Source organism: Syngnathus typhle, unplaced genomic scaffold, assembly GCF_033458585.1.
Source record: "Syngnathus typhle isolate RoL2023-S1 ecotype Sweden unplaced genomic scaffold, RoL_Styp_1.0 HiC_scaffold_28, whole genome shotgun sequence".
NCBI lineage: Eukaryota > Metazoa > Chordata > Actinopteri > Syngnathiformes > Syngnathidae > Syngnathus > Syngnathus typhle.
The window spans coordinates 327285-459113 of record NW_026871934.1 but is presented as its reverse complement, the minus strand read 5'-3'; the positions used below and the strand labels follow the sequence as shown (position 1 = coordinate 459113).

General features: G+C 44.1%; 1 protein-coding gene and 2 long non-coding RNA genes across 4 annotated transcripts; 1 reads left to right on the top strand and 2 right to left on the bottom strand.

The window, feature by feature from the left end:
- Positions 1 to 19408: 19408 nt before the first annotated feature.
- Positions 19409 to 34104, top strand: LOC133147088 (uncharacterized). The gene is made up of 7 exons (XM_061271188.1): positions 19409 to 19493; positions 19575 to 19719; positions 19819 to 19932; positions 30254 to 30398; positions 30470 to 30618; positions 30701 to 30840; positions 33705 to 34104. Exons 1-7 carry the CDS (start codon positions 19484 to 19486, stop codon positions 33854 to 33856), a joined length of 855 nt encoding a protein of 284 aa, XP_061127172.1. The 5' UTR covers positions 19409 to 19483; the 3' UTR covers positions 33857 to 34104.
- An 8803-nt stretch (positions 34105 to 42907) lies between these two features.
- On the bottom strand, positions 42908 to 46494 carry LOC133147094 (uncharacterized). Its single transcript, XR_009711508.1, has 2 exons — positions 45945 to 46494; positions 42908 to 45875 (listed from the first exon to the last, which is right to left on the bottom strand). It is a non-coding gene; the product is annotated as an uncharacterized LOC133147094 (long non-coding RNA).
- A 3981-nt stretch (positions 46495 to 50475) lies between these two features.
- Positions 50476 to 83842, bottom strand: LOC133147092 (uncharacterized). Of its 2 annotated transcripts, XR_009711506.1 has the most exons (4): positions 83374 to 83842; positions 65031 to 65160; positions 53300 to 53437; positions 50476 to 50751 (listed from the first exon to the last, which is right to left on the bottom strand). It is a non-coding gene; the product is annotated as an uncharacterized LOC133147092 (long non-coding RNA). The 2 variants fall into 2 exon arrangements; XR_009711505.1 differs by lacking the exon at positions 50476 to 50751 and having other exon boundaries at positions 52463 to 53437; positions 83374 to 83833.
- Between the last annotated feature and the right edge of the window lie 47987 nt (positions 83843 to 131829).

Sequence of the window (131829 nt, the reverse complement as noted above, 5' to 3'; positions counted from 1 at the left end):
CTGCTTGTTTTACATATTTCATTCTTCCAATACACCTGATTCAGATTATCAGGTTGATGGAAAATTCAAAGGGAGTGCGCCAATTGCACCCCGCGGCATATAACATATAACTTACTCAATGCATGTTCGTTTTTCTTCTGTTTAAGGAAGGTATTCACACTAACACAATATGTAAAGCCATACTCACACAAGCTGGGGTGAAGTTGATCCAAATTGTTGATTCTCTGAATTCAAGAAAAGGGTTAAAGCGCTAGACCACTTTCTTTCGCGTACGAGCTGAGTCAGAAAAGCCGGTGTCTAATTCCTGTGGTCCTCATGATTGCAGGGCTCGAAGCTTATTTTTTGCCCAAGTTGCCCTCGGGCAAGTTGGAGAAAATTTTACTTGCCCGAAACAAAATTTTACTTGCCCGAATTTTTTTGGAGTGGATTTTTACTTGCCCGACACATTTTTGCAATAAAAAAGACAACACTATAAGTTTTGCCTTCATATGCCTTCGTATCCGCCAACCGGAAACAAGCTCTGCTGGTGCGCAGGCGCAGAAGAGCCAGGGACGAGTGAGGGAGCATGCATTTAATTACGAAGCGCTTTGCCGTTTTCAATGTATTGCAGACTTACACGAGAAACTAACCGCTCCCTAGAAAACAAAATGTCGGACCAGAAGCGGCAGAAGTTGCGAGAAATTATGCACAAAATCGTGTTTTTACAGCTTGAAAACATGGTATTATGGCAGGGCAAGTTCGGGCAAGTGAGGAAAAATTTCTACTTGCCCCTCTGCCATCGCTACTTGCCCCGGGCAATCGGGCAATCGTTAGTTTCGAGCCCTGGATTGTATTTGCCTGTCAAGGTCACAACAATAAAAAACAGTGTTGTTTCTGTGGGGGGAGTAGCTGTCCGTCACGCACCTCTTGTTTCCTAGGCGACATGCACCTCTGCTCCAGATATCTTGGCTGGTCCCTGTAAACATACAGCTAAAACAGCACACGCCACATTTCTGAAATTTATTTGCCATAATTTTTAGCCTTCCAAAAGATCATGTTGTCCCCCCTTATCCAACCATTCCGAATGTTTACTGCTAATATCGTCTAAAGTTCAGTGTGTATGCACACGAAATATTAGTTTACGCTTATGAATGTCGGTTGCCTAGCAAGTTAAACAAGTAAAATATATGAATACACATGCAACACATGCGCTTTAATCCAATAGGTATACAGTAATCCCTCGTCTAAATAGCGGTTCATTTATCGTGTCTTCAGTACATCGCGGATTATTTTTCCAAAAACTAAAATCCCAAATAAAACTTCTAAATTGAGAAATCATGGCACAAAAGTTGCCCACACGCCAGCAGAAGGCAGAGAGTGCCCACACAATTGCAGTGCGTACACTTGTACCTTTTTATAAAAAAAAGTTGTTATAATAAAAAGAGTTCTAAAAACATATTTACATTATTGTTCCTTGTTATAAAAAATTGTTATAATAAGAGTTCTAAAAGCGTATTTACAGTATGTATACTTGTACCTTGTTCTAAAAAGTTGTTATAATGAAACCGTTCTAAAAACATACCGTTTTTTTCCGTGTATAGTGGGCAAAATTTAACTAATTTATTGTCCTAAAATCTGGGGTGCGCATTATACATGGGTACAAAAAAAAATATATATATTTTTTTTAAATTTTTTTTTTTTTTTTTTTTTTAAGTCCCAATGATCGTCACACACGCAGGGAGGCAATGGGTCCCATTTTTATAGTCTTTGGTATGGTCTTAACTAGGCTGGATGTAATTTTTTTTGTTGGCGTTGATTTCTCCGACTGCCCGTAAACGCACCACCGCGCTCCGTGCGCGCACGGGAAAGAGGCGGCTCTGTATGGGAAAGACGTTGAAGATGAATAAAAACACCCTTGGAAACCAAAACTTGCCCCTCGTCGTGACTCGGAGCCGCAACAAATGTTTCGGATTTGTGTAGGGTACATTGTGACAGACAGCAAACGAGCAGGTGATCGAGCAAGCCTTGTCTGATACGAGAGCATTGCGGACGCATGGAGCGTGTTTGAAGTGAACAGCAGAGAAGAAAGGAACAAGGCAAAGTGTTGTGAAATAAAATATTACCTGTAATACAGATTTAGGTAGAGAACTGAACTCTCGCTCTTTATATACGTAGCTGACGTGTCTTGCGCATCCGTTCTGCGCATCGGTAATGGCGGCCTCCGTATGATATCCGGTTTGTGTGTGTGCGCGTGTGCGTGTGTGCGCGTGTGTGCGAGAGAGAGAGAGTGCGAGAGAGAACGCTCAACCGTAGCGCGCCGCCGACCGCCCAACTGGTCGCATTATTGTGACAGAGCCGTCGCTGAAATTTAGAAGATATTTTTAAAGTCCTGATGTACTTTCTAAAATTTAAGTGGACCTCAGTGCGCACTGCGCAGGGAGCTTAATTTGGTGCGGTCGCGCAACCGCAGCGCGCCGGGCGCTCACTGTCGCATTGCTTAAAGAGCGCCTTTGTGTTTTAGGATGAACAGCAGAGACCAAAGGAACAAGGCAAAGTGTTGTGAAATAAAATATTACCTGTAATACGCATTTTGTTATTTGCTGATTGAAACTGCTAATTAAACTGTGAATTGAAACTAATAGGAAGAAAACAACTCTCGCTCTTTATATAGCTGACGTGTCTTGCGCATCTGTTCTGTGCATTTTATTTCACAACACTTTGCCTTGTTCCTTTCTTCTCTGCTGTTCACTTCAAACACGCTCCACGCGACCGCAATGCTCTCGTATTAGACGCTTGCTCGATCACCTGCTCGTTTGCTGTCTGTCACAATGTACCCTACACAAATCCGAAACATTTGTTGCGGCTCCGAGTCACGACGAGGGGCAAGTTTTGGTTTCCAAGGGTGTTTTTATTCCTCTTCAACGTCTCTCCCATACAGAGCCGCCTCTTTCCCGTGCGCGCACGGAGCGCGGTGGTGCGTTTACGGGCAGTCGGAGAAATCAACGCCAACAAAAAAAATTACATCCAGCCTAGTTAAGACCATACCAAAGACTATAAAAATGGGACCCATTGCCTCCCTGCGTGTGTGACGATCATTGGGACTTAAAAAAAAAAAAAAAAAATTTTTTTAAATTCATAAAAATTGGGTGCGTATTATACATGGGTACAGGCTTTTTTCCAGCATCAGCATGCCATTTTTAGGGTGCGTATTATACATGGGGGCGCACTATACACGGAAAAAAATGGTATTCACAGTATGTATACCGCAGGTGTCAAACTTAAGGCCCGGGGGCCAGTTATGGCCTGCCACATCTTTTTATATGGCTCGCAAAGACAAATTGAGTATGGACTACATGTGACAATACTTAAATTAGAAATTGTTCACTGAAAAAAATTTGAAATTGCTAGCAATTTGTATTACTATTCATCTTTTTAGTTATTTTTTTACTAGTTTTGACTAGTCTATGATTTCAAAACTTGTTATTCATCAGTTTGGTGTGTATAATGTAAGGTGTTGACAGTCGTAATGACCCTCCGAAGGAAACTATGACTATGATGCGGCCCGCGACACAAATGAGTTTGACACCCCTGTTGTTTACTTTAGCTAAATCTACATATGTTACACACACACGTACGCAGACACACACACACACAACATATTTATAGAGTTATTTACAAAGAAAGACAGTAAAAAGAAAGCCTTTTTAAAGTTTTAATCGCATTAACATTTCGTTGTAAACACGGAAGTAATAGCACTCGCTGGGCTAAAGTTTTAGCAGCATTAACATTTTGTTGTAAACACGGAAGTAACAGCACTAGCCCGGCTAAAGTATTTATAACATTAGCATTTTGTTGAAAACACGGAAGTAACAGCACTAATTAGGCGGGTAACCCTAACCCTAACGCTGCTCTAGAGTAGCTTATTCATTATTTAATTTGAACTATTATAATTGAAATCCAATATCATTAGTCTTCACACATAAAAACACTCAATAAAGCACATGGAATCAAAAACTTGTTTTCGATCGTGCGTACAACTCCGTTGGAAAAGACATGCTCCGTCCTGTTGTCCGAATCAAACCTTTTTACTCCAGAGTTGGTCTTCTTTTACCAACGACCTCCTGCTGCGACCGAAAATCCATAGTGGAAAATTGTTTGAGTTTGCATATGTTATCCTACATTGTAAAACGAAATGTAAAATGTAAAAACGAAAAAAAAAAAAAGTAAAACGAAATAAATGGATGACTGCTCCTTAGTTGTTCACAGTAAATTTGAACTGGAGATCACTTATTCTCCAGGTGGGCGCATGAAGCATCCCGGGATCACTCGCTGTCCCTTGCCATAAGGCTGGAGAACCTTTTTTTCATTGCCTCCGTAAGGTCTCTTTTCGAAGCCGTTTTGTTCATCTAAAGAAACACGATGTTACAGACAGATGACAAAAAACACGAGATACATCAGCTTAACTACGGAAATTAGTTAATATAGCCACAGTGTTTGAACACTTAAACAGCGACATACGTAGAGACAGACAGCAGTTCAGTCAAACTGCATAGCCTGTCAGCATGGACAGTCGTGTGATTACGCAATTCTCAGAGGAGGCAAGGCAGGAAGTTGGCTTCTCCGAATCGTCTTAGGTTTTAAAATAACTAAAAATTCAACGATTTTGGTTCAAAATGACACAAAACTACTGAAATGAAAAGGAAAATGACTTTATAATAAAAACAATTGAATTTGTTTTTTCCCCTTTTCATGATGGCAGGGGAGGGACGGCCTCCCTTGCCTCTGTGGTGAATGGTCTTTGTTGTTTCGCTGGTCTCAAAAAAAAAACCTCGGTGGACAATGGCTGTCCCGGCAAAGCACTCCAGTGACTCACGGCTGATTGGGAAAAGATTTTTATTCAACCGATGGCACAGATGTTCGCCCCAAAAAAGCCCTCCCGCTCCTTGCTCTTGCCCTCTCTCTATCTGTTCTCCCTCATCATTTGTACCTCGTAAGACAACAGCTGCGGTCCGAGTCTCACTCTACTGGTTACTTCCGATGCCCTTAAAAGGGCATGGACAAGGGTCTTCCTGATCACGGACGAATGGCCCTTCCATATTCTAAGTACCTAGTCAAGTCAAGTCAAGTCAGGTTTATTTGTATAGCCCTAAATCACAAGCAGTCTCAAAGGGCTTCACATAGACAGAAATTGACAATTATTCTCAAAGCATCCCCTGATCTTAAGCTCCCAAAAGGGCAAGGAAAAACTTAAAAACCCCTACCGGGGGAAAATGAGAAACCTTGAGAAGGGACCACAGATGGAAGGATCCCCCTTTCAGGATCACCAGGTTGAAATGGATGCAGAGAGGGCACAAATGATACAACATGAAAATCAATTAAATAAAAAGTGGATGTCCATGTCATAGCAGAGGGCTGCCGAAGGAGCCCTCAATTGTCCTGGCAGTGTCTTCGAGGAGGTTGAGCTGTAGTTCCCCCATCCTGAATTGGCCCACGAGAATCCAGATAGCCGCTGTCAGCATGGGTGCCACCTAACCACCTCCCCGGCCGGGGAGGGGGTGGAGAGGGAGAGAAAACAAACTCCAGCCGAATCGGCCACTACAGGTTAGTTAAAGGCCATGTCATAGAAATGTGTCTTTAAACGTGTCTTAAATGTTTCTACTGAGGTAGCAGTCCTAATATCCATTGGTAGGGCATTCTAAAGCTCTGGAGCCCGAATAGAAAATGCTCTAGAGCCTGCAGACATTTTCTTGGCCCTCGGTGTCGCTAAAAGGGTAGCGTTTTGCGAACGAAGGTTACGAGACGGAACATAAGGAACAACTAGGTCGACGAGATATGAAGGCGCTAAGCCATGCAGCGATTTATAGGTTAATAGAAGAACCTTGAAGTCACATCTTAAATGGATCAGCTCTCATTCCACACTAAACAAATTTAGTATGTGTAAGTGAGTAGGCAATCAGTGAATATTGAAGATGGTCCTTAACTAATTTTATCCTGATCAATCATTCTGATCGAACAGCTGGGTAAAGATACTCAGGCTCCCTCCGACAGTCTACTCCACGATGGTGTTTTCACTTTGCCTTGTCAATGCATTTGTTATTTGAGTCCTATCACATTTGCCATCTCGTTAACTGTCATTTTGTGTGACACTTATGCAGCATTATTCTTAACTGTCAAAAGTTTCCATGCCTGTTATTCCTTGAACTTATCAGACTTTCTGTCACCAGAATTCCCCGTGAGGTGTAATTAACTTCTAATTTTATTAATTAATAATAATCAGGTCCATTGAACAATCTAGACACCTCTTGACTGCATCCTATTGGGTCCTAATGTCCTATTTTCATCTCTATTTTGTCAATGACTATGTCTAATTGTTAAGCTGAATGGGCTAAATGTGATCCTCTTATTTCTCTTTTTTCGTACAATTTAGCCTGTTTTATCCAAATTTATCCTCTGATTATGATGCTTTTCCTTTTTCTGTAACACTACACCTTTTGTTCCTGATTTATTTATTTGTCTTTTATCAAGACTCCTCAGTTGTGTCAAGTTCAGTGCCCAAGCAAGCTTCCATTCACTTCGACCCAAGCTCCACCAAGTTTGATTACGCCTCAGCAAGGAGTCCAGTTTGCTTGTTGCACATTTCAGGTCTCATGGGTCTTTCGCCGCACCTCATTGTCAAGTTGTGTTCTTTAGTTGTAGCCTCAGAGCCAACTCATTCGTCACTCTCGGATGAGTCCATTTTCAACTGAGTCCATTCTCATCTTGTAAGTTTCTTCCACTCTTTGTACTCACCTCAGAGGATGTTGTTTTCCTCCGGAGCGTTGTGCTCCCCCCAAGCACAAATATAGTCCTTCTTTGCTCTTGCAAAAGTTCAAAGGTGCCTCAGAGCCATGTACCGTTTTCTTGTTGTTCTCAGCTGTCGGTGGAGTCTCGGCATCGAGTTTCAGGGTCATTGCTGGATACTGGAAAAGACAGACTGGGAAACCAAATTTAAATATCGTCTTCCAATTAGCCATTAATTACCTAGTACCTTTTGTTAATCAAACTTCAAATTCTCCTATTAACAACAATTCAATATATTTGAGAAAAACGTTGCCTTTCCTTCATGAGCTCTCGGCTGTATTGTGAACAATTTTAAGGTGGCACATTACCCCAAATTTAAAATTGCAAGTCTTAACTGTGATTTCTCTCAATTATACTGTGATTTCCAGAAGCTCATCCTAATTTCAGGCTACATTCTATTGTTTGTTTTCCTGCCTTTGATTTTATGCAATCCTCTCCATCATCTTTCCTGATTTAAGCCTTCAATTTGCGAGAGTTTCCCAATTTTGGGTACATAATGTACCTTATTCATAATTAAGTCATGTTCCAAACATAGCCTCATCTCTGGTTTGACCTCAGTATTATTGGTGTTATGCTCTCTTACCGATATTACTGGACTATCTTGAATTTTTAATTCTCCGCCACTACATCGAAGGCCAATTCTCAGGTGTTCACTTTTCCCATGCTCCAGTTAGGCTTCGTTATTCTAATCGAGAATGTGATTTTCATTTGAATTCCTTACTTTGGGACTTCTAAATTGCTCCTATCGCTAATTCATTTGTACCAAGCATACTTTTACAAGAGTTTTAAAAGTACCAACAGATTACTACCAAATCCAATATCTCCGCGTTGGGATCTCCTACTCTATTTTGGACTTACTGCTTTTGACCTGTGAGTCTTCTCACAGTTGGCGCTGATCACCCTTATTGGGCCAGTTTAATTTAGGAGCAGGCTCTCCGTGCATACAATTCAGTCCTATGTCTGAATCCAGAGAATTCCTTTAATTCCAGCTGCTGCTGTGGCCCTCACTTGATACCTCTCTTGCTCTCATAAATTAGTGTTGACCGGTCGAGTTTTCTTTAGACACTCAAATCACCTATATTTGTGTTGTAGTTGTTAGCCCTCGCATGCTCCTACTCCACCTGTTAGACAGCTGTTAAACATTAATTCTAAGGTCATGCTGTGTCTCTATGTCCTCCTGGAGACAACGGATGTATCCGCCGTCTCAGTTTTTTTATGTAACAGAAAATCAGAAGTATTGAGGAGAGCCCCAAAGAAATGAGTATCAATAATTTGTTTTCAATTTTGTCATCCTTTCAGCAATTTAAATGAATAAGTTGAGCTTTTCTTCACATCCAATTTCCTATTGCTCTCAGAATGCTAAAAGGAGTGTCAGCTGGCCTTAATAGGGTCCCCCATAATTTACGAGGGGGCCACACTCTTCTGCCACCGCTTGCTGTCGTCCCAGCATGTTTTTCTTTAGATACATCTATATTGGTGTCGTATTGGTTAACACACGCATGCTCCTATTTCTCCTGTTGGTCATGCATTCTTTTGCTCCTTCAGCATTCCGTCTTCCATCATTTTGTCATAGTTCCTTTCGCTGCTGGCCGCGCAGGCCCCCTAAATTGGGCATAAATCCGGCCCCGCGCACGTCACCTGAGCGGGAGGGTCCAGCCTTGAAACACAGTGGGCAGGTACAGGTTGGCCACCCTGCCGTGCCCACTGCGCCGGCCACCTTCCCGAACCCCGCAATTGGCCACACGCCCGAGAGGAGCCCAGTCTCACTTCCACATACGCACACACTCACGAGCACGCACACACACACACACACTTACATAGGGGGCCCCCCACACACTTTAAGCCAGTGCTTCTCAATTTTTTTTCTGTTACGCCCCCCCCTAGCAAGAAGAAAACTATTCGCGCCCCCCACTCCCCACCGTGACTATCCATCTCTGCATAACATTTTATCCTTATTTTTTATATATATATATATATATACTCACAGTGAAGCCAAGCGCTAAATACGCTTCGTTGTATTTCCTCGTCTTAGCTTTCGGCTGACTTTCTTTTGTTTCATTATCTTTGTTTCTCTCCGTTTTTCTTTTCATCCCTGTTAAAAACTTTTTCATCTTGGTGGTTGTTATGTTGAATAACGGAGGCTATAGACGGGACGCAGTCGGAGCTTTCTGTTGACTCAACACTGCTAACCAAGGCAAACCTGTTGTCTTGTAAGTCGTAAAATGTTGCACTGTCGCAAACGTGAAAGAAGTAACAATGAGAGCGCCACTGCCGCCTACTGTAGTAGATGCGCAATTACACTTTATTCTAGTACTGCCAAAAAAAGCCTGTTCCCCAGGGTCACACGCGCCCCCCCAGGTATAGCACCGCGCCCTCCACTATTTGAGAAGCACTGCTTTAAGCGTCCCTTCGCGCGCAAGCTCAAACAGACAAGATTAAGCTGACAGAGTTCACAAAGATTACACACGGACACAGAAGACATACAACGGGATTCGAATCCATTCCACATTTTGCTTCTTTCCAACTGCTGCTGAGCAGTTTGGTCGTTTTAACTGTCATCAGAGCAGATGCACTGACAAATACGCACGTCTTACTTAACTTTTGTTTTGTTTCGTTTCGTTCCTAATAGCGCTGTATATTTCCCCTTTATTCTTCAGAATTTAACTTAAGTGTGCACACAAATGACTTTTTTTCCCATGGTATACCAATATTAAACCCCCCAGAGGCCGCTTTTCCACGTTATCCATTTTCACACAGAAGCTGAACAAAACCTTCGTCCAATAGCAGTTTGTCGCAGGCTCAAATTTAATCGAACTTTGATAGCTGTGCATGCTATTACAGTGCGCCTCGACAGCCCGGAATCGAACCGCGTCTTGGAATCACACCGGCTTATCTGGATATTTGAGTCCGTCCGAGCTCAAAGGGACTGTTGCACCAGCGTTTAAATCCAGGAGTCTTGTAACCCACAAACACTTCTCATTCAATCAGTTTCCAAACGACGTGGCTTACGCGCGCTTTATTTTCCCCGGTACCCTTAAAAAATCTGACCGGGTCTGGTCGGACCACCTCGGCACCCTTAAAAAAGGGTCTGACCGGGTCACTTCCACATTCATGCTCACAGTTACGGATGCCAAGGCTGCGCACTTTTCCTATTTGCCAAACGCGGTCAGCGCAAGCCTCCCTTTTTCGTTCGACCTTGACGGAGACTAATCCGGCCACCGAACATCTCAACAAATGCGCACTTGGCCCGTACGGCCACTGGGTGCGACTGCAGTGTCTCGGCTTTTCCAGGAACTACATCTGGGGCGGGTTGTTTCCTGTCGCAACAGTGTTCAATCGTATCTGTGTTTTCGCCTCATTCACACAGCTAAAATTTCTATCCTCCATCGGATCTGTCGCCAAACTCAAGTCCACGTTTTATCGGACTTTCTGCTATTCTTTTATTGTGACGGCCAACAGCGATGTCATAAGACATCCTGTCCCGTCACGAGCCACATTCCTTCGGGCTTTTCTTTTTCATCATTTTCACCAGACATGTCACTCACTCCGCTGTGCACCTTCCCCATTAAGTTTTAAGTTAATGTTCACTTTTTATTTGTTATTTTTTATTTATTTTTCTATTTTCATTTTACTTTTTCTTTGCTGTTTCTATTTGGGGGCCACTCCCCCTTCAAAAGTCGAATTATGACGACTTTTGACTAGGAGAGACAACTTAATCTCGGAACGGCTCATGGCCACATCAGATTCGTTTGTAACTGCCCCCCTCAAGACCCCCCCCCCCCCTTTCCAAGAATCGAGCATATCGCGGCAACTGTGGGCGAAGCATCTCACCTTAATGACAGCCGCTGGCCGGCCGTTGGATTCTCACTCAGGAAGCGGGCGGGAATTCCCCGGGGGAACACGAATCCTGTTCGTGACGCCAAAAATGTGGTGTATGGTCTTTGTTGTTTTGCTGGTCTCCCAATAAAAACACTCGGTGGACAATGGCTGTCCCGGCAAAGCACTCCAGTGACTCACAGCTGATTGGGAAAAGACTTTTATTCAACCGATGTCAAAGTGATGTCTCTCCAAAAGTTTGAGTGGCCGCAAGAGCAAAGATGTTTCAGCTCTCGATGGCACAGATGTTCGCCCCAAAAAAGCCCTCCCGCTCCTTGCTCTTGCCCTCTCTCTATCTGTTCTCCCCCATCATTTGTACCTCGTAAGACAACAGCTGCGGTCTGAGTCTCACTCTACTGGTTACTTCCGATGCCCTTAAAAGGGCAAGGACAAGGGTCTTCCTGATCACGGACAAATGGCCGTTCCATATTCTAAGTACCTACACATTACTGAAACTAGAGCTAAGCAAAAATAGCTTAGGGTCTTCTCACTGCTGCAAGGTCGCCATTTAAGGTGACATACAGTGACGCATAGAATCCAAAATTTACCTCACCTCCTCTGACCGCACGTCACTGGTGTCAACATATAGCTCAAGCTCATCAGCAAGCTATGCGCTAACTTGCATAACCGGTAATTTGTGTGTGTGTGTGTGTATCAGTGACGTGTGGTGAGGTTCATGACTGGGGAGGCACTGACGTCCCAGTACCCCCCCCCCCCCCCGGTAAAATTTGTACGTCACCTAACTGTGTCACAAAATAAGGTTGGGGAATGCTGCTCTAGTGTGGCTTATTAATTAAAATATTCACACATAAAAACAGTCAATAAAGCACATGAAATCAAAAACTTGTTTTCGATCGTTTGCACCACTCCGTTCCGAAGTCCCGTTGTCCGAGTCAAACCTTGTAACTCCGGAGAAGGCTGGAGAACCTTTTTTTCGTTGCCACCGTAAGGTCTCTTTTCGAAGCCGTTTTGTTCATCTAAAGAAACACGACGTTACAGACAGATGACAAAAAACACAAGATATTATATACACCAGCTTAACTACGGAAATTAATTAATATAGCTACAGTGTTTGAACACTTAAACAGCGACATAAAAACAGAAAGCAGTTCAGTCTAACTGCATAGCCTGTCAACATAGGCAGCCGTGTGATAACGCAATCCTCAGAGGAGGCTAGACAGGACGTTGGATCCTCCGAGCGAATTGTCTTCGGTTTTAAAATAACTATAAAAATTCAGTAATGTATATATATCTATATACTATGTATATAGATATATAGATATAGAGTTATAGAGGCCAAGATCTACCACACCAGACAAGACCCAAGGTGTAGGCTGTGCAAAGAGGCCCCTGAGACAGTCCAGCACATAACAGCAGGGTGTAAGATGCTAGCAGGGAAAACATACATGGAACGTCATAACCAAGTGGCTGGCATAGTGTACAGGAACATCTGTGCAGAGTATGGACTGGAAGCCCCAAGTTCAAAGTGGGAAGCACCCCCTAAGGTGGCAGAGAACGGGCGAGCCAAGATCCTGTGGGACTTCCAGATCCAGACTGACAAGATGGTGATGGCGAACCAACCGGACATTGTGGTGGTGGACAAACAGCAGAAGAAGGCCGTTGTAGTGGATATAGTAATACCAAGCGATGGCAACATCAGGAAAAAAGAACTTGAGAAGCTAGAGAAATACCAGGGCCTCAAAGAAGAGCTTGAGAAGGCCTGGAAAGTGAAGGCCTCGGTGGTGCCCGTGGTCATTGGGGCACTTGGGGCAGTGACCCCCAAACTGGAGGAGTGGCTACAGCAGATTCCAGGAACAACATCAGACATCTCAGTCCAGAAGAGTGCAGTGCTAGGAACAGCCAAAATACTGCGCAGAACCCTCAAGCTCCCAGGCCTCTGGTAGAGGACCCGAGCTTGGAGTGGGAGACCACCCACGGAGGGTGAGAGGGGAATTTTTATTTTAAATGAATATATACAATAAACTGAATTAATAGAGTAGGCTAGGCTGGGGAATGTATTGCTGTATCTGTAGCAACTCGTACCCCAGCCTCGTTTACTGAAAAAAGTGCAGAATTATAGCTTGTGTGTTTTATTCTAATAGTAAAAGATATATTTTTAAATTGTGAGTGAAAAAAAGCACATCAACATATTTTTGGGTATTTTTACCAATGAAAGACAACATATCAAAGATCATGTGAAAGAAACAGCAAAAACATTTTCTTTATTTCACCAATTGTAAAAGAAAAGAAAAAAAAGTGCAGAAATTCTAATGAAAGATAACATACAGTATACTGTATCAAAGTTCGTGTGCAGCAAAAACAGCAAAAACATTTTCTTACGTACAGTATTTTCACCAATAAAAAAAAAAGTTGATTGATTGAAAGGTGAATCCCCTTCCATAAAAACATCGGGAAACTCGTCTGTAGGTGTTGACTCTCTCGCAAATCTCTTAGGTTGGGAAGACTCTCCCACTGGGTGTTCTTTCCTTTTTGCAAAGAACTTATCTAGAGTAACTTGTTTCTGCCTTTTTTTAAGAACTTTCCAGAAGTGGCTAATGACAATGTCATTATAAGCATACATAGCTCTGGTGGTTCCGGCTTTATCGTGATGTTAAAGCTCGACAAAGTTCTGCAGTTCATTCCCGCGCGGTCGGGTTTTCTCGGGTCCTCTCGGCTCATCTCGCGAGGTTCGACCTCTGAATTTTTGTTCGACATCGGAAGCAAAAAAATCTCGAATTTTTCGTTCGAACTCAAATTTGCTCGAGAACTGGGACGTTCTAAAACTGAGGTTCTGCATATATATATATTAGGGATGCACCGAAATAAAAATTCTTGGCCGAAACCGAAAACCAAAAATGAGGAAACCAAGGCCGAAAACCGAAAACCGAAACACCGAAAGAAATGTCAGTTATTAGAACCACAGCATTTATGGCTACATGTGTACTAACCTCACTAAAATCAAGGCATTGCAATAAACCAGTTACGAAAGTATGAAAATATTTATTTAGCACTGACAACAATGCACAATATAAATTAAAATTCAAAAATAAAATGTTTAACTTGACCCAACTCATGTGTACATTAAATAATAATTTACAGGCTTATAACTGACTGTAAAATTAAATATGTTCTCTTATAAAAACACAGAGAACTTTCTTGCCTTTTCAAAAACGTCCCCCACAGACGGAGTGGGCGTGCTCGGTGTCAGTTTCCTTTTCTGTGTCGCCTTCTTCTCATATTCAGAATGGCGATCGGGATGTTTGGATTTCAGGTGATGAATTAAACCCGACATGGAGAAACTTTTTGCAGATGCACCCCTTTCAGCATTGCATGTTTTGCAAATCGCTATCCGTGGGTCTTTCTCTGAGATAGTGAAATCAGTCCACACCGCAGACTTATCCCGTTTTCCCGCGTGCTGGCTGCGCTGTTTGCTCACGTCATCACAAGTTTCGGCCGTGTTGTTTCGGTGATTTAGGTCTTTCGGCCAAAAACCGAAAATGCACTTTTGGGTCATTTTCGGCCGAAAATTTTCGGTGGCCGAATTTTCGGTGCATCCCTAATATATATATATATATATATATATATATATATATATATATATATATATATATATATATATATATATATATTGTGAGTGATGTGAGTCATATATATATATATATATATATATATATATATATATATATATATATATATATATATATACACATACATACACTACCGTTCAAAAGTTTGGGGTCACAAAATTGTTTGGGTGACCCCAAACTTTTGAACGGTAGTGTAAATATTATTATAATAGAATATTATGAATTAAATATTATAAATTATATCTTATATTTGTATTTTTTTGTACCCATATATAATGCGCACCCCACATTTTAGGACAATAAATTAGTAAAATCTTGCGCATTATACATGGAAAAAAACGGTATATATAATCTATAAATATAAGTATAAGTAAATTCGACACGACTCTGGTGGGTCTCATCACCAAGGGAAACGAGACTCAATACAGGCTGGAGGTTGACCTTCTGACCACATGGTGCAGGGACAACAACCTCCTGATGAACGTCGACAAGACCAAGGAGATTGTTGTGGACTTCCGGAAGGGTCACACCCAACACCTGCCGCTGACCATCGACGGTGCTGTGGTGGAGAGCGTGAGCAGCGCCAAGTTCCTGGGGGTGCACATCAGTGAGGATCTCTCCTGGTCCCCCAACACCGCATCACTGGCGAAGAAAGCCCAGCGCCGCCTGTACTTCCTGCGGAAACTCAGGCGGGCGAGCGCTCCTCCGGCCGTCATGACTACATTTTACCGCGGCACCATTGAGAGCGTCCCCTCCAGCTGTATTGCTGTTTGGGGTGGGGGCTGCACTGACTACAACTTGAAGGCCCTGCAGCGCATAGTGAACACGGCTGGTAAGATTATTGGTGCTTCGCTCCCCTCCTTGAAGGACATTTACACCTCCCATCTCACCCGCAAGGCGACCACGATTGTGAGTGATGTGAGTCACCCCGCTCACTCTTAGTTTGAGCTTCTGCCCTCTGGGAAGAAGTACAGGAGCCTGCGCTCCCGCACCACCAGACTCTCCAACAGCTTCATACTCCAGGCTGTTAGGATCCTGAACTCGCCCCCCCTTTCTGCGTAGCGTCCTGTACTTTGCGCTATGCTTACTGTCTGCTGTACGCACACTCGCTCAGTTTTGCTCCTCTTATTTATTGGGTTATTTGTTTATTATTTATTCATTACTCATTTTATTTATTTCTTATTTATTATTTATTGTTTGTGCCTTCTTGTTTTTACTTTGTGTCGTCTACTTGTATGTTTATTGTGTACTGTGTCTCGTCACCGTGGGATGGAGGAAACGGAATTTCGGTTTCTTTGTGTGTCTTGACGTATGAAGGGATTGACAATAAAGCTGACTTTGACTTTTGACTTTGATTATATATTATATTTGTATAAGATTATATATAATCTATGAATATAAGTATACATATATATTATACGATTTTTTACACAGAAGATTATATATATAATGTATAAATAATTATCTAAATAAATATATACACTACCGTTCAAAAGTTTGGGGTCACCCAAACAATTTTGTGACCCCAAACTTTTGAACGGTAGTGTATATATATATATATATACTCTATTAATTCAGTTTATTGTATATATATATATATATATACACTACCGTTCAAAAGTTTGGTCACAAAATTGTTTGGGTGTAAATTGTTGGTAGTGTAAATATTATTATAATAAAATATTATGAATTAAATATTATAAATTATATCTTATATTTGTATAAAATAATATATAATCTATGAATATAAGTATCCGTATATATTATAAGATTTTTTACACAGAAGATTATATATATAACCTATAAATAATTATCTAAATAAATATATAATATGTAAATATTATTATAATAAAATATTATGAATTAAATATTATAAATTATATTTTATATTTGTATAAGATTATATATAATCTATGAATATAAGTATACATATATTATAAGATTTTTTACACAGAAGATTATATATATATAATCTATAAATAATTATCTAAATAAATATATACAGTACCGTTCAAAAGTTTGGGGTCACCCAAACAATTTTGTGACCCCAAACTTTTTCAACGGTAGTGTATATATATATATATATATATATATACCGTAATTTTCGGACTAAAAGTCGCTCCGGAGTACAAGTCGCGTCAGCCATAAAATGCCCACAAATGTGAAAAAAAACATATATAAGTCGCTCCGGAGTATAAATTGCATTTTGGGGGGCAATTTATTTGACAAAATCCAACACCAAGAACAGACATGAATGAGCAACAACAGGCTAAACCAGTGGTCCCCAATTACTTACTTGGTACCGGGCCGCCAAGCCGCACAGAAAAAAAAACCAATTATCGACGATCAATCAAGACACTCGTCCCGGTCACGTGACATGTTTCCCCAGTCGAGCCCGCAAAGCTAATACGTGGCGACAGGCTAACTAACCAGGCAATGAAGCATTCAAAACTGCTTCAACACATGGAGACCAAGCATCCTGCAATAAAAGACAAACCTTAATCACTTCGGGTGTCATTGTCTCCGATTACGTCTAGATGGGACCGGCTTGTTTCTGAGAAACAAACTCAGTGCTCCCACTAATTCAACATAATGGTGAGTTTTATTCAGTCGTCATTTACCCATGCCGGCCTCCGTATCATATCCGGATTAAAAAAAAAATAAAAAATTTTCTTTTGTACCCATGTATAATGCGCACCCCAGATTTTAGGACAATAAATTAGTTAAATTTTGCGCATTACACATGGAAAAAATCGGTCATTTGTACTTGTTTTTATGTCAGTCGTATCATTTTATTTCATTGTATTTATGTATTTATTATAAATGTATTATTTATTTATTTATATAAATGTATTATTTATTTATATGAATGCCGGTCCGCGAAAATATTTCTGACATGTAACCGGTCCGTGGGGCAAAACAGGTTGGGGACCACTGGGCTAAACAATATGGTATGCTAACGTGACAAACACAAACGAGGAGCTGAGAACGGGCCTGACGTAACATTCAGTTATTTCAAAAAAACTATTACATAAATAACACGTTTGTAAAACCATCTGTGTCACTCCAATTCATTAAATCCATTGATCGTCCTTTGTCAACAATGCCGTGTGCCGCGCCGCAGTTCAAATTATTCCACAGGCCCATACAACGATGTATATTTTAAATAACTATCAGATAAACAACAATATTATCAAACATTTGTGTCACTCCAAATCATTAAATCCATCGATCAAATTTCTCGTCCTTGATGTCATCCTGGTGACAGAGGACATGTCCAGAGGATATGGCGCTTTAAAGTGTTAATTACTTTATTTTTATTTTTCTCTCTATTTTTCATGTTTTGAATATGTTCAAGATAAAGATATCAAAGCATGTGAAGTGATCAACTATACTAAAAATAACGTGAAGTGGTCAACTATACTTGTAAGTAAAAATTTGTGAAAAAAAACATACGTATATAAGTCGCTCCTGAGTATAAATCGCCCCCCCCAAACTATGGAAAAAAAACGCGACTTATAGTCCGAAAATTACGGTAACTATTATATAAGCAATAATGTTATCAAACCATCTGTGTCACTCCAAATCATTAAATCCATCGATCGTTCTTTGTCAACAATGGGTGCGCGCAGCTGACGGCGCTTGCACTTCAAAATGTTCCACAGGCCCATGTAACGATATATAAATTAGATATCAAATAACTTTTATTATTGTTATTTATATTTATACAGCGTTATATAGGGCGGCTCGGTGGCGCACTGGGTAGCACGTCCGCCTCACAGTTAGGAGGGTGCGGGTTCGATTCCACCTCCGGCCCTCCCTGTGTGGAGTTTGCATGTTCTCCCCGCGCGTGGGTTTTCTCCGGTTTCCTCCCACATCCCAAAAACATGCTTGGTAGGCCGATTGAGCATTCCAAATTGTCCCTAGGTGTGAGTGCGAGTGCGTATGGTTGTTTGTCTCTGTGTGCCCTGCGATGGGCCGGCAACCAGTTCAGGGTGTCCCCTGCCTACTGCCCGATGACGGCTGGGATTGCTCTTATATAAGCCATCTGTGCACTCTAAATCATTAAATCCATTGATCAAATTCCTCGTCCTTCGTCCGTGCGCCCTGACGTGAGCCTCGTCGTTATTCCACAAATCTACTATATTGTAGTGTTAACAACGTTCAAGGAAAGACGTGGGTTTGGTAAACGGCTCTTTATTTAACAAAACAAACTTCCAGGCGTGTGGCGGCGTGGACTTCCAGCCACGGAAGTGGAAGAGAGCTCCACAGAATAGGACCAGGCGTACGTGAAAGCCATGACCGAGCCCCATCCACCGTCCCCGGACAGCCGCCCGGCCGAGCGCCGGCCCTCGACTTCCATCCACGGAGGTGAAAGAGACCTCGGTAGAGTAGGACCGGGCGTGCGTAGAAGCCATGTCCGAGCCCTATCCACCGTCCCTGGACAGCCACCCGGCCGAGCGCCGGCCCCTGACTTCAATCCACGGAGGTGAAAGAGAGCTCCGGAGAGTAGGACCGGGCGTGGATAAAGGCCATAATAGTTTTTCAAACCTTCTGTGTCACTCCAAATCCTTAAATCCTTCAAACTCTTCGTCCGCCGTGTCACTTAGAAACAAAGCCGCTAATGATGCCGGTAGTACGTAGGGGCCCTTCGTCATCTTCGTCGTCCCGTGATCAATCTTTGTCCATTATGTAAACAACCGCCGCGCCGCGTCGCGGTGCTGACGTCACTTGAAATTCAATTTACAGTAATCCCTTGCTACATCACGGTTCATTTATCGCAGTTTCACTTTTTTTTTTTTGGAATATTTTTGAAAGTCGCTAGTCGCTCCTTATTATAAGTCGCGCCCCCACCCAAACTATGAAAAAAAAAAGTGATATCTATATCTATATATATCTATATATATATATATATATATATATACCTATATATATACCTATATATCTATCTATTTAAATATGTACACACACACACGTCTACGTACAGTATATGAACTATGAACTGAACAAGTGCATTAAAAATTGTGACGTAAACTTTGAACTACTTTAAGGAGTAAATAAACTTTCCTAACACTGGTAATGTGTATTTTATTTCGAAGCAGTTGCCAACAATGGGGAAACACAATGCTGGACGCCTTGTTGCCATATTGTTGTCTATCGTGATCTATAGTGTCACTTTGGTGGTCAACGCTCTTTCTGTTATGGGAATAGGTAAGCAAAAGCAAACACGACGTGGGATAAAGCTCATGTGACCGTTGCATTTGATGAACACTGCACCTCTAATTTGTACAGGACCCTTCAGTACCACCACAGGCAACGTGTCTGATGTTTTTGTGACGGAGGTCACCCCGTCGGGATGGACCTTCAGTATATGGAGCGTTATCTACGTGTGGTTGACATTCGTGATTATCTACTTCCTGGCTAACCTTTGCAGAAAGTACAAACATTTCAATAAGTTATTTACCAAAAGGCCATCTTGTCTTCACTATATTAAACATTTGTTGTTGTTGTTCTTAATATTTTGTGTTTCTCACAGGAATGCTTACGGCTATGTTTACTGCAGTCCCCCAGTCTTTCCTTACGGATTCTTTATTTGCTGGTGTCTCAATCTGTGCTTCAATATCGCCTGGCTGCTTGTTTGGGACCGAGCGTATGCTTTTTAAAATGTGCAATTACATGAGCATGATTGACAAGATGTTGTTGATGACATTACATTTGCAAGTAAGAATGTGCTTTTTTCATGTTCATGTCACTCTGATTATAATTATATTTAATCAGACATCTAAAAGAATTCTAAAAAGGTTCACCAAGACAAATGTACAAAAGCCTAAAAACCACAGCTTACAAGAAAACATGCAAAGTTGTTTTTACATTGGGGTGGTTCTGTATAAACTTATTGACCAACCAACAAGATGGCGGCGCGTGCATACGCAGCGACCTCTCTCTGTCCCGCCCGAACGGTGTTTTGTTCGTCTAATGAGTGTTTGTCCGGCAGTTTTATGTGTTCGTCTCGTCGTACCGAGTCGTGCTACAGTTACGGCAGGCAGGTTCTGCTCGACATCGGCGAAAGCGAGTTTTGTCGAGTTCTGGACTTTGATGCGGGGACATTAAAGGAGCTCGGACTGCTACGTCCTGAAGCGTCGCCGGACTCGTCTGCTATTCCTCCCCCGGTTGGGAAGCGTCATAAGCGGTGTGCAAGGAGGCTGAAGAGGGGCAAGCGCGGAGGCGTCAGGGCCAGGCTGGCGGCCTACCCAGCTCACTCGGCCGTGCCTTCCATTCTTCTGGCGAATGTTCGATCGCTGGACAACAAAATGGATTACATTCGCTTGCTGCGATCTACAAACCGGACAGTGCGTGACTGCTGTGTGCTCGTGTTCACTGAGACTTGGTTGACCGTCAACATTCCGGACTCCGCTGTACATCTGGAGCGGCAAGCGTGCCATCGGGCGGACCGGGCCATTGTACAAGGGGGAAAATCTCGTGGCGGTGGAATATGCGTCTACATCCGTGACGAATGGTGCCGGGACTCTGTAGTGGTATGCAAGCACTGCTCGCCTCTGGCGGAGTTCGTGATCATTAAGTGTCGTCCTTTTTACCTGCCAAGGGAATTTACCGCGATTCTGCTAGTCGCGGTTTACATCCCGCCTTCCAACATCTAAGGCGACAGGATCGCGGCTCTTAGTGAACTGTACCAGGCTGTCAGTGAACATCAGACAGCGCACCCTAATGGTTTCACCATCTTCGCTGGGGATTTTAATCATGCTAACCTGAAGTCTGTTTTTCCGAGGCTTCACCAGCATGTTAATTTTCCTACGCGTGGCGACAGCTTTCTGGACCTGGTCTACTCTTTGCATAAAGGAGCTTTCAAAGCCGCCCCCTCCCCCATCTTGGACTTTCTGACCATATCACTGTTTTTGCCCGCATACAGACAAATGGTGAGAGCGCCCAGGCCAGTTCGCAAGCAGGTACGGGTGTGGCCTGAGGGTGCCTCTGATGCGCTTCGTGACTGCTTTGGCTCTACTGACTGGGACATGTTTAGGAGGGCTGCCACTTGCGACGATCGGACAGACATTGAGGAGTATACTGACTCTGTTTCCTCCTACATCAGGAAGTGCATTGATGATGTGACTCTCAAAATCCGTCGTCACTCGGGCTAACCGGAAGCCAAGGCTAACAGGTGCTGTCTTCAGGCTGCTGAGGGCCAGGGACAAAGCCTTTAGAGCGGGGGATGAAACTGACTTGAGGACTGCGAGGGCCAACCTGTCCCAGGGCATCAAAGAAGCAAAGAGGGCGTTCTCGTGCAAAATTACCGCCCACTTCGAGGACAGCAGGAACGCACGGAGCCTTTGGCAGGGCATTCAGACCATCACGGATTACAAGCCCGCGCCGCAGAGCTGTGAAGGCGACGTCCGTCTGCTCACTGACCTTAACCGCTTCTTTGCTCGCTTCGACGCTCAGAACGGCACTTGCCCGCTGAAGGCCACTCCCCCTTAACACGACCTGCCCCTGTGCCTCTCCGCCGACAGCGTGAGGAGGGCGCTTGCCGCCATCAACATCCGTAAGGCGGCGGGCCCTAACAACATCCCAGGTCGAGCGCTGAAGGACTGCGCTGGTGAGCTGATGGGTGTCTTCACGGACATCTTTAACACTTCCCTGCAGCAGGCCATCGTCCCTTCGTGTTTCAAAGCTGCCACCATCGTACCTGTGCCGAAGAAACCTGCTCCGTCCTGCTTCAATGACTACCGCCCCGTGGCACTTACGCCCATCATCATGAAGTGCTTTGAGCAACTTCTTTAAACTTACTATTGATTACATACTGTAATTCACAGGTGTCAAACTCAAGGCCCGGGGGAACGAAACGGCCCGCCACATGATTTTATGTGGCACGCGAAGACAAATTGTGCATCAAATTCGTGTGTCATTGCTAGAATTGCAAACTGTGTATATCTTTTTTTAAATATTTGACAAGTTTTTACTCGTCTGATTTGAAAAAGAGTTGTTTGTTTTGTAGCTTTTACTGTATATAATATGAGGTGCTCATACGTTTATTTGGGTTGACAGTCATAATGGCCCTCCGAAAGAAGCTAGGACTACAATGCGGCCCGCGAAAAAAAAAGAGTTTGACACCCCTGCTGTAATTGAACCTCTGTGTTATATAATATATATACTGACTACAATCTATTTATAGCAGGTGGTTTTCCAGAGCAAATAAAACAGCCAATATTCCCTCTTTGAATCAGGAAGCTTAAAAATCCAGTTTTGACAATTATAAAACAGTATAATTGCTGTCACTTTTCCTGAAGGAATAAATATTCAAAAATGTGCAAGTTTGATTGAAAGCAATTAATAAGTGAATGAGAGTTGGTTTGGTTATTGAACTAATAGAGGTACAATTTTAGCATTAATACAAATATCAAATCAGAACAGCAAATGACATGAATAAATAAAGTATATGTAGTGGAATCATTGATTTGAAAAAGGCATTTGACACGAAGATAAACCATTGAAATTTAAAACTCCAAGTTGAGTAGGCTGAAGTCACTGATGGTGTGCCTGACTTGTGATTGGGCAGCGTGAGATTGGTTCAGTGGCGGTATGTGGGTGTGATTAGTTGTTGCGGTGTATATGTGCCCCGCAACACCAGTTCGGGGCATTGTTTGCCTTTCGCCCAATGTCAGCTGGGATATACTCCAGCACCCCCTGTGACGCTAAACAGGATAAGCGGTTGAAATTGGATGGATGGATGGATGGATGGATGGATGGATGGATGAATGGATGGATGGACGGACGGACGTTGAGTAGGTTAGTTAGGGTGTGAAAGGAGCAGTATGAAGAATATGACCCTTTATGTTTATGCATGACTTAAATTTTAAAAACAAAACTGCAGTTATCTAGACAGACCGTTGAAAACATTTGTAATAACAAAACAAGCAAAACAACTAGAGCTAAAGTACAGATCAAATAATGTGTTTGTTACTTACTTACAAATTTAAATGACCACTAAAAAATTCCCAAATTTGGAATTTGGTCTGGTCTGTCATAAGCGAAACGTACAACCAGGGCTGCTTCATTAAAAATGTGTAGGGGGCACCACAGAGCCATTTGTTTTTTTTAAATAGTACCTTAAACTTATATTGATGAATTTTTTCAGCCCTGATGTGCATACAAAGTTTCACGAGTGTTCATGTATGTTTAGATCCAAAAACTTAACAATGGTTTTCTGGGCAAATCATTGCCAGGGCAAAACCTCAAAAGCTTAGTGTTTTAGCATCATGAAAAGCAAAACACTCTTCCTAGAAAACATTAAGTAGATCGCGCCAACCTGCATCGGCTCGGCACTGATTAGCACGGCCGCCTCACGGTTAGGAGGGTGCGGGTTCAATTCCACCACTGGTGAGTTTGCATGTTCTCCCCGTGCCCGCGTGGGTTTCCTCCCACATCCCAAAAACATGGTTGGTAGGCCGATTGACCACTCCAAATTGCCCGTGGGTGTGAGTGCGATGATTGTTCGTCTCTGTGTGATGGCAACCAGTTCAGGGTGACCCCCGCCTACTGCCCGATGACTGCTGGGATAGGGTCCGGCACGCCCGCGACCCCCATGGGGACAAGCGGAATAGAAAATGGATGGATGGATGGATGGATGGATAGTTAACCTGCATAAATACATTAAAAGAACAAAATACTTATTTCCTGTAGCCAGCAGGGGGTGCAATCACTATAATGAAAAATAAGTGCATGGATGTCTTCAAGCCTGTACTGTTATCAAATGTGCGAAACTTTGACAGGATGAGATCATGTTACCTCAGCTTTTAAAATCAAAGCTATGTTAAATTTCAAAGTAAATTTAAAAAAACAGACTTTTTGTTGGATTATAGTTCCAAGAGTCTTTTTACAGGATTTTTTTGTTGGTGTTTTTTTAAATGAACTACATGAGAGTAAAAGATACTTTGAAAAAAAATGACCTCAATAAAAGGCCAAAAGTGAGACAAAATCGCATAGGAAACAGAAAATGGTCGACTTCTTGTTGAGTTTAGAGAAGAGCCCCAGAGACATTTTGTAGGTATGGGGCTGTATGTCTCCAATTTTTGGTGGACCTTGGTGAAATTTGTAGGAGCGCAACAAATCAATTTATTTTTTAAGGTGCAACAGACTCAGTGATATTTTTTAGTATGTGACCTCTATCAAAGGTCAATCAATTGTTGAATTATCCAAATTACTTTAGTCTGCATTTGAAACACAGCAAACGGGTTATATTGCTTATATACGGCAAGTGTTATCCAACACATCTTGTTGCAAACATTATGCGTTTCCAGCAAGTTGCACATATTTTTTTCCAGTTTAGTACAACTCCTCATAAGTGTTGAGTCAAAAGGTACAACGTATTTGTGTAACTTCACTTTGTAACCAGCTCAGTGGCCTAGTGGTTAGAGTGTCCGCCCTGAGACTGGAAGGTTGTGGGTTCAAACCGGCCGGGTCATACCAAAGACTGTAAAAATGGGACCCATTGCCTCCCTGCTTGGCACTCAGCATTAAGGGTTGGAATTGGGGGATTAGAAGGAGTGGAGCTCTTTACAAGCCCTAGGCTTCGTCTCCCTCCTTGCACAGTTATTGATATAATATGTGCTAAACAATAAACTAACATACATTTCCATTATTACCTAACCTTTGCTACATATGAATCGAAGTGACAACAATTCTTAATCTGTGGGGTTTACAGTGTTGGTCCATTTTTGCAGAAAAACAGCTACAGCCTTCGACAAAGTGGGTTTCCACAATATCTAAGTCATTTTAAGGGAATTTCTGACCATTTGTCTTTAAGTTTATTAGTGAGGTTACACTGATGTTGGACGAGGGGACCTGGGTCTCAATCTGTGCTATAATTAATCCCAGAAGTTTTCTTTCGGGTTGAGATCAAGAGTCTGTGGAGGTAAATCAAGTTCATTTATTCATCTATCCATCCATATCTTTATGGCTCTTGTATTGTGCATTGATGCACAGTCACATTGGAACAACAATCGTTCCCACAAAATTGAGAGCATTTAATTTTCCATAATATAGAGCGCATGGCATTTTCCAAAATTGTTAGTTCCTATTAGTTCCAATGAAAAGAACTTTGTCAGAAAGTTTTGGGATGCTCTGTTCATGTTCCAATCAGACTGTGCACAAAGTGGGGTACATATAGACGTGAATAAGAGTTTTGTGTGGCTGAATTTGACTATCCTACACTAAATCCTGACCTCAACCAAAAAGCACATATTTTGTCTGATTTGGATCAGACTTAGAGCTGGCCTTCTTGTCCAACATCAGTTCAATATCAGTGTGTGACCTCACAAACACCCTTCTGGAAGAATGTTAAAATAGTCATACATATTACCGTAATTTTCGGACTATAAGTCGTGTTTTTTTTCATAGTTTGGGTGGGGGGGGCGACTTATAATGAGGAGCGACTTATCTGTGAATTTTTCCAAATCAAAGTGCGACGTCAGCAGCGCAGCGCGGCGCGGCGTGGCACGGTGATTGTTTACAAAAAGGACAAAGATTGATCACAGGATGACGACAATGACGAAGGGCCCCACATACTACCAGCATGATTAGCGGCTTTGTTTTTAAGTGACACGAAGAGTTTGAAGGATTTAAGGATTTGGAGTCTGCGGAGCTCTCTTTCACCTCCGTGGATAGAAGTCGGGGGCCGGAGCTCGGCCGGGTGGCTGTCCGGTAGATGGGGCTCGGTCGTGGCTTTTACGCACACCTGGTCCTATTCTATAGATCTCTCTTCCACCTCCGTGGCTGGAAGTCCACGCCGCCACACGCCTGGAAGTTTGTTTTGTTAAATAAAGAGCCGTTTATCAAACGCACGTCTTTCCTTGCTTTGTTAACGCTACAATATACTTAGACTTAGATTTAGACAGACTTTATCGTCATTTTGTAAACACTCGGTGCACACAAAACGAAATTTCGTTGCTTACGGCTCTCAACAAAGGAATGACATTTCGGCTGGATAAAAAGTGACATTTCTATATAAATATGAAATAAGATAAGATAAATAAGATAAATATAAAGTGCAGTCATGAAGGAAACAAAAACAGTATTTACAAAGTGCGCAGAGGAACGCTAATTTGACTGTTCAACAGTCTGACAACAGTAGGGAAAAAACTATTGCAGAACCTGGCGGACCTGCAGCGGATGCTGCGAAACCTCTTCCCAGAGGGTAGCAGGGAGAACAGTCCATGGTGGGGGTGTTATGGGTCACTAATGATATTTCGGGCTCGGGAGACGCAGCGCTGGGATGACAAGTCCTGAATGGAGGGAAGAGGAGCCCCGATGATCCCCTCTGCTGTCCTTACCACTCTCCTTACGTTCTTACAATCGGAGGCGCTGCAACCCCCACACCACACCGAGAGACAGCTCGTCAGAATGCTCTCTATGGTGCTTCGGTAGAACATCCTCATTATGGGTGGGGGCAGGTGGGCTCTCCTCATCCTCCGCAGGAAGTACAAGCACTTCTGTGCCCTCTTGACCAGTGTCGTGGTGTTCCCAGTCCAAGTGAGGTCGTCTGTGATGTGGACCCCCAGGAATTTAGTGCTGCTGACCACCTCCACAGCTGAGCCGTTGATGATCAGTGGAGCGTGGTGAGGCTGGTTCTTCCTGAAGTCGACGATGATCTTTGTCTTCTCCACATTCAGGATCAGTCCATTGTCTCTGCACCAGCCCACCAACCGCTCCACCTCCTCTCTGTAGTCCAGGTCGTCATTATCGCTGATGAGGCCCACCACCGTTGTGTCGTCTGCAAACTTCACGATGTGATTGGTGGTGAACCTGGGGACGCAGTCGTGTGTCATCAGGGTGTACAGCAGGGGGCTCAGGACGCAGGCCTGAGGGGAGCCTGTGCTGAGGTGTTCTGTCCGACCCGGACTGACTGAGGTCTGTTGGTGAGGAAGTCTATCAGCCAGTTCCGAAGGGGGGTGCTGAAGCCCAGTCGTTCCAGTTTTCCCACCAGATGCTGTGGAATGATGGTGTTAAACGCTGAACTTAAGTCCAGGTACAGCAACCGCACGTGGGTGTTCCTCTGCTCCAGGTGAGCCAGGCTCAGGTGAAGGACGGAGGAGATGGCATCCTCAGTAGAGCGGTTCTTCCGGTAGGCAAACTGTAACGGGTCAAATGTCGGGGGGAGTCTGGAGACGATGTGATCTTTGACCAGCCTTTCGAAGCACTTCATCGTGATGGGAGTGAGTGCCACAGGTCTGTAGTCATTGAATGAGGTGATTTGAGGTTTCTTTGGCACCGGAATGATGGAGGCAGCCTTGAAGCATACAGGCACCGTGGCTTGGCCCAGCGAGACGTTAAAAATGTCTGTGATGACACCAGCCAGCTGACCTGCTCATTCCTTTAACACCCGCCCAGGTATGCTATCAGGGCCTGGGGCCTTACGTGGGTTGATTCTTCTCAGAGTCTTCAACACGTCGCCTGAGTCAAGGCAGAGTGCCTCCTCTTCCTGATGGGGAACAGATTTAACTGCCGGAGTGCCGTTCAGTGCCTCAAACCGCCCAAAGAAGTTGTTTAGACCATTCAGGAAGTCAGCATCAACCTCACCCACCGGGGGGGAGGGTAAGTTGTAGTCAGTAATCGCCCGTATGCCTTGCCACATGCTCCTGGTGTTATTGGCGTCGTGGAAAAAATCCTGAATTTATCGACTGTGGCTTCGCTTCGCTAACCTGATGGCACGGTTCAAGTTGGCTCTCGCTGTCCTCAGTGCCTCCTAGTCGCCAGACTGGAAGGCTGCGTTCCGTATTCGCAGCGTATGACGAACCTCCACAGTCATCCAGGGTTGTTGGTTGGCTCGGGTGATGATGTTCTTAGTGGTGCTGACGTCCTCGGTGCATTTGTTGATGTAGGCTGACACAGTCATGGCGTACTCATCAATGTCGATCTGATTGTCATATGTCGCTGCCGATCTGAACATGTCCCATTCAGAGCACCCAAAGCAGTCCTGAAGCGCCTCCATGGCCCCCTCAGACCACAACCTCACCTGCTTCACTGTAGGTTTTGCTCTGATCAGCAGGGGCCTGTAAGCAGGGATTAGCATTAGAGATAGGTGGTCTGAAGAGCCGAGGTGGGAGCGGGGGGCTGCTCTGAATGCATCTTTTATATTTGCGTAAACCAAGTCCAGAGTGTCTCTCCCCGAGGTGGAAAATCCACGTGTTGGTAAAAATGAGGGAGAACAGTCTTCATGTTAGCTTGGTTGAAGTCCCCAGCAATGATGAAAACACCCTCAGTGTGCGTGGATTGCAGCTCACCGATTGTTCGATAGAGAACGCTCATGGCCTCTTTAGTATTAGCGCTAGGAGGGACATACGGCTGTGATGCTAACAACAGTAAACTCCCTGGGCAGGTAGAAGGGTCTGCAGTTGACAGTCAAAAGCTCGATGTCCGAAGAGCAGAAGCTGGCGACAGATCTAGCATTTTTGCACCAGCTGTTGTTTATGTAGACACACAGCCCACCTCCTCGGGATCTACCGCTTTGTTCGCTGTTTCTGTCGGCGCGGAATGTAGCTAGCCCCTCCAGGTTAACAGCGGAGTCCGGTATTGATGAGTTCAGCCATGTCTCCGTCAGGATGAAAGCGCAGCAGTCTCTAACCTCCCTCTTTGAAGACAGTTCTAGTTGTAGATGGTCCATTTTATTATCCAGTGAGCGGACGTTGGAGAGGAAGATGGATGGAAGCGGCGGTTTGTAGGGGTTAGCCTTCAGCTTAGCCGTAAGCCCACCCCGACAGCCGCGCTTCCGCCGCCGGTCGCACCGCCTCCGCTTACTCCTTCTCCGGCGTGTGCTGCCCGGCGAGCCCACTGCATCGTGAGTTTCCGGGACTACGGCCCGAAGCACTCCGTGTTAGCATACACAAGGGTAGTTGTGTCTACGAGTCCATCTAAAACACTTGATGACCGTACCTCCAGCAGGCGCTGGCGATCATAAACTAACCTACTGGATGGATAACCTAAACTTTGTGTCGTAAGTAGTGCCCTAGGCGGCATATTATGTGAAATTTGCGAAATTGCGTCGAGAGCCGCAGCAGCCGCAGCCGACAAGGGCGCCGCCATCTTATATATGGTAGTTATATACTAGATCTGTGGAATAACGATGAGGCTGACGTCAGGGCACACGCGCGGCGTTGCTGACAAAGGACGAGGAATTTGATAGATGGATTTAATTATTTAGAGTGAACAGATGGTTTGATAATATTATTGCTTATATAATAGTTATTTGATATCTAATTTAAAAAATTAGATTAAACTTTTATATCTTTATGTTTGAAGCCTGAAATGTCGCGAAAGGTTGAAAGGTTCAAGGGGGCCGAATACTTTCGCAAGGTATATATCGTTATATGGGCCTTTGGAATATTTTGAAGTGCAAGCGGCGTCAGCGGCGCGCACCCATCGTTGACAAAGGACGATCGATGGATTTAATGAATTGGAGTGACACAGATGGTTTTATAAATGTGTTATTTATGTCATAGTTTTTTTTAATAACTCTGAATGTTACGTCAGGCCCGTTCTCAGCTTTTCGTTTGTGTTTATGTCACGTTAGCATACCTATCATTTAGCCTGTTGTTGCTCGTTCATGTCTGTTTTTGGTGTTGGATTTTGTCGAGTAAATTTCCCCCCAAAATGCGATTTATACTCCGGAGCGACTTGTATATGTTTTTTTTCACGTTATTGTGCATTTTATGGCTAATGCGACCTATATTCCGGAGCGACTTTTAGTCCGAAGATTACGGTACATACTCCTAAACTTTGTGGAAAGCCTTTCCAGAACAGTTGAAGCTTTTATAGCTGCAAAGAGTGGATCAACAACATGTTAAGGAGCAGAATGTAACTTACATTTATATGCGAGTCAAAGCATTTTAGTGAAGTATTGAATGTTTGACATTAGAATTGAACATTGGTTCTGATTACATGTTTTTGACACATTTCCAAAGGTGGATGATTGCCGCGCTTGTTTTCCTAATTCTGGTTGCTGGCACAAACTATGGCATGATCTCTTTTGCCTGTCATGGTCTTCACGTTTATGGAGCCTGGCTCAAGGAATACCACAAAGTGGACCTGTTGCTCATTCGCATACTGGTTCGTGGAACCTACATCGATCACATTCATTAAGGTAAATCACTAAATGTGACATTCTGATATGACTCCAGGTTCAAAATGGTGTGATGATCTACACAGCATGGACAACCATTGCCACGCTCATCAACTTGGCCATTGTGCTGACCTATACAGCAGATGTGTCTCCCACAAATGCTGCCACAGTGTGCTATTGTATTTTGACTTTCATGCTACTTGCTTGGTATGCATGATATACACAAACACACCACATACTATGTCTATTTGCTTTATGTTCTTCAAAAAGGATTTTAAAATTCTTTTAGGTTTTTCCTGCAGAATGTATTCCTTGACAAGCACATGCGCTACGTCCTCATTGACTACCCAGTTGTTATCTGGGCGCTGGCAGGAAATCTTGATAAAAACTACATTGCCGAATCCCCGAGCCGTAGTGGCATCTTCATTGGTAAGACAGTGTTTCACAATTACTCATCATTACATTTATTAAGCGTTACGTGCCCATCTGGGGGAAAAAATGCTGTAATATGTAAATTTCTGGAATGGTGGCGCACTGTGTCCACCTCACATTTCAGAGGTGCATGATGTGATTTAGGCTCCGGCTTTCCTATGTAGGGTCTGCATGTTATCTCCGTGCCTCCGTGGGTTTCCACTGGGTACTCCGGTTTAATCCCACATTGCAAAAATATGCATGGTGGCCCCGCTCTATCTGAGAGATCCCAAGGCGTTCCCAAGCCAGCAGAGAGACATAGTCTCTTCAGCATGTCCTGGGTTGTACCCAGGGCCTACCTCCCCGAACACCTCACAGGGAGAAGTCCAGGAAGCATCCTACCCAGATGTCCTCGTGGATGACTGAGCTTCTCAGTGAGAGCCTGGACCCTGCGGAGGAAATGCATTATGGCTGCTTGTATCTGGACATCTTGTTCTTCCGGTCATGACCCACAGCTCGTGACCATAGGTGAGGGTAAAAATGGAGACCAACTGGTAAATAGAGAGCTTTCCCTTTCAGCTCAGCTCCTTCACCACGATAGACACGACAGTGTCTCACGACAAAATTTCAACTAAGCAGCGCTAGTTGTACGTTTCACCTAGATCTACGAATATTTGGTGGCACTGTTTACCTAACAGCCCAAGCTCTTGGAGCCATTTACTGGATCTAAAAATGTCAGTCAGCCATTTTGAATATGCTTTAAAATTTGGCTGCATTTTTGGCCTCTATAGAGGTCACACATTAAATAACTCAGAGATTTTAAAATGTTCAAGACAAAGAAAAGCAAAACTTTTTATTTTGCATCAACTAGAGATGTTCAAGATACAAAATGCAAGCAAAGCTTTTCATTTTGGCCAACACTGTTGCTGTGGCAACACGGTGTTTGCAAAGAAAACTACATTGGTTTAACATTTGAGAAAACATACACAACTTACACATCACACTTAGGTAAATGATCATTATTTTATGAGTTTATTGTGTGAGGTGAAAAATTGCATTTTCGTGCCTTTTACACAGTTTGAAGAAAACACTCCCGGTTGACAGTTTCACCAAAATCTATCCAAATTTGGAGTATATGCAACAAACCGAACTATAAGATTTCTCTGGAACTCTACAAGAATTTGGCCATTTTTTGCCACAATTACATTTTGCCACGTTTTTGTCCTTTAATGAAGGTAATATTTTATCCAATATTTTTAATTTAATGTACTTTCTGATGTATTTTCACAAAATTCAAATTCAGATGAGCCAGCATCCCAATGTGCCAGTACCCCAACGTTGCCAGGAATGCGGGTGCCCTTTATAGCTCCTCGCAGCTTTATTATTATTACTATTATTATTATTATTATTACCGTTTTTTTCCGTGTATAGTGCACCCCCATGTATAGTACGCACCCCTAAAAATGGCATGCTGATGCTGGAAAAAAGCTTGTACCCATGTATAATACGCACCCAATTTTTATGAATTTAAAAAAAAAAAAAAAGTGATTCTTTTTTTTTTTTTTTTTTAAGTCCCAATGATCGTCACACACGCAGGGAGGCAATGGGTCCCATTTTTATAGTCTTTGGTATGGTCTTAACTAGGCTGGATGTAATTTTTTTTGTTGGCGTTGATTTCTCCGACTGCCCATAAACGCACCACCGCGCTCCGTGCGCGCACGGGACAGCAAACAAGCAGGTGATCGAGCAAGCGTCTGATACGAGAGCATTGCGGTCGCATGGAGCGTGTTTGAAGTGAACAGCAGAGAAGAAAGGAACAAGGCAAAGTGTTGTGAAATAAAATGTTACCTGTAATACGGATTTAGGTAGAGAACTGAACTCTCGCTCTTTATATAGCTGACGTGTCTTGCGCATCCGTTCTGCGCATCTGTAATGGCGGCCTCCGTATGATATCCGGTTTGCGTGTGTGCGAGAGCGAGAGAGAGCGAGAGCGTGCGAGAGAACGCTCAACCGTAGCGCGCCGCCGACCGCCCAACTGCACCGCGCTGGTCGATTATTGTGACAGAGCCGTCGCTGAAATTTAGAAGATATTTTTAAAGTCCTGATGTACTTTCTAAAATTTAAGTGGACCTCAGTGCGCACTGCGCAGGGAGATTAATTTGGTGCGGTCGCGCAACCGCAGCGCGCCGGGCGCTCACTGTCGCATTGCTTAAAGAGCGCCTTTGTGTTTTAGGATGAACAGCAGAGACCAAAGGAACAAGGCAAAGTGTTGTGAAATAAAATATTACCTGTAATACGCATTTTGTTATTTGCTGATTGAAACTGCGAATTAAACTGTGAATTGAAACTAATAGGAAGAAAACAACTCTCGCTCTTTATATAGCTGACGTGTCTTGCGCATCCGTTCTGTGCATTTTATTTCACAACACTTTACCTTGTTCCTTTCTTCTCTGCTGTTCACTTCAAACACGCTCCATGCGACCGCAATGCTTTCGTATCAGACGCTTGCTCGATCACCTGCTCGTTTGCTGTCCCGTGCGCGCACGGAGCGCGGTGGTGCGTTAACGGGCAGTCGGAGAAATCAACGCCAACAAAAAAAATTACATCCAGCCTAGTTAAGACCATACCAAAGACTATAAAAATGGGACCCATTGCCTCCCTACGTGTGTGACGATCATTGGGACTTAAAAAAAAAAAAAAAATTAAAAAAAAAAAATACATTTTTTTTGTACCCATGTATAATGCGCACCCCAGATTTTAGGACAATAAATTAGTTAAATTTTGCGCACTATACACGGAAAAAAACGGTATATGAGCATGTGCTAAAACATTTAAATTTATGATTCTGAGGTATGATGACCTGTAATTCCTCCTACTTGTAGTTGTGCTGCTAGTAGCAGCGGTGTTGCTATACATCATCCGCCTTGTCCTGGTGATTTGGCGCCACTGCAAGCAGCCACTGTATAATGGCATCAGCCTGGAATCCATGGACCCAATGGAGATTAACCAGCAGCAAAAAAGGGCATTGAGATGAATTCCTTCTCATGTTGTGTATTTCTTTTACGAAAATTTACCACTGCTATCTGTTGTTGTTTTTTTACACACAGTTGGCCTCATGTACAAATGATGTTATGATGTAAATGATGATACGGAGTTAAAAATTTACACAAAATGATGATTCCATTATCTGACAGTATGTGTTAATATCCCTGGTTGAGCTCTCATGGACTAACTTCTGAAGCTTTTACAGTTCCTGCCTGCTGATAACAATATCCACAGACAATAAAGGTGTTGATGCCATCATATTCCAACATTCCACATTTCTTGTGTGTGTATATTTATCAGGAAAAAAAAGAGTATGCATGCAACAAACTTTTTTAAGTGCATTTTTTAGTGAAACGTAAAGAAAGACAATACTACATAGAGGACATAATACAATATGGACATGGAGGAGTATACTGACTCTTTTTCCTCTTACATCGCGAAGTGCATTGATGATGTGACCCACTCGAAATCCATCGTCACTCGGGCTAACTGGAAGCCATGGCTGACAGGGGCTGTCCTTAGGCTGCTGAGGGCCAGGGACAAAGTCTTCAGAGCGGGGGATGAGGCTGGCTTGAGGACAGCGAGGGCCGACCTGTCTCGGGGCATCAAGGAGGCGAAAAGGGCGTTCTCTTGCAAGATTACCACCCACTTCAAGGACAGCAAGGACGCACGGAGCCTTTGGCAGGGCATTCAGACCATCACGGACTACAAGCGCGCGCTGCGAAGCTGTGAGGGCGACATCCGTCTGCTCAACGATGTCAACCGCTTCTTTGCTCGCTTCGACGCTCAGAACAGCACTTGCCCGCTGAAGACCGCTTCCCCTCCACACGAGCAGCCCCTGTGCCTCTCTGCCGACAGCGTGAAGAGGGCGCTCGCCGCTATCAACACCCGTAAGGCGGCGGGCCCTGACAACATCCCAGGTCTGGCGCTGAAAGACTGCGCTAGGGAGCTGACGGGTGTCTTCACGGACATCTTTAACATTTCCCTGCAGCAGGCCATCGGCGCTTCGTGTTTCAAGGCTGCCACCATTGTACCTGTGCCGAAGAAACCTGCTCCGTTCTGCTTCCATCATCATGAAGTGCTTTGAGCGGCTTGTCATGGAGGCCATCAGATCCATTCTCCCCCCACCAGAGACCCCTTCCAGTTTGCGTACCGAGGCAAACGGTCCTCTGAGGATGCCATCTGCTCTGCCCTCCACTCGGCCCTCACCCACCTGGAGAGAAGGGACTCGTACGTGAGATTTCTGTTTGTGGACTTCAGTTCTGCCTTCAACACCATTGTGCCGCAATGACTCATCTGCAAACTCGACAAGCTGGGCCTCAGTAGCTACCTCTGCAACTGGCTACTGGACTTCCTCTGTCAGAGGCCTCAGGTGGTACATGTTGCCGACAGAATCCCCGCCAGCATCACGCTGAGCACGGGGGCCCCCCAAGGCTGCGTGCTCAGTCCGCTGCTCTTCAACCTGCTGACGCATGACTGCACTGCAACCTAGAGCGACAACCGCATAGTGAAATTTGCTGACGACACGACTCTGGTGGGTCTCATCACCAAGGGCGACGAGACTCAGTACAGGTTGGAGGTTGATCTTCTGACCGCGTGGTACAGGGAAAACAACCTCCTGCTGAACGTCAACAAGACCAAGGAAATTGTTGTTGACTTCCGGAAGGGTCACACCCAACACCTGCCGCTGATCATCGACGGTGCTGTGGTGGAGAGAGTGAGCAGCACCAGATTCCTGGGGGTGCACATCAGTGAGGACTAGGGGTGCAACGATACATCGATACACATCGATTAATCGATATAATGCTCTGCGATTTATTGGCATCGATGCTAAAGGTAAACATCGATTTATATCGCCGTGTTTGACATCTGACATTAGACGCGACTTTATTTTGAAATCCAGTTCATTGTTGCTTGCTTCCTCTTTTCGGGAGCAGTGCGCCCGGCGTTGTTGTGTTGTGAGCAGATCACGCACGTGAAAGGGGAGGGGACAACTAGTACGCGGCTCCTGGGCTGCTGCTATGGCTAGTGTCCAAAAAGACGAGGAAATTTGCTCCCCTTTAGGCTTCAAGTCATTCGTTTGGAAGCACTTTGGATTCCAAAGAAAAGATGGCTCAACGGACAAGACACGTGCAGTTTGTAAATCCTGCCATGCGGTGATCAAATATTCAGGGAGCACAAATCTCGCCGCACATTTAAAGAAAAAACACGACATCAAAGTTCAGTGTTAAAGTAAGGAATTTGTATACTACAATACTCTTGTAATTTCCTAAATAAAGAGTTTGCAGTACCTTGTTGATTTTGCGTATGAATTGTTATAAATTAGGATATTGTTCTATATTTTTTATTAAAAAAAAAAAAAAATCGATCGTAGAGCACTATATCGCGATATATCGTGAATGAATCGCAGCAGGCTTTAAGATATCGACAAATATCGTATCATAGTTCTTTATATCGATATTATATCGTATCGTGACAAAACCCGCGATTTACACCCCTAGTGAGGACCTCTCCTGGTCCGCCAAACCCGCATCACTGGCAAAGAAAGCTCAGCGCCGGCTGTACTTCCTGCGGAAACTCAGGCGAGCAAGTGCTCCTTCGGCCGTCATGGCTACATTCTACCGTGGCACCATTGAGAGCGTCCTCTCCGGTTGTATCGCTGTGTGGGGTGGTAGCTGCACTGAATACAACATGAAGGCCCTGCAGCGCATAGTGAACACGGCTGGGAAGATTATTGGTGCTTCACTCCCCTCCCTGAAGGACATTTACACCTCCCATCGCACCCGCAAAGCGACCACGATTGTGAGTGATGTGAGTCACCCCGCTCACTCTTTGTTCAATCTTCTGCCCTCTGGGAAGAGGTACAGGAGCCTGCGCTCCCGCACCACCAGACTCACAAACAGCTTCATTCTCCAGGCTGTTAGGATCCTGAACTCTCTCCCCCCTTCTGCGTAGCGTCCTGTACTTTTGCGCTATATTCTGACTGTCTGCTGTATGCACACTTGCTCCATTTTTGCTCCTCTTATTTATTGTGTTATTTGTTTATTTATTATTTATTCATCGCTCTTATTTATTCATTGTTTCTGCCTTCTTGTTTTTATTTTTTTGTGTTGTTTACTTGTATGCATATTGTGTACTATGTCTTGTCACCGTGGGATAGTGGGAACGTTATTTCAATTTCTTTGTGTGTCTTGGCATGTGAAGAAATTGACAATAAAGCAGACTTTGACTTTGACTAATCCCTCATGGTCAACAATGCTGCATTAAGGTGAAAATATTGAATGCTACAGAAAAAAAACGCTAAAAAAAACAGTAGCTCTGGTGATTAAATGTGATGGCAAACATGATTGCCGCTATTGGTATGAACAGCAAGAAATAATGGTTTTAAAAGAAGCTTTATCGCCAAATTATTACGCGCAAATAAGCAATGTTTGATAACGACAAACTCATTTAGTGTTTTAATGTCTGTTCATTATCATTTTTTGTGAAAGCGCGGCCAGTTGAGTGGGAACTGACGTCAAAGAGGGGACGCGAAGATTGGAAAGGCTGGGCGTGCACAGTTAAATTAAAACCCATAGCATAGTACCGTTTTTTTCCGTGTATAATGCGCCCCCATGTATAATACGCACCCTAAAAATGGCATGTTGATGCTGGAAAAAAGCCTGTACCCATGTATAATACGCACCCAATTTTCTTTCTTTTTCTTTTTTTTTTTTTAAGTCCCAATGATCGTCACACACGCAGGGAGGCAATGGGTCCCATTTTTATAGTCTTTGGTATGGTCTTAACTAGGCTGGATGTATTTTTTTTTGTTGGCGTTGATTTCTCCGACTGCCCGTAAAGGTACCACCACGATCAGTGCGGACATGTGAAAAAGGCGTGCGGACATGTGAAAAAGGCGGCTCTGTATGGGAGAGACGTTGAAGAGGAATAAAAACACCCTTGGAAATCAAAACTTGCCCCTCGTCGTGACTCGGAGCCGCAACAAATGTTTAGGATTTGTGTAGGGTACATTGTGACAGCAAACAAGCAGGTGATCGAGCAAGCGTCTGATACGAGAGCATTGCGTTCGTATGGAGCATGTTTGAAGTGAACAGCAGAGACGAATGGAACAAGGCAAAGTGTTGTGAAATAAAATATTACCGGTAATACGCATTTTGTTATTTGCTGATTGAAACTGCTCATTAAACTGTGAAATGAAACTAACAGGAAGAAAACTGAACTCTCGCTCTTTATATAGCTGACGTGTCTTGCGCATCCGTTCTGCGCATCGGATCCATAGTGCGCATACGCAGTGATACTGCCTCCGTATGACGTCCGGTCCACGATGGAGATTAAAAACCAAACAATATTTGACAATAACAAACTATCAAGGATTGCACCATCGCATCAAACGATGTGTCGTCAATTATGAATTTTACTGACTAAGTGTGTTGGGCAGGATGGCTGAATGCGATGCGCGATTGACAACAAACAAGAAGAAAGGTGATTTCAAGTTTTATTTCGAGGGAGATTTGTCGTGTCTCGTTTTGCTATGTGTCTAGGTTGCCATAGTTTTTGTTCGCGTCGGCCCTCACTTCCTGTGTCACCTCAATCAATGTAACGTGTTTTGTATTTAAGTCCTGTCTGCCCCTCGCTCACCGTCGGATCATTGCATGTGTTACTGTCATGATGTCTGTTTGGTTTCTGTTCCTGTCTTTGGTAATGTCACCCTGTCTTTTTGTTTCACGTCTTTGTCGGTCAGTCCTGTTGTTGGTTTTGTTGTACCATGATTTTCTTAAAAAAAAATAAAAAAATAAAAAATTTTAAAAAATTGTACCCATGTATAATGCGCACCCCAGATTTTAGGACAATAAATTAGTTAAATTTTGCGCATTATACACGGAAAAAAACGGTAATGTGTTTTTAATCGTGTCTAATGCTTCTACTGAGGTAGCAGCTCTGATATCTATTGGTAGGGCATTCCATCGCTCTGGAGCCCAAATAGAAAATGCTCTTTTTGCCCTTGGGATCACTAAAAGACCAGCGTTTTGTGAACAAAGATTTGGGACGGAACGTAAGGCGTGCAAGTAGGGCGACGAGATACTAAAGTGCTAAGCCATGCAAAGTTTTATAGGTTAGTAAAATAACCTTAAAGTCACATCTTAAGTGGACCAGGAGCCAATGCAAGTTGGCTAGTATCTGGGTAATATGATCAAACTTTCTCATGAGCAGTCTAGCTGGAGCGTTTTGCACTAACTGTAAACTTTTAATACTCGACATAGGAAGACCAGAGAACAAAACATTACATTAACAAGGCATGATGTAACAAGCGCATGTATAAAAATGTATGCATCACGGTTGAAAGAATCAAATCAATCAGATGTTAGCAATATTGTGGAGGAGAAAAACACAGTTCTAGTTATGTTAATCGGTTTTTGAAATGAGAGAGTTTGATAATATATAACTGAGATTAATTACAGAATCACTTTAGGTAATAGTACATTTATCAAGATTTACTGTTCTGCCCTCAGAATTGTTTTCATGATGTAAGAAATGTTTTCTATGTAAAGAAGCATACACAATGGTTATTTGTCGTTCGGAAGCAAACCGGAAATGTATTTTGAAATGCAACGGAAGCTGCACATGTTTTTGTTGAAGCGACTTGACAACTGATGAGTTGAGACGTTAGCATTACTCGTGTCATCTAAACCAGTGGTCCCCAAACTTTTTTGCGCCACGGACCGGTTACATGTCAGAAACGGACCGGCATCTATATAAATAATACATTTATATAAATAAATAAATAAATAATACATTTATAATAAATATATAAATACGATGAAATAAAATGATATGACTGACATAAAAACAAGTACAAATGACAAAAATAAAACTCACCATTACCGTTTTTTTCCGTGTATAATGCGCCCCCATGTATAATACGCACCCTAAAAATGGCATGCTGATGCTGGAAAAAAGCCTGTACCCATGTATAATACGCACCCAATTTTTATGATTTCTTTTTATTATTATTATTATTTTTTTTAAGTCCCAATGATCGTCACACACGCAGGGAGACAATGGGTCCCATTTTTATAGTCTTTGGTATGGTCTTAACTAGGCTGGATGTAATTTTTTTTGTTGGCGTTGATTTCTCCGACTGCCCGTAAACGCACCACCGCGCTCCGTGCGCGCATGTGAAAAAGGCGTGCGGACGTGAAAAAGGCATGGGAGTATGAGTATGGGCTCTCTGTATGGGAGAGACGTTGAAGAAGAATAAAAACACCCTTGGAAACCAAAACTTGCCCCTCGTCGTGACTCGGAGCCGCAACAAATGTTTCGGATTTGTGTAGGGTACATTGTGACAGACAGCAAACGAGCAGGTGATCGAGCAAGCGTCTGATACGAGAGCATTGCGGTCGCATGGAGCGTGTTTGAAGTGAACAGCAGAGACGAAAGGAACAAGGCAAAGTGTTGTGAAATAAAATATGACCGACCTGTAATACGCATTTTGTTATTTGCTGATTGAAACTGCTAATTAAACTGTAAATTGAAACTAATAGGAAGAAAACAACTCTCGCTCTTTATATAGCTGACGTGTCTTGCGCATCCGTTCTGCGCATCTGTAATGGCGGCCTCCGTATGACGTCCGGTCCGCGATGGAGATTAAAAAACAAACAATATTTGACAATAACACACCATCAAGGATTGCACCATCGCATCAAACGATGTGTCGTCAATTATGAATTTTACTGACTAAGTGTGTTGGGCAGGATGGCTGAATGTGATGCGCGATTGACAACAAACAAGAAGAAAGGTGATTTCAAGTTTTATTTCGGGGGAGATTTGTCATGTCTCGTCCCCAGTTTTGCTATGTGTCTAGGTTGCCATAGTTTCTGTTCGCGTCGCCCCTCTCTTCCTGTGTCACCTCAATCGATGTAACGTGTTTTGTATTTAAGTCCTGTCTGCCCCTCGCTCACCGTCGGATCATTGCATGTGTTACTGTCATGATGTCTGTTTGGTTTCTGTTCCTGTCTTTGGTAATGTCACCCTGTCTTTTTGTTCCACGACTTTGTCGGTCAGTCCTGTTGTTGGTTTTGTTGTACCATGACTTTCTTAAAAAAAAAAAAAAAAAATTAAAAAAAAAAAAAGAAAAAAAGAAATTTTTTGTACCCATGTATAATGCGCACCCCAGATTTTAGGACAATAAATTAGTTAAATTTTGCGCACTATACACGGAAAAAAACGGTACGTTGAATTACTGGGAGCACTGAGTTTGTTTCTCCGAAACGAGCCGGTCCCATCTAGACGTAATCGGAGACAATGACACCCGAAGTGATTAAGGTTTGTCTTTTATTGCAGGATGCTTGGTCTCCATGTGTTGAAGCAGTTTTGAATGCTTCATTGCCTGGTTAGTTAGCCTGTCGCCACGTATTAGCTTTGCGGGCTCGACTGGGGAAACATGTCACGTGACCAGGACGAGTGTCTTGACCTGAATTAATTGATTGTCGATAATTTAGTTTTTTTTCTGTGCGGCTTGGCGGCCCGGTACCAAGTGACCCACGGACCGGTACCGGTCCGCGGCCCGGTGGTTGGGGACCACTGATCTAAACCAATCTTTTTCCTTATCCTCACGGAATCAACGGCTGTAAGTTATTATTGTTTATTGGATAACTTTATTATTGTTTATAAGATAAGAAGAATATTCATAGAAGAAACTGTTGTTTCACTTGCAGTTTCACTCGTTGTGTTTAACACTGAACAGAAATAAAGGGAACAAGACGCTCTGAATCCTGGCTCAAGTGTTCTATACATGAGTTTGGCTGGCTGATGAACTGTGACAACGTAGACGAAGTACATAACGCACATTTACAGTGTCCTTCAATAGGTGCTTTTTTTTTTTTTTTTTCTTTCGGTATGGCGCCGTAAGTGGCTGCCTCCCAGCAGTGTTCTCTCCTTTCCTCTTTATTTATTTCTTTTCTCCTTTTTCTTTCTGTCTTTTTGTCCATTCGGCGATGCTGGTGCCTTCTACCGCACCTCGGTATCTCTTGGGATCGGACATTTTGTATTATTTTTTTTTCTTCCTGGGACCGGGATCATCGGTCGAGACCGGCGTAACTCTACGGCGGCTTCCTGCTTATCCGGCCAGTGATGACCGGGTCCCTTGCCTTGGCCTTGCAACCGCAACCCCTGTAGGGACTCCGCTTCCTCGTGCTCGTCGGAACCAACGACTTTCGCCATGCTAGCCCCGTGGTGACCATCTGCACGTGCATCCGACTGGGTGCCCAGGACGCTGCTCACACGTTTTCCTGCTTTGTGATGTTTTTCACCGATTCACGACCACGGTCCATTGGGCGCCGTTGAACTGGACTGCCGTTACACCTGTCTATGGACCCCGTGGAGGCTATTTTGTGTGTTTTGGGGTGTTCTCTTGTATTGAGGGGTGCTGGTTGGCCACAGTTTTTTTTTTTCCTTTGTCTTTTAGCTTTGTTTTGCTTTGATGGCTTTTATCTTGAGCACTTTCTGGCTTTCTTTGTGGCGCCGTTGTGTGGCAGCCTGTGTCTTTTGTATACCCACTCTGTGGTATGAATACTGCTGGGGCCTGAATTTCCCCACCCCTGGGGATCAATAAATATTCAATCAATCAATCAATGACGAGTGAGGCTAATTATCAACATCTCATTTTTATCTGGGTGAAGAAGTAGGAAAATAGGAGACATCCATTGTTGAATCTCAGCGAGCCATGCCTCAAGACTACAACAATGCCACGGATTTGTAATTTCTAACGGCATACATATCGTCAGCATAACAATGACAACTAACTAATGTTATATTTACGTATGTCACCAAGCAGAATCATGTAAATACTTAACTACAGGTCCATGTACACCACATGTACCATAATATCAGAAGTCATGTTGAACTACCGTAATTTCTGGACTATAAGACTCACGAGGAAAAATTAGGGGATTTTTTTTTTTCTTCATAAATAAGCCACCCCGTACTAAAAGCTGTATGTGCATGTGAGTTATTTACAAAGACAGACAGTACACGAAAAGCATTTTTAAAGTTTTAATAACACCTTAACATTTCTTTCCAAACACTGCCTGTGACGCGGCAGTAATACCGCAGCAACACAGAAGTAACACAGCACTAATAAGGCTGGATAAAAAAACATACCGGTAAAAGTCACTGAGACCCGGTGGTAACAAAGCAGCAACACGGTAGGACAGCACTAACAGGGCTGGTTAAAAAAAAAAATATACCAGTAAAAGTCACTGAGAGCTGTCTTCATCTTCCTCCTGTGCACTGAAACCATCAAAGTCTTCCTCCTCAGTGTTGGATTGGAATAGCGTCAGATATACTTCGCCACAGTCTCTTTCTCGTTGTAGCTTTTATGCATTTCTTCTAGCATTTTACTTGATGAAGGTCTGTTCATGCTAATTTTATTCATGCACAAATCGATAAGTTACATAAACTAGCGAGCGACATGTATAGCTCCAGAGAAGATGTGACTGGGAAATAAAGAAAGAAAAGGGTGACGCAACAAGATGTCCTCAACAATAGCCCAGTCCCCCCCTAGTGACCGGAAGAAACATCTACAGTGCATGTTAAGAGCCAAATCGACTGGCTTTAACTTAAAAGCGGCATCATATTAATTTCTTTTGTCCCCCAAAACGAGGGTTTGTGTATAAAAGCGTCCTTTCTTCAGTAACGTCCGTCTTAATCTTGTTCTGTCTCTTCTTTGTGTCAATTATTCGGCATTATTTGCCTGCCGAATGGACATGCGATCAACACACTACTCTTCTCCCCAGTGACCGTGTCACATATCCCTCCGCCCAGCAAAGCGGTGCTGCACAACAGTGTTAAATACCATGCAAGTCATGCAACAAAACATACATTAGGGAAACAGGCAGGTCATTCAGCATAAGAAAAAGGGAACATCAAAAAGAATGCGAGAAGGAGACAGCAGGGAAATTTACACAGACACTAAAGACAAAGCAAAACAGGAAAATCTCAAATCAGCCATTACCGATCACTGCAGGAGAAATAATCACATCATGGACTGGGACATGGGGAAAATCGGAATCAAACAAACTAAAGCGTTGGATTAAAAAGGCCATAGATACCACTTGACTGAATTCAAGCGCAGGAGGTGGCAGCTGGCCACGCGTGAGGGAAGAAGCACCAACCAGAAGGAGTTAATATTGCGCATCTGTTCTTTTATTTACTGTAAAGTACATGCACAGAACAGTGTGGGAATGGTTATTAACGGAATGAGAAAGGTTTATGTCACGTTAAAGTATTTGGGAGGGTTTAAAAATCTTTAATATTGTGTACTGGACCACAATGCAACAGGAGATTCATGCTTAATCGTGGCACACTTTGGTTTCGCTGTGCATGATGTCCCCCGGGTTAGTATAGATTGGTAATTCTGAAGATGGACACATTGTATTGCTTGGCAAGGAAAAAAACACTCTTTTAATTGACTTGCAATACATCCATGTCATCTAGCGGCCAACAAGAAACATCACACCACGTTTTGGAAATTTCAATACAGTAGTGTTTAACTTTCTAAATAATACATGTTTGTACGTTGCGAACTTTTGTTTTTCATGTGTAGTTCTGGAAAGTATCTCCTGTGAAAAACGAGGGATCACTACATATTGATGTTAAAAGTAAACGTTTATTTTTGTTTTTGTACCATATTCCATTGTACACCCCTCCCTTGCCCAGGACTCGTCAGCGGCTGACAAACTTAGTGCCCCTCAACATAGACAAACAGGTGCGCATTCCGTTTCCTTGGGCATCCCGATTTGAGAACAAAGGTACATACATTTCTGCTCGGCCGCTAACTTTAGTTGGGAGGCGCAGAGGAGACATTTCTCCAAGAACGGCATTCCCTACAGGATCGTGTCGAAGGAGAAACCCTGCGGGCCAACAACACACCAAAAGGAGACAGTAGTCATGCACTGCAGTCCTCGTTTCAATTTGCGTTATCTTCTTTGCTTGTTACGCGACTTTCAAACACAGTGCAGACACGCCTCCTGGCCGCTCCCGACCTTCTTCCTCATTCTTTAAGCGACTTCTCACGCATGCGCACTTTGCATTCACTCTACAGCTGTCAGCCACACAAGCTGTCAGAATGACAGTATTTAAATAGAGAAGAAAAAACTCTTTTAAGACCAAATGTCCTATGAATGTTTACTAAGAATGATGAAACCACTGCACCCTTATCTTTTCTCTCAGTCGCTGTCGAAAAATGAAAGCCATTTGCCGCAGAGAGAACAGCTTTAACGCCCGTCGTACATTATTTTCTTTAACAGCACAATAACCGATTCGGATTGATTCTACTCTGGCCTACAATGCAAAGTCAGATCCTGGTAAATATTTTACCGTATTTTCCGGACTATAAGTCGCTCCGGAGTACAATTTGCACCAGCCATAGAATGCATAATGAAGAAGAAAAAGACATATATATAAGTCGCACCGGAGTATCATTTTATAAATTTTGGGGTAAATTTATTTGATAAAATCACCAAGAACAGACATATCATCTTGACAGGCAATCTGAAATAAGAATAGGCAACAACCGTCTGAACGGTGCGGTATACTAACGTTACATAAACAAGGAACTGAGAACGTGACTGATGTAACATATTAATTGTATTGATATGACTATAGCATAAATAACATGCTAACAAGTTTATCGAACCATCAGTGTCACTCCAAATCATTAAATCAAACAGAATCGTCATCCTCAGTGTCACTTATAAACATCGCCACTAACTTCGGAAGTAGCGTGGCTTACATCAATCGTTGTCATCGTTGTAACGACTGATTTGACCCACATGCAGAAAAAACAACTCAGATGTCGAGAATGAGTTAGGAGTGTTTATTGGAGGAGCTGCGGTGAGGTAGAGCGGGATGATCGGAGCCAGGAGCACGGAGCGGGGCAGCAGTGGCGGGGCGTGAGGAGTTCAGCCAGAACGGGGTGGATCTTGGTGGTGATCGATGGAAGTAATCTGCAAGCAGGATGCACAAGACCTGGTCAGAGGAATCAACGCGACTGTGGCGGAGATCTTACTGCAAACCAGAGGAATCTGAAGAGCGTGGCGTGGATGAGCAAGGCGAGAACTAGGAGCAAGATCAAGGAGCAAGATCAAGGAGCAAGATCGAGGAGCTAGAGGCACAACCAGGGAGATGATCACACTGGTAGGGACACTCAGGCGACGAGCAGTCGACAGCATGCTCCTTAAGAGCACTCCTTAACGAGCCTGATGAGTCACACCTGGGCCCTCTGCACTCTGCTCACAGTTGCTCCCTGTGGATTAAAGAAACATGCCACCCCGGCCGGGCCCTGAACCCCCCCCGACCACCACCACCACCCTCAACGGCTGCCCCCGGGCGGCCCAGAAGTAGGAATAAGGGAGTGACGACCAGTAGTCCGAGACGAGGGCAGGGTCGCAGCTGTAGGAACGGGGCACCCACGACCGGGCAGGAGGCGCGGGCACGACCGGGGGAAGATGCACCTTGGACTCGACTGGCTTTATCTGAGAGACGTGGAAGCTGGGATGGACTCGGAGGCTCGGATGAAGACGGAGACAGACTAATTACTGCCAGGATCTCATATGGCCCAATGAAGCGGGGGGGGGGGGGGGCTGGTCACAGATTTGAGGGGGAGGAAAGCCAGACCTTCTGACCTGGGGAATAAAGAGGGGCAGGCGTGCGTCGTCAGTCGGCATACTTGCGGTTCTGTTCGATCGACCGACAAAGGGCTTTGACGGCGTTTGACCAAATACTCTTGCAGCGTCGGATATGGTGGCGAACAGACGTGACCGCGATCTCCTTCTCGTCGGCCGGGAACAGCGGCGGTTGATAACCTAATGAAATCTCAAACGGGGAGAGTCCTGTGGCAAAGGAGACATGAGAGTTGTGGGCATACTCTTCCCAGGGGAGAAACTTGTTCCACTCGGACGGGGTATCGGAGCAGAGACATCGGAGCGCGGCCTCAAGCTCCTGGTTCAAGCGCTCAGTCTGCCCGTTCATCTGGGGATGGTAGCCCGATGTCAGGGAGACCTTCGCATCAAGGGCTGAATAGAACTGCTTCCACACCTGGGATATGAACTGGGGACCTAGATCAGACAGGATCTCCTGCGGGATACCGTGGAGACGGAATACGTGTTTGATGCGAAGCCGAGCTGTCTGGAACGCAGAGGGGAGTTTTCTGAGCGGTAGACATGACTTGGAGAAACGGTCGACGACGGTGGTCATTCCCTGTGAAATGGGCAGGCCAGTGACAAAAGACCAGGGGAGTTGGGTATGGCGAGAGGCTGTAGAAGACCAGCAGGGGGTCTATGGGAGGACTTGTTGCGAGCACAGATGGGACAGGCGAGAACGTATTCCCTGACGGATGGCCATCAGAAGCGTCTGGTGATCAACGCGATGGTGCGGCTGGTCCCAGGATGGGTTGAGAATTTGGTCGAATGAAACCAGTTAATTAGGCGAGGACGGACTGAGGAAGGAACATAGGTCTTTGCCCGTGGCCCTGTGCCTGGATCGGGTTCTTGTAGCTGAGCCTGATCAATGAGCCCCTCGATATCCCAGGAGAGGGAGCCTATGGTACAACTGGGGGGAAAGATGGCAGCTGGTTCCTCTACAGACTCGCCGGGAGCGAATTGGCGGGACAAGGCATCTGGCTTCGTGTTCTGGGAGCTTGGGCTTAGCGCATGGATGGACAGAGTAAAACGAGAGAAAAACAAGGACCAGTGAGAGTGGTGAGGATTCAGGCGTTTGGCGGACTGTAGATATGACAGGTTCTTGTGGTTGATCCAGACCAGCACCGGTTGCTCAGTGCCCTCCAGCCAGTGGGCACTGGCCATTCCTCAAGCGCCACTTTAATGGCCAAAAGTTCCCGGTCACCGACATCATAATTCCTCTCTGCGGGTGACAGACGTCGACAGAAAAAGGCACAGGGGCGCTCCGAGCGCTGTGTCAAGATAGCCCCTGCTCCACTGTCGGAAAAGTCAACCTCCAGGGTAAATTGTTTGCTGGGATCTGGATGAATCAGGATTGGTGCCTGTGAGAACTTCTCCTTTAAAGTGATGAACGTGGCGTTGGCTTCTTGATTTGTCTTGGTTGAGGTCAAGGCTGCTAGGGGAGTGGCTGTCTGACTGTAGTTGCGGATGAATTGACTTCGATGAATTGGTTCCGGTTCTCTGCAGTAGGCCGGTCCAGGACGGCCTTGATCTTGTCGGGGTCAGGCCGAACCTGACCTCCCTCGAGAATGAATCCTAAGAATGTGACGGAATGTTTGTGGAACTCGCACTTCTCAGCCTTGACAAATAAGCGATTTTCCAGGAGATGCTGCAGCACCAGGCGGACATGATGGCGATGTTCGGAGGGGTTCCGTGAATAGATGAGGATGTTATCAAGGTAGACAAAGGCGAATATGTTGAGGAAGTCCCGAAGGACATCGTTGACTAAGGCTTGGAAAACTGTGGGGGCATTGCAAAGTCCAAAAGGCATGACCAGGCACTCGAAGTGGCCTAGCGGGCTCTTGAAAGCGGTCTTTCACTCATCTCCCTGGCGGATCCTGACCAGATGATATGCATTACGCAGGTCGAGCTTGGTGAAGATGGGGGATTCCTGGACTGGTTCAAATGCTGATGAAAGGAGGGGAAGAGGATACCTGTTTTTGACGGTGATGAGGTTGAGGCCACGGTAGTCAATGCAAGGGCGGAGAGTCTTATCCTTCTTGCCCACAAAGAAGAAACCTGCCCCCAGGGGGACGGGCAAATGATGCCAGCGGCCAGTGATTCATTGATGTAAGTCTCCATAGCTTGTCTTTCGGTGCATGAGATATTGTAGAGTCTACTGGACGGTAGCGGAGCTCCGGACAGAAGCTCTATGGCGCAATCATAGGGGCGATGTGGTGGTAAAGATGAAGCCTTGCTCTTGTTAAAAACCTGTCTTAGGTCATGGTATTCTCTGGGCACCTGTGAAAGGTCAATCAGCCCAGGTTCCTCGGATGCTACTAGGGGCGGGCGAGATGACGCGGCAGACTGAAGACAAGAGGACAAGCACGTCGTGGACGAGGTTGTGTCTCTGGAGCCAGGGGAAACCAAGTACAAGAGCTGACTGTTTTACGGGGAAGACATAAAAGGAAATTACTTCACGATGGTTGCCAGAGATGACTAGCTCCACGGGTCTGGTGCATTTGGTTATGCAAGAGAACCCTCTCCCATCCAGGGCAGAGACAGCGAGAGGCGTAGGGAGGGGCTCCGTCTCGACTTTGGCTCGGGAGACAAAGTCCTGGTCGATCAAGTTTCTCTCGCACCCCGAGTCGACCAGCGCGGATAGCTCGTAGTGATGGTTGTGCACAGACATCATGGCGGGTAGGGAGAAGCGAGGAGACTTAACACTTGTCGGCTGGTCCGGCGGTCCTCCCCTCATGACCGTCGGACCCGCTCTTTTGGTCGAACTGGACAGTAGGCAATGAAATGATCCGGGGAGCCGCAGTACAGACACTGTCGAGACTCGCGGCGCCGCTACAGCTCCTCCGGGGAGAGTCGGGCCCGACAAATCTGCATGGCCTCGGGTTCTGGAGAGGACTGGCTAGGCGATCGCCTGGGCAGACTAGGCCTGGTTAAAAACTGTGATCTCTCCTCCGTCCGCTCCCATCGGGAGCTTCTCCGTCTCTCCCTAATTCAATTGTCCAACCTAATGGCCAGGGAAATCAGGTCATCCAAAGTCCCTGGTTCTTCCAGGACTGCCACTTCGTCATTTAAGGACTCATTTAAGGCTTGAAAAAAAAAACGTTTTCAAGGCTACAGAGCCCCACCCGGACGCAGCTGCTAACGTCTGAAACTCAATGGAGAAATCTGACACGGTGCTATTCCCTTGCCTAAGCCCCCACAACCGGCGAGACACACCGGTCTGATCGGTCTCGGTTGAAAAGGTCTGCTTAAATTCCTCCAAAAACTCCTCGTAAGAACAGCCAAAATGCCTGCAGTCAGCGAAACCGGGCTTCTGCCCATCGCAGCGCCTTGCCCGTGAGGAGTCCCAAAATAAACGAGATCTTAGCTCCGTTGTGGGAAAAAGACTGGGGAGACCGATTAAAATCTAACGAACACTGCAGGAGGAAACCTCCGCAATTACGACCTTCTCCTCAGAACTTCTCCGGATGAGGGGAACGAACCTCGCCAAAGTGCAGACTCGGCAGCGATGCGGAAGAGCTTGAGGCGCCAACTGGCGGTAAGGGGGTTTCTCTGACCTGGGTGTTTTGGAGCAATCTGGTCACTTGTTCCAGCTGATCATTGGTTCGCTGCTGCTGCTCCAGGAGGGCTTGGAGAGTGGACTCGTGGGATTGGAGTTGGTATTGTTGTTCCGCGAGGGCGCGTCTGATTGGCCTGAGTGTTCCGTCATCGTTGTAATGACTGATTTGACCCACATGCAGAAAAACCAACTCAGATGTCCAGAATGAGTTAGGAGTGTTTATTGGAGGAGCTGCGGTGAGGTAGAGCGGGATGATCAGAGTCAGGAGCGGGGCAGCAGTGGCGGGGCGTGAGGACTTCAGCCAGAACGCGGTGGATCTTGGTGGTGATCGGTGGAAGTAATCTGCAGGATGCACAAGACCTGGTCAGAGGAATCAACGTGACTGTGGCGGAGATCTTACTGCAAACCAGAGGAATCTGAATAGCGTGGCGTGGATGAGCAAGGCGAGAACTAGGAGCAAGATCAAGGAGCAAGATCGAGGAGCTAGAGGCACAACCGTGGAGATGATCACACTGGTAGGGACACTCAGGCGACGAGCAGTCGACAGCATGCTCCTTAAGAGCACTCCTTAACCAGCCTGATGAGTCACACCTGTGCCCTCTGCACTCTGCTCACAGTTGCTCCCTGTGGATAAAAGAAACATGCCACCCCGGGGCCCTGACAATCGTCAGTTGCAGTTCCAATTATTCCACAGGCCTGAAGAGCCCTCATGCGGTTTAATGTGAAAATAACGTGTGAAATGATATAATGTGTTAACATAAGTCACTCCTGAGTATAAGTCGCACCCCCAGCCAAACTATGAAAAAAAACTGTGACTTATCAACATTTGTTGCGGGTATTGTGACAGCTGTGACTGAGCGTGAAAAAGTTCTGGAAGAGGAATGCGGGAGTGAGAGTGACGGTATGATACAGGAGAGTTACTGGCAACTCCCTACCTTATTTTGCCATAAATTGTTTGACAGTGACAGCTGATACAGGAGAGTGACCGGTAACTCCCTACCTTGCGTTGCCTTGAATTGCTTGAGACACACAAGTACAAATTCTGCACAACTGAGTGTGCTGCCTCGTAGCGCAGAGTGGCAAGAGCGGTCGCAGCGAATGAAGTCCTTAACCCAGCGCGTCACAGGTTCAAGTCTTGCTCTCGTTTTGCCATCCTCATTATTACTAATGTTATTTTTACTACATTAAAATAATTTGCAACTGTTTCATCAGATATTGTGGCGCTTATCCAGTACCAATTGCACATATGCGACTGCATCGACTTCTGTATTTGCAAGGAAAGGGGGAAGTGACATATGCTGTAAAGCAGGGGTGGCCAGCCAGTCAGAGACTAAGCCAAATTTTTTTACTGTGTACCGCAAAGAGCCACATACCATCCCCCCCCTCGAAGCGAACACGCAGCGTTTGACGTCCCATTAACTCCCCCCCCCCCCGAAGCGAAGTGAACACGCAGCGTTTGACGTCCCATTTACACCTCCCCCCCCCGAAGCGAACACGCAGCGTTTGATGTCCCATTAACACCCCCCCCAAAGCGAAGTGAACATAAAAGAGCCGCGTGAAACCCGGCAAAGAGCCGCATGCGGCTCGCGAGCCGAACGTAAAGGAGCCGCATGAAACCCGGCAAAAAGTCGCATGCGGCTCGCGAGCCGCAGGTTGGCCACCCCTGATGTAAAGCATGTGAGCACATTTTTTTGTGTGGCAGGTCCACCTCAATTTTTATTTGTGCCAGTAAAAGTAATAAAGACACCGCCAGGCAATCACAATGGTACAATTCAACTACAGTAATCCCTCGCTACATCGCGATTCGATTATCGCGGCTTCAGTACGTCGCAGGTTTTTTCAAAAAAAAAAAAAAAGAAGAAATTCACAAATTCAAAATAAATTGAGGAATTATGGCACGAAAGTTGCCCACACGCCAACAGAAGGCAGGGAGTGTCCACAGAATTGCAGTACGACCACTTCTACCTTTAAATAAAAAAAGTTGTTATAATAAGAGTTCTAAAAACATTTCCAGTATTGTCCATTGTTATAAAAAAATAGTAATAATAAAAGAGTTCTAAAACCATATTTATAGTATGTACCTTGTTATAAAAAAGTTGTTATAATAATAAAAGTTCTAAAAACATATTTTGTTAAAAACAAACAAAACATGTTTTTACATATTTACAGCATGTATACTTTAGCTACATGTCTCACACACACACACGCACGCACACGCACACATACACGCACGTATAATGGTTATAATTTCAATATTTATACAAAAATGTTTATGTTATTTATATGTGAATAATATATATATATATATATATATAATATAAAATATGCACTTAAATGGTTTCATATACATTTATTGACACACAAAAAATGTACAGATGAGCGGGTGACCCTACTTCGCGGATTTCACTTATTGCGGGTGGTTTTTGGAACCAACAGCTTCATACTCCAGGCTGTTAGGATCCTGAACTCTCTCCATCCTCTCCCCCCTCCACCCTCGGCTACATGATGTCCTGACCTTTTAGGCCACGATGGCTGCCTTGCACTCCTCCACTTGCACTACTCCTCCTGTACTTTTATACTGACTGTCTGCTGTATGCCACCATTTCCACTAAGTTGCTCTTATTTATTCATTGCTCTTATTTATTCATTGTATGTGCCTTCTTATTTTTACTTTTTTTATTGTTTCCTTGAATGTGTAATATGTCTTGTCACCGTGGGATAGTAGGAAACGCAATTTCGATCTCTTTGTATGTCTTGACATGTGAAGAAATTGACAATAAAGCAGACTTTGACTTTGACAAACGCACACGCGCGCGCACACACACGTATCATATTTATATTTATATTATTTATCCATTGTTTCTGTATGTCATTTACACTACGTATTAATATACGTAGTATTTACTTGTTTGAAACTATTATTTAATGTTCTAATGATAACATATGCACTTATATGGTTTAATATACACTTATTGATACATAAACAATTTATGTATGTTAAAAAAAGGGTGACACTACTTCGCGGATTTTCACATATTGCGGGTGGTCTTGAAACCAATTATTCACGATAAACGTGGGATTACTGTAGTTCTAAATCGAGATTTCATCAAAACGGTTACAAATACATTTTAAGGAAGGTCCAAATTCTTGACAGTGCTGCTTTAAATAATACCTGGAATGGCAACTTTATTTGCCTCCATTGCTCACCACTTGGAGAGCAACTGGTGTAGCAGTCTTGTCACCACCACAACATTGAGGCTGTTTCCTAGAAGTTTGTAACACTGCCTGGTGGGGATTTGATCTGGAAAAGCTAAATAAAGACATTAAAAAGACAAGTATTATTTCAACATCTGGTACACAACTGTACATATACAGTACAACATACAAATGGTTTCGCATTGTTACGTACAATGAAGTAATGGAGTCAGGAATGTTGGGGATGTGTTTACTACAAGCTAAGTATGAGATTAAACAAGCAACTAAAGCTTTATGATACTGCACTGTCAAAGAGCTATTAACAGCTAAACAGCTTAAACCCACTTTTGTTCACAGTTTATTTTCTTGTTGTAAAATGACATTGCAGTGGTTCATCATTTCATTCTGTCCATCAGAGTATCGACGTGAAGTGGTGACAAAGGGCAGGTTGCTTTAGCTCAGCATTCACTGCAAACAAGACTGAACTTAGATGGGCGTAGGATTGTCATTAAACCCATTGAATATTGTGGTGATGTGACGGCAAGATACCTTGAATAAAATGTTGTTTTTGAGAACATAATTCTAAGGCCTTTTAGTGGAGTGTCCCTATGTAGGATGTTATATTGCGTGTTTACATAACACATGCATTCTGATCTGAAGAAAGGGTGTTTATCTTAGTTCTACTACTTGTATAAAAGTCAAATTGTACTTGATGGAAGTCTGACTAACAGCCTGATACTCTCTCCTGTCCAGTATTCAGAAACCCCCATGCAATTTGGTGTGCCCAAGAACATTGCAGGAAAGCAAGTACAGTGCTTTTAAAGAGCCTAAATCATTTGGATAATCGTATCGCCAAAGAATGGATGAATTCAACATCTAGCGTATGAAGTACTTTGACGAATACCGTAATTTTCTGACTATAAGTCGCATTTCTTTTCATAGTTTGGGGCGACTTATAATGAGGAGCGACTTATATGTGAATTTTTCCAAAGATTTAAAAAAAAAAAAGTGAAACCGCGATAAACAAACGGCGATGTAGCAAGGGATTACTATAATTTGAATTTCAAGTGACGTCAGCGGCACGGCGGTTGTTTACAAAAAAGACAACGATTGATCACGGGAGGACGGACATGACGAAGGGCCCCACGTACTACCGGCATGATTAGCGGCTTTGTTTCTAAGTGACACGGAGGACGAAGAGTTTGAAGGATTTAAGGATTTGGAGTGACACAGGAGGTTTGAAAAACTATTATGACTTTTACGCTTGCCCGCTCCTACTCTACGGAGCTCTCTTTCATCTCCGTGGATAGAAGTCGGGGGCCGGCGCTCGGCCGGATGGCTGTCCGGTGTCATGTAACATGGGGTGTGGGGGGAACAGATGGGGCAAAAAGTGAGTATAAATTGCTCCCAGGAATAAATTGGCAGGGCTGAAATTCCAATTTTTAGCAGCAGGTGGTGCAAAATTTGAATTGAGAATTATTGAATAAATTGGCAGGGCTGAAATTCCAAATTTTTCCAAGAGATGGTGCCAAAGATGGGCAAGACAAGCTGAACTAGCAAAAATAGAAATAAACAGAATAACACGGGGTCGGTTTTTGGGTCACGCACGGAAGCACAAATGAGTTTTTTAATTTTTGATCTTAATTTCTTTGCTTGGCTGAAATATATTCTGTAAAAGTTTATAGCAATATTATCACTCAATTAGACCAAGGTGCCCGCCACTATGAAAATGGCGGTGTGTTAAAAATTGTTTAAAATATTGACTCAAGTTTGGATTTTTGATTTTATGGTTGAAGTGTAACTTTGAAGTATTATTTTTACAAAAAGAGAAGTGAAGAAAAGAGGAAGTAGGGGTGTTGGCCGAACCTTTGGTGGGACAGATGAAGGGCGGAAACAGCTGTCAGAAAGCAGCAGATGTATAAGCGTGGGAAACTGGGCAGTATAGAGGCCAGCGAAAGGGGGGGGGGGCAGAGAAGTCTATAAAAAGACCGCTATAGGCAGCTACGGGGCTCTCTCTCCCAAAAAGCGTTCATACGTGAAGAAGCCCGTACGAGTTCCAAGACTTTTTCTAAGCCTCCGAGATCTTTGTGTGAGACGCAAGATCGCTTGCCTGGATTAAGTTGGGTTTACTCAAAATAATTGGACTGGACAACATTGCATGAGGAACTAGGTGAGGGGAACAACCTTTTCTGTATTTACGCGAGGGGGGGGGGGGGGGGTTAAGTCATCGAGGCCAACCGGGGTCCCAAATTGGAATTTTAGAAATAAGATCGAACTGATCACTTGACTTTATTTCCACCAAAAAATAATGCCCAATTGGTAGCTACCTTTTCCTTCTTTTCTGAACTATGTTTTACAATCAAAGTAGTCCGAGATTGAATGATTTTATTTGCACGTGTATCAGTGAGTGGGATTGTTCAGTATTTGGAGGAATTAAGATTGGTAATTCTATTTCATGCTTCTTCAATAAATGTGTTTTATATACTCATTTAATTCGTTGTGCGCGAATTTGTATGATATATGCAATTGTTTGTGGTTGGTTTGATTTTTATGGTATGCAATCATACCGTAAGAAATAAAAATAACAAAGGTGTTTAAACTAGATTAATTGGATTAGTGCAGAGTTAAAAGGAATTTAATTGTCCGTCGAGCGCGGGCCCGTTCTTATTTTTGTCGGGCCGCGTCAAAAGCTAAATCGGACAACTTTGGGAATTAAATTGCCTTCATAATTATTTGAGGGATGAGTGCATCTCGTTAAACATGTAATTCGTTCAAATATTGGCTTTACTTGAGTAAAATAACGAAGGTGTTTAAATTCGATTATTTGGATTAGTGGTAGAGTTATAATTAGTAAATGTACGTCGGGCCCCGTCAAAAGCTACATTGGACGATTTTGAGGGATTAATTTGCCTTCAAAATTAATTGCAGGATAATTATAATTTGTGTAAATCATTTGGATTTGTATTAAGAAAAATATTATTCTTTTTAAACAATCGAGTTCGTTAAAGCATTCCAAAGCTTAAGTGTTTATATATACACTACCGTTCAAAAGTTTGGGGTCACAAAATTGTTTGGGTGACCCCAAATTTTGAATGGTAGTGTATATATTTATTTAGATAATTATTTATAGATTATACATATAATCTGTGTAAAAAATCTTATTATATATATGTATATTTATATTCATAGATTATATATAATCTTATACAAATATAAAATATAATTTATAATATTTAATTCATAATATTTCATTATAATAATATTTACACTACCGTTCAAAAGTTTGGGGTCACCCAAACAATTTTGTGACCCCAAACTTTTGAACGGTAGTGTATATAATGTTAGAATTAACGATTTAATGCATTAAATTCCTTCTCAAATACTATTATCGTCATACTTCCACTAATTTGATTTTTCTTCGAATAAAGAGAAGTAGGCTCGCTACTTCCGCAACAAAGTAGAGCAGATCCGTATCAAAAGTTACTTCAGCAAAATTAGTGCAAGGGTGCGCTAGAACAACAAATTCTGAGGTCTTAACAAAGGCATCTAAAAATATCCGTAACATAACACAAGCCATCATTATGGCGCGGTCATTTCTACGACTCGCCTCGAATTGAGTTACTCGGCTCGCGCGTCGGATGACTTGAGAGGGATTGGCGTCATAAAGAAATTAGATTGATTCTGGTAGAATTTATTTAACTCGGGTGGTTAGATACGGACGAGTCTCTTCACCCCGGCTTATCGAACCTGTTACCGGTGAGCCGGTGGCACTTTGATAAAAAGTGCGCGTTTGACACCGGGGACGGTGGATGGGGCTCGGTCATGGCTTTTACGCACGCCCGGTCCTATTCTATGGATCTCTCTTCCACCTTTGTGACTGGAAGTCCACGTCGCCACACGCCTGGAAGTTTGTTTTGTTAAATAAAGAGCCGTTTACCAAACCCACGTCTTTCCTTGTACTTTGTTAACGCTACAATATAGTAATATACACTACCGTTCAAAAGTTTGGGGTCACAAAATTGTTTGGGTGACCCCAAACTTTTGAACGGTAGTGTATATATTTATTTAGATAATTATTTATAGATTATATATATAATCTTCTGTGTAAAAAATCGTATAATATATATGTATACTTATATTCATAGATTATATATAACCTTATACAGATATAAAATATAATTTATAATATTTAATTCATAATATTTTATTATAATAATATTTACACTACCGTTCAAAAGTTTGGGGTCACCCAAACAATTTTGTAACCCCAAACTTTTGAACGGTAGTGTACTAGATCTGTGGAATAACGACGAGGCTGACGTCAGGGCGCACGCGCGGCGTTGCTGACAAAGGACGAGGAATTTGATCGATGGATTTCATGATTTAGAGTACACAGATGGTTTGATAATATTATTGCTTCCATAATAGTTTTTTGATATCTAATTTATATATCATTATATAGGCCTGTGGAATATTTTTAAGTGCAAGTGCCGTCAGTGGCGTGCAACCATTGTTGACAAAGGACGATCGATGGATTTAATGAATTGGAGTGACAGATGGTTTTATAAACGTGTTATTTATGTAATAGTTTTTTTAATAACTCTGAATGTTACGTCAGGCCCGTTCTCAGCTCTTCGTTAGTGTTCATGTCACGTTAGCATACCTATCGTTTAGCCTGTTGTTGCTCGTTCATGTCTGTTCTTGGTGTTGGATTTTGTCAAATAAATTTCCCCCCCAAAATGCGACTTATACTCCGGAGCGACTTGTGGGTTTTTTCACGTTATTGTGCATTTTATGGCTAATGCGACCTATATTCCGTATTTTAGTCCGAAAATGACGGTATTTAAATTTCTCATTTATCACTTATACAGTTTACTTAGTGTAGTTGATAGAACTCGAGAGGGGCTGGACTCTCTTCCACTCTGGAGTTGCCCACGGCGAGAGGCGTGGAGCAGGTGTGGGTATACTTATTGCCCCCCGGCTGGGCGCCTGCACAATGGGGTTCACCCTGGTGAACGAGAGGGTAGCCTCCCTCCGCCTTCGGGTGGGGGGATGGGTCCTGACTGTTGTTTGTGTCTATGCACCAAACGGCAACTCAGAGTACCCACCCTTCTTGGAGTCCCTGGAGGAAGTGCTGGAGAGCGTTCCTTCTGGGGACTCCATCGTTTTACTGGGTGACTTCAATGTTCACGTGGGCAATGACAGTGAGACCTGGAAGGGCGTGATTGGGAGAACGGCCGCTCCGATCTGAACCCGAGCGGTGTTCTATTATTGGACTTCTGTCCTCGACACAGATTTTCTATAATGAAAACCATGTTCAAACATAAGGGTGTCCATGTGTGCACTTGGCACCAGGACACCCTAGGCCGCAGTTCGATGATCGACTTTGTAGTCGTGTCATCAGATTTGCGGCCGCATGTTTTGGACACTCGGGCGAAGAGAGGGGCGGAGCTGTCAACTGATCACCACCTGGTGGTGGGTTGGCTCCGATGGTGGCGGAAGATGCCGGTCCGACCTAGCAGACCCAAACGCTCTTAGGGGTGTAACGATTCATCGATACACATCGATTAATCGATATAATGCTCTACGATTTGTTGCCATCGATGCTAAACGTAAACATCGATCTAAATCGCCCGTTTTTGACCTTGGACATTAGACGCGACTTTATTTTGAAATCCAGTTCATTGTTGCTTGCTTCCTCTTTCCGGGAGCAGTCCGCGGCGTGTTGTGTTGTGAGCAGAGCAGGCAGGTGGAAGGGGAGCCGACAACTACGCGGCTCCTGGGCTGGTGCTATGGCTAGTGTCCAAGAAGACGAAGAAATTCGCTCCCCTTTGGGCTTCAAGTCATTCGTTTGGAAGCACTTTGTAATTTCCTAAATAAAGAGTTTGCAGTACCTTGTTGATTTTGCGTATGAATTGTTATAAATCAGGATATTGTTCTATATCGATTGTAGAGCACTATATCATGATGTATCGTGAATGAATCACAGCAGGCTTTAAGATATCGGCAAATATTGTATTGTGGTTCTTTGTATCGATAATCTTGAGGCATGCCTTGCGGAGATCAAGCAATGGATGTCTCTCAACTTCCTTCGTCTTAACCCAGATGAAACTGAGATGTTGATAATTGGTCCAACTCGTTATCAACACTTATTCAAGGAAACCGCTATAACTATAGATAACCGTACTATCACTCAGTGCGATACTGTAACTAATCTCGGGGTAATATTTGACCAAACTCTTTCCTTTCAAAAGTACATTAAGAATATAACCAGAATTGCGTTTTTTTCACCTTCGTAATATTGCAAAGATTCATCCGATCCTCTCGACCGGTGATGCGGAAACTATTATATATACATGCGTAAGTCACGTCGCGCCTGGACTACTGTAATGTACTATTCTCTGGTCTTCCTAAGTCCCGCATCAAAAGTCTACAAAATGCTGCTGCAAGGCTGCTCTCACGGACAAGAAAATTTGATCACATTACCCCAATATTAGCCAACTTACATTGGCTCCCGGTCCATTTAAGATGTGACTTCAAGGTTCTTCTATTAACCACTGCATGGCTTAGCGCCTTCATATCTCGTCGACCTAGTTGTTCCTTATGTTCCGTCTCGTAACCTTCGTTCGCAAAACGCTACCTTTTTAGCGACACCGAGGGCCAAGAAAATGTCTGCAGGCTCTAGAGCATTTTCTATTCGGGCTCCAGAGCTTTGGAATGCCCTACCAATGGATATTAGGACTGCTACCTCAGTAGAAACAGTCACGTTTAAAGTCACATTTCTATGACATGGGCTTTAACTAACCTGTAGTGGCCGATTCGGCTGGAGTTTGTTTTCTCTCCCTCTCCACCCCCTCCCGGGCTGGGGAGGTGGTTAGGTGGCACCCAAGCTGACAGCGGCTATCTGGATTCTCGTGGGCCAATTCAGGATGGGGGAACTGCAGCTCAACCTCCTCCAAGACACTGCCAGGACAATTGAGGGCTCCTTCGGCAGCCCTTCGCTCTGACATGGACATCCACTTTTTATTTCATTGATTTCCATATTGTATCATTTGTGCCCTCTCTGCATCCATTTCAACCTGGTGATCCTGAAAGGGGGATCCTTCCATCTGTGGTCCCTTCACAAGGTTTCTCATTTTCCCCTGGTAGGTTTTTTTTGAGTTTTTCGTTGCCCTTTTGGGAGCTTAAGATCAGGGGATGCTTTCAGAATAATTGTCAATTTTTGTCTAAGTGAAGGCCTTTGAGACTGCTTGTGATTTAGGGCTATACAAATAAACTTGACTTGACTTGATATGATATCGTATCGTGACAAAACCCGCGATTTACACCCCTAAACGCTCTGTGAGGGTCTGCTGGGAACGTCTGGCGGAATCCCCAGTCAGGAAGAGCTTCAACTCCCACCTCCGGCAGAGCTTTTCCCACGTCCCGTGGGAGCCGGGGGACACTGAGTCCGAGTGGACCTTGTTCCGCATCTCCATTGTTGAGGCGGCCGACCGGAGCTGTGGCCGTAAGGTCATTGGTGCCTGTCGTGGGGGCAATCCCCGAACCCGCTGGTGGATACCGGCGGTAAGGGATGCCGTCAAGCTGAAGAAGGAGTCCTATCGGGGCGTTTTTTCCTGCGGGACTCCGGAGGCAGCTGACAGGTACCGGGTGGCCAAGCGGAACGTGGCCTCTGCGGTTGCTGAGGCAAAAACCCGGGTGTGGGAGGAGTTTGGCGAGGCAATGGAGAATGACTACCGGACGGCTTCGAGGAAATTCTGGTCCACCATCCGGCGTCTCAGGAGGGGGAAGCAGTGCAATGTCTACACTGTTTACAGTGGGGATGGCGTGCTGCTGACCTCGACTTGGGACGTCGTGTGTCGGTGGGGAGAATACTTCGAAGACCTCCTCAATTCCACCTACACGCCTTCCATTGTGGAAGCAGGGCCTGGGGACTCTGAGGCGGACTTTCCAATCTCTGGGGTCGAAGTCACTGAGGTAGTTAAAAAACTCCTCGGTGGCAAGGCCCCGGGGGTGGATATGATCCGCCCGGAGTTCTTAAGGGCTCTGGATGTTGTGGGGCTGTCATGGCTGACATGCCTTTACAACATTGCGTGGACATCGGGGACAGTGCCTCTGGATTGGCAGACTGGAGTGGTGGTTCCCCTCTTTAAGAAGGGGGACAGGAGGGTGTGTTCCAATTACAGGGAAATTATACTCCTCAGCCTCCCTGGTAAGCTCTATTCAGGGGTGCTGGAGAGGAGAGTCCGTCGGGAGGTCGGATTCAAATGGAGCAATGTGGCTTTCGTCCTGGCCGTGGAACACTGGACCAGCTCTTCACCCTGGAACACTGGACCAGCTCTTCACCCTCAGCAGAATCCTCGAGGATGCATGGGTTCGCCCAACCAGTCCACATGTGTTTTGTGGACTTGGAGAAGGCGTTCGACCGTGTCCCTTGGGAGGTTCTGTGGGGGGTGCTTCGGGAGTACGGGGTACCGAGCCAACTGATAAGGGTGGTTCCCTATCACCGATGCCAGAGTTTGGTCCGCATTTCCGGCAGTAAGTCGGATTCGTTCCCAGTAATGGCTGGACTCCGCCAAGGCTGGCCTTTGTCACAGATTCTGTTCATAATTTTTATGGGCAGAATTTCTAGGCGCAGCCGAGGCGTTGAGGGGGTCCGGTTTGGGGACCTCAGCATCGCGTCTCTGCTTTTTGCAGACGACGTGGTGCTGTTGGCATCTTAAGGCCGTGATCTCCAGCTCTCACTGAAGCGGTTCGCAGCCGAGTGTGAAGCGCTCGGGATGAGGGTCAGCACCTCCAAATCCAAGTCCATGGTCCTCGATCAGAAAAGGGTGGAATGCCCTCTCCGGATCAGGGATGAGATCCTGCCCCAAGTGGAGGAGTTCAAGTATCTTGGGGTCTTGTTCATGAGTGAGGGGAAGATGGAGCGTGAGATCGACAGGCGGATCGGTGCAGCGCGGCAGTAATGCGGACTCTGTACCGGTCCGTCGAGGTAAAGATAGTTGAGCCAAAAGGCAAAGCTCTCAATTTACCGGTCGATTTACGCTCCTACCCTCACCTATGGTCACAAGCTATGGGTCATGACCGAAAGAAGGACATCCCGGATACAAGCGGCCGAAATGAGTTTTCTCCGCAGGATGTCCGGGCGCTCTCTTAGAGATAGGGTGAGAAGCTCGTCATCCAGGAGAGACTTGGAGTAGAGTCCACGTTGAGAGGAGCCAGATGAGGTGGCTCGGGGATCTCATCAGGATGCCTCCTGGACGCCTTCTTGGGGAGGTGTTCCGGGCATGTCCCACTGGTAGGAGACCCCGGGGACGACCCAGGACGCGCTGCAGAGACTATATCTCTCAGCTGGCCTGGGAACGCCTTGGGATGAGCTGGATGAAGTAGCTGGGGAGAGGGAAGTCTGGGAGTCCCTCCTGAAGCTGCTGCCCCCGCGACCCGACCCCGGATAAGCGGAAGAAGATGGATTGATGGATGGATAGTTGATAGAACTACACTACCGTTCAAAAGTTTGGGGTCACAAAATTGTTTGGGTGACCCCAAACTTTTGAACGGTAGAGTATATATTTATTTAGATAATTATTTATAGATTATATATATAATCTTCTGTGTAAAAAATCTTATAATATATATCAGGCATGTCAAACATACGGCCCGCGGGCCGGACCCGGCCCGTTGGATGATTTGATCCGGCCCGTCATAAATTTCTGAGTATGTCAAAAAAAGAAGCGAGTCACTAGCTCATTTCTATCAAAAGTTATGATTCTTTAAAATAAATACAACTCAAATGCTCCCTCCGGCCGCTAGAGGGCAGTAAATGTGTAAAAGAGCTCACGTCCACCATGCGGCACTGACACGAGTTAGTACCAGGAAATAAACATTCGCTGGTTAAGCAGAGGTGTAGTACTCAAGCGCTTCTTTGAGCTACGAGGCAAAATTGTGGGAGACGCAGCTATCCAGCGGTGGCACCACGCACTTCTCATGTCTCACAGCTGTGCGTCCGAAGGCACCGGATCGTCCCGATTTGGATAAATATAAAGACAACATAACAGATTTGCTGCGAGAGTTTGAGCGGAGGTTTCAGGTTTTCAGTGAACTTGAGAACAAGTTCGGCTTTTTTCGCTCGCCATTTACAGTGAAGCCTTCTGGTGTGCCAGCTGACATTCAGCTCGAGCTTATTGACTTGCAGTGCGATTCCGCTATGAAGGATACATTTGGGTCCGTGGGATTGGATACGTTTTATCAGTATCTTGTGCCAGGTTACCCCAAAATAACAGCCATGGCTGCAAAGGTTCTCTCCATGTTTGAGACTACTTATCTTTGTGAACAGGTGTTCTCCGTGATGAACAATAATAAAACAAAGCAGCGCTCAAAGTTAACAAATGAACACTTGAATGACATTGTTAAATGTGCTGCTACTCAGCATTTGACACCTGATATCGACGCACTTGTAAAAGCAAAAAATGCCAAGTTTCAGGAGCCAGCAGCAGCAAGTAGACTGCAGGAGTGCAGTGAGAGAGAAAAAAGTGTGATGACACGACATTTGTTTGCACGCATGAATAGAAATCATTAAAAATAAGATTAATCTGGTTTCATATTAAAGACAATTAATATTGTGCAGTATATTCTCAGCTTCAGTAGGCCCAGCCTAGTAGTTTGAGCTGATGTAGTCTAATCTTATTGCCCATGCACTGCTAAAACCTTTATTTTGTAATTTTATTTATTATTATTTCAAAGCAGTATGACAATTAAGGCAAAACATTTTTTTTCATAGCTCCCACTTGAGTTTGTTTAGTGTGGTGAGTTGGTTCAGGTGTAAAACTGCATTCACTCAACTGTTAAAATAAACCAGTTGTTAACACATTCAATGCCAAACATGAAAATCATTTTTTTTCTCCATTGTTTGTGAATAAATGTGTTATGCTTAGAAAAGATCCCTTGTCATCCGTGATTATAATATGTAGGGTAGGCTACAAATGTAGGCTGAATGATAAAGCATAGTACTGAAAAACAAAGCTAAATAGTTGGAGTTGACATTCTTTTACTGATCCGGCCCACCTGAGAAAAGAAACTCTGGATCCGGCCCCAGAGCCAAACTAAGTTTGACATGCCTGATATATATGTATACTTATATTCATAGATTATATATAATCTTATACAAATATACGATATAATTTATAATATTTAATTCATAATATTTTATTATAATAATATTTACACTACCGTTCAAAAGTTTGGAGTCACCCAAACAATTTTGTGACCCCAAACCTTTGAACGGTAGTGTATGTTAGACTTTTTTTTTTTAAACTATAAGTAGATGGATTGATGGATGGATAATTGATAGAACTACACTACCGTTCAAAAGTTTGGGGTCACAAAATTGTTTGGGTGACCCCAAACTTTTGAACGGTAGAGTATATATTTATTTAGATAATTATTTATAGATTATATATATAATCTTCTGTGTAAAAAATCTTATAATATATATGTATACTTATATTCATAGATTATATATAATCTTATACAAATATACGATATAATTTATAATATTTAATTCATAATATTTTATTATAATAATATTTACACTACCGTTCAAAAGTTTGGAGTCACCCAAACAATTTTGTGACCCCAAACCTTTGAACGGTAGTGTATGTTAGTCTTTTTTTTTTAAACTATACAACAGTGGTGATGGTTGTCATACTTACAAAAGCTTTTTGGGAAGCCCATTATGTTGGCGACTTCTCTTGGGGTAAAATAACGAAGCTTCAGTCCCTGCAGTTGTTGAAGTTTTTCTTCTTCCGAGAATTGGTCCAGATTTTTAAACACACACTCGATCTACAGAACAACAAAGTTGAGATTCTAAAGATTATATTATGAATTACTTCAATTAGAAATATAATAAAATAAAATAAAAATGGCCTCCATGTTTATTTCTACAAAATCCCAACTCAAAGGGCAGAACCTTTGAAATGTGCTACGTGTTGTTATGACTTGTGTTAAGGCCCTACTATCCTGAACCCAATTGAAATTTCCAATGACGTGTATGAGGGTGTTGGCATCATAGATGGCTATGGAATGCTGAAATTATAACATCATGATCACAGCATGCATGATGTCATGAGGGTGCTCACAAACCCACCTCTTTGGAATCAATTACTCGGGGACCAGAGACAAAAATCATTCTAACAAACCAAATAAATGGGTGGGTGTAGTCGCTGTAATGGCGGCAGTGTGGGCCTTGCGTTCAGCACATTTTCTCTGGGCCTTTGTGTTGCTGGGAAAAAATCTGCGATGTACTAAAGACGCAATAATCGAACCGCAATGTAGCGAGCTCCAGTCGTGAGCCTGCATCGCCAGTTTGCCCAAACTCCAGAGAATGCATCACTCAGCTGTTGGTGTCGATGCTGAGGTCTCTGAGGGAAGCTTTCAGGCTGTCTTTAAAGCGTTTCTTCTGTCCTCTCACGGTCTGTTTGCCCTGCACAACTCGCCATACAACAGCTGTTGCGGCAGTCGGCTGTCAGGCATCCTCACGACGTTTCCAGCCCATCTGACCTGTGCTTTCTGTAAGAGGGTGTAGACACTGGGCATGCCGGCTCGCTCATGAACCTTTGTGTCAGGGATTTAGTCCTGCCATCTGATGCGGAGGAGTCTGCAGCGGCAACTCGGGTGAAGATGGTTGAGCATTCGGGTGTGTCTGCTGGAGACCATCCAGGTCTCGCTTGCATGGAGAAGGGTGGTAAGAACCACTGTGCGGAATTAGATGAGACAGTGCATTTTAGCTGCAGAGAGGCTGCTCAGTTCTTGCTTTTAAATCAACCATGGTCCGGCTAATCTCTTTAATATGTTGAAGTAGTCATAGGTAGAGATGTCCATGTAAATTTCAGCAATTGATAGCTGTTTTTGGACAGTTTAAGCCAGGGATCGGGAACAGAGCCATATAATGCCCATTTAAAAAAAAAAAAAATCTCCCGTGAGAGCCATACGGTTTAAAAACACAACAACAAAAAAAAAAAAACGAGACCAAAAAGACCAACGATTTTTTGAGTGTACTAATATATTCTTTTTAATAACGTTTTTTATATTGAAACCTAGAAAAAAACTCACCACTAATGATACTTCTGGGGCTGCATTGTTCTGCTGATGGCTTTGTAGTCCAGTTGATATCCGGTGAGGTTGCGCTTCATGCAGGGGTTGAGGCGCTCATCAGTCATAATGGCCCGATCGTGAACGGTTCTTGCTGACAGAGGCATGTCTTTTATCCGTTTGAATAGCTTTTCTTTATCCGCGAAGTCGTCAAAAAGTTCATTAGCCACATCAAGCATAAATGTTGAAATATTCACCATCAGTAAATGGCTTTCCGTTGCTCACAATTGCTAATGTGCCAGCAAAACTAGCTGAATTAAAGTCACCTTGTCTAGTCCATACTGTTGTGGCTTTATGCTCTGATACACTGTTGTAGTGTTGTCACTAACCGTGGGTTGCTTACTGGTTGTTTCACCAATAATACACGGAGGCAAGGATGCAGTACAAGTCGATCTTTTACTGCCCGCTCAGTCAACATCTCCCCGACTCTCAATACAGACAGACCACACAGTCGAGCACCGAGTGCTCGATTCCAATCTACCACATCCCTCTTTTCCAACTGAGAAGTAGCTTATCTAGTATCGGTTACCTTAACTCTTTGGTATCAACATTGATCACAATTTCGACATGCATATATCAATTACAAACAAATCATGTTTCAACAACCCAAATGGCTTTCAACAATCTTTTTTTTTTTTTCCTTCCGAACCTATAACATTTTATAACACTTCACGATAAACACAAAACATCCACACTTTAATTTCTCCATCACTTTCTTTCTTAACATTGAGTAACAACATCACTTTGTCATTCAGTGTACCTGGCAGGGCGCCTAACTGCTCTGCCACTCCTGGTATAGCATGTGGGCATGCTGTCCACAGGCACAGGACAAGGGTTGCGTGGTACCGGTTCCAGTGGTGGTGAGTCCACTGTTGCAGTAGCCTGAGTATGTTGAAACTCAGAGTCCAAATGTTCATCAGGGTGAGAGTCTTTGAACAGGCTTGGGTGTATCTTTCTCAGATGTCGCCTGTTCCTCCTGCGTGTCCTCCCTGCCGGTGTCTGTACAGTGTAGGAGCGTGGTTCATCTCGCTGCCTGATGACAACCGCTGGCTCCCAGCCGCGTCGCGTCTGCATGTGCACCGTGTCTCCTGGGGTCAGCACTGGCAGTTGCTTTGCACGCTGGTCGTAGTGTTGCTTTTGCCGGGACTGCAAGTCCTGTATTCTTTCGAGAATATGCTGTGGGGATGACTGTTTCAGCACAGCACTGGAACATGGAAGTGTGCTGCGCAGGACTCTACCCATCAACATTTGTGCAGGTGTCAGGTTTAGTCCTGTCACCGGTGTGTTTCTCAGCGACAGCAACACTAGATGTGGGTCAGTGCCAGTCTGCACTGCTTTCTTCAGCGCGTGTTTTACCGTCTTTATGGCCCGCTCCGCCATTCCATTTGAAGAGGGAAAACCTGGGCTGGAGTGTGTGAGCTTGAACTCCCATGAAGCTGCAAATGACTGCATCTCATAGCTGGCGAATGGGACATGATCACTCACTACCTCCTTAGGTATCCCATGTCTGGCAAAGACAGACTTCATCTTCTGAATCACCGTGCGAGCTGTTTTATCAGTCAGGTTGAGCACTTCTGGATATTTTGTCAGGTAATCCACCAACAGCAGGTATGACTGACCATGCAGCTCGAAGATGTCAGCTCCAACTTTCATCCATGGCAGTTCAGGAACCTGGTGTGGAATGAGTGGCTCAGCCTGGTGTCTGGGCTGTAGCTGCTGGCACTGCACACATTTTTCCACCATTGTCTCTATGTCTCGTGTCATGCCAGGCCAGTAAAGGACTTTTCTCGCTTTAGCTTTAGTACGCTGCACGCCTTGGTGTGCAAGGTGCAGCTTCTCCAAAATCACTCTCTTGAAGCACTCGGGTATTATGATTTTGTCTCCGACCATCACAATGTCATTCACGATGCTGATATTGTCCCTCATTGGCCAGTAACTGTGTAGTTTACTGTCCAGACTTTTCTTTTTCATGGGCCAACCCTTCAAGTGTCTCTCACATACAGCTTGTAACACGCCATCTGCTGCCGTTGCTGATTTCAGCTGGCTAAGTGTTTCGTTACTCAACGCGTCTGTGGCTTCCAAGGCATACACAACTCTCTCATCACAAGGGTTCTCATTGAGATTGCCACTGTCATTGCACGCTGTGGCGCGTGAGAGCGTGTCCGCGATGTACATGTGTTTGCCTGGTGTATATGTCACATTCAAATCATACCTCTGTAGTTGTAGAAGCATCCCTTGCAGCCGTGCTGGCGCTTTGCTCAGTGGTTTGCGCACAATGACCTCCAAAGGTTTGTGATCAGACTGCACTGTTACTGTTCTTCCGTAAACATACTGGTGAAACCTTTTAGCAGCAAACACTATGGCAAGTAACTCTTTCTCGATTTGCGCATATCTTTTTTCAGTGTCCGTGAGCGCTCTTGATGCATAGCACACCGGGTGGCCATCCTGCAGCAGACAGGCTCCCAGCCCATCCTTTGAGGAATCTGCTTGCAGAGTCAGCGGCTGCTTGTGATCGTAGTACCTCAGAACAGGCGCCTGTGTGAGGGTAGACTTCAGCGTCTGTAGTGCTGCGCTGTGGTGTGGGCACCACTGCCATGCTACGTCCTTCTTTAGCAGCTGTCTGAGGGGTGCCGTGAGTGAGGCTACATTTGGTATGTACTGCGCCAGGAATTTTGTCATTCCCAGCAGGCGTTGGAGACTTTGTTTGTCGTCCGGGGTCGGCATGTCGACAATCGCTTTGATCTTGGCGTCATCAGCCCTCTGTCCTGCTGCCGTGATGATGTGTCCCATATATTTTACTGTGTTCACTTTGAACTGGATTTTGTCTTTGTTAAATTTCACATTGGCAGACTTTGCTCTCTCCATTACTTTCTGCAGGATTTCATCATGTTCTTGCTCTGACGATGCTGCTATAATCATGTCGTCTGCTATGACGTACACACCTGGAATGTCGCCGAAGGTCTCACAATTCTTTTGTTGAAAGACTTCACTGGCCGACCTAATCCCAAATGGTAGCCTGAGGAAGCGAAAGCGTCCCCACGGCGTGTTGAAGGTGCAGAGCTTAGATGATGGCTCATCTAGCTTGATCTGCCAGTACCCATCCTTCTCATCCAAGATGGAGAAGATGGATTTTCCAGCCAGTCTGCTGCGCACATCTTCAGGAGTAGGAATGGAGTAATGCTGGCGCTTGACTGCCTCATTCAGGTTGCAAGGATCCAAACACACCCTCAGCGACCCGTTCTTTTTCTTAGTGGCAACAAGACTGTTCACCCATTCTGTTGGTTCATTCACCGGTGTTATCACTTTTCTGTTTTGTAAGTCTTTGATTGTCACTTTCAGCGCATCCATGATGGAGAGGGGTACATTCCTGCATGCGTGAATCACAGGAGTGACGCTGGGGTCGACGTGTATGTGATGAACTCCAGGAAATTCCCCCAATCCTGTGAATACATCAGCATATCTTAGTAGTAGCTCCTCTTTGGTGGCTGGCGGTTGTTGTTGTTGTGGAGCTTTTGCCGCGAGCGACCCCATCCTCTTCACCAGTTGCAGCTCTTCACAAGCCTCCCCTCCTAGAATTGGCTTGTCTGCTTGGCTACTCACGTGGAAGTCCAGCACAGCCTTGCGTTTAGACGTTCTGCATTCTAAAGATGCAACACCATCTGCTGTCAGGCGTGCCCCTCCAAAAGCTATCAACATAGTCTTTGTTGGACGCAGCTGAACGGGACCTGGTAGCTGCTGGTATAGCTGCCTGGGCAGCACATTAGCGTCAGCACCAGTGTCCAGCTTGAAGTCAATTGCAACACCTCTGATCGTGGCTGTTTCGCGCCATACAGTGTCCTTTGTTTGGTGTGCTGTTTTCTTGGTTCCATTTCCAATCATGCCTATGTATAAACAGTCCATTTCTTTTTCTAAATTGTTTACAGTCTTTGTCTTACAATGGCTATTTTTCTCATAGCCACCCCTACACACCTTTGAAAAGTGGTTATTTTTTCCACATTTATGACACACAGCGCCGTAAGCTGGGCATTGACGAGGCTCGTGCTTGTTTCCGCATTTACGGCACACAGTCATTACCTGCTTCTTGTAGCTTGGTTTGTTCTTGTCCCAGCTGCGTGTTTGCACTCTTGCTCTATTTAACGCATCCACTGAGGCATCATGGACAACAGGTGACGCTTGCATCGCTTGTATTTGTGACTTGGCGAGTTCTGCTGATCTACATGTTTCCATTGCTCTGCGTAAAGTAAGTGCATTATCACGTAACAGTCTCTCTTTCAGATGGGTATCACTAATGCTGAACACCAATTTATCCCTTATCATGTCATCTTCATGTCTTCCAAACTCACAGTTCTTGCTCTTCTGACGTAGTTCTGTGATGAATCTGTCCACCGATATTCCTGATGACATTGTGTGTGACCAAAACTGATGGCGTTCAAAAACAACGTTCTTTTGTGGACTGCAGTAGCCTCTGAATGCTTCCAAAACTTCCTCCATCGTTGCTTCCTCCCCTTCTGGGGTAATGGCAAGTGTATTATACACTTCCAGCGCCTCTTCGCCGACAGTGTGGAGCAGGATGGCAATTTTAACCCCCTCATTTTTATCCACCGCGCCAGAAGCAACCATATAGAGCTGGAAACGCTGCTCCCACCTGCGCCAGTTTTCAGCGAGGTTCCCCGTGATTATCAGCGGAGACGGTGGCCTGAACTGCTCCATGTCGGCTGTGTTAGCTCCCGTTAGCTTGCCGCTTATCTTCGGTCAACACGTGTTGAATACTGTCCTTGACTTACTCCGTAACACCGTCTTCTGACACCATGTTGTGGCTTTATGCTCTGATACACTGTTGTAGTGTTGTCACTAACCGTGGGTTGCTTACTGGTTGTTTCACCAATAATACACGGAGGCAAGGATGCAGTACAAGTCGATCTTTTACTGCCCGCTCAGTCAACATCTCCCCGACTCTCAATACAGACAGACCACACAGTCGAGCACCGAGTGCTCGATTCCAATCTACCACACATACACTGAGTTGCTGTTGACTAGCTTGACTAGCTCGGTCCACTCACTATGAAATGTTCGGTAATTGTCATCTTTTTTTCTCTTCGCCATCTTTCTTGCTTGCCTGGCACACACCAGCTAGCTAGCTGAAATTTTAAATAAAGCGGATGGAATTTTACTTCTCATGACTCCGTAGGCACCGTGTTGTCCAATAAAAATCACGCTTTTATTTTGTCCGACTTCGCGTCACCCTTCTCTACACCGAAGGGCAGCTGGGATTGGCTGATATGACGCAACCGTGGATTTCAGCGGAAGAAAACAGATGGGATGGATTGCAAACGTGATCATATTTTATATTTTGAAAGCCAATTTAACATTTTGATTTCAGTCTATCTATTTTTCACTTTGATAATAACAAAATCATTTCTGACTTCGATTGTGTCAACAGATGTCAGATTTCTCCGCGAACCAGACACAGTCACCAAAAGAGCCATATATGGCTCGCCACCCATAGGTTCCCGACCCCTGGTTTAAGCGATAGTCTGTACAATGATTTCCAATTATCATATATGTGCCAATTTTTCTTTACTGTCCTATCACGTCTCGTCTCCGCTCCTGCTCGTTTTTTTGTGTGTCAGTGTTGTTATAATTTCCGTTCGCATCTCTGTCCCGCCTGTGTCCTCCTACCAGTAATCACTGTCATTGCCATTACCTGCCTCTCGTTACCAGTCTTGTATTTAAATCCTGTCTGCGCGTCACTCCCTTTCGGATCGTTCTGTTAAGCCTGTCTCTATTAGCCCGTCCTGTTTGCCAGTCCTGTCGTCCTCCCTGTTTGCTCCTGCCTTTTTCCCGGTTTGCCAGTTTGTTCCTGCCTGTTTGCCTCTCTGTTAATCCTGCTATGTCCTCCAGCCTCTTTGTTCCCCTCATCCTCTACTCCACCACCCTTTTCCCTTCAATAAACCGTGGTCCAAGCTCCATTTGGCCGCCCTGCTCCATTCCGCACGTGACACGTTCATTTAATGTATTTCTTCTTCTGCATTCTCTAAGAGCTCCTCCAAATTCTCACCATGGCACAAGTGGGTTGTGTCATCTGCAAATAGCATTGTTTTGAGGGTTTTTGATGTTTCACAAATGTTGTTTATTTATAGTATGAACAATAATGGTTCTCGTACTGATCCCTGAAGCTCCCCACATGTATTTTTCTGCAATTGCGATTTAAAGGTTTATGTTTGTACATATTGATATCTATTGTGTGGCTTGCCATGCCAGTGCTGTCCCTCTAATGGCATATATTTGCCGTTTCCTGAGTAATAGTCTGTGATCTACGGTATCACGTGCCTTTTTCAAATCTAGGAATACTTTTCATTTTCTATTGCAGTTGTGATTTCGTTGACAAATTTGATGAGCGAAAATGGTGTTCTTCCTCAATCTTCTCAGACCTCAAGTGCAACACGCTCAGGATCGCCTGCAGTTTGTATACCAGCCAGGTGTGGGAGTGGGGGATGCCACCCTCTACCAACTACGAGCCCACTCACACCTGGACTAGGGGAAAGCCACAGCAAGGACTCCTTTTACTTACCCTTGACGCTGAATAGACAAGTTGCAGGTCAACATTTTTAAATATCTAGGGGTCCTATCGGATAACCACCTATTTTTCTCCCAGCACACAGACACTGCGTACAAGAAGGCACAACAATGTCTGTTTATGCTTCGCAAACTAAGAATCTTTCAGGTTAATCAAGACATACCGTATTTTCCGCCCTATTAGGCGCACCGGGGTATAAGGCGCACCTTCAATGAACGGCCCATTTTAAAACTTTGTCCATATATAAGGCACACCGGCCTATAAGGCGCATAAAATAGAAGCTTTACTGCAACAAACTGAGGTTGACTAGGGTTGCGGTATGCACCCACTAGCCAATAACCAACGAGCCCTCTGTAAACAATCGCGTTTCTCAAACGATCTCCTATAAAATGATTGGAACTGACTAAAGTTCAATCTAACGCATTGGTACTACTTACCTATGTTTCCCTTCCATATTGATCCGTAGATTTACTCGAAACATGAACAGAGCAGCCTATTTTGGCATGAAATAGCCTCGCGCGTATAGCAGCTATCGTTATAGCATTAGCCATCCGCAAAAACCCATGACCCTCAGCTCGCAATCTCCCATGAGCCTCAGCAAAGTGTAAACAATCGCGTCTCTCAAACGAGCTCCTACAAAATGATCAGAACTGACTAAAGTTCGATCCAACGCATTGGTACTACTTACCTATGTTTCCCTTGCATTTCGATCCGTAGATTTACTCGAAACATTAACAGAGCAGCCTATTTTGACATGAAATAGCCTCGCGCGTATAGCAGCTATCGTTATAGCATTAGCCATCCGCAAAAACCCATGACCCGCAGCTCGCAATCTCCCATGAGCCTCAGCAAAGTGTAAACAATCGCGTCTCTCAAACGAGCTCCTATAAAATGATCAGAACTGACTAAAGTTCGATCTAACGCATTGGTACTACTTACCTATGTTTCACTTCCATATCGATCCGTAGATTTGCTCTAAACATTAACAGAGCAGCCTATTTTGACATGAAATAGCCTCGCGCGTATAGCAGCTATCGTTATAGCATTAGCCATCCGCAAAAAAACATGACCCTCAGCTCGCAATCTCCCATGAGCCTCAGCAAAGTGTAAACAATCGCGTCTCTCAAACGAGCTCCTATAAAATGATCAGAACTGACTAAAGTTCACTCTAACGCATTGGTACTACTTACCTATGTTTCCCTTCCATATCGATCCGTAGATTTACTCGAAACATTAACGGAGCAGCCTATTTTGAAATGAAATAGCCGCGCGGGTACAACAGCTATTCGGTGACGCCCCCTGACTACAGTTACCGTAATGCTGGGAAGCGATGCGACCTTGTAATTTACTAGTTGTACTAAAACGTACTAAAACATTTTGGCAGAGCACTGTGTACAACCAGTATGGATCAACAAATTCATCACTTGATCCATATATAAGGCGCACCGGGCTATAAGGCGCACTGTTGACTTTTGATAAAAATTTAGGTTTTTAGGTGCGCCTTTTAGGGCGGAAAATACGGTACTAACAGCTGCCTACAAATCTCTCATTGAACCCATAATCTCATATAACATCACATCTTGGTTTAATTTTGTCACTGTCAAAAATAAATCCAAATTAACATTCAAGCAAACAAGATAACGGGGCAACCTCAAGCCAGTCTCACTCAACTCCACAGCCAAGCAAAGGGCATCTCAACGGATTCCTCCGATCCTCTGAACAAGTCCTTCCAGCTCTTTCCATCATGATGTCGCTACAGGGTCCTTCATGCCAGGAAAAACTTCTACAATGTGATGTTGCGGATGTTTTAGCAATCTGTTGTGGCGAGCTCCATCTTCTTTGTGGTGGCATGGGGGGGGGGGGCAGCGTCAAGAAGAGGGGTGCCTCCTGCCTGGACAAACGTGGAGAAGGCGGGTTCTGTTGTGGGCACGAAGCTACTTGATCTGGCGTCTGTGGCAGAACAGAGGGTGTTGGCCAGGCTACTGTCCATTAAAGACAACCCTGAACATCCACTGTAAAGCACCATCACCGGCCAGACGAGCAGCTTCAGTGACAGGCTTTTGACACCGTCTTGCTCCATGGAAAGGCTTTATGGAGCATGCCCCCCAAAAATTATGTTTCTTTTAACAGACAATAAAGCTTTTGAGTTTGAATTCCTGGACTTCTCCAGTGCCTTCCATACCATCTCATTCATAACTGCACACTTTATTTATTGCTATGCACTTTATTACTTTCATCTTTGTTTTAACAATGCTCTCATTTGTACTACCGTTTTTTCCGTGTATAATGCGCCCCCATGTATAATACGCACCCTAAAAATGGCATGTTGATGCTGGAAAAAAGCCTGTACCCATGTATAATACGCACCCAATTCTTTTTTTTCTTTCTTTTTTTTTTTAAGTCCCAATGATCGTCACACACGCAGGGAGGCAATGGGTCCCATTTTTATAGTCTTTGGTATGGTCTTAACTAGGCTGGATGTATTTTTTTTTTGTTGGCGTTGATTTCTCCGACTGCTCGTAAAGGTACCACCGCGATCAGTGCGGACATGTGAAAAAGGCGTGCGGACATGTGAAAAAGGCGCCTCTGTATGGGAGAGACGTTGAAGAGGAATAAAAACACCCTTGGAAACCAAAACTTGCCCCTCGTCGTGACTCGGAGCCGCAACAAATGTTTCGGATTTGTGTAGGGTACATTGTGACAGCAAACGAGCAGGTGATCGAGCAAGCGTCTGATACGAGAGCATTGCGTTCGTATGGAGTGTGTTTGAAGTGAACAGCAGAGAAGAAAGGAACAAGGCAAAGTGTTGTGAAATAAAATATTACCTGTACTACGTACCGTTTTTTTCCGTGTATAGTGCGCAAAATTTAACTAATTTATTGTCCTAAAATCTGGGGTGCGCATTATACATGGGTACAAAAAAAATTTTAATATTTTTTTTTCCAATTTTTTTTTTTTTTTTTTTTTTTTTTAAGTCCCAATGATTGTCACACACGTAGGGAGGCAATGGGTCCCATTTTTATAATCTTTGGTATGGTCTTAACTAGGCTGGATGTAATTTTTTTTGTTGGCGTTGATTTCTCCGACTGCCCGTAAATGCACCACCGCGCTCCGTGCGCGCACGGGACAGAAAACGAGCAGGTCATCGAGCAAGCGTCTGATACGAGAGCATTGCGGTCGCATGGAGCGTGTTTGAAGTGAACAGCAGAGAAGAAAGGAACAAGGCAAAGTGTTGTGAAATAAAATGCACAGAACGGATGCGCAAGACACGTCAGCTATATAAAGAGCGAGAGTTGTTTTCTTCCTATTAGTTTCAATTCACAGTTTAATTCGCAGTTTCAAGCAGCAAATAACAAAATGCGTATTACAGGTAATATTTTATTTCACAACACTTTGCCTTGTTCCTTTGGTCTCTGCTGTTCATCCTAAAACACAAAGGCGCTCTTTAAGCAATGCGACAGTGAGCGCCCGGCGCGCTGCGGTTGCGCGACCGCACCAAATTAAGCTCCCTGCGCAGTGCGCACTGAGGTCCACTTAAATTTTAGAAAGTACATCAGGACTTTAAAAATATCTTCTAAATTTCAGCGACGGCTCTGTCACAATAATCGACCAGCGCGGTGCAGTTGGGCGGTCGGCGGCGCGCTACGGTTGAGCGTTCTCTCGCGCGCTCTCTCTCTCGCTCTCTCTCGCTCTCGCACACACGCAAACCGGATATCATACGGAGGCCGCCATTACAGATGTGCAGAACGGATGCGCAAGACACGTCAGCTATATTAAGAGCGAGAGTTCAGTTCTCTACCTAAATCCGTATTACAGGTAATATTTTATTTCACAACACTTTGCCTTGTTCCTTTCTTCTCTGCTGTTCACTTCAAACACGCTCCATGCGACCGCAATGCTCTCGTATCAGACGCTTGCTCGATCACCTGCTTGTTTGCTGTCCAGTGCGCGCACGGAGCGCGGTGGTGCGTTTACGGGCAGTCGGAGAAATCAACGCCAACAAAAAAAATTACATCCAGCCTAGTTAAGACCATACCAAAGACTATAAAAATGGGACCCATTGCCTCCCTGCGTGTGTGACGATCATTGGGACTTAAAAAAAAAAATAATTGAAAAAAAATTCATAAAAATTGGGTGCGTATTATACATGGGTACAAGCTTTTTTCCAGCATCAGCATGCCATTTTTAGGGGTGCGTACTATACATGGGGGCGCACTATACACGGAAAAAAACGGTATTTTGTTATTTGCCGATTGAAACTGCTAATTATATAGCTGACGTGTCTTGCGCATCCATTCTGGCGGCCTCGGTATGATATGCGGTTTGCGATGGAGATTAAAAACCAAACAATATTTGACAATAACACACCATCAAGGATTACACCATCGCATCACACAATGTGTCGTCAATTATGAATTTTACTGACTAAGTGTGTTGGGCAGGATGGCTGAATGCGATGCGCGATTGACAACAAACAAGAAGAAAGGTGATTTCAAGTTTTATTTCGAGGGAGATTTGTCATGTCTCGTTTTGCTATGTGTCTAGGTTGCCATAGTTTCTGTTCGCGTCGCCCCTCCCTTCCTGTGTCACCTCAATCAATTTAACGTGTTTTGTATTTAAGTCCTGTCTGCCCCTCGCTCACCGTCGGATCATTGCATGTGTTACTGTCATGATGTCTGTTTGGTTTCTGTTCCTGTCTTTGGTAATGTCACCCTGTCTTTTTGTTCCACGTCTTTGTCGGTCAGTCCTGTTGTTGGTTTTGTTGTACCACGATTTTCTTAAAAAAAACCAAAAAACAAACAAAAAAAAACTTTTTTTTTTAAAAATTAAAAAGAAATTGTACCCATGTATAATGCGCACCCCAGATTTTAGGACAATAAATTAGCAACCGCAGCGCACCGGGCGCTCACTGTCGCATTGCTTAAAGAGCGCCTTTGTGTTTTAGGATGAACAGCAGAGACCAAAGGAACAAGGCAAAGTGTTGTGAAATAAAATATTACCTGTAATACGCATTTTGTTATTTGCTGATTGAAACTGCGAATTAAACTGTGAATTGAAACTAATAGGAAGAAAACAACTCTCGCTCTTTATATAGCTGACGTGTCTTGCGCATCCGTTCTGTGCATTTTATTTCACAACACTTTGCCTTGTTCCTTTCTTCTCTGCTGTTCACTTCGAACACGCTCCATGCGACCGCAATGCTCTCGTATCAGACGCTTGCTCGATCACCTGCTCGTTTGCTGTCCCGTGCGCGCACGGAGCGCGGTGGTGCGTTTACGGGTAGTCGGAGAAATCAACGCCAACAAAAAAAATTACATCCAGCCTAGTTAAGACCATACCGAAGACTATAAAAATGGGACCCATTGCCTCCCTACGTGTGTGACGATCATTGGGACTTAAAAAAAAAAAAAAAAAAAGTTAAAAAAAAAAATTACATTTTTTTTGTACCCATGTATAATGCGCACCCCAGATTTTAGGACAATAAATTAGTTAAATTTTGCGCACTATACACGGAAAAAAACGGTATATGAGCATGTGCTAAAACATTTAAATTTATGATTCTGAGGTATGATGACCTGTAATTCCTCCTACTTGTAGTTGTGCTGCTAGTAGCAGCGGTGTTGCTATACACCATCCGCCTTGTCCTGGTGATTTGGCGCCACTGCAAGCAGCCACTGTATAATGGCATCAGCCTGGAATCCATGGACCCAATGGAGATTAACCAGCAGCAAAAAAGGGCATTGAGATGAATTCCTTCTCATGTTGTGTATTTTTTTCACGAAAATTTACCACTGCTATCTGTTGTTGTTTTTTTACACACAGTTGGCCTCATGTACAAATGATGTTATGATGTAAATGATGATACGGAGTTAAAAATTTACACAAAATGATGATTCCATTATCTGACAGTATGTGTTAATATCCCTGGTTGAGCTCTCATGGACTAACTTCTGAAGCTTTTACAGTTCCTGCCTGCTGATAACAATATCCACAGACAATAAAGGTGTTGATGCCATCATATTCCAACATTCCACATTTCTTGTGTGTGTATATTTATCAGGAAAAAAAAGAGTATGCATGCAACAAATTTTTTTAAGTGCATTTTTTGGTGAAACGTAAAGAAAGACAATACTACATAGAGGACATAATACAATATGGACATGGAGGAGTATACTGACTCTTTTTCCTCTTACATCGCGAAGTGCATTGATGATGTGACCCACTCGAAATCCATCGTCACTCGGGCTAACTGGAAGCCATGGCTGACAGGGGCTGTCCTTAGGCTGCTGAGGGCCAGGGACAAAGTCTTCAGAGCGGGGGATGAGGCTGGCTTGAGGACAGCGAGGGCCGACCTGTCTCGGGGCATCAAGGAGGCGAAAAGGGCGTTCTCTTGCAAGATTACCACCCACTTCAAGGACAGCAAGGACGCACGGAGCCTTTGGCAGGGCATTCAGACCATCACGGACTACAAGCGCGCGCTGCGAAGCTGTGAGGGCGACATCCGTCTGCTCAACGATGTCAACCGCTTCTTTGCTCGCTTCGACGCTCAGAACAGCACTTGCCCGCTGAAGACCGCTTCCCCTCCACACGAGCAGCCCCTGTGCCTCTCTGCCGACAGCGTGAAGAGGGCGCTCGCCGCTATCAACACCCGTAAGGCGGCGGGCCCTGACAACATCCCAGGTCTGGCGCTGAAAGACTGCGCTAGGGAGCTGACGGGTGTCTTCACGGACATCTTTAACATTTCCCTGCAGCAGGCCATCGTCGCTTCGTGTTTCAAGGCTGCCACCATTGTACCTGTGCCGAAGAAACCTGCTCCGTTCTGCTTCCATCATCAATATGTGCTTTGAGCGGCTTGTCATGGAGCACATCAGATCCATTCTCCCCCAACCAGAGACCCCTTCCAGTTTGCGTACAGAGGCAAACGGTCCTCTGAGGATGCCATCTGCTCTGCCCTCCACTCGGCCCTCACCCACCTGGAGAGAAGGGACTCGTACGTGAGATTTCTGTTTGTGGACTTCAGTTCTGCCTTCAACACCATTGTGCCGCAATGACTCATCTGCAAACTCGACAAGCTGGGCCTCAGTAGCTACCTCTGCAACTGGCTACTGGACTTCCTCTGTCAGAGGCCTCAGGTGGTACATGTTGCCGACAGAATCCCCGCCAGCATCACGCTGAGCACGGGGGCCCCCCAAGGCTGCGTGCTCAGTCCGCTGCTCTTCAACCTGCTGACGCATGACTGCACTGCAACCTAGAGCGACAACCGCAAAGTGAAATTTGCTGACGACACGACTCTGGTGGGTCTCATCACCAAGGGCGACGAGACTCAGTACAGGTTGGAGGTTGATCTTCTGACCGCGTAGTACAGGGAAAACAACCTCCTGCTGAACGTCAACAAGACCAAGGAAATTGTTGTTGACTTCCGGAAGGGTCACACCCAACACCTGCCGCTGATCATCGACGGTGCTGTGGTGGAGAGAGTGAGCAGCACCAGATTCCTGGGGGTGCACATCAGTGAGGACCTCTCCTGGTCCGCCAAACCCGCATCACTGGCAAAGAAAGCTCAGCGCCGGCTGTACTTCCTGCGGAAACTCAGGCGAGCAAGTGCTCCTTCGGCCGTCATGGCTACATTCTACCGTGGCACCATTGAGAGCGTCCTCTCCGGTTGTATCGCTGTGTGGGGTGGTAGCTGCACTGAATACAACATGAAGGCCCTGCAGCGCATAGTGAACACGGCTGGGAAGATTATTGGTGCTTCACTCCCCTCCCTGAAGGACATTTACACCTCCCATCGCACCCGCAAAGCGACCACGATTGTGAGTGATGTGAGTCACCCCGCTCACTCTTTGTTCGATCTTCTGCCCTCTGGGAAGAGGTACAGGAGCCTGCGCTCCCGCACCACCAGACTCACAAACAGCTTCATTCTCCAGGCTGTTAGGATCCTGAACTCTCTCCCCCCTTCTGCGTAGCGTCCTGTACTTTTGCGCTATATTCTGACTGTCTGCTGTATGCACACTTGCTCCATTTTTGCTCCTCTTATTTATTGTGTTATTTGTTTATTTATTATTTATTCATCGCTCTTATTTATTCATTGTTTCTGCCTTCTTGTTTTTATTTTTTTGTGTTGTTTACTTGTATGCATATTGTGTACTATGTCTTGTCACCGTGGGATAGTGGGAACGTTATTTCAATTTCTTTGTGTGTCTTGGCATGTGAAGAAATTGACAATAAAGCAGACTTTGACTTTGACTAATCCCTCATGGTCAACAATGCTGCATTAAGGTGAAAATATTGAATGCTACAGAAAAAAAACGCTAAAAAAAACAGTAGCTCTGGTGATTAAATGTGATGGCAAACATGATTGCCGCTATTGGTATGAACAGCAAGAAATAATGGTTTTAAAAGAAGCTTTATCGCCAAATTATTACGCGCAAATAAGCACTGTGTGATAACGACAAACTCATTTAGTGTTTTAATGTCTGTTCATTATCATTTTTTGTGAAAGCGCGGCCAGTTGAGTGGGAACTGACGTCAAAGAGGGGACGCGAAGATTGGAAAGGCTGGGCGTGCACAGTTAAATTAAAACCCATAGCATAGTACCGTTTTTTTCCGTGTATAATGCGCCCCCATGTATAATACGCACCCTAAAAATGGCATGTTGATGCTGGAAAAAAGCCTGTACCCATGTATAATACGCGCCCAATTTTCTTTCTTTTTCTTTATTTTTTTTTTTAAGTCCCAATGATCGTCACACACGCAGGGAGGCAATGGGTCCCATTTTTATAGTCTTTGGTATGGTCTTAACTAGGCTGGATGTATTTTTTTTTGTTGGCGTTGATTTCTCCGACTGCCCGTAAAGGTACCACCACGATCAGTGCGGACATGTGAAAAAGGCGTCCGGACATGTGAAAAAGGCGGCTCTGTATGGGAGAGACGTTGAAGAGGAATAAAAACACCCTTGGAAATCAAAACTTGCCCCTCGTCGTGACTCGGAGCCGCAACAAATGTTTAGGATTTGTGTAGGGTACATTGTGACAGCAAACGAGCAGGTGATCGAGCAAGCGTCTGATACGAGAGCATTGCGTTCGTATGGAGCATGTTTGAAGTGAACAGCAGAGACGAAAGGAACAAGGCAAAGTGTTGTGAAATAAAATATTACCGGTAATACGCATTTTGTTATTTGCTGATTGAAACTGCTCATTAAACTGTGAAATGAAACTAACAGGAAGAAAACTGAACTCTCGCTCTTTATACAGCTGACGTGTCTTGCGCATCCGTTCTGCGCATCGGATCCATAGTGCGCATACGCAGTGATACTGCCGCCGTATGACGTCCGGTCCACGATGGAGATTAAAAACCAAACAATATTTGACAATAACAAACTATCAAGGATTGCACCATCGCATCAAACGATGTGTCGTCAATTATGAATTTTACTGACTAAGTGTGTTGCGCAGGATGGCTGAATGCGATGCGCGATTGACAACAAACAAGAAGAAAGGTGATTTCAAGTTTTATTTTGAGGGAGACTTGTCATGTCTCGTCCCCAGTTTTGCTATGTGTCTAGGTTGCCATAGTTTCTGTTCGCGTCGGCCCTCACTTCCTGTGTCACCTCAATCAATGTAACGTGTTTTGTATTTAAGTCCTGTCTGCCCCTCGCTCACCGTCGGATCATTGCATGTGTTACTGTCATGATGTCTGTTTGGTTTCTGTTCCTGTCTTTGGTAATGTCACCCTGTCTTTTTGTTCCACGTCTTTGTCGGTCAGTCCTGTTGTTGGTTTTGTTGTACCATGATTTTCTTAAAAAAAACCAAAAAACAAACAAAAAAAACTTTTTTTTTTAAAAATTAAAAAGAAATTGTACCCATGTATAATGTGCACCCCAGTTTTTAGGACAATAAATTAGTTAAATTTTGCGCATTATACACGGAAAAAAAACTATTTCTGTGTGAGCTACTGGAACCAGAATTTTCAGAGGGAGCAATCCCAAGGGATCAATAAAGTTGAGTCTAAGTTTAAGTCTAAGCCATATTGTTACTAGTACAGTATATTTTGATTCGTGATAAAGTGCTCCAATCTTGTGAATATTTTCTCAAGTATTTTGAAAAACGGCTGTAATAGACAAATACGTCTAAAGTAGGGCTGCACGATTTGGGCAATTTGGCGTGGTTAATCATGCATGTTTTTGGAATGTAGGAGGAAACGGAGTACACAGAGGAAACCCATACAAACAAGGAAAAAACATGCAAACAGCACACAGGAAGGCTAGAGCCGGAATCAAACTCACAACCTTTGTTTTGTTTCAAATGATAAAATAATTTCAAACATACCTCTGTCTCCAGGTCGCATTGCAATACTGAGCCAGTTCCTTCCACATACCGTCCATAGCTTTTAATTAAAACACAAAAAAGAAAATCATTACATGTTAAATGACATGCACAAAAAGCAGGGCCCTTATTTATAAACTGTGGAACAAGTCGTCTCCTGAGATACAATAAAAAGCCACAACTCCAATTCTAAAATATTTGGGGTTAGTTGGTAAACTAAACTTTGCCAATAACCACAATTTAAGACACACTGTTTAGACTCAGAACTGATGGTAGCAATGTGGGAGGTAATGGGATTGGATAAAAACAAGTGATCAATATCAATTGTATGAAAATTAATGTAAGTTAGGGTTGGCTTGGTTAATCAAATTTTAATCATGATTACTATTGTAGCTCCAGACGATCTAAAAATTCATATAATCGAGGAAAAACAACTATTTGGTATTTCTGTTCTGAGATGTGCATGCGCAACTCAACTGTTACACCTCCGTGTGTGTGTGTGAGGAGTGAGATCCAGGCTATATTTAACAGGCAGTGTTGTACCTGAATGCGTTAAATGAACGAAGGTTCATGAACACATTCAGATTTTGGTTGAATGTAAACTGAACGTAGTGCACTGTTATTCTGTGAACATTTTTGTGAATGCACACATTTTGGAGCCAATGAACAATTTTGAATGACAGTTCACTTTCATTCAAGGATGCCAGGTTTTCTCAAAATAAAACCCCACTAAACACACCATAAACACGGTGGGAGAAAAGAGATTTGGCAACTCTGGTTCAGACTACTGTATTTTCCGCACTATAAGGAGCACTGGATTATAAGGCACACCTTCAATGAATGGCCCATTTTAAAACTTTGTCCATATATAAGGTGCACTTTCAACGAATGGCCCATTTTAAAACTTTGTCCATATATAAGATATATTATACATTTGGCCTGCGGGCCGAACTCTGGATACGCCTGCTGTAGTGGCTCAATATTGGTCCATATATAAGGCACACCTGATTATAAGGCGCATTGTCGGCTTTTGAGAAAATTTGAGGTTTTTAGGTGCGCCTTATAGTGCGGAAAATATGGTAGTATAATAAATACAGTGATCCCTTGTTTATCACGGGTGATGCGTTCCAGAACCACGCACAATCAATAAATATCCACAAAATAGAAACGGTATGGTATGTAGTTATAAACTTTTCAAATTTACAACACATAGTGTTTCTTGTTGGCCGCTAGAGGGCATTAATGTATTGTAAATGAATTTGAAGTGTGGTTTACCTTGTCAAGTGATGCAAAATGTCCACCTTCAGGATTAACACGCTACACTAATCCGGGGGACATCATGCACAGCGAAAACAAAGTAGTAAGTCATGGTTGGGCATGAATTTCCCGTTGCATACGCGCACACCCTCCTGTCGAGCTCTTGAAAGCGGACGCTCTCAGGACCACGGAGAACTTTTCCCTGATTGTGAGCATTTATTAGGTGATCTTTTTGAGCTCTCCATCTCCGTACATTACACTCTGTAACACCCTGCACATGTTCACGCTGGCCCTCGTGTTCTCAGCTGCCGAGTACTGTGCCCCGGCCTGGTACCGTAGCCCCATCTCAACAAGTTGGACGTTGCTTTTAACAGCGCCCTGCAGACTGTCTCGGGGTTCCTGCGAGCCACCCCAGTAAACCAACTGCCCGTCCTCGCAGGCTTCGCCCCGGCTAACATCAGACAAGAAGCGGCCACGCTGGCTTTCTCCCGAAAGACACAGACCAGTGAATCCCACCTCCTCCATAAGATGGTCACAGAGACACCACGACGCGTGCGCCTAAAGTCACGACGCCCCTTTGCCATCCAAGCCCATGAGTTGCTCCGCACAACATCAGCTGACACTTCCAAGGCCACCTGGGTCAAGACCAAATGGAGAGAACAGTGGAAGTCATGACAACCATCTAGGCTGCATCACTACATCAATGACCCCACAGACGTCTCTGGCCAGAACCTGCCCCGGAAACAGTGGACAACCCTCAACCACCTGAGAACAGGCGTTGGATGCTATGGAGCTGCAATGAAGAGGTGGGGATTCGCAGATATTGCCTCCTGCGAGTGGGGGGACCCAGTCCAGACGGTAGACCATATTATCAGCAGTTGTCCCAAACACCGGCCACCGAATGGCAAACAAGGCCTGATTGATCTGGACGACGACATGTTGACCTGGTTCGCCTCAACAGAGCTGCAAGTCTGAAGTCATACGACAGAAGAAGAAGCGCATGACAGGTAGAAGTTAGCGGTTGATTGGCGGGTAGGCGTGGTGCACGGTTGGGCGCCGCGTTCTTCCCTGACCCCCTCGATCTCCTCACAGGCGAGTGGGCTGTTCCAGGTGCCGGCGACGAAAGTCAGCGATGACTGCCGAATCCAAGATCTTCCTAGGAGCCAGGAGCGGGCTGAGTCGTTGTAACTCTCACAATTCACAAGGTACTGAAGGCCCCTGCCGCAGCTTCGGGACTGGAGCAGGGCGTGGACTGCGTATGCCTGGTCCCCATGGATGAGCCGAGGAGACGTCAGAGCGGCCGCAGGGATCAGGGCTCCTGTGAACCGGCCTCACTCGTGAGACATAGAACGTGGCGTGAACCTGCATTGATCTCAGGAGACGGAGTCGTATGGCCGCGGGGCCTATTATCTTCTTGACGGGGAAGGGTCCCACATAGTGGGGCGCAGTTTGCGGGATTCGACCCGTAGAGGCAGGTCGCGCGCCGAGAGCCAACCTGTTGCCCGACCCGGTACGTTGGGGCCGGAGTCCGGTGCTTGCTAGCCCGGCGGATATAGCTGGAAACAGAACGAAGGAGGGAGGCCCGGGCCCGGCCCAAGCCCGGTGGCAGCGGAGCACGTAAACCAGCGCAGATGGACAGACGGCGCTCCACTACTGTTCCTTAAAGAGAGGCGCCTGGTATCCGAAGACACAGTGGAATGGCGAGAGACCCGTGGCAGAGCTGAGGAGCGAGTTGTGAGCGAACTTCACCCATGGAAGTTACTGGACCCACCCGTGCTAATTACTTGAAGACATCCAGCGGAGGGACTTACTCCTCCCTTGGTTGAGGCGCTTTGCCTGCCCGTTGTTAGTGCCACCGTCTCTAAGCCATACAACATAGCTGTTCACAGTACTGCCTTGTAGACTTTCCCCTTCAGTCTTGCAGATATTCTTCATTCACAAATCACTCCTGCCACCTTTGTCCACCCATTACACACTCCCTGCACTCTCTTCTTCATCCCTCTGCTATACTGTCCATTACTTTGGAAAGTTGGAGAAGTGATTGCTAGATTAACATCATTGGAATTGGTGACTCCATTACCCGAAATATTACGCTTAAAAATCCAGCCACGGTAATGTGTATTCCTAGGGGCAGAGCACCCGACATAGAAGCTAATCTTAGGGAGCTGACTCGCAATAGGTCTAGTCAACAGCGTAGTTCCAACAACACTAGCTACTCGGACATAGTGATACACGTCGGCTCCAATGATGTTAGGATCAGACAATCAGAGATCACAAAGAAAAACATAGCGAGGACTTGTGATCTCGCCAGAAAGATGAGTCGGCATCGAGTATTTGTCTCTGGCCCCCTGCCTGGGAGAGGCACTGATGAGAGGTTTAGTAGATTAGTCTCCCTTACTCGATGGGTGGCTGGGTTCTGTAAGAAGCAGGGACTGTATTTTATAGATAACTGGCCCTCCTTCTGGGGCCGCCCCGACCTGCTGAGGAAGAACGGCCTTCACCCTAACCGTGAAGGCGCCTTTACTCTTTCTAGGATTATAGATTAATGTTTGAGCCACTCATGACAGGTCACTTTCGACCAGGCCGGGGCACAGGTGATTAGACCACCTGTCAGGATGGGTTTGGAGTCTGTTAAGCTAAAGTTAACTAGCACTAGGCTAGACTTCCAGCATGCACATAGCTCCTCGTGTAGACTAGAGCGTGACAGTTTGACTAGTGCTACAGTACAAATAAACACACTTTCTACTGGGGTAGTAGACAAATCTAATCACTCCACCCCGACCGGTTTTGCTGATGAAACGGTGCCTGTTACAGATAATTTTACATGTGTAACAAATATTTACTATCAAATTCCCACGGTCGTATCGTCCCACCACGCTAACAAACATTTGAGAGGTGATGTCAGGCCTAGAGAACACAATCTTACTCGCATCTCGTTTAAAAATCCTTCCATAGATACGCACCCTGATCGACCGATTACACTTAAACTTGGTTTTATGAATACCGTTTTTCTCCATGTATAATGCGCCCCCATGTATAATACGCACCCTAAAAATGGCATGTTGATGCTGGAAAAAAGCCTGTACCCATGTATAATATGCACCCAAATTTTGACTCCTACTTAAGTCGGTTAACGTAAAATTATTTCAGAAAAAAGGTCTTTGGGAACAACCGGATGTTATTCTGCCGGTCAGTATCACTGCGCATGCGCTCGCAAACTCGATAGCGAAGAAATGTTTCGGATTTGTGTAGGGCACATTGTGACAGCAAACAAGCAGATTATTGAGCAAGCGTCTGATACGAGAGCATTGTGTTCGTATGGAGCGTGTTTGACGTGAACAGCAGAGAAGAAAGCGCATCTGTAATGGCGGCCTCCGTATCATATCCGGATTAAAAAAAAAAAAAAAATTTTTTTTTTGTACCCATGTATAATGCGCACCCCAGATTTTTGGACAATAAATTAGTTAAATTTTGCGCATTATACATGGAAAAAAACGGTATATTAGATCGCTTCATACGAAAGCAGTTCTCGTTAATGACCTCATCACGGAACATAATCTAAACGTTTTTGGTCTTTGCAAAACGGTGAAAAAGTGGCTGGCTTGGGGAAGGAAAACTTCAGTCACACGGCTGATTGGGGAAAGATTTTATTCAACCGATGTCAGAGAGAAGTGTCTCGCGCCCTAGCCAAGATGTCGAGTCCCTTTGTCTACTCTTGCTGTAAAACTTATACCCCCGCGCTTCCTTTCACTCGGGTGCGCGCACAGGGGGCTGTTGGGTGATTTATGACCCCGCAGTCAGCCTCCCTGACGCTACATGGTGCATATCTTAGCAGTTGTTAATGGAAACCAGATGTGTCTGGTGCCAATGAGCCTACATTCCTGGACCAAGCCCCAAACAATCCCACACGAACCTGACCCGACCATGACCCGGTCACACTTAGGCTTACTTGTGAGATATACATTGCATGATACCAGAATAAAAATCCACAACAAAAACATTTGAAGTTTTCACTGTCCGATCCACCGCTTTACCGTCATTTTATCTTGCTGTTGTTTACCGTCCACCCGGGGCTTACTCTGGCTTCCTGGATGAATTTTCATAATTCGTGGCTGATCTAGTGACCAATGCGGATGATATAATTATCATGGGTGATTTCATCATCCACATGAATTTACCGTCAGAGCCACTTACTTCGGCGTTTCAGACTTTAACTGATACGTTTGGTTTTACCCAAGCCGTACAGGCACCAACGCATAAGAATGGAAATACCTTAGATCTGGTATTATCCTGAGGACTTGCAACCTCAAATATAGCAGTACTGCCATACACTACTGTTCTGTCTGATCATTACTTAATAAAATTTGAAATTTTAGTTCCTTGTCAAAGACAAGAGAGCAATCAGAATTATAGGAGCCATAATTTTACCTCCATGACTGCAACTGCGCTATCTGAGTTACTGTGTAACCAAACTTGAGGTTTTCCATCAGGCATGGCAGGACAGCCTCCTGAAATATAAAGATGCGCTTATCTTAGCAAAAACTCGTTATTTTTTGCAAGTCATTAATCTCAATAAAAACAATCCTAAACACCTATTTGATACAGTGGCAAAGCTGACACTACGCCAGCCGACCCCCGATAGTTCCTTGCACTCAGCTGACGAGTTCATGAAATCTTTTGCGCAAAAGATTGAATCCATTAGGGACGAGATCAAGAATACCATTCCAATTGCTCAGTCGAGACCGCCGTTTACCAGCGCTGATGATCATGTAATAACCCTCTCAAATTTTAAAAGCGTGTCCCTTGAAAGGCTTACACAATTGGTTAGTGCGACTAAACAAACAACATGTTTGGTGCTTCACTCCCCTCCTTGAAGGACATTTGCACCTCCCATCTCACCCGCAAGGCGACCACGATTGTGAGTGATGTGAGTCACCCCGCTCACTCTTTGTTTGATCTTCTGCCCGCTGGGAAGAGGTACAGGAGCCTGCGCTCATTCACCACCAGACTCACCAACAGCTTCATACTCCAGGCTGTTAGGATCCTGAACTTGCTCCCCCTTTCTGCGTAGCGTCCTGTACTTTGCGCTATGCTTACTGTCTGCTGTATGCACACTGGCTCAGTTTTGCTCCTCTTATTTATTGGGTTATTTGTTTATTATTTATTCATCACTCATATTATTTATTATTATTTATTATTTATTGTTTGTGCCTTCTTTAATTATTTTGTGTCATCTACTTGTATGTCTATCGTGTACTATGTCTCATCACCGTGGGATAAAGGAAATGGAATTCCGTTCTTTATGGAGCAAAGACCAACAGGGCGTTTTAAGCGGAGGAGCGGCTAATCGTCCCAGCGCGATCTCCCCAGACAGCAGCCACAACAAGGAACCGATCTGCTATCATTGACACTGCATGTACACTTACGGTCTGTGGCCAAAAGTGGGTGGACAAACATATGAAGGATCTAAGTAAGAGACAAATAGAAAAACTGATGCAGACTGAGTGTTCCAGCTCTTGGCCATTCAAATTTGGAGACGGTCAGGTTGTGTATTTGAATAGAAAAGTCAAAATTCCAGCAGAAATAGGACAAACTAAATGTCACATTGAAACTGAAGTGGTCCCAGTTGATATTCCTCTTCTTTTGAGCAAAATGTTTCTTAAAAGAGCAGGGACTGTGTTGGACATGGAGAATGACAAAGTGGAAATGTTCAAGCAACAGATGCCTCTTGAGCTCACAAGTTCTGGTCACTATTGTGTGGACATTAGAGATGTACATATAGGAGAAAGCTGTGAACAAGATGATGGCCGAGTTGTAACTAGGCAGACATGTCCAAGAAGGAAAAGGGTTAAAAGTTCTCCTGAAACTACGTAAGCAATTTGGCCATGCCTCTGCAGACAGATTACAGAAGCTCATCCAAAGCTCTGGAAATAATTATCAGGACTGTCCTGTCATCCTACAGGAGATGATCAAAAGTTGTGAAATATGCCAAAAATACAGTCCGACCAAACCGAAGCAAGCTATAGGTTTGCCCTTGGCTTTGGAGTTCATTGAGACTGTGGCAATGGATCTTCATGAACTAGAGCCTGGTGTATGGTACCTGCACATCATTGACCACTTAACACGGTTCAGCGTAGGAAACATTGTGAGAACCAAGAAGCCATCAGAGATCGGTAACTTCATTCATTCTTGGATAAGTGTCCATGGAGCACCAAAACGGATCTACAGTGACAACGGAGGAGAGTTCAACAATGAAGAGATAAGAGACATGAATACTTCAACATCGAGACAAAGACCACCGCAGCATACAGTCGGTGGAGTAATGGACTGTTGGAGAGACACAACATGACACTGACAGAAATCCTCTTAAAGGTCAAAATGGAAAATGGGTGTGGTTGGCAAACTTTTTTAGACTGGGCTCTTATGGCTAAAAACAGTATGATTAATGTGCATGGTTACAGTGCACACCAGTTTTTCTTTGGTTAAAATCCTAATCTCCCTTCTGTTTTAGTTGACTACCTGCTTTGGAGGGAAATACACTGAGCACGTTGAGCAAGTTGGTCAGGACATATCAGCATTACATGCAGCCAGGAGAACTTTCGCTGAGGTAGAATGATCTGAAAGAATAAGAAGAACACTACGTAAACAGCTTAGGCCAGGGGTGGGCAAACTCTTTGACTTGCGGGCCGAATTGGGTTCCAAATTTTGACTCGGGGGACCGAACCAGGAGTAGTGTTTGTGTAAAGTAGTATAAATGACATGTAAATGTCATTGCATAAAAGGTTTTGGCCTTTAGTAGGTAGTAAAGCGTGAATATTCGAAAAAAAGCTTAGGGAAAAGAAATGCATTTATTAACTGCATTAAAAAAAATATTTCACCCAAAAACTATTATCAGTGATTCTCATTAAATATGACTGTTATTATGAATATAAGTTTCCATCACTTCAGCGGCTGGAGGTCAGATTCATGAATAATTATAAAATGGAAAACATTTTGACCAAATACATCATCTTGAAGAATGAGTGAAAGAATACATCTAAATAAATTAATAAAGAAATGAAAACGGCAACACAGTGATGCATATCTGAAAATCAGCTTTAACTCACAAACCCCTGGTGACAGAGTTGAGGAAACGGGAAACACTTCCTTAAAGTCAGCCTTAAAACTTTAAAAGTTAAAATTTGTCGCAAACAGGCGGTGTATCAATGTCTTTGAGCATCCTGCATTGTTTGAAAATGAGAATGGTCGCTAGTTTCAATCGCTGCTATTTGTACAAATTATTTTCAAAATGCATTTTCTCACAACAAACTCCCCTTCATTTTCAGTGGGAACAGTGTTTTTTGGTCTCCCTTTTTTGCTAGTGCATCATAGACTGGAGTAAAATTTGTTGTGGCAGTTCTTAGGATAGAGCCGAGGTGTCCGTTAACCTAGATCTGAGACGGGCTTTGTTGATGTTCACGTGGCTGAACTCATACACGTCGGTCGAACCAAATTGTCCAGTCTTTTTTAAACACTCGGTACTCAGTGTCCGCCTTTCTTTTCCTTGGGCCACTCATTCTAATGGAAGGATTCCAGGGGAAGGTTTGTGGGTGGCTTTAGCGTAAAACTGTATGTGACAGCTCAGCGCACGAATTACGAGAATGCTGACGTCACAGCCCACACTCGAAATTCGGCACTGATGGAAATAGAGCGCGGAGTGCGCCGGGTCCGTACTACTTAGTACGTACACGCACTTGTCAGGGTGCACAAAGCTTTCTGACACGGCATCCGGGAGTAAATGTGCGGGCGGGCGCTTCGCCATCGATTGTGGAAACATGGTAATTGCAGGGAAAATGACCCCAAAAAAGTTTAATAATTTATTCAGGTTTGGCAGGCCGGATTAAACGGCCCCATCGGCCGGATGTGGCCTGCAGGCCGTAGTTTGCCCATGTCTGGCTTAGGCCCACAGATGAAAAGTATGAGACAGGAGACAAAGTGTTCTACAAATGAGCTGACAGTCCTACAGAGTGGAAGGGCCCAGCCATAGTTATTGGACAGGAGGGGTCTGTGGTGTTTATCAGGCATGGAGGTCTTCTGGTAAGTACACACCAGTCTCTGTTGAATAAAGTTGTTGCTCAAGATGAAAAAATAATAGAAATTCAAGATGCTCCTGAAAATAAAACAGATGCTGAGACACAGAAAGTCTATCGGACAACTATGTTATTGAAAGTGCTCATGGAGACGAGGAAGTATCTGATAATCAAAATGATGCGACAGACAATTCTTGTCAAGCAGATGTGCCACCTGCTGAAACAGAAAGTAATGTAATTTGTCATTTAAAGCTTAAAAAAACAGGACCCAGAATCATATTTTACCGTATTTTTCAGACAAAAAGTCGCTCCGGAATATACGTCGCATCAGCCATAAAATGCACAATAAAGTGAAAAAAAACAAGTCGCACTGGAGTATAAATTGCATTTTGTTCGACAAAATCCAAGACCAAGAACAGACATGAACGAGCAACAACAGGCTAAACGATACGGCATGCTAACGTGACATAAACACAAACAAAGAGCTGAGAACCGGCCTGAAGTAACATTAACAGTTATCCAAAAAACTATAACATAAATCACACCTTTATCTGTGTCACTCCAAATCATTAAATCCATTGATCGTCCTTTATGTAAACAATGGCGCGTGCGCGCTGCGCCGCTGACGTCGGACTCATCATCATTTGCAATTCAAATTATTCCACAGGCCCATATAACGATATGTAAATTATATATCAAATACCTATTGTATACACAACAATATTATCAATCCATCTGTGTCACTGCAATTAATTAAATCTATCAATCGTCCTTTATGGAATCAACGCCGCGTGTGCGCTGCGCTGCTGACGTCGGACTTGTCAGTTGCAGTTCAAATTATTCCACAGGCCCATATGACGATATATGAAGTATATATCAAATTCCTATTATGTAACAAGAATATTATCAAACTGTCAAGTTTATTTCGATGACTGAATGACTATTAAGAGAAGAGCAACAGCAAACAAACCACAAGTGAGACAGAATATTAAGTCTTTTCTCGCGAGGAGTGCAGTACAGATAGCTTACAACAATCTCTACACACACTAAATATCTGTAGGCACTCCCGCTCTTTTTATTTGGATTTGCCCTACCCACAATTTGTGAGACAAGCCCCTAAAGAAAGGATTTATTTAGCAAATTTTAACTTTAGTGTTTCTTTATCTTACTTTATCCGTTTAACAGAAATATCTCCTGCATATTTAAGCTAATTTCTCCTTAATTTTTGCAGCCAGGTTCCCACTTCATTACATGGAAACCTGATTTGATTTGATTTGATTTTGGCCTAGTCATTTCCAATCTTTGCATTTTAGTTCATGTCGGGGTAGGGACTTTCGCTTACTATTTAAGAGGAGCGCTCAAATGAGATCACTCTCAGTCAAACCGTACACAAGCATACCACGCGCGTTTTTTAATAACAGAGGAGTCCGCCCCTCCTGCTGCGGAATTTAACGAACATAAAACGTTAGGGGGCTCCACATCCGCCCCTGCGGAATTTAACTGTTTCTAATTGCACTTGATAGGGTCTAGAATTCTCAAGGTTTTAAGTGTATTAAGTGACCTCTTGTCACAGCTCATTCATTCCTTTTTAGTAGAATTAATATTCCTACTCACGGTCTGCTAATTGTCTTCCTCGAAGATCTCATCAACCCTCCCGGTGTCCAGCCGGACTGATCGAGACAGTCCCGTCAAAGGGCTTTTGTTGTCGAAGAGTCCGCTGGACCCGCCAGGTGTGTCGAGACCCCGGAACGAGCCCCCGATTTCTGTCAGGTTTATTTCGATGACTGAATAACTATTAAGAGAAGAGCAACAGCAAACAAACCACAAGTGAGACAGAATATTAAGTCTTTTCTCGCGAGGAGTGGAGTACAGATAGCTTACAACAATCTCTACACACACTAAATATCTGTAGGCACTCCCGCTCTTTTTATTTGGATTTGCCCTACCCACAATTTGTGAGACAAGCCCCTAAAGAAAGGAGGGGGAAAGCATGTGGGCTTTGCCTCGTAAGGAAAAATCATTAGGTGTTTACATACTAATAAAAACATCTGGGAAGATGGAGTTTGAGTGGACTGGATACAGAAGGGAAAACCTTTGACCTCAAGTAAAAACATAGCAAGGGAAGTTTTACGACATTGTGTAGGATGCAACAAACTAAGTTATTTATTACTGGTTATATACATTCCAACCTAATCCTACGATCAAGATAGTTAGGAAACCCTGACTTTAATGGTCACTTGGAGGTTCATCTGGGGTGCAAGACAGTAATGAGGCACGTTGTCTAACAAAGTGGTCTTTGTTAGAAAGGAACTGTCCTTCTGTGGTACATCATAAAAACAGCAAGGCCAAACAGCAAGCATATATTGCAGTAATATTGCGGTAAAGCATTGATTAGAGAACGCATGATAACATATATATACACATTTTTCTAACACAAACCATCGGTGTCACTGCAAATCAATAAATCCATTGATCGTCATTTATGGAATCAATGCCGCGCCGCTGACGTTGGACTCGTCAGTTTAAATTATTCCACAGGCCTATATAACGATATATTAAGTATATATCAAATTCCTATTACATAAACAACAATATTATCAAACCATCGGTGTCACTCCAAATCGTTAAATCCATCGATCATCCTTTATGGAATCAACGCGGCGTGTGCGCCGCGGCGCTAACATTGGACTCGTCATTTGCAGTTCAAATTTTTCCACAGGCACATATTACGATATATAAAGGATATATCAAATTCCTATTATATAAACAACAATATTATCAAACCATCTGCGTCACTCCAAATCATTAAATCCATCGATCAAAATCTTCGTTCTTTATGTAAACAACGCCGTGTGCGCTGCACCGCTGACGTCAGACTCCTCAGTTGCAGTTCAAATTATTCCACAGGCCCATATAATTATAAATAACAATTTTAACATAAAAACTCTCTCTCTCCAAGTCACTAAATCCCGTGATCGGATCCTTTGTCCTTTAAAATTCAAATTACAGTAATCCCGTTCGTTCGAACCATCGCGGTTCGTTTATCGCGGTTTCACGACATGGCGGATTTTTGAATTTTGAAAATTTGTAAATAATTTCACATATAAGTCAAAGTCTCCTTTATTGTCAATTTCTTCACATGCCAAGACACAAAAAAATCAAAATTACGTTCCCACTATCCCACGGTGACAAGACATAGTACACAATATACAAGTAATACAACACAAAAAAACCCCAAGAAGGCACAAACAATGAATAAATAAGAGTGATGAATAAATAATAAATAAACAAATAACACAATAAATAAGAGGAGAAAAAATGGAGCAGGTGTGCATACAGCAGACAGTCAGAATATAGCGCAAAAGTACAGGACGCTACGCAGAAGGGGGGAGAGAGTTCAGGATCCTAACAGCCTGGAGAATGAAGCTATTGGTGAGTCTGTTGGTGCGGGAGCGCAGGCTCCTGTACCTCTTTCCAGAGGGCAGAAGCTCAAACAAAGAGTGAACGGGGTGACTCACATCACTCACAATCGTGGTCGCCTTGCGGGTGAGATGGGAGGTGTAAATGTCCTTCAAGGAGGGGAATGAAGTACCAATAACCTTACCAGCTGTGTTCACTATGCGCTGCAGGGCCTTCACGTTGTATTCAGTGCAGCTACCACCCCAAACAGTGATACAACTAGAGAGGACGCTCTCAATGGGGCCACGGTAAAATGTAGTTATGACGGCCGGAGGAGCACTTGCTCGCCTGAGTTCATGCAGGAAGTAAAGGCGGCGCTGGGCCTTCTTCGCCAGTGATGCGGTGTTGGTGGACCAGGAGAGATCCTCACTGATGTGCACCCCCAGGAACCTGCCGCTGCTCACTCTCTCCACCACAGCACCGTCGATGGTCAGCGGCAGGTGTTGGGTGTGACCCTTCCGGAAGTCAACAACAACCTCCTTGGTCTTGTCGACGTTCAGCAGGAGGTTGTTGTCCCTGCACCACGTGGTCAGAAGGTCAACCTCCAGCCTGTACTGAGTCTCGTCTCCCTTGGTGATGAGACCCACCAGAGTCGTGTCGTCAGCAAACTTCACTATGCGGTTGTCGCTGTGGGTTGCGATGCAGTCATGCGTCAGGAGGATGAAGAGTAGCGGACTGAGCACGCAGCCTTGGGGGGCCCCTGTGCTCAGCGTGATGCTGGCGGAGATCTTGTCGCCAACACGTACCACCTGTGGCCTCTGACAGAGGAAGTCCAGTAGCCAGTAGCAGAGATAGGGGTGTCCAAACTTTTTGCAAGGAGGGCCATATTTAGTAACGTGAAGGGGGGGGCCCGGGTGCCAATATTTTTTTTCGGTTCTCTTCCGGGGGGGGGCTAATTGGACGTCAAAGCTGCGCGCTCGCTTCTCTTCCTTTTGCTAATTGGACGTCGAACGCTTCGCTTGATTTCATTTGTGTGGCGGGCTCCATCTAGTGTTGAAACTGAGAAGTGCAACAGAGTTGAGCTCAAGCTTCTTGTGCGGGCCATATTCAATTATGTTTTCAGAATTTGCTGAAAGTTGCCGCAGTTGGCCCGCGGGCCGTAGTTTGGACACCCCTGGTATAGACAATGCAATGTTTCTGTCCATGCTGTTTTCCGAGCTCACTATTAGAAATGCGAGTCTTCATGTTCTTCCTCTTATCTGTGTAACTGACAATGACTCTCTGTTTGATGCACCGAAGTTGACTAAGCAGGTTAGAGAGAAGAGGCTTAGGCTAGAATGAAGTAGTGTTAAAGAGCTCCTACAGGCCAAGAAAATAAAACAGATATTTTGGTCAGAGACTAAGGCCCAGCTTGCAGATTGCCTGACAAAAAAAGGGAGCTTCTTCTCTCATGCTTCTCAAAGCGTTAGATGACTCCTGATGCTATGCATTGTGGATAAGGAGGCGGTGACGGAAGTGTTGGAATTTTTTTTTGCTGGCGGGTCATGGAGTGCGATGGAGTGAAATAATTTGGCCGAATAAAGGTGTTTATGACAAGCTTTGTAATATATTGGAATTTACATCAACAAGTCAAGGTAAGGTGGAAGGTTTTAACAAAGTTAATGTTTCTAGTCAACATTCCAACATAATCATACGATCAATATAATGTCAACCCTAACACATCCTTTTCCTGAATTTCTTTTCCTCACGAGGGTTGCGGGCGTGCTGGAGCCTAACCCAGCTGACTTCGGGCAGTAGGCGGATGACGCCTTGAACTTCTTGGCAGTTGATCGTAGGGCATGCAAAGACGAATAACTATTCACACTCAACCTTATTGACAATTTGGAGTGGTCAGTCGGCCTACCATGCACGGGAAGAACATTTAAACTCCTCACAGGAAGGGGACAGAATCGAATTCACAATCATCGCATTTACCTCCTTATTCAAACCATATATTATAAATTTGAGTAATGCAATTGCAAAAACAAAGAGATGATCAGTTTGATATGTTTGTTTGAATCCATTTTTATTTAGTTGTGCTTTTAATTCACATAGACATTAATTGCGTGTGATTCATGGTTTGGGGATTTTCTTCAGCCTGAGGTTATTAGAAATTCACGATTACTGTAAAATAAATTTTAGAAACCAAATGCTTGTGGTGCATTTGCATGTGTAACTGTTCTAACTGAAACATAACGCAATACTTAATGCATATTCGGGGGCAGCACCATAAATCAAAGAGGCTCATGTAAGTCTCAGTTGCTGGCACAACCGTCACTCATGTTGGTAATGTAAAGCTATTTCTGAGCAATATTGAATTCAATTGTACATTTAGAAAATTTTTGTATTTTCCATCCACACTTAAATTTACTCATATTACTGAAGTAACTTATTATTGGAGTCAGAAGTCAAACTACTGTACAGTTGGCTGAAGAGCGTTGGGTGCATAGAAAGTCGCTGGTGATCTCCTTGTAACCCCTGGCCTCAGTCAGACTGCTTCCTGTTGAAGAAATTACATTCACATAATGGTTATTGTTGGGGAGGCTAGTATTTGGCAGGATCTTTAAGTTATATACAGTGGGCCTACTACACCTGATGGTGTATTGGTCGAAATACAGGATTGGTATTCAGTAGAGTTTAACAGAGACATGATGCAAATGGTGGATAGCAGACGACAAGGCTATGAAATATCAAAATATCATTAAGTTGCACAACAGTAGAAAAAATATCCGTCCGCATAGAACAGGGGTAACCAAACATTTTGCAAAGAGGGCCAGGTTTGATAAAGTGAAGGGGCCCGGGTGCCAATAGTTTTTTCGGACATTTTTTAACGACAAAAATTTCATGCAAATACACACTATTATAAAACAAATGTCATTGTCCTAATAGTCTTTATTTTTTTAAATGACAAAATATACCAAATATAAGTCCGACAATAGAACACCGCTCGGGTTCAGATTGGGGGGCCGTTCCTCCCAATCATGCCCTTCCAGGTCTCACTGTCATTGCCCACGTGAGCATTGAAGTCACCTAGTAGAATGATGGAGTCCCCAGAAGGAGCACTCTCCAGCACTTCCTCTAAGGACCCCAAAAAGGGTGGGTATTCTGATCTGCTGTTCGGTGAATAGGCACAAACAACAGTCAGGACTCGTCCCCCCACCCGAAGGCAGAGAGAGGCTACCCTATCGTTCACCGGGGTGAACCCCAATGTCCCCCCCAGCCGAGGGGCAATAAGTACACCCACACCTGCTCGACCCCTCTCACCGTGGGCAACTCCAGAGTGGAGGAGAGTCCAGCCCTTCTTGAGAGGGCTTGTACCAGAACCCAAACTGTGTGTGGAGGCAAGTCCGACGATGTCTAGTCGGAACTTTTCTGCCTCACACACCAGCTCGGGCTCGTTTCCAGCCAGAGAGGTGACATTCCATGTCCCAAGAGGCAGCTTCTGCAGCCGGGGATTGGACCGCCAAGGTTCCCGCCCTTGGCCGCCGCCTAGCTCACTGCGCACCCGACCTCTTTGGCCCCTCCCACAGGGGGTGAGCCCATGGGAAGGGGGACCCACGTTCCCTTTTAGGGCTGTGCCCGGCCGGGCCCCATGGGTGAAGGCCCGGCCACCAGAGGCTCGCCTTCGAGCCCTGTCTCCAGGCCTGGGTCCAGAGGGGGGCCCCGGTGACCCGCATCTAGGCGAGGGAAAATTAAGTCCATCTGTCCAGAATAATGCTGCATAAGGACCATCTGAGGCTGCTTCTTTCCCCATGCTCACCCATGAACAAGCTCAGCAGTAGAAATAACAGATTTTTTTTTAGGCATTTAATTGACAATTTTACGGTAAAGGCGAGGTACGATTGTATGAAATATTTAATTGAGAAGAACATCCAGAAATGCAGGGTTACCTCCAGTATTCACTGATTACCTGTTACGCACCCGGATTGACCAATTACACTTAAACTTGGTTTTATGAATATTAGATCGCTTCATACGAAAGCCATTCTCGTTAATGATCTCATCACAGAACATAATCTAAATGTTTTTGGTCTCTGCGAGACCTGGTTAAAACCTAATGAACTGATGCCGCTTAATGAGGCCTCGCCTCCAAATTTTGTGAGCTTGCATGTGGCGCGTCCTCGAAAAAAGGGTGGGGGTGTCGCCCTCATCTCGAATTCCGAGCTTAGTTTTAGGCCTCGTTCGATCAACGTATTTAAAACATTTGAGGTTCTCACTGTCCGATCCACCGCTTTACTGTCATTTTATCTTGCTGTTATTTACCGTCCACCCGGAGCTTACTCTGGCTTCCTGGATGAATTTTCAGAATTTGTGGCTGATCTAGTAACCAATGCGGATAATATAATTATCATGGGCGATTTCAACATCCACATGGATTTACCGTCAGAGCCACTTACTTCGGCATTTCAGACTAACTGATACGTTTAGTTTTACGCAAGCCGTACAGGCAGCAACGCATAAGAATGGAAATACCATAGATCTGGTATTATCCCGAAGACTTGCAACCTCAAATATAGCAGTACTGCCATACACTACTGTTTTGTCTGATCATTACTTAAATTAGTTTGAAATTCTAGTTCCTTGTCAAAGACAAGAGAGCAATCAGCATTATAGGAGCCGTCATTTCAACTCCATGACTGCAACTGCGCTATCTGAGATACTGTCGCCGGCAACCGTTATATTTCTCACATACGCCGGCTCTATTGATAATCTTACAAATGAATTCAATGCGACATTGTTAAATGCCATTGACTCTGTGGCGCCGTTACGTCTGAAAACTCGCCGTAGAGTGCCTACTCCGTGGTTCACAGATGAAACGCGTACGCTTAAGCAATTATGTAGAAAGCATGAGCGCAGATGGCGTCTAACCAAACTTGAGGTTTTTCATCAGGCATGGCAGGATAGCCTCCTGAAATATAAAGATGCGCTTATCTTAGCAAAAACTCTGTATTTTTCGCAAGTTATTAATCTCAATAAAAACAATCCGAAACACCTATTTGATACAGTGGCAAAGCTGACTCTGCGCCAGCCGACCCCCGATAGGTCCTTCCACTCAGCTGACGAGTTCATGAAATTTTTTGTTCAAAAGATTGAATCCATTAGGGATGAGATCAAGAATACCATTCCAATCGCTCGGTCGAGCCCGCCGTTTACCAACGCTGATGATCATGCAACAACCCTCTCAACTTTTAAAAGCGTGTCTCTTGAAAGGCTTACACAATTGGTTAGTACGGCTAAACAAACAACATGTTTACCCTCTTCCAGCCAAACTACTTAAAGAATTATTTCAAATTTTAGGACCGTCCGTCTTAAATATAATCAATCTGTCTGTCTCCTCTGGGATAGTGCCAACAGCCTTTAAAACCGCTATCATTAAACCGTTACTTAAGCGACCAAATCTTGACCTGGACTGTCTCAGTAATTATAGGCCAGTTTCAAACCTCCCATTCATAGAAAAACTTCTTGAAAAAGTAGTAGCGCAGCAGCTTATTGATTACTGTTTTTTTCCGTGTATAATGCGCCCCCATGTATAATGCGCACCCTAAAAATGGCATGTTGATGCTGGAAAAAAGCCTGTACCCATGTATAATACGCACCCAATTTAAAAAAAAAAATGTATTATTATTATTATTTTTTTAAATCCCAATGATCGTCACACACGCAGGGAGGCAATGGGTCCCATTTTTATAGTCTTTGGTATGGTCTTAAATAGGCTGGATGTATTTTTTTTGTTGCCGTTGATTTCTCCGATTGCCCGTAAAGGCACCACCGCGATCCGTGCGCACATGTGAAAAAGGTGTGCGGACGTGAAAAAGGCGGCTCTGTATGGGAGAGATGTTGAAGAGGAATAAAAACACCCTTGGAAACCAAAACTTGCCCCTCGTCGTGACTCGGAGCCGCAACAAATTTCGGATTTGTGTAGGGTACATTGTGACAGACAGCAAACGAGCAGGTGATCGAGCAAGCCTTGTCTGATACCAGAGCATTGTGTTCGTATGGAGCGTGTTTGAAGTGAACAGCAGAGACGAAAGGAACAAGGCAAAGTGTTGTGAAATAAAATATTACCTGTAATACCCATTTTGTTATTTGCTGATAGCTACTGCTAATTAAACTGTGAATTGAAACTAATAGGAAGAAAACTGAACTCTCGCTCTTTATATAGCTGACGTGTCTTGCGCATCCGTTCTGCGCATGGGATCCATAGTGCGCATGCGCAGTTATACTGCCTCCGTATGACGTCCGGTCCGCGATGAAGATTTAAAAACAAACAATATTTGTCAATAACACACCATCAAGGATTGCACCACCGCATCAAACGATGTGTCGTCAATTATGAATTTTACTGAGTAAGTGTGTTGGGCAGGATGGCTGAATGCAATGCGCGATTGACAACAGACAAGAAGAAAGGTGATGTCAAGTTTGATTTCGAGGGAGATTTGTCATGTCTCGTCCCCAGTTTTGCTATGTGTCTAGGTTGCCATAGTTTCTGTTCGCGTCGCCCCTCTCTTCCTGTGTCACCTCAATCGATGTAACGTGTTTTGTATTTAAGTCCTGTCTGCCCCTAGCTCACCGTCGGATCATTGCATGTGTTACTGTCATGATGTCTGTTTGGTTTCTGTTCCTGTCTTTGGTAATGTCACCCTGTCTTTTTGTTCCACGACTTTGTCGGTCAGTTCTGTTGTTGATTTTGTTGTACCATGACTTTCTTAAAAATTAAAAAAAAAAAAAAAATTTGTACCCATGTATAATGCGCACCCCAGATTTTAGGACAATAAATTAGTTACATTTTGCGCATTATAGACGGAAAAAAATGGTACATGGTTGCCAATAATCGATATGACACTTTTCAGTCTGGTTTTAGAGCTAATCATTCCACTGAGACAGCACTTGCTAAAGTGACTAACAATCTCCTCATAGCTATGGATTCAAACACTTCATCTGTACTGTTACTACTCGATCTTAGTGCTGCCTTCGACACTGTAGACTTTGATATTTTATTAGGGCGTCTTAAAAGTTGTGTTGGTATTTCAGGGTCAGCACTAGGCTGGTTCCATTCCTATCTATCAAACAGGACGCACCGAGTGGTCCATGGCAATGCGTCCTCGGAGCTCTATAATGTTCCGTGTGGTGTCCCACAGGGATTGGTTCTCGGACCAATTCTTTTTAATATTTATATGATTCCGCTTGGGGACATAATACGTAAATATATTATTAGTTTTCAATGCTATGCGGATGACACCCAATTATATATGCCGTTATCGATGACAGATCCGCGGGATTGTTGTAATCTTGAGGCATGCCTTGCGGAGATCAAGCAATAGATGTCTCTCAACTTCCTTCGTCTTAACCCAGATAAAACTGAGATGTTGATAATTGGTCCAACTCGTTATCAACACTTATTCAAGGAAACCGCTATAACTATAGATAACCGTACTATCACTCAAAGCGATACTGTAACTAATCTCGGGGTAATATTTGACCAAACTCTCTCCTTTCAAAAGCACATTAAGAATATAACCAGAATTGCGTTTTTCCACCTTCGTAATATTGCAAAGATTCGTCCGATCCTCTCGACCGGTGATGCGGAAACTATTATACATGCGTTCGTCACGTCGCGCCAGGACTACTGTAATGTACTATTTTCGGGTCTTCCTAAGTCCCGCATCAAAAGTCTACAGTTAGTACAAAATGCTGCTGCAAGGCTGCTCTCTCGGCCAAGAAAATATGATCACATTACCCCAATACTAGCCAACTTACATTGGCTCCCGGTCCATTTAAGATGTGACTTCAAGGTTCTTCTATTAACCTATAAATCACTGCATGGCTTAGCACCTTCATATCTCGTCGACCTAGTTGTTCCTTATGTTCCGTCTCGTAACCTTCGTTCGCAAAACGCTACCCTTTTAGCGACACCGAGGGCCAAGAAAATGTCTGCAGGCTCTAGAGCATTTTCTATTCGGGCTCCAGAGCTTTGGAATGCCCTACCAATGGATATTAGGACTGCTACCTAAGTAGAAACATTTAAGACACGTTTAAAGACACATTTCTATGACATGGCCTTTAACTAACCCAGGGGTGGGCAAACTTTTTGACTCGCGGGCCGAACTGGGTTCTAAATTTGGACCGGAGGGCCGGACCAGGAGCAGATGGACGTAGGCGTTGTGTGACGTCATATAAGCGACCTGTAAAGGTCATTGCATAAAAGATCTTGGCCTTTAGTAGGTAGTAAAGCATGGATATTCCATACAAGTTTTTTGAAAACAAATGCATTTATTAACAGCATTAAAAAAATAATAATTCACTAAAAAACTGCTATCAGTGATTCTCGTAAAATACGACACTGTTATTATGAATAACAATCTCCATCACTTCAGTGCCTGCAGGTCAGATTAATGAAAGATGTTTATCTTATGAGATCACATCAAACGGCAAACATTCTGAGCAAATATATCATCTTGAAGAATCGGTGAAAGCATACACCCAAATAAAATAATCAAAACGGCAACACGGTGATGGGTATCTGAAAATCAGAGCAGAGTTTTAACTCGCAAACACCTGGTAACAGAGGTGAGGAAACGCGAAACACTTCCTTAAAGTAAGCCTTAAGAACCTTACAGGTTAAGATTAGTCGCAAATAGGTGGTGCATCAATGTCCTTGAGCATCCTGCATTGTTTGAAAATGAGAATGGTCGCTAGTTTCAATCCCTGCTATGTGTACAAATCATATTCAAAATGCATTTTTTTACAATAAACTTGAGAGCCTCCCGTTCATTTTCAGAGGGAACAGTGTTTTTGGTCTCCCTTTTTTGCTAGTGCGTCATAGTCTGGAGTAAAATTTGTTGTGGCAATTCTTAGGCGAGATCCGAGGTGTTGGTCCGTTTACCTTGATCTGTGACGGGTTGATGTTGATGTGGCTGAACGTCACGTCGCGTACGTCGAGCCAAATTGGCCACTCTTTTTTAACATTCGGCACTCACTTCTTTTTTTCGGGCCACTCATTTTAATGGAAGGATTCCAGGGGAAGGTTTGTGGGTGGCTTTAGCGCAAAACTGCATCTGAAAGCTCAGCGCACGAATTATAAGAATGCTGTCGTTAAAGCCCACGCTCTAAATTCGGGACTGATACGAATAGAGCGAGAGTGCGCCAAGTCCGTACTACTGAGTACGTACACGCACTTGTGAGTATGCACCGAGCTTTCTGACACGGCTTCCGGTAGTAAATGCGCAGGCGAGCGCTTCGCCATCTACTGGGAAGACGCAGTTATTGCAGGCAAAATGACCCAAAAAAAAAAGTTTAATAATACAATTTGTTCAGGGTTGGCGGGCCGGATTAAACGGTCCCGTGGGCCGGATGTGGCCCGCGGGCCGTAGTTTGCCCACCCCTGAACTAACCTGTAGTGGCCGATTCGGCTGGAGTTTGTTTTCTCTCCCTCTCCACCCCCTCCCTCCCCCCTCCCCTGCCGGCGAGGTGGTTAGGTGGCACCCATGCTGACAGCGGCTATCTGGATTCTCGTGGGCCAATTCAGGATGGGGGAACTGCAGCTCAACCTCCTCGAAGACACTGCCAGGACAATTGAGGGCTCCTTCGGCAGCCCTCTGCTCTGACATGGCCATCCACTTTTTATTTAATTGATTTTCATGTTGTATCATTTGTGCCCTCTCTGCATCCATTTCAACCTGGTGATCCTGAAAGGGGGATCCTTCCATCTGTGGTCCCTTCTCAAGGTTTCTCATTTTCCCCCGGTAGGGGTTTTTAAGTTTTTCCTTGCCCTTTTGGGAGCTTAAGATCAGGGGATGCTTTGAGAATAATTGTCAATTTCTGTCTATGTGAAGCCCTTTGAGACTGCTTGTGATTTAGGGCTATACAAATAAACTTGACTTGACTTTACTGTTCACTTACACATACTAAATTTGTTTGTTGTGGAATGAGAGCTGAGCGATGAAGGCGAATGAATTGGCACTTGTGTGGTTAGGAATGTGTACGTGTGTCGGGGGCAGTGTGAAAGGCCAAAGTATTTTGGAGTTGGTATGAAAGGGTCACAGTTGAGGGTAAGATTCCTCTCACATGAGTATTCCCAAGATCGATGAGTTATGACCTTAACTAACAGCTGATGGTTAATCGAAGGCACCATGAACAACAAAATCGTTCATGGAGAAGGCCCATTTCAGTAACACCGATGGACAAGACAGGACTAATATCAAACACTAGGACGATGGACGTATGATGTGACAAACCTGGACTCACCCGACAGGGTGACGGACTATGTGGATGACAACCAAACATTTGAAATTTAAGCTTGCTTGTGGCAAGAGCGAGCTTTGCTTTGTTTTTCCGCGTCACTTGACTTATTGCAGCATCAACCGCCAGCCAAGGAGCAGATTACTGGTTGTTTTATAACTTGTATTAATTTTGCAGGTTGTTGATTGCAGTCTTGGAGAGTTTATGTTGAATTCACGTGAAAATGTTAACCCTAACCGTTTTGATTTTATGATGATTGATGATTTTCAGGACGGAATCCCAGGCGCCATGATTCATTGTGTGTCTATTTTTATTTTGATACTTGATGCCTGTGTAGTTTTTGTGAGCACAAGTGTCCACTGTCAGCAGGGCTGTATGTTCACTGGCAGGAGTGCGACGATCTTTGTTTGTGTTGCCGAGTGTGGGGTGGACAGTCAATTTGCAGGAACTTGGGTCATTTTTCCCAAAGGTGGATGAGAACCTTTCACTCATCCAAAACCTGACAGTCCTGGATGAGTGAAAGGTTCGACAAACTGGCTGCAAGGCATATGATGAAGTGGTAGGACATTTTGCCGGTTCCTTTTTGAATGCCTAATGACACATTGGGTGAATGTGTCAAAGGGGGGTGGGGTTACATTTGAATGAGTAAGTAGATATAAAAGCTATTTGTGACATTCAATGTTTTTTTGGATTCAATTATTTTTTAGGCTTTAACAGGACGTGCCAGAATTCAACAGGCAGTGATGGAAGGAGCAGAAGAAGCATCTCGAAAGGAAAGGAGTTAATGGGAGACAACAATCTGGAATGGATTCAAAGCGTGGCAACAATCTAGCGACAGTAATGGTTAAAGTGTTTCAATGGAAAGGCACGAATGATGACAAATCATACAGCTAATAGGGTTTAGACTGCAGCGCAATAGACTGAATGTTTGGAAGGTAATTAAATAAAACAGGAAACTGGACCAGAAACAAGGAATAGGGAAAAGTGACATATACACATATTTACATAAACATATTAATGCATTAAAGCTGCTATTGAAGGGAAAGTATTTAAGAACACATTTTAAGAGGGTTAATTTGCATAACAAATATTGAAAAGAGTGGAATAGTTAAATCATTTTGGGAAAATTACAGGTCCACTGCTTCAAAAGGGTGGCTGATTTGAACAGTGAGGTGACTTGAAGGGGAGACAAAAATAATGTACATAAACAAATTGGGTGAACAAAACTGACGGGACTGATACCCATTTGAGAATACTGAGAACATTTTGAATATTTGGACTGGGAAAGAGCGATGGCAAAGACTGATTGACAGGACTTCAGACAGTGACAGCTGCAGCAGGAAAGGCTAACTTGAACAGATAAAAGTTACTCTGCTACAGGAGGGATCTTGCGAGACTGACAGCACGACGAGAAATAAGGGGGATCATTCACAACTCCTGGGGAGAGTGTTTGTTTGTTTGTTTGTTTGTTTGTTTGTTTGTTTGTTTGTTTGTTTGTTTCAGGGATCACGTGGGCCTCTGGATCATAGGAGTAGATGCCCGGATCGCTCTGAGGTTCTACTGAGCAGTTTGATGAGACGACGACCACCAATTGTCCCCACACCCCAATCAACCCCAAAAGAGAAGATTTTGTTTGCTGATGACTGGTTATGGAGATGTCGTCTACTAGGGGTGACCGAAGGGGCCTTTTAGGGGCATCGGAAGCAACCAGTAGAGTGTGACTCGAACCGCAGCTGTTGTCTTATGAGGTACAAGAGATGTGGGGCCACAAGGAACAGAGTGAGGAGAGGGAAGGAGAAGGAAAAAGGGGGCTGCTAACATCTTTGCTTTTGGGGCCACTCAAACTTTTGGAGAGACATCACTCTGACATCGGTTGAATAAAATATTTTCCCAATCAGCCGTGTGTCACTGGAGTGCTTCCTTCTCTAGGCCAGCCATTGTCCACCGAGTGTTTTTTTGGAGACCAGCGAAGCAACAAACACTATTCACCACACTGCATTGTAACTTACTTATGTCCTGTGAATTACCTTTGGATACACAACCAGACCTATGTCAAGGGATACAAAGGATGCAAATGATGTCTTGACATCATTCTGGGGCTCAGCCTCAAGAGTCTGATAATGACAGTGGAGTTGAGTATGACGTTTATCACAAACCTCTCTGGGTTCCTACATTGACTGTATTAAATGAGAGCTGTCCAAGAAATGGAGTCTTAACATCGAGCTGAAGTTGAAGTTCCTCCTTCTGAACTAGCACAGCCACGAGGTGACTATCAACTGAGGGAAGAGGACACACCTTTGGCGCCTGGCTTATGAAGGAACAAGCGTGCCTATTGTGCATCCTTCTGATGAATACTTGTCAGAAACCTTGACGATGACCCCAAAAAGTTGATTTACCAGCTGCCACGAAGCGAAAGGCGCCCACCATGACGCATGATGCAATTCTTGCGACCAGCTTGTGTCCTCTCTTGTTGTAGTACCCAACTATAACCATCACTATCAACTGCTTACCTTGCACCAAGACACTGAAACCTGAATTGCTCCCAGTGGCACTTGGCAGCGCATTTCAAAACAGCAGCCCCCATTGGTAGAATATCTTAATTTCGTTGTACATCAGTTGTACAATGACAATAAAGTAATTCTATTCCACCAAGCCTACTTGATGGACTGTTAACAGGGACTACAAGTTTGCTGATTACACATACAGATCCTTGAAGACTGTTTCTGAACTGTTTTTACAGTTGTCAACTAGTGGGCAGGGACTATGAGAATGGGCCGCTAACAGGTTTGAACCTATGACTCTAGCCTTTCTCATTTGACCTCTGTGCGATCAACAACTCACGGGAAGGGAATTAGATTTGAATCAATTTTTGTCCTTTATAGACTCACCATTAAAATACTTCTCATTCTGCTTAGGTGATCTTTGTCTGATATTAACATTTTTGATGATCTTGAACATTAAAATGAGGAACACTACACAAAAAACAAAGAGTCTGAGAAGAGGACAAATATTTTTTCACGACACTACCATGCGATCCTCTGTAGCCTATTAATTCCCCCTGCGGGTAACGTATTAGATTGCAAAAAACATAACAACAACAATAACAACAAAAATGAAAGCGTATTGTGTGGTATTATAGTATGTTGATAGTATGATATTAAACTGTGTGGTGAAGGGGTCACCAACCTTTCTTAAACTGACAGCTACTTCCTGAGTACTAACTAAGGCAAAAGGCTACCGGTTTGACACACACTTCTGAAATAGCCAATTTGCTCAATTTGGCTTTCACTATGTGTTATTATTGTCATTTCCAGTTCACATGTAAATGTGTTTTTAACAAGAATAGCAAAAATACAGTCAAACCTTGGTTTTTGACCACAATCCGTACCAGAAGGCGGTTTGAGAAGCGAATCGGTTAAATTCCCAATCTGTTTTTCCCATTACAGATAATGGAAAAAAAATAATCCGTTTCAAGACAAAAAAACCCTGCCTTTTTTAAGCATTTTTTCATTTGCGCATATTTGTCCGATCGCGCAACTGCAGCGCACCGCCGAACGCGCAACCGTAGCGCGTCGCCGACCGTGCATCTGCACCGTGCTGGTCGCATTATTATGACAGAGTTGTCGCTGAAATTTAGAAAATATTTTTAAAGTCCTGATGTACTTTCCAAAATTTAAGTGGACCTCAGTGTGCAGGGAGCTTAATTTGGTCCGATCACGCAACCGCAGCGCGCCGGGTGCTCACTGTCGCATTGCTTTAAGTGCGTCTTTGCACATGTCCGCTGATGACCAAGAGCTGATGGAAAGTACAAACCTATATGTGGACTGTGTCATTAAAAGTCTACCTGTCAGCTCATCATATACTGAAAACCTGAAAGAGCAGTTGAAAGCCTCCAGTGTCTGCTCACGTGTCATGACCATGTGCACGGAAGGATGGCCAGCACATGCAAAATTGGAACCAGTGCTGAAAGACTACTGTCCGAAGCGAGCTACATTAACAGTGAAAGATGGCTTTCTGCTCAAAGACATACGACTTGTAATAGCTTCTGCAGTGAGGCACGATGTGCTAGTCAAAATACGTGAAGGACACTTGGGTGTCGTGAAATGTAAAGCACGTGCGGGTCAGTCTGTGTGGTGGCCGGGACTCAGCCAGCAAGTGAACGAAATGGTACTGAACTGCAGGACATGCATACAGGAGCAACCCAACCCAAAAGAGCCACTCATGCCATCAGGGTGCCCTGAAAGACCATGGCAAAAGTTGGGGGCAGAGCTGTTTGTCCTGGGAAGTAAAACATACCTGCTTGTTGTTGATTACTTCTCCAGGTACGTGGAGATTGCACAGTTATCTCACACCAGGTCCACTAACATCATCATTCATCTTAAGTCAATCTTTGCTCAACATGGGATCCCAGAGATCCTGATGTCGGCTAACGGGCCACAATTTTCTGGACAAGTCTTCACCTCCTTTGCGACCTCATATGGGTTTGCGCACATCACAAGCAGCCCAGGATTTCCACAGAGTGGTGAAGCGGCAATGGCAGTCCAGACTGTGAAAACCCTCATGAAAAAGGCAGGGGACCCTTACCTTGCTCTACTCTCTTATAGAGCCACACCTCAGCAGACTGGGTACAGTGCAGCGCAACTCCTCATGGGCCGACTCTTCCCTATCAGCTGGACCCTACACTGCCCGACAGGGTCATGTTCACCCGGAAGGAGAAGGAGAAAGCATTTGCTGATGCTAAAAACTAAAACAGGTGTCACCGTGCCAAAACACTCAGTGACTTGTCACCAGGACAAAGTGTATGGGTAACCAACACAAAGGTATCTGGAACTGTGCTCCAACACCACAACACTCCGAGGTCTTACCTGGTGGATTTACCTCAGGGTGTGGTGAGACGCAACCGCCAACACCTAATACCTCTACACACACCTGCACAAGACAGTGATTCGCCACCGCAGCAGCAAACGCCATTGCCAGCTCCAACGCAGGCAGCCACATCACCTGCTGTGGTACCCCATGACTCACCTGCAGAGACTCCTGCTCCCAGAACCAGGTCTGGGAGAGCCATCCTTAAGCCTAGTAGGCTTGATTTATGAACTGACACAGATTTAGTCAATCAGAAAGCCCTAATGTTATTTTTGTTGATGGACATTTTTTGATAATTCTATGGGGGAAATTTTGAGCACATTAAGTTAAAATTGTTTGAGCATTTAAGAATCTAAGAAACAGTAGTTAATGTTTATGTTATACTAATAATCACAAAGTTGTTTTTGTTTCCAGTGTTTTTCTGTAAGAGTTAGATAGGAACAGACCTTTCTACACAAGAAGCAGAATAAGGTCTGACGAGACAAAGGCAGTCTACCCTTTGATCTCTGGAAAAAAGGGAGATGTAGTATTATAGTATGTTGATACTATGATATTAGTTGCATAATGTTGACATGTGGGGCGCTGTGGTGCGCCAGGGGCATTGTACTGCTATGTTACACACGAGTAGCGTTCATTTCTACTCCGTATAAAAACATATTGCAAATTCATCAATGTTGTCATGGTAAATCTTAATCACCTAGTATTTGTACTTGCAGTAACACTCACTTTTGCAGTGCTTTTTGTTAGAGTTGTGCTCACTCTAACTTATTTGCAAGAACCACACGGGAGACAGTATGCCCTTTGAGCACTTGCAAGTGGAGAAATTGTTCGTCACTGTACATACAGTGGTGTTCGAACAAAGTTTGCCTTTGGTTTCTTGCAAGAGCATATTTATTGAGAACAAGCAGGGTGGGGGCGACAGTGGACATGTTTGGTGGTCACCTCAGTAACTGGTTAATCAGTGCGGAGGGTCCCAGCTCATTGTTTTAAAAGGTTGTGAAAAACAGAAACTAGTGGAGCATTTTAGATGACTAAGCAAGAATGTTTCCACACCATTTGGAAAGTTTCAATGACTGAATGGTTAAACTTTCTAGAGTCAAGGAAAGCAGAAAGGTTTAAACAAAGTTAATAATTCCAGTCTGTATTCCAACATAATCATACGATCAAGATAGTTTGTCAACCCTAACACTTTTGTTCTTACCGTCCATGAGGTTGTAGAGGTTGCAGTAGTTTGTACCATGGTCTTTTATGAGATACCAAGTCTCAGAGATTGACATGGCCTAGGGACACCATACAAAAAATAATCACATAGGGAATCGGAAGACGGATAGAAAAACATTACATAGTCAGTGATTCAAAGTTCGCAGTTATTAATTTCATACATTGTAAGATAGTTTATAGATGAGTGAAAACCTACCGAAACATGACAGAAGTTGTGGAAATAATAGGGAAGTAGGCGAAAATGAATAACATCCACATATCTCTTAACGGGTTGCATGTGTTTGGCAGCTATAAAGTGGACTGAGGCAGACTCTAACTGGAAGGCACAAACACATACAGTATAAATGATTGAGACAATCACATGACTTTTACACTGTCAGACATACATTATATTGTTACTAAGGCAGTCCTTCTCAAATAGTGGGGCGTGCGCCCGTCGGGGGGCACGGTGCGATACTAAGGGAGGCGCGTGTGGCACCAGGGAACATGCTGTTCTTTTTTTCTAGATTAAAGGGTAATTAGACATTCACTGCAGTAGGTGGGAGTGGCGGTATCACTGTAAGAGTGTGCGTAAGGAGTAGTCGCTCTACAGTGTAGAACGCACGGAACATACACACACAGAACAGAGCAGGCGATAAAATGTGCAGTGGGACACCATAGTCAAGTCAAGTCAAGTTTATTTGTATAGCCCTAAATCACAAGCAGTCTCAAAGGGCTTCACATAGACAAAAATTGACAATTATTCTCAAAGCATCCCCTGATCTTAAGCTCCCAAAAGGGCAAGGAAAAACTCAAAAAAACCCTACCGGGGGAAAATGAGAAACCTTGAGAAGGGACCACAGATGGAAGGATGCCAGGTTGAAATGGATGCAGAGAGGGCACAAATGATACAACATGAAAATCAATGAAATAAAAAGTGGATGTCCATGTCAGAGCAGAGGGCTGCCGAAGGAGCCCTCAATTGTCCTGGCAGTGTCTTCGAGGAGGCTGAGCTGCAGTTCCCCCATCCTGAATTGGCCCACGAGAATCCAGATAGCCGCTGTCAGCGTGGGTGCCACCTAACCACCTCCCCGGCCGGGGAGGGGAGAGGGAGGGGGTGGGGAGGGAGAGAAAACAAACTCCAGCCGAATCGGCCACTACAGGTTAGTTAAAGGCCGTGTCATAGAAATGTGTCTTTGAACGTGTCTTAAATGTTTCTACTGAGGTAGCAGTCCTAATATCCATTGGTAGGGCATTCCAAAGCTCTGGAGCCCGAATAGAAAATGCTCTAGAGCCTGCAGACATTTTCTTGGCCCTCGGTATCGCTAAAAGGGTAGCGTTTTGCGAACGAAGGTTACGAGACGGAACATAAGGAACAACTAGGTCGACGAGATATGAAGGCGCTAAGCAATGCAGTGATTTATAGGTTAATAGAAGAACCTTGAAGTCACATCTTAAATGGACCGGGAGCCAATGTAAGTTGGCTAGTATTGGGGTAATGTGATCAAATTTTCTTGCCCGAGAGAGCAGCCTTGCAGCAGCATTTTGTACTAACTGTAGACTTTTGATGCGGGACTTAGGAAGACCCGAAAATAGTACATTACAGTAGTCCAGGCGCGACGTGACGAACGCATGGATAATAGTTTCCGCATCACCGGTCGAGAGGATCGGACGAATCTTTGCAATATTACGAAGGTGAAAAAACGCAATTCTGGTTATATTCTTAATGTGCTTTTGAAAGGAGAGAGTTTGGTCAAATACTACCCCGAGATTAGTTACAGAATCGCTCTGAGTGATAGTACGGTTATCTATAGTTATAGCGGTTTCCTTGAATAAGTGTTGATAACGAGTTGGACCAATTATCGACATCTCAGTTTTATCTGGGTTAAGACGAAGGAAGTTGAGAGACATCCATTGCTTGATCTCCGCAAGGCACGCCTCAAGATTACAACAATCCCGCGGATCTGTCATCGATAACGGCATATATAATTGGGTGTCATCCGCATAGCATTGAAAACTAGTATTATATTTACGTATTATGTCCCCAAGCGGAATCATATAAATATTAAAAAGAATAGGTCCGAGAACCGATCCCTGTGGGACACCACACGTAACATTATAGAGCTCCGAGGACGCATTGCCATGGACCACTCGGTGCGTCCTGTTTGATGGATAGGAATGGAACCAGCCTAGTGCTGACCCTGAAATACCAACACAACTTTTAAGACGCCCTAATAAAATATCGAAGTCTACAGTGTCGAAGGCAGCACTAAGATCGAGTAGTAACAGTACAGACAAAGTGTTGGAATCCATAGCTATGAGGAGATCGTTAGTCACGTTAGCAAGTGCCTTCTCAGTGGAATGATTAGCTCTAAAACCAGACTGAAAAGTGTCATATCGATTATTGGCGACCATGTAATCAATAAGCTGCTGCGCTACTACTTTTTCAAGAAGTTTTGCTATGAATAGAAAAATATTTAACAGGGTTGAAAAGAACGGCGGTGAGAGATGGAGATAAGAGAATTGAGAGTCACACGAACACTCAGACAAGGAAATATGACGGAGCATACGTAGCGCTCGGCTTCAGTGTGACTATGATGGGAGACGAGGAAAGACCGGCGTGTTTACTGTGCCTTACAATGTTGGCAGTGGACAGTATGAAGCCAAATAAATTAAGGCGGCACTTCTTGTTTCTTGTTTATTTAAAGGAAAGGTCGACATGTAACATCAAAGTTTAATGGACTGTCCCGACTCAGTTCAAGAACTGTTTTACAGCAGGTTCCTATAACATTACATACATTTCAATACAATATATACAATATATATCTACTATATATATATATATATATATCTTATTGTTAATGGGTGCAAGTTTGGTTTGTTATTAAGAAATATGTGTATAGCCGTTTAAATTGCATACTAGAGGTGGCGGATCTGATTTCAAGTGGTATCTTATTCCAGATTAAAATAGATGTGCGGATAAATGAGTTATGACCAAAATTGTTTTGGTATGCTGGGATTCGGATGAGGTCCTGTGTAACTGAGCGGGTGATGCGGGCCTGTCTTTCATTACGGCCTGGGATGAGTGAATTAACTATAGGTGTGAAAGAATTTCTATGTAGTTGATGGAAGAGTTTTATTGCCATGAGAATTGTGTAATTCTGAAAGGTTAGTGCATTGGAGCGTGCAAGTGACTTGCAGTGATGGGTCCAGATTGATAGTCTGCCATGTATTTTGTATGCTCTATTGTATAGTCTGGCTAAAGGATCCAGACTTTCTTTTGTGGTGAGAGACCAAATGGGAAGACAGTATGATAGGTTAGACAGTATGATAGAATGTAGATAAATATTTGAGACATTATGGGTGAGATATGGCCTGATCTTGTTATAAACATACATTTTCTGTTTGAGCTTATTAGTGAGAGTGTTAACATGTTTTTTGTAGGTGAGGTGGGAGTCTAAGTGCACTCCAAGATATTTATATGTGTTTGTGACTACTAGAGTTTGATCAGATAGAGTAATGGGGACAGTTATGGAGATGTTTTTCCTAGGGGAGTGGAAATACATTATTTCAGTTTTTTTTATATTGATCGTCAGATGGTTTACTTTTAGCCATGTAGGAGCTGGAGATCAGAAGTAAGTTGGGAGTTTATGGTTTCGATGTTCAAATCTGAGGTGAAAATAACTGTGTCGTCAGCATATAATATTATTTGAGTTTGTTTGCATATGTTAGGCATGTCATTGATGTACATAATGAATGATAATGGGCCCAGTATGCTGCCCTGGGGGACACCCGTGGGAGATGGTAACGGAGTAGATGTGGCCTGACCAATATTAACAACCTGGCTTCTATCCGAGAGGTATGATGAGAGTATAGTTAGCGCTGAGGGGGAAAGATGAAAGGAAGCTAGTTTGTTATGGAGTATTTGGTGATTAACTGTGTCAAAGGCTTTACGGAAATCGACAAAGACTGCTCCTGTGATGTGGCCTTTATTAAGAGAAGTGCGTATATATTCTGTGAGTAGTAGCTGTGCAGATTAAAAAAGATTAAAGATTAAAGTCCCAATGATCGTCACACACACACCTGGGTGTGGTGAAATTTGTCCTCTGCATTTAACCCATCCCCGTGTGATTTTAATCCATCCCCTGGGGGAGAGGGGAGCAGTGAGCAGCAGCGGTGCCGCGCTCGGGAATCAGTTGGTGATCGATGATAGTGTAGAACGAGCTGATCGGAAGCCAAATTGTGAGTTGTTGAGAAGGTTGTTTGTTTCAAGATGTTCTATAAGTTGTTTTGACAGGGTTTTTTCTAAAAGTTTTGATATAGGTGGGAGGATTGATATGGGACGGTAGTTGGATAAGGTTGTTCGGTCGTCTGATTTAAATATGGGGGTAATTTTTGCTTTTTTCCATGCAGTCGGAAATATGGAATGTCTTATGCAGAGATTGATTAAATGGAGGATTAGGGGTAGGAAGCTACTGGCATGGGTTTTGTAGAAGTCTGTGTTTAGTTCATATATGTCTTTGGCCTTTGAGTTATTGAGTGAGCTGAGAATACTGGATAACTCTGAGAGCGTAATCTCAGAAAAGGTTAGCTTGTCTGATGAGGGAGTTATAGGTGTGGGTGGAAACGGAGGATCAAAGTGTTCTGTTAGTTCTTTAATAGAGGTGATGAAGTAATTATTAAATGCATTCGCAATCTGTTCCTGATCAGTAGTGAGCGTATTTTGTAAAGATATTTGTATGTTGTTGTTTGTATTTTCATAAATTTGCCCAATGATGGATTTTAGTGTCTGCCAGAGGATTTTGGGGTTCGTGGCGGCCCGAGTGATTTGCTTCTGGAAGTAAGTGGTTTTAGCCATACTTATCTCTAAGGTGCATTTATTTCTAAGATGTGTGAGAGCTGTTTTATTTTCAATAGTTTTTATTGACCTATACAATTTCAGTGCAGTGGTTTTCTGTGCGATTAGATTGAGAATATCTGAGTTTATCCATGGTAATTTATTCTGTCGTAGACTGAGTTTTCTGGTAGTAGTGTATTTTTTCCGTATGGCTTCTATAAGATTCTGGAAATCTGCTAAGATTTGTTCTGGGTCGGTGAGTGCTAGTTGATTGCTCCAATCAATATTCTTTATTTCGGTTTCATACTGTGGTAGCTTAGATCCCGGTATATTTGAAATAGTGCACTGTTGATGATTTTTCAGAGGTTTCGGGGTTTTCCTAACTGTGTATATGAGACAATGGTCTGATACAGCAACGTGGATGACTCCTGATATGCTGTATTTTGCAGGTTGATTAGTGAAGATGAGATCAAGAATAGAGCTGCGAGTGTGACATATTCTAGTTGGTTCTTTTATCAGTTGGTGGAGTCCTAATTTTTCTGCCATGCTTTTTAGAGGTTTGGATGATTTGTCTTTGTAGTCTAAGTTCAAGTCGCCAATTATGATATATTCCTTTGTTTTTATGTTTTTTATAATATTGGATAGATTTTTAATATAATCTGTGGGGTTTCTGTTTGGCGGCCTGTAACTGGCAATAACTGTGATTGCATGTTGGTTGGTAAAGCTGATGACCAGTTGCATTGTTTCAGTTTCTGTTGTGATTGGGGTTACTGTGTGTGCGTATAATTTGTATACTAGTAATAGAATACCACCACCAGGTTTATTTGGCCGGTCTCTTCTGTGTAGTTGATAATTGTCTATGGAGATAAACGAGTCTGGTGTGATAGGAGAAAGCCACGATTCTGTAATGATGAGAAGATGTGGTTTGCCTTGTTCAGTGAGTATTTTTATTTCATCAAGCTTTGATGTGATGCTTCTTGCATTGAGATGGCATATTTTAAAACCTTTAATATTGCTTAATTGGGATATGGTTTGAATTTGTTTTATGTGATACTTATTTTTCCGTTTTGTCATTTGTACGTTATTATGGGTGCTAGATTGGGTGCCGGCATCTGTTTGACTGGAATAAGATTGCGTGATGAGCTGGGAGCGAACTCCAGAGGCATGTAGTTTTGGGCTAGGGTTTAGTGGGATATTTATGAGGTTATTATGATTGGTTAATTGTGCCTGAGATCGATAGCCGGTGGTGGATACTCTAAAGGAAGTGTGGACATGAATTTTTTGCAGTGGAAAGGTAGTGTGTGACAGTGGTGTGGATTTTCCTTTGGTGAAGGTTGGGGGGGTGGAATAAAGGGGCCATGTGTGAGGACTAGCGTGTGTGTGTGGGGGGGGGGGCGGGGGGATCTTGGTTAGTCCGAGGTCTGAGGGGAGGTGAACTGTTGTTGTGAGGAAGAGACTGGATCGGACTATCCTCGCGTCACGACTCATGGAGCCAGTCCAGGGTTTCCAGAGTGAGCTCCATGGAGAGGGAGAGCAGCCGTGCCCCCGGCACTTAAGTGGACTTAAGTCATTGCACCCCAATCACGCTGATAAGATGCTTAAGGTTTGTCAGCGACAACGGGCTGAAAATTGCCAACAATCATCCCACTTTGTGAATGCTACTTCAGTCAACCAGCAGTCACTGTTAGCGTCATATAAAGTAGCGTACCAAATTGCTCCGTGCCAAAAAACAAACACAAAACCACCATTGCAGCCGTGGATATGGTCTCTGTCATGCTACCTCATTTTAATTAAAAAAACAGCACAAATTGTTTTATTCATTTTTGTTTAATATTGTTGAATATTATTTATTGCTGTTATTTCATTTAATATTATGCATGTTTATTATGATGTTTTTGTATTATACAGTTGGTCAAGAATGCTTTTAGTTTAAGTACCGTTTTTTTCCGTGTATAATGCGTGAAATTTAACTAATTTATTGTCCTAAAATCTGGGGTGCGCATTATACATGGGTACAATTTTTTTAATTTTTTTTTTTTTAATTTTTTTTTTTTTAAGAAAATCCTCCTACATTCCAAAAACATGCATGATTAACCACGCCAAATTGCCCAAATCGTGCAGCCCTACTTTAGACGTATTTGTCTATTACAGCCGTTTTTCAAAATACTTGAGAAAATATTCACAAGATTGGAGCACTTTATCACGAATCAAAATATACTGTACTAGTAACAATATGGCTTAGACTTAAACTTAGACTCAACTTTATTGATCCCTTGGGATTGCTCCCTCTGAAAATTCTGGTTCCAGTAGCTCACACAGAAATAGTTTTTTTTCCGTGTATAATGCGCAAAATTTAACTAATTTATTGTCCTAAAAACTGGGGTGCACATTATACATGGGTACAATTTCTTTTTAATTTTTAAAAAAAAAAGTTTTTTTTGTTTGTTTTTTGGTTTTTTTTAAGAAAATCATGGTACAACAAAACCAACAACAGGACTGACCGACAAAGAGGTGGAACAAAAAGACAGGGTGACATTACCAAAGACAGGAACAGAAACCAAACAGACATCATGACAGTAACACATGCAATGATCCGACGGTGAGCGAGGGGCAGACAGGACTTACAAAACACGTTACATTGATTGAGGTGACACAGGAAGGGAGGGGCGACGCGAACAGAAACTATGGCAACCTAGACACATAGCAAAACTGGGGACGAGACATGACAAATCTCCCTCGAAATAAAACTTGAAATCACCTTTCTTCTTGTTTGTTGTCCATCGCGCATCGCATTCAGCCATCCTGCCCATCACACTTAGTCAGTAAAATTCATAATTGACGACACATCGTTTGATGCGATAGTGCAATCCTTGATGGTGTGTTATTGTCAAATATTGTTTGTTTTTTAATCTCCATCGCGGACCGGACGTCATACGGAGGCAGTATGACTGCGCATGCGCACTATGGATCCGATGCGCAGAACGGATGCGCAAGACACGTCAGCTATATAAAGAGCGAGAGTTGTTTTATTCCTATTAGTTTCAATTCACAGTTTAATTAGCAGTTTCAATCAGCAAATAACAAAATGCGTATTACAGGTAATATTTTATTTCACAACACTTTGCCTTGTTCCTTTCGTCTCTGCTGTTCACTTCAAACACGCTCCATACGACCGCAATGCTCTCGTATCAGACGCTTGCTCAATCACCTGCTCGTTTGCTGTCACAATGTACCCTACACAAATCCGAAACATTTGTTGCGGCTCCGAGTCACGACGAGGGGGAAGTTTTGGTTTCCAAGGGTGTTTTTATTCCTCTTCAACGTCTCTCCCATACAGAGCCGCCTTTTTCACGTCCGCACGACTTTTTCACATGTCGGTGGTGCCTTTACGGGCAGTCGGAGAAATCAACGGCAACAAAACAAATTACGTCCAGCCTAGTTAAGACCATACCAAAGACTATAAAAATGGGACCCATTGCCTCCCTGCGTGTGTGATGATCATTGGGACTTAAAAAAAAAAAAAATTCATAAAAATTGTAAGTTGATCTTTCTTTTTTATTCATTTTTTGTTTTTCGTTAAATATTGGTACAAGCATGGGGTGTGTGAAATGTTTTCTTCTCTTGGGGGGCATCACAGAAAATAACTGAGAAGCACTATTGTTATGTTATGTCATAGGCGTGTTTTGATACCTTCTGAATATCTGGATTATCAAATTTACCCAAATGTACATATTTTAAAATATATATGTCTTTTGCAATATCCAACAAAATTAAAAACATAATACAAAAATAATGGTACAACGTTTTAGGTACAATATTGCTATATCTCAATCACACATACAACCTTGTACAAGCATCGTTGTCCGCCCTGCCTGCAGCCAGCCATGGTTTCCCACTTTCTCATTTGTAGAACCAGGGATTTGTAAACTGTCTGACAAGGTATCCCAAAATACCTGGAAGGGGTGAAACAGTCAATGTTATTGATAAGGTACTTTCACTGACACGGTCCATACAAAAACAATGTACAGTACTTTTTAAATGAAAGTTGAATTGCAATACTCTAAAAATCCTCTTTACTCCATCTCACTGGGATGGGCTAGACAGAAAAATATTCTTTTAAAATGAAAGTTTAAATATCATAATTAATTCATCTCTGAGGAATGCTCTTTATCACCTCGGAGGTTAGTAAGTGATGGTGTTGGTTGCCCAACTGTCGCTATGCCTCTGAATTAACAGTACATTGGATTCAACGTTGAATATCCATCCATCAATTCAACCACACAGTTGCTCAGGAAAGAAATTGGCAGCATACTTCATGTACTGTATTAGTGAACCAATTTATATTCCCCCTTCTTTATTGAGAAAATGTATTTTCGAGTGACGTGTAGGCTGCTAAAACACGTAACTTTCTCCCTGCGCTGTTGATTTCTCTCACTTTAATTCTAACACCATTTACCCGAAAGCGGGTACGGGTGTGGCCTGAAGGTGCCTCTGATGCGCTTCGTGACTGCTTTGGCTCTACTGACTGGGACATGTTTAGGAGGGCTGCCACTTGTGACGATCGGACAGACATTGAGGAGTATACTGACTCTGTTTCCTTCTACATCAGGAAGTGCATCAAAATCCATCGTCACTCGGGCTAACCGGAAGCCATGGCTGACGGGGGCTGTCTTCAGGCTGCTGAGGGCCAGGGACGAAGCCTTTAGAGCGGGGGATGAGGCTGGCTTGAGGACTGCGAGGGCCGACCTGTCCCGGGGCATCAAAGCAGCGAAGAGGGCGTTCTCTTGCAAAATTACCGCCCACTTCAAGGACAGCAGGGACGCACGGAGCCTTTGGCAGGGCATTCAGACCATCACGGACTACAAGGCCGCACCGCAGAGCTGTGAAGGAGACGTCCGTCTGCTCAATGACCTTAACCGCTTCTTTGCTCGCTTCGACGCTCAGAACAGCACTTGCCCGCTGAAGGTCACTCCCCCTTCACACGAGCTGCCCCTGTGCCTCTCCGCCGACAGCGTGAGGAGGGCGCTTGCCGCTATCAACATCCGTAAGGCGGGGGGCCCTGACAACATCCCGGGTCGAGTGCTGAAGGACTGCGCTGGTGAGCTGACGGATGTCTTCACGGAAATCTTTAACACTTCCCTGCAGCAGGCTATCGTCCCGTCGTGTTTCAAAACTGCCACCATCGTACCTGTGCCGAAGAAACCTGTTCCGTCCTGCTTCAATGACTACCACTCCGTGGCACTTACGCCCATCATCATGAAGTGCTTTGAGCGGCTTGTCATGGAGCACATCCGTTCCGTTCTCCCCCCCCACCATTGACCCCTACCAGTTTGCGTACCGAGCCAAACGGTCCTCTGAGGATGCCATCTGCTCTGCCCTCCACTCGGCCCTCACCCACCTGGAGAGAAGGGACTCGTATGTGAGATTGCTGTTTGTGGACTTCAGTTCTGCCTTCAACACTATTGTGCCACAACGTCTCATCAGCAAACTTGACAAGCTGGGCCTCAGTACCTACCTCTGCAACTGGCTACTGGACTTCCTCTGTCAGAGGCCACAGGTGGTACGTGTTGGCGACAAAATCTCCGCCAGCATCACGCTGAGCACGGGGGCCCCCCAAGGCTGCGTGCTCAGTCCGCTACTCTTCACCCTCCTGACGCATGACTGCACTGCAACCCACAGCGACAACCGCATAGTGAAGTTTGCTGACGACACGACTCTGGTGGGTCTCATCACCAAGGGAGACGAGACTCAATACAGGCTGGAGGTTGACCTTCTGACCAATTGGTGCAGGGACAACAACCTCCTGCTGAACGTCGACAAGACCAAGGAGATTGTTGTTGACTTCCGGAAGGGTCACACCCAACACCTGCCGCTGACCATCAACGGTGCTGTGGTGGAGAGAGTGAGCGGCGCCAGGTTCCTGGGGATGCACATCAGTGACGATCTCTGTTGGTCCACCAACACCGCATCACTGGCGAATAAGGCCCAGCGCCGCCTGTACTTCAAGCGGAAACTCAGGCGAGCGAGCGCTCCTCCAGCCGTCATGACTACATTTTACCGTGGCACCATTGAGAGCGTCTTCTCCAGCTGTATTGCTGTTTGGGGTGGCGGCTGCATGACTACAACTTGAAGGCCCTGCAGCGCATAGTGAACACGGCTGGTAAGATTATTGGTGCTTCACTCCCCTCCTTGAAAGACATTTACACTTCCCATCTCACCCGCAAGGCGACCACAATTGTGAGTGATGTGAGTCACCCCGCTCACTCTTTGTTTGATCTTCTGCCCTCTGGGAAGAGGTATAGGAGCCTGCGCTCCCGCACCACCAGACTCAACAACAGCTTCATACTCCAGGCTGTTAGGATCCTGAACTCGCTTCCCCTTTCTGTGTAGCGTCCTGTACTTTTGCGCTATGCTTACTGTCTGCTGTATGCACACTAGCTCCGTTTTGCTCCTCTTATTTATTGTGTTATCTGTTTATTTATTATTTATTCATCACTCTTATTTATTGTTTGTGCCTTCTTGGGTTTTATATTGTGTCGTTTACTTGTATGTCTATCGTGTAATATGTCTCGTCACCGTGGGATAGAGAAAACGTAATTTCGGTTTCTTTGTGTGTCTTGACATGTGAAGAGATTGACAATAAAGCTGACTTTGACTTTGGCTTTGAGGAGGTACACCTGAAAATGGGTGTGTACCTAATGGAGTGTCCGAGTGACGTCACAGATCCATCAGCCAATCAGGATCAGTGTCCACCTTTCTTTTCTTTGGGCCACTCATTTTAATCGCAGGATTCCAGGGGAAAGTTTGTGGGTGGCATTAGCGTAAAACTCTATCTGAAAACTTGCGAATTCCGAGAATATTGACGTCACAGCCGACACTCGAAATTTGGCACTGATAGATGAAATTACTACGTACTACTGAGTACGCACACGCACTTGTGAGTGTGCACCGAGCTTTCTGACACGGCCCAGGAGTAAATGCGCGGACATTATACTCTTTCATCACAGCAACATCTTCATTAAAAATCAAACAGACACACTCTCTGTTGATTTCTTTGAAGAAATACTCATTTTCCCAACGTGTTTGAAATATTCTACACTCACTTGCTATTTTGCGTTTCTTCGGTGCAGCCATTTCTGGGGACTCGCGGTAAAAGTTTTTCTTCGCTTGATTTCATTTGTGTGGCGGTCTCCATCTAGTGTTGAAACTGAGAAGTGCAACAGAGTTGAGCTCAAGCTTCTTGTGCGGGCCATATTCAATTATGTTTTCAGAATTTGCTGTGGGCCGATAAAAACTGGACCGCGGGCCGCAGTTGGCCCGCGGGCCGTAGTTTGGACAACCCCGGTTTAGCCTTTTGTTGGTCGTTCATGTCTGTTCTTGGTATTGGATTTTGTTGAATAAATTTCCCCCAAAATGCGACTTATACTCCAGAGCGACTTATATATGTTATTTTTTTCACGTTATTGTGCATTTTATAGCTAATGCGACCTATATTCCGGAGCGACTTTTAGTCCAAAAAATACGGTAACATGCACACAAGAATCAGCTTTTTGTTTTGGAACATTAAAAAAGGGACAAAAGGGAAAATTAAACTTCAAAGCATTATGGGAGAAGTCATCGATACCCAGTTTTCTGGGAGGGGACTCACTCATGCGCCAAGTAATTTTGTTTTGGGGGGCCAAGTCACATTTTGAGAATTGGAGTCACAATCTCAAAGGCACACTAGGCATGGTCCAAAGCAGCAGGCAGCACCTGCCAACGCAAGTGGATTTGGGTCCCAGTGTGCCAGATAATTTCTTGGTGTTAGTGCCCGATGAGGAAACTGCTTTGCAACGACTATAAATGGTGTCGCTACAATTTCAAGCTGACTCCCAAAAACGGCTTCCTTCTCAGAAGGTCTGTCAAGTTTCTTGGTCATGTGGTTGACAAGAGTGGTATATCACGGATATGAAAACTGCCGACCTCACGTCTGATGATGTGACCCCATCCCAAAAGCGAGTGAGATCCTTTTTAGGGATGCTGAATTACTATCAGCACTTGGTGCCCAGATATTCTTTCATTGTCAAGCCCCTGTTTGATCTTTTTATGGGTGTAAACAAGAAAGGCAAACACCTAATCTTCCAAGCTGAAAGTTGCACCCCTCTAATTGGATGCTGAAGCAGGAGGCACTGTTCCCAATGTCCACGCAATGCTGTATAGGCGTGTCGGCCAGGACAGCCCCACAACATCGAGAGCATTTAAGAACTGCGGGTGGATCTCATTTCTCGAAGGAGCATTTTAACTACCTCGGTAACTTTGACCCCAGAGGTTGGAGAGTCCACCACAGCTTCTTCAGGCCCTGCCTCCGTAATAGAAGGTGTGTCGGTGGAATTAAAGAGATCTTTGAAGTAATCTCCCCACCGACTCACGACATCCGGAGTCAAGGTCTCCGTCTGCACCATAAACAGTGTTAACAGATGCCGGATAGTGGACCAGAATTACCAACATGTTATTTTTATTTACTTTTTCAATGAGTGATCTGTTTATAGTTAGTTGTAATTCCTTGTTGATGTTCTTTCTCCCCAAAACCATGAATTTTGTTATGCTTAATGAAAACCTGTTGATATTGAACCATATTTGGAGGTTCGGCAATTCTTTAGTTACAGTATCAATCAAAATATGTAGACCCTTTCCAGAACAATTTATGGTAGTGTCAAGTGCAAACATTACCAGTTTAATTTTGTCACACACATGGATTGTCATTTATATACATTATAAACAGTTTAGGCCCCAAAACCAACCCCATTGATATTCAAACTTGATCTAGTATTACCAATTTGTAAAAATGGTTGTTTATTATTTAGATACCTTTTTATCTATTTTAGTGATTTACCCTGTATTCCATACCCCTTTAGCTTTTCAAATAGAACATTATGGTTTATGGCATCAAAAGCTTTCCTTAGGTACAAGAATATTCCTATGCTATGCCGCCCATTATCCAAGGATTTTTTTGGTTCTTCAGTGAATTCTGTGAGCACATGAATGATTGTTTTCTTTTTGCAAAAGCCATATTGATTATCATACAGAATATTGTCGTCTTCTATAAATTTCTCCAGCCTTTGATTAAAAGTTTTCTCAATTATTTTAGAACACTGAGGGAGATAGTTATTTAGTTAATGCTTATTCCCATGTTTATAAAGGGGAGGGTTTGTGTTGCCATATTGCTTATTAAAAATAGACGTATCTGAAGGCATTAGTAAACAAACAAAGTGAACAAATAATATAATAATAAAATAATAATAATAATAAATAATGAGATATTAATAAATAATAATAATAATAATAATAAATCTTACCATTCTACTTTGCATTGGGCATGCAAAGGTCCAGCAAGGCAAAGCTCATTAACACCAACTGCCAAGAACATTAGAATCAAGCAAGTATTCATGATACATCAAACTATTTACAAATGTACAATATACAGCTGCTCCAACACTTCAGATGGGAAGCAAACATCCCAAGACTGTCATGTGCTTTTCTGGAAAGGAATTTAACTAAATTCAATTTACTCTAGTGGTACAAACAATGAATGCTCACGGATTTAATGAGATGAAGGTGGAGCTACATCAGGGGTCTCAGATTTGCGGCCTGTGGGCCAACTGCAGCTCCCGGGACAATAATTTGCAGCCCCCGACATTGGGACATTTTTTCAGGCCAGGAGTCAGTTATGTAACCAGGCCACCCTGGCCTTGCCAACACGTGCATGTTCACACCCACACTTAAATGCATGGGTACAAGCAAAACACATTTTTGCGCACACACATGCACACACAATTGTATGTTTTTGGCTGATTCAAAACAAATATGCACTCCAATATGAGCATAATAGTCACAACAACACTCACCCTGGATATTTTTAGTCCTGGACAGGTCTAAGACTCAGCTGTGGAGGGGTTCACCCACCAAATATTTGGAAGCAAAATATGGGAATGGCTTTCTTTGGGTTTTGTTGTGGGTGGGAGCGGAAAAAACAATCAAAATCTCTGGAATGAGGGCGATAATATTCAAAAGGTCTCTCTGAGTCTGACTGTTGGCCTATCCCTTGAACTGTCCTCTGGAATTGTCTTGCCAGTATACTCTGCATCTGCTGGGAGTGTCAGAACAACCAGCATACTAATTATATTATCGACAATAACACATTTAACCAATATCAAAAGAATTATGTAGTCAAATATATGTTTTGGTTTTCAAATGATTCATGCATATTCATAGCCTATTCAATCACATGCAGTGATAGATGACTGTCTCTTCTTTACCTGTGAGCTGCTCAGAGCGAGTACTGGGCTTACTGTCTGAAGCACCAAATTGGCAATATTTCCACCTTTGCATAGGAAAAATAGACATATTTTAATATTACCGTATTGGCCCGAATATAAGATGGCATTTTTTGCATTGAAATAAGACTGAAAAAGTGGGGGTCGTCTTACATTCGGGTTCTAGACATTACATTCACAACGTTAGACACGACAGATATCTTTAAAGCGAACGATGAACTTAACTCCCCAGGCCAAAGCGAATCTCTGTCACAAAGAAGAAAAATAAAACTAGCTGTTAGAAAGGTTCCTATGTTGATGTTAAAATGTTGGAAATTTACGTCACTGCGCCTCAGGTCTCGCGTGAGTTACCTCAGCTTATCACTATTGTTGGAGCTTGTGCGCAGCAGTAAGTTAAAGGTTGCTGGTATCGACTGAGTATGTTGCTGTGATCGTCTGCGTCTTTGACACAAAGTGAGTTTATGCATTTCATTGTTGGTACTGTCTACTGTTGTGCCGTTTGTCTTATTGCGGTTTGTTTTTCGTGTGTGCGCCGTTTGATTGATAGGTTTGGCGCGCTCCTTTAAGTTTGCCATGCATCGTACAAGTAGCCGTTACGCAGCGGCACGGCGACTAACAGTCGCCAGCAAGTGTAAAGTTTTGTTGTCTCGATGACTTATGTTTGGTGTGTTGCCAAGAGTATTTCACTTATGGTTATTTAGTATAGCAGAAGGGCGGCTCGGTGGCGCACTGGGTAGCACGTCCGCCTCACAGTTAGGAGGGTGCGGGTTCGATTCCACTCCCTGTGTGGAGTTTGCATGTTCTCCCCGGGCCCGCGTGGGTTTTCTCCGGGCACTCCGGTTTCCTCCCACATCCCAAAAACATGCTTGGTAGGCCGATTGAAGACTCCAAATTGTCCAAAGATGGTTGTTTGTCTCTGTGTGCCCTGCAATTGGCTGGCAACCGGTTCAGGGTGTCTCCCGCCTACTGCCCGATGACGGCTGGGATAGGCTCCAGCACGCCCGCGACCCCCGTGGGGACTAAGCGGTTCAGAAAATGGATGGATGGATGGATGGAGTATAGCAGAACCGTCACACGACGTATGTGTGTAATGTGTGTCGTCTACTAGTGTTGTGTGACGTCAGAAGTTGAGTGTTGACTTGTAGAACCACACACTACACACACACACACACGCAGGCACACACACGCACACATAGGTACACACACACACATGCATACACACCACACACCCTTCACATGCTTCATACAATAATCACACACACAAGAATCACGTTCACACACCCAAAGACTCACCCATGTACACTACACACACCTGCTCTCACATCCTTACGACCAAACGTGTGCCTATATCAGGGGTGGGCAATTTTTTTGAATGGTGGGCCGAATTTGGCTCTAAATTTAGACCGGGAGGGCGGACCTATAGCAGATGGATGTAGTGTTTGTGTGAAGTAATAGAAATGACATGTAAAGGTCATTGCATAAAAGGTTTGTACTTTTAGTAGGTAGTAAAGCATGGATATTAAAAAAAAACTTTTTGAAAACAAATAATAATAATTAATAATTCATTAAATTTGTATAGCGCTTTTCAAAAACCCAAAGACGCTTACAGGGAACAAGGCAAAGACATACATGAGGGGAGGGGGACGGGGAAGAGACAATGGGATAAAATTAAGAAGAGGAAACCAGTTATGGGTAGGGGAGGTGATAGGCTTGAGGGAAGAGGTACGTTTTTAGACGGGACTTGAATATGGGGAATGTGGGTGAGTCACAGACAGACTGAGGGAGAGAGTTCCAGAGTTGGGGTCATGTGCAGGAGAAGGCTCTGTCACCGAAGGATTTGAGTTTAGATTTTGGGACTGTCAGACGTGAAGTATTGGAGGATCGGAGGGGACGGTCGGGGCAGTAGGGGACAAGGAGTTCGGATAGGTAAGTGGGAGCCAGGTGGTGAAGGGCTTTGAAGGTGAGGAGGAGTATCTTGAAGATGATACGCTCCTTAATGGGGAGCCAGTGAAGAGAGTGGAGAACAGGAGTGATGTGTTCACGGGACCGGGTGTGGGTAAGGAGGCGGGCAGCAGAGTTTTGGACTGGTTGAAGTCTATGGAGTGAGTGAGCAGTGATTCCAGTTGAAGGGAGTTGCAGTAGTCAAGCCGGGATGAGATGAAGGCGTGGATGAGGGATTCACCGGCAGCGAGAGAGAGGCAGTGCCGTATTTTGGCGATGCGTCGGAGGTGGAAGTAGGAGGTCTTAACAACTGAGCTAACATGAGGGTGGGGTCAAAAATAACGCCAAGGTTGCGTGCCAGAGGGGAGGGAGTGATGTTTGAGGAGTCAATGGTGAGTGTGACGGATCCAGTTTTATTTAGGGAGGATTTAGTGCCTATGAGGAGGAGCTCTGTTTTGTCACTGTTGAGTTTGAGAAAGTTGTGGGTCAGCCATGTTTTTATTGTAGAGATGCATGTTTCAAACTGGGTGAGGGAAGGGTTACGGGTTGGTGTGGTACGTATATAGATCTGGGTGTCATCAGCGAAGTCCAGATTGAGTTTACATTACCAAGGGGAAATAGGTAACAGATGAATAGGAGGGGGCCAAGAACTGAGCGTTCCGGGACCCCTTGTGTAACTGAGGAGAGGATGGATGTGTGACCGGAGAGAGAGATGAACTGGTTTCTGTTGGCGAGATAGGAGGTGAGCCAGTCGAGTGCAGTGCCCTCAACACAAAGTTGGCGCAGCCTTTGGAGGACGATGGAATGGTTCACAGTGTCAAAGGCTGCGCTAAGGTCAAGTAATAGTAGGATGTTGAGGGCACCAGAGTCTGCAGAAATGAGGAGATCGTTGGTGACTTTAACAAGAGCTGTTTCGGTGCTGTGAAGTGGGCAGAATCCGGACTGCAAGGGTTCATAGAGGTTTTTGGACTGGAGATGGGTATGGAGTTGGGCGGAGACAATGCGTTCAAGGGTTTTGGAAAGGAATGAAAGGTTGGAGATGGGACGGTAGTTGGAGAGGTTGAGTGGGTCCAAGGTGGGCTTTTTGAAGACGGGGGTGATGGCTGCAAATTTATAGACAATGGGAAAGTGGGCAAGGGATAGAGACTGATTAAAAAGGGTGGTGAGGTGAGGCAGGAGGACAGAAAGGCAGGCCTTAGTTAACGATGTTGGAAGGGGGGTCGAGAGAGCAGGTCTTGGATGCAGTGATGATGTCTAGGATGGTGGAGGAGTCAACAAGGGAGAAGGCAGTGAGAGAGGGGAAGGGCAGGAGGTCAGGAAGGGGGGGGGCAGGAGAGCAGGGGAGGTGGGGGAGGAGGAGTTATTGATGGTGTCGGTCAGAGAACTGTTGATTTGGGCGATTTTTTTGTTAAAGTTGACAAGGAAGGAGTTACAGAGGGCGGGTGAGGAGGGTGGCTTGGTGGCCGGTGGCTGGAGCAAATTGTTGACGGTGGAGAACAGTATGCGGGGGTTCCGGTTGGTGTTATTAATGAGAGATGAGAAGTAATCAGTAAGAAGAGCATCACGATAGGAGATGTGTGGTTTGAAGGTTTCGGCATTCAAGATTCAAGATTCAAGAGTTTTTATTCGCCATGTTTGAGCGTGCCAAACAAGGAATTTGACTTCGGTAAAAACACACCCTCTGTTCAACATTTAGGTGACTAACAACATTCAGGACATGTGAATAATGGCAAAAACAGTGTAGACAAATTCAAAAAGGTGTGAAGAGCAGGATGTTATTGCACAGTAATGTCTCTGAGACTCTATGAGTGGTGTGAGTTCATCAGAGCAACAGCCTGGGGGAAGAAGCTGTCTCTGTGTCTGCTGGTTTTGGCGTACCGAGCTCTATAACGCCGTCCGGAGGGGAGTAGTTCAAACAGACTGCAACCTGGGTGAGAAGGGTCTGTAGAGATGTTCCTTGCCCGATTCCTGGTCCTGGACAGGTACAAGTCTTGGATAGATGGGAGGTTGATTCCAATGATCTTTTCTGCAGTTCTGATTGTCCATTGTAGTCTGTGCTTGTCTTGTTTGGAGGCCGATCCAAACCAGACAGTTATGATGGCAATGTAGAAGGTCTTCAGAAGCTCTCGCGGCAGGTTGAACTTCTTGAGCTGTCTCAGGAAGTACAGCCTCTGCTGGGCCTTCTTCCGGACAGAGTCTATGTGGCCGGTCCATTTCAGGTCCCGAGAGATTGTGGTTCCCAGGAACCTGAAGGTGTCTGTGGAGAGAATAGTATTACTGCGGATAGTGAGGGGTAAAA

Excerpts from the sequence above, each read along its gene's own strand:
- LOC133147088 (XM_061271188.1), top strand. Across the intron at positions 30,619-30,700 it reads ACTTTCATGCTACTTGCTTG|GTTTTTCCTGCAGAATGTAT; the intron begins GTATGCATGATA and ends AAATTCTTTTAG. Across the intron at positions 30,841-33,704 it reads CCGTAGTGGCATCTTCATTG|TTGTGCTGCTAGTAGCAGCG; the intron begins GTAAGACAGTGT and ends TCCTACTTGTAG.